Source organism: Protopterus annectens, chromosome 13.part0 (genome assembly GCF_019279795.1).
Source record: "Protopterus annectens isolate FY-2018-M chromosome 13.part0, PAN1.0, whole genome shotgun sequence".
Classification (NCBI taxonomy): domain Eukaryota; kingdom Metazoa; phylum Chordata; order Ceratodontiformes; family Protopteridae; genus Protopterus; species Protopterus annectens.
Genome location: NC_056747.1, coordinates 1,147,159,567 through 1,147,303,745, shown reverse-complemented (window position 1 = coordinate 1,147,303,745; position 144,179 = coordinate 1,147,159,567).

Below are 144,179 nucleotides of genomic sequence, written 5' to 3'. Positions count from 1 at the left end.
CTTACAGCATCAATGGGACCAGACGGTGTCCTGGGCTGTGTCTTACACAAGCTCCAAGAAGAACTAAACCCTCATATAAAGTCACTGTTCAATCTCAGCCTTACTAAAGGATATGTACCCAAGGAATGGCATACAGCAACAGTGGTCCCACTCCACAAAGGTGGTGCCACAACAGACCCCGGAAACTATCGCCCTATAAGCCTGACTAGCCCAGTCTGCAAAGCTATGGAGCGTATCATCATGGAAATCATAAACAAAGACATTGGGAACCTCCAGACACTGGATCCTACCCAATTCAGCTTTGTTAAGGGCAGATCTTGCCTCTTGAACCTGGTCGACTTCTTTGAATCAGTTACCAAAGCCATAGATGAAGGGAAGGTAGTCCACACAACCAACCTGGACCTCACAAAGCCTTCGGCACAATACCCCACTCGGGCATCATAAATAAGCTCACCAGCTTAAATATCAACCCCTATGTCACAAGATGGGTTGCAAACTGGCTCAGGGATAGAACCCACATGGTCAGAATAGCAGGTGCCATGTCAGACTCTAAACCAGTTACAAGTAGTGTTCCACAAGGCCCAGTCCTGGGACCTCTCTTGTTTGGTATATATTTCTCCAAGGTACAGGCTAACACGGGTGGACTATGGTTGACCAAGTTTGCAGATGACTGCAAACTGGGTGCCATAATCGACTCTCCGGCTGACACAAGCATCCTCCAAAAGGGTCTCACAGAGACAGATAACTGGTGCCAGAGCCATGGCCTAAAGATAAATGCCAAAAAGTGCATAGTCATCCCCTTTGGAAAAAACAAAGTGCCCACAATTACCACATAGGTGGTAATCCATTAAGTACGGAAGAAGTAATTAGGGACTTGGGGACCAAAGTAGATAGCAATCTCTCCTTTGACAATCACGTTGCCAAAGTGGTTAGAAAGACCATCTATATAGCCCATCTTATCAAGAAAGGGTTCACATCTAGATCAAGAAAGGTCATTGTGCCCCTCTACTCATCACTTATCAGGCCCATAATTGAGTACAATGCCCCATTTGGGATGTACCTTACCCGACACCTGCAGCAACTGGAAAGACCCCAAAAGTATCTCACCAAGAGACTCAAGCAGCTCAAACAGATGCCCTATTCAGTTTAGCTAAAGAAACTCCAGCTCTACTCAGTTGCGTACCGCCTACTCAGAGGAGATCTGTGTCTGACGTATAAAGCCATGTCCAACCCAGAATTAATGGACATGCCTCACCTTAGGAAATCCAAATCCCTTAGAGCTACATGCTCCAGGGACTTGAACCTCAGCACAGAAATAAATAGGACATCCTGGAGGGACAAATTCATATCCCAGAGAGTCCCCTCACTCTGGAACAAAATCCCAATCCATGTTAGGCAGAGCCCCTCACTGACCCTCTTCAAGAGAAATCTTGACGAGTGGATGGGAGATCATAAGTTTACCCCTGGGATCTCTTCTGTGTCCCTGCTTGACAGAGGTACAGTAAACTAACCTTAAAAGGGCTACCTTCTGTGACCTACTATACAGAGGCACAGTCAACTAATCTAAAAGGGTGGCGAAATCCAAACACACTCTGGCTAGGCTTATAAATGCCCTAGGGCAGATAGCCTAGTAGCAACCTATGAACCTATGAACCTATGAATGCATGGCTACTGGAGGACTGCTACAGACCCATCACTGCCACAAATGAAGAGCTCCTGTCCACTGTCGGATCCAGAGACAGTGCACAATAGCATGCCATTGATGTTGGTTCTGTTGTTTCAGGGAGGACAACTATGTCCCAGGAGAAGCTATCACATAGGCTTACCTATCTCAATTGTTAAATATGTCTTGGATAGTAAAATATTGACAGCAATACTTAAGTTCTGTTTAACATATATTTTTTGTGGGGGGAGGGGGGATAGTTGTAGATTGATGCAGTTAAAACACATTCTGGTTGATTACACAAGAGCTTGGGGTGGATGTGTCATCTAAGTTCTTGTTAAAACTATCATTAATTAATATTTAAAGGGCAAAAAGTTTATAACCCCCTGTGTTACTATTAGTTGTGATGATGGTGTCCTTAATTTTGCTTAACTTCTTCCAAGACCATCCTCCATAGGGAGCCTACAATCATCTGCATATGGTAAACCAAACATTTTATGTCAGTACTGATGAGCAGTTCAAAGAAATATTTATTTTATCCATATGTGTGATGTGGGTGTCAGGACTGTTGTGTGTATTGCTGTACTATCTGTAATAGTGGTGCCACTGTTAGTTTGTTAGCATATACTGGATTATAGTAGTATAGGTATTAATTTATTTCCTGTGTTTGTTGCTTATTATCACAGGTGATCCTGACAGTAGAAGTGTAGGACTCTTACCACCTGATGTCAGAGTATCAGCAGACTCTGGTGATGATGGTAGCCAAACAAAGGCACAGTCAAGGGGTTCAGAGGTTGAATCTGACACTGAGGTTGACATTCAACCATCCCCTGTAATTTCACTGGATACAAGCAGTAGGCCTATGCCAACCCATTCCAGTCAGCCCTCAGATATTGGACAGGTGGAGGGTGAGACACTCAATCAGGGTAGTGTGGTTACTGTGGGTTCAGTGCTTGTTGACTCTGGCCGTAGCCAAATTGTGGGAAAAGTGCCATGCAGGAGGGTTGTTAGGGGCACTCAGAGGAGGCCTGTTTATCATCCTCCACCTGATTCATGTGTGTCTTTCTATGCCACTCAACATATGTTTAGGGCCATCATAGAGGCACAGGCACATTCCAATAGGTCTTGCAGAAAGTGCTTAGGGTTGTAGATGTGGCACAGGCTGACATGTGTGACTGCCCTCACCATGTTGCCGATTCAGTGGATTGGATAAATGATATGTTGGAAAGGGCAGGGGAGGGGTATGTCATCCACATGGATATAGGTCAACCACATAATTTGATGTTAGCCAACATGGCCATGCCCTATCGCACTCCCATAGTGGCACTACATCCACTGCTCTACCAGTGGTTGAGGTGTCCACACCCAGATGTGGCAGGCCATGGGGTCATGGTTCTGGGCTTCCTTGTGAGGAGAACTCATCCAGCAGCCATCAGTTACATTCAGGTAGCAGCAGTTCATCTGGCCATGGGCATGGACTTTCCAGTGCTATTCCTGGCAGAGCCATTTCTCATGGTCAGGTAACCTGTCTGACAAACCAAGACATAGAGCTAGCACAGAGCTTGGCTGTGTTCTTGTAGACAGTCACACTCCCAGTTTCACCTGGATGGTCCATGCAGACACTCACATAACAATTACATGGTTCAGCCATGAGGCTTAAAGCTCCTTCTGTCTCAGTGGCCATTTGTTTCTTTATCCGAATGTCTGCCTGTTTCTCTTTCTTACTCACAAGCCCTCACTTACTTTGTGTCAGTCTAGGTTTTCTGCCCCACCCCCCCAACATCCAGTGCAAGTGATGATAACTGTGCCATATCCCTGTTTTTTGTCTTTTGAATCCAGTGAATGAAATTCAGGGATACATAAGCTTTGTGTCTGATCTCAGGGTGCATAGCTGATTTAGTGCTTAGTATATCTATGTCTGTGATTTCGTGTCTGATCTCAGGGTGCATAGCTGATTTAGTGCTTAGTATATCTATGTCTGTGATTTTGTGTCTGATCTCAGGGTGCATAGCTGATTTAGTACTTAGTATATCTATGTTTGTGATTTTGTGTCTGGTTCTCAGGGTGCATAGCTGATTTAGTGCTTAGTATATCTATGTCTGTGATTTCATGTCTGATCACAGGGTGCATAGCTAATTTAGTGCTTAGTATATCTATGTCTGCGATTTCGTGTCTGATCTTGGGGTGCATAGCTGATTTAGTGCTTAGTATATCTATGTCTGTGATTTTGTGTCTAGTCCTCAGGGTGCGTAGCTGATTTAGTGCTTAGTATATCTATGTCTGTGATTTTGTGTCTGGTTCTCAGGGTGCGTAGCTGATTTAGTGATTAGTATATCTATGTCTGTGATTTCGTGTCTGGTTCTCAGGGTGCATAGCTGATTTAGTGCTTAGTATATCTATGTCTGTGATGCTGTTTTTCTAATTGTACTTTTGACATGTTTTGGTTTTACAAAGTTAGACACTTGATAGAATGAAAACAGTTTTTCCATCAGTATTTTTAAGAATCTTCTGAGGGTTATGACATCTGAAATAGAAATGTATCTTCTAACTTCTGTCTTTAATGATTTTCCATGCATGAGGCTAAACTGAGGACATTTGGTGACCATCAGTACTTTTGAGAGGTATAGATGTGTGAATCTTTGATGGCTAAGGCTTATTACTTGATAGAGGACCCATGTATTCACATACATCTCTGCTGTCACATGTTGAAGTCATTACTGTACAAGTTGCCCACCTTTTACTTACATTAAGATGCACACACAGTCTTAGTAGACCATGTAGGGTTTATTGAATCTGCCCATCTGTTTTTATATTCAGTTGGCTGCAGATTCATCAATGGGGGATGTGTTAATGTTATATAAATGTTCTAAAGATGAGGCTTTTTTCCAATGGTAGAATTAGTTTTACTAGCCACAATCATGGTACCCGAGATGATGGTTTACTGGCTGATATGCTGTAGACTAGTAAAAAAACAAGGGATGATTTTGTTTTCATCAGGAAGAATTTGGAATAGTTTACCCTTTGAAATTAGAACAAGTAAAATATGACTCAGTTCAAGAAAACTGTTGATCAGTGGGTTCACTTCTTTACATTACTCATAATTTATAGCTGGATGGACTGCATGCCATAATATTATAGTGGTTAGTCTGAAATAATGTCCCAGAAATTGTAAGCAATCATTGTTTTGGCTGAGGGAAGGAGGGAGCTACTGTGCAGCTTGCGTATTTCCCTTGTGTCTGGAATGTTTCTCTCATCCTCTTTCCTCTTCCTACAGCATAGAATCTCAGCAAGTGGCCTTTGGTCATAGTACAAATTACTCCATATAATTTTATGATTAGATTAATAATCCTACACACCTTTCTTTCATAGCAATACTTAACTTAGCCCAAGGTTGTCAATATACTGGGAAATTATAATAGTCTACCATTATAACAGCAGTATTTCTGAGCCTTGTTCCAGGTAATATTGTACATTTTCATGATTATGCTACCAGGAAGCATGAAAAATTGGATAGTGAGAGCACTGTAAATGTTGTACTGTAGTAATCCAGACAAGGCTTAGACTATAGGCTTATCAGGCCTTACTTGGTGATACTACAGACATTGATGCAACCCACACAGAAGGCATAAAATGGACAATGATAAGCCCTTACTTGAGATTATAATATAGGTATTGCTATGCTTTAAACAAATAATATAACAGGAAAATGCTATTTGTCAATGGAGAGGATATTGTAAGGAACACTAAGCCTTAAAACTGCAACCATTGTGCACACAACACAAGCTGCCATAACAGATTACAATGTAGGTAAACGGTTATTACAAACATACAGTATCTATCCTACAGGCATTGCCAATTCCCAATTACAGAATACACAACAAGTAAAATCACTATTCTCCCAAACACAGCAACCCTAGCATGTGAACTACTTAGGTCATAGTGGGTCTTAAAAAGTTATATATAATATCATGGAAGGAATATACTGTAGGGAGTAGCACTACAAAGATAGCAGATGTAATGTGTGTCAAAGGCACACCAGCCTCTAGTAAGGTTTGTACTGTAGCAACATTGCCCCCCAGAATCATAGATTCTGTATAATTCACAAATTGAAAACTTTCAGTCACTTATTTTTCTGTTTATTGATACAGCTGTTACTGCTCAAAGTACTTGAGTTCTTCTTCATTGCCATTTGTCAATAACTGACTAATTATGCATCTTGTGAATAATGTCTAGCCATTAATAAATTTATATTTTACAAAACTGTGTACTTATTTGACACTTTTTTTCTTAGGAAAGGCAATGCTCAATTGCGTTAGTTCCTTGCATTTTGCATTTGGACCCATAGCTCTCAATTGTCCAGATTTTTGCAGAATGTCCACATTTTGTCTCATATTTTTGGTCTGTTCCTCATAAAATATGTGGTTTTCGGGCAAATCACTGAGGATTAGCATCACTAAATAATGATATACATCTGAGTTTCAGACTTCTTATCCTTCTGAAAATGCATGTTAACACAAATACTATTATTCTACCAACTTTCTAAGTTTGTAAGAGCAATCTGTAAAATATGTCTCTACTTTCTGGCTTTTGTCCCCCATTATTTCAGGGTCTGTCCATATTTCTTGCTCCAAGAGGTTGAAAGGTATTTTTGGAACATTTCTGCCTAGGGCTTCATCATTAGGTTGTTGGAGCTTTCCTGTTTAACAAACAGTAAAATTAAATACACAAGCAAATAAACAGCCAAATAAATAAATAAATGAATAAATAAAAAGGCACTTTAATGCATACTGTTATCTTAAATTGACACTTGCCAGGTGCTTCTGATAATCAGAAACCTCGTATCTCTTAAAAAAATATTCAGTTTTGTTAATCACTGTGTAGGTATTCTGAATTATTCAGGAGGCTTACAAACTTCTAAAGATAAATTGTCCATGGTATTTATATATGAGCTGCATTTTTGAACATCACTCACATTTTGTTGTCAATAAAGCCTCTTAATGAAAGCAGTCCTTTAAAATGTGGTGAATGAGTCTTAAGATGGTTAGAGGCTAATTAATTTAATTCTTCACATTTTGTAATTTGACAGCAAAAATTCACAACACCGGGGAGGGAGTCTTGTAATATACACTCTAACAGTAAAAGACGTGTTGACCTTCTAGACTGACTTATTGTTCCAGCTAATAAAACATGTTCACTGTTTTGGCTCCAGAATGACACTGTAGCTATAAACAAGGGAATACATTCAAGATAAACACAAAAGCATATATTACCAGAAAGTTTATTATTCTTATACTAATGACAGCACTGAAGCCTCAGAAGAAATTGTACTGCAAGCATCTTCTTCCTTTAACATGAATAGTGTACATTGTGCTTCAAATTGGGGAAAGCAATTCAGACAGTATTCTAATGAATACAGTGATTAATCTTACTCTGAGGGGCTCTGAACAATGGACTTAATACTCTCTCATGTAGCATTTCTGAATGAGATCCCTACACCTGTGGGGTCGTACCCAGTTTGGTTTGTGCATAGTGCCCCTCTGGGTATCTGTTAACAGCATGATTATACTAATGTTGATTCCTGTGCCAATGAAACCAAATAATCTCTTTCTGCTCCTTTGAAGAAACACGGCTTTGGAAACAGAACACTGATAACCTCTGCAAGTGACTTACAGTACAACTGATAAAGCATTTTTCAAAACCATTATATTGTTCATTTCCTTATGCACTGTGAAGTGCATCACACTGCTCTGAACTAGTTAAAGCAGTGTAAAAGAAATTACATTACTGCAAAGGAATACTCGATTATTGTAAAACAGTTTCCGATATAATATGTGTTAAAATGTTTGGCAAAAATAGTATGGGAACTACATTATACAAAAGCGAAGTACAGATAGAACTTCATTTAAATTACTTTTACACAAATTGCAAAACATTGTACATCATCACACAAGCAAACAAACAAAAAAAACAAAGGCATTGTATAACTTTATTTCACTGTAGTGGGGGTGTTGCTCCTCCTTGTAACCTCTACTCCCCTACCTCAGCTACCTTCAGAGAAATATTTTAACTTTTCCTTTAACCTTGATCATTCCCTTAAACTGTGAGGTGATGTCAAACATTCCCTTAAACTGCAAGGTCATGTCAAGCATTCCCTTAAACTGTGAGGTCATGTCACTTCAGAAGTAATGTAGTTTGTAATCTGAGGGTGTGGGTTGCAGCTTCCCCTACGTAAACAGTTATAGTCACAGCTGGTTTTTAATATGTTTTGAATGATTTTTAGCATTTGATATTTACTTTGTTACTTTGTATGGTTTAGAATAGTTAGTGCTAACAATTTCAGATTGTGTTCATTTGATAGGTACCCATTCCTGCACTTTTTTTTTTTAATTTATTTTTATTTTATTTATTTGTCTTTGTTTACCGGGAAAAGTCCAACTGGGCAATGCCCATTATCAGCAGAGGCGCAGGGAGCAAAGCTCCATTTGCTTACATTGCATTATACTAAGTGCCAGCAAGACACAGAGTAGTTACATTTACACAGACAATAGTCACATTTCTATTTACATACATACACAAACAATAGTTGCATTTCTATTTACATTTATACACAAAGAGTAGTTACATTTATACATATACAGTCTAAGATTTTACAGAGGTGGAAGTACTAAAGAGAAAACACACATGCAAACTTAGTGGATTGCACAGGCAGCAGTTATGTATAACAATTGTTTTGTCGTTTCAGTAAGAGGTCCCGTTAAAGTTTACGCACACTTCCTAGTCTTATTCTCTTTGTTTCTCTGGGTATGTCATTTAGGACGTTCCTGATACTGGTTCCATGCACAGAGGGATAAAGTTCTGTCTATGATCTAGATGACCTGAGTTGGAGTAGCTCAGCTCAGGGGGTGGATCGGAATGAGCAGGTGACATCTGCTTTCTTACTTACGTAAAGGAGGTGATTGTGTGATCCTTCAGGCTGTTGGATGTTGCTTCTTCAGACAGTGTTTAGAGAGTGAGTACTATGCACTTGAACCAAGCATGCATACCCTGTCAAGTGATGCATAAGCCGTGCAGCCAGAGATGGCATATCCGTGGAAGTATGCAACTAACATTCGCCTGTCAGTGCAGGGCCCACTTTACTGGCATATATGTTAGCCATCAGGAGGGTAGTAGGGAAAAGGCCAAAGCAGAAAAACGGTTATGGCTGCCTGTAGGATGGCTCTAGTTATGGGGAAGCATATGGCAGACAGGCAATGAGGAAAAGTAGATGAAAAATGTGACGAGGTTCCTGCATCTGATGCCTAAAATACACCCGAACTCTATGTGTGACTTGTTGTTGACAGATTATGAGTAAAGGCCACAACAGTTTATTCTTGCTTTGTCATAACCTTCATGGGTGTCACCATTGCCACTGGTTAAATCACATGACCTGATGACATTAGCAAGAGGCAGATGAGGCTTAAGTCAATTTCCAGCTCCTGATGGGGTTATAAACAGCCCAATGGAGGGAGTGTTCAAAGGGCTCATGATACAGGCAGGAGTAGACAGCAAGTAGGGGGTATAAAGACTAGGCCTAACCCCCCCCCCCCCAGGTTTGATACTGCTTCATAGTTCATCATTTCTGTCATAACATCTGCTTCCTCTTTCAGCTCATCACATCTTAGCGAAAGAACATTGTCTAGAATGTCATCACCTGATATTTTCTAGGTAGGGCAGAGAGACTCCTTGGAGTAGCTTATTTATTTACATGGCTTAGATGGACAATGCAGTGGTGCAGTGGTAGCATTGTCACCTCACAGCAACAGGTTCTCTGCTTTGATTCTTGGCCAGAGTGCCTTCTGTGTGGAGTCTGCATGCCTTCCCTGTGTTCGTGTGGGTTTCCTCTGGTGCTTTTCCTCCCATGTCACAAAGACATGCATCTGGGCTTTTCTCCCTGGGCCTCCACTGAAAATTGGCTTTGCTCCAAGTCAGACTTTCCTGGTAAATAAATAAATATATGCATTTGTTTATATATCTATGAATGTATTCATCTCTTTATTGTATTTGTTTGTTTGTTTGTTAATAAAGTATGAAAACTGGTCTGAGGACCCTTTTCAGCAACAATATAGATCAAAGGCAGACAGTTATGTGTACAAAAATAATAATTCTTAGCTTATTGTTTTCAATAAGACTGAACTATGTGTATATATATATATATATATATATATATATATATATATATATATATATATATATATACACATACAAGAAACAAATGCATTCCTCCTTAGTAGAAATGACACCTTGATTTTATAGATGGGGGCTATGATTTGTTGGATAATTTTGTATCTAATATTAATGACACCACCCCTTTTTGAAATTTCCATATGAGACAGGATTGAAAGTATTACTTTTTTTAGATACGGCTACTTATAAAAATACAAGAAAGGTTTGAGTCTAATATTTTTAGAAAGGCCACTTATTCAAATATGTTTTTACATTTCAACAATAATCATCCATATTAGCTAAAAAAGAATTTAATTAAAGGTCAGAAGGTTAGACAGTCGAGACTAGTTTCAGAAAATCAAGTATTTGACAATGAATTAGATTAATTGAAGAAAATGCTTTTGAATAGGAAATATCCATTGAAATTGATCAAAGAGGTGGCAGAACAAATTAAAAAGAATAGGGAAGTAAATATCATGAAATTTTAAGATCTGACAGGTTTGTATTACATGGAAGAAAATGTTTTTTATAGGGCAGTGGTACTGACCTACAATAATATGAATACATATTCTTTCAGCTTCTCCCAGTTAGGAGTCACCACAGCAGATAACCGGTCTGTTATTGATTGGCAATGATTTTGACAGTTTTAAATTGCCAGTCTGGTGCCCAGCAGTTGAAGAAGGTATGCACATGCTCACACACCTATCTGCATGTCTTTAAAGTTTACTCAACCATAGGGAGGAAATGCAGACTCCACACAGAATGGGCTCCAGCCAAGAGAACCAGAGAACCTATTGGTGTGAGGCGCTAATGCTAACCACTGCACCACCACAGCCTAATAACATGAATGCATATATAAGTTCAACATTAGAAAAAATGGTAAAAATATATTAAATGTTTTTCGATTAAATGACATTTTAAGAGAATCTCCCCAAACAGTATATAAAAGGGGTCAAAATGGGAAAAATTGATTGAAAACAATTACCATGAACATAAGTTAAGAGAAAGTAACAACAAAAGAATGAACATATGTGGATCCTGTGCACAATACAAGCACGTTCATGGTAGTATAGGCATAGTGGTAGATAACTACCCCAGAGTTATAATGACAGATGATTGGCACAACTTTAAATCAGAATGGATAGTCTATATAGCAGCCTGCCTTTCCTGTATGTCTTTCTATGTCAGCAAGACAGAACAGCACTAAAGAACAGGATATATTAGGATAATTATGCCATAAAGAAGGAGTTGACTAATGCTCTAAGTAAGCATGCAGAGAATTGTAATGGGTTTGAGAAGTTTATATTTTATATACTGGAAAAAGGGGTTAAAATGTAAAAGGGGAGATTTGGAGTCTTATTTAGAATATAGAGAAATGAAGAGGCAAATTTTATTAAATGTACCCAGTCCACTGAGAAGGTTTATTCATTTTTATTTATTGATATTTGGTAACCAGGAAAGTCTGACTAGGTCAGGAACCCATTTTCAACAGATGCCCGGGGGGAGAAAAGCTCCAACAATTACACAACTTTACACATTTATACAATAAAGAATTGAGTTGGTAACAGCATTTGTACATAAGTTAAGTTAGGATTGTGTTAATTCAATGCAATAATAGAACATACAATACTAAAACCTACACTGCGTGTACAATGTGCTGAGTGAGCAGACAACATAGACATAACTTACACTTTCTTCCTCCTAATTTTACTTTTCCAACTGATATTCTTGAAACTTTAAAAAGGTTACCACAAAGTGTATACAAGTACAATTAGTGTAATCTTTCTGAGTGACTAGAAGGCACAAAAATATTATAAGAATTTTATTGAATACATATCGTGTACACAGTGTAGTCTTTATTGAATCTGACACAGAGTATTAGTAGTTATTGATATTATTTTTGAGTAGAAGAACACAGAAATTAAACATACGAAGGTAGAGTATAGTCAATTAAACATATAGAGGTCTAAGTTTTTTATGTTAAGGATAGCAAAGATAGAAAAAGAAAAAATATCTAGAATAGTGCTGTGTGGAAAAATGGTTAACAAGATAGAGATATAGTGTAGTGTAGAATATGTTAATAGTAGGGGATTTATTTAGGGAACTAATAATAATAATAATAATAATAATAATGATACTTAAATAATTTACTTAGATAATGCCTTAACAGCAGGCAGGTAGAGACAAAGAAGATATAAGAGGAGAGAGCGATGAGCAGAAATGGGAGATAGAATGGGATCAAAATAGAAGGGAGGTGAAAAGAATAACAGGGATAAGAAAGGAAGAGGCAGTAAAAAAGTCGGGCAATAACAAGGTTGTGAAGACTGAGTATGGTAGGGGGGAAAGGTCAGTGAAGGTAGTAGGTAGATAAGGGTTAGCTAGGGAGTTAAGGTAGTTATCTATTAGGCAAAGAGCAAGGGCAGATGCGAGTATTGACATGATAGTTTATTAGTGTAAGCTTGAAAGTCTTGAGTGATTCTGTGGCACTGATATTTGTAGGTAGGACGTCTCATAGTTTAGCAATAACATAGGAGTAGAGATTATGACCGTCTTTTTTGTTAGGCCTTTATACAGTTATAAGTTGTTTATTTTTGGAACAGAGGGTTCTGGAGGGAAATAGGAATGTAGAATAGGTTTTAAGGCAGGACAGCTTTCTGATTTGTATATAATTTTGTGTGCATAAGATAGTTGTAAAAAGTCAAGATGATGGGGAAATTTGAGCCAGTTTAGTTCATTAAGAGCATAACAGTGGTGAGAGTGATAAGTTGCATCTGTAGTGAATTTGGTTATCTTATTATAGCAAGACTGAACTTATTTTTTAGGGACATATGAAGGTTAGTAAAAATGGAGGCATCATATGGGAGACTGGGGAGCAAATATGCATTGGCAAGTGTTTTTTTGTTTTGGTATGAGAATCCATTAATTGTTTATGTCTGTATAGTATTCATAGTTTGAAATGTTTTTTTAATGGCATTATGTATGTGTTGTTCAAATGTACATTTTTTGTCTATGGTGATGCCCAATAGCTCAATAGCTTTGCATGTGTTAGAATTTCAATCTCCTGTATTGTTTTGTGAGTATATTTTGAAATCATGAGAGAGTGATTTTGGTGAGAACAGTAAAAGTTAAGTCTTGTTGGGGTTCATATGTAATTGTGATCCATTTAACCAAGATTCAGTGGAGGTGAAAGTGTTTTTTGCTAGAGGTGCTAGAGATTGTTTGAAGAGGCGATGATGGTGGAATCACCAGCGTACTGAATAACTGAGCTTTGGAGGAAGGCAGTGTATAAATTATTAATAAAAATATTGAAGAGTCAGGGTTCAAGAATGGATCCTTGAGGTACACCTGTTTTTTTTAATCTGGAATTGAGACAGAGGTTCTCCCGTTCGATTCTCGGCTGGGGTGTGGAGAGTGCATTCTGTGTGGAGTCTGCATGTCCTCCCCGCGGTTGGGTGAGTGTTCGAAAGACATGCTCAAATGGGCATGCCTTCATTGAAGGTTGAACGTCGAGCTGGCACCTCGGCGTTCGTGAAAATCTACTGCCAATCATTAGCGGATCGGAGTTCCACTGTGTTGACCCCTAACCGGGAAAAGCCAAAAGACAACAACAACAACTTTGCCATCTCGCACATTGATGTCTATCAGTTAGGTAGCTAGCAAACCATTTTTGGGAGGACTGTGAGCAACAGATTAAGGAAAGTTGAATTAAAAGTTTATGATGTGACACTATTTCAAAGGCTTTTGACAGCTCTAATAAAATAACTGAAGTTATTTGGCCAGAGTCTGTAGCTTTTTGACAGTATCCATGAAGAAGATAAGTGCAGTGGTTGTAATACATGCTGGTTGAAAACCATTTTGGATGGGTGCAAGAAGGTTATTATTAGTAAGGTAGCTTAATAGTTGTGTATGTATACATTTTCCAGCAATTTGGATAGAGGACAGAGGATAGAAATGGGCTAATAATTTGTTAGTTCATTGTTTTTCCTCCCTTTTGTAGGAAGATTTTGATAGATTTCATCCAGAAGCTAGGGACTTGGGACTCCATGATGGAATAATTGATCAGAATGCTAACCGGTAGGTGATTGCATCTGCAGCAAGTTTTAGATATTCTGGTGGAAGATTATCAGAAAAAAGGGAACAAGGTTTTAGTTTGAGAAGAAACTTTTGTATTATAGAGGTAGAAACTGGAGCTGGGGTACAAGACAGAGTAGCACCTTGGTGAGGGGAGGTAGGAGTGGAGGTATAGTTATGGGATATTTCACAGAAGGGTGGAATAAGATGTTCTGTGTGGTTAGTATTTGTGCTGGAAGTAAATGTAGTTACAAGTTTAAGTATAGTATCAATGAAGTGGGTGTTGAACATGTCAGCTCTTTGGGATGTGTATTATCTGGGGAAGGTGATGGCTTTTGTTTGGGGTAAGGAGTGCTGAGATAGATTTCCAGAATTTTTTTGGTTAATTGTGTGGATGAACAATTGTTGAGAAAGGTATCTTTTCTTGTCAGTAATGACTAGTTTTTTTTTTTTTTGCTTTATTACATAGTTGCTTATATTTTAGTAGATTTATGTCATTTTTTTATTTTTCTGTCTCATTTTCCAGACTCGATCTCTGGTTTGTAATATTTGTTTTGTGGACTTAGTCTGCAAGGGTGCATGATTTGTTTTTGTTCTTTTTGTTTGGAGAGGGGCTAAGCTATTAAGGGTGTGCAAAATCAGTTTATTGAAGAGGTTAACACTATTATCTAGTGGGAGAGTTTTCAATGAGGACAAGTTGATATTGCTTAAAATGCTATTCAATAATAGTTGATAGAAGTTTATTAAGTTTGTGGATGTTTTATAGGTATGGGGTTTGTTTACTTGAGGGAAGTTTCTGAAGGTATATGTGGGTAGATGGTCTCTTAAGCTATTCAGAAGTGTACTGGAATTGGAATATTTGTGGGGATCTGAGACCAGGATCCAGTCAAGGGTAGCTCCTGGGTGATTACTATTTTGTATTCTGGTAGGATTGGTGATGAGCTATGTGAAGCTATAAAGGTTGATGGTATTTGCTGGAGAGTCTGAGATTAAATTTTGCCAGTTGTTATTGACGTTTCCCATGATAATAGTTTCACAGGAGATGTTTTCTGATATCCAGGAGAGAAAGTCTTCTAGAGTAGGAATGTTTTGGCCAGGGGGTATGTACACTACCACAATACATATTTGCTTAGTGTTGTTTATTTATAAAGATGCAATGAGAATTTCGGAATTACTTAAGGATGGGACAGGTTTAGACAGAGGTACAATTATGTAGCTGTTGGCAATAGATTAATGGTACACTGCCTGCTTTTTTATGGGTTCTGTCTTTTTTAACAGAGTGGGAACTCTGCAAGGTCATGTCAAGCATTCCCTTAAACTGTGAGGTCATGTCACTTCAGAAGTAATGTAGTTTGTAATCTGTGGGTGTGGGTTGCAGCTTCCCCTACGTAAACAGTTATAGTCACAGCTGGTTTTTAATATGTTTTGAATGATTTTTAGCATTTGATATTTACTTTGTTACTTTGTATGGTTTAGAATAGTTAGTGCTAACAATTTCAGATTGTGTTCATTTGATAGGTACCCATTCCTGCACTTTTTTTTTTTAATTTATTTTTATTTTATTTATTTGTCTTTGTTTACGGAAAGTCCAACTGGGCAATGCCCATTATCAGCAGAGGCACAGGGAGCAAAGCTCCATTTGCTTACATTGCATTATACTAAGTGCCAGCAAGACACAGAGTAGTTACATTTACACAGACAATAGTCACATTTCTATTTACATACATACACAAACAATAGTTGCATTTCTATTTACATTTATACACAAAGAGTAGTTACATTTATACATATACAGTCTAAGATTTTACAGAGGTGGAAGTACTAAAGAGAAAACACACATGCAAACTTAGTGGATTGCACAGGCAGCAGTTATGTATAACAATTGTTTTGTCGTTTCAGTAAGAGGTCCCGTTAAAGTTTACGCACACTTCCTAGTCTTATTCTCTTTGTTTCTCTGGGTATGTCATTTAGGACGTTCCTGATACTGGTTCCATGCACAGAGGGATAAAGTTCTGTCTATGATCTAGATGACCTGAGTTGGAGTAGCTCAGCTCAGGGGGTGGATCGGAATGAGCAGGTGACATCTGCTTTCTTACTTACGTAAAGGAGGTGATTGTGTGATCCTTCAGGCTGTTGGATGTTGCTTCTTCAGACAGTGTTTAGAGAGTGAGTACTATGCACTTGAACCAAGCATGCATACCCTGTCAAGTGATGCATAAGCCATGCAGCCAGAGATGGCATATCCGTGGAAGTATGCAACTGTCATTCGCCTGTCAGTGCAGGGCCCACTTTACTGGCATATATGTTAGCCATCAGGAGGGTAGTAGGGAAAAGGCCAAAGCAGAAAAACGGTTATGGCTGCCTGTAGGATGGCTCTAGTTATGGGGAAGCATATGGCAGACAGGCAATGAGGAAAAGTAGATGAAAAATGTGACGAGGTTCCTGCATCTGATGCCTAAAATACACCCGAACTCTATGTGTGACTTGTTGTTGACAGATTATGAGTAAAGGCCACAACAGTTTATTCTTGCTTTGTCATAACCTTCATGGGTGTCACCATTGCCACTGGTTAAATCACATGACCTGATGACATTAGCAAGAGGCAGATGAGGCTTAAGTCAATTTCCAGCTCTGATGGGGTTATAAACAGCCCAATGGAGGGAGTGTTCAAAGGGCTCATGATACAGGCAGGAGTAGACAGCAAGTAGGGGGTATAAAGACTAGGCCTAACCCCCCCCCCCCAGGTTTGATACTGCTTCATAGTTCATCATTTCTGTCATAACATCTGCTTCCTCTTTCAGCTCATCACATCTTAGCGAAAGAACATTGTCTAGAATGTCATCACCTGATATTTTCTAGGTAGGGCAGAGAGACTCCTTGGAGTAGCTTATTTATTTACATGGCTTAGATGGACAATGCAGTGGTGCAGTGGTAGCATTGTCACCTCACAGCAACAGGTTCTCTGCTTTGATTCTTGGCCAGAGTGCCTTCTGTGTGGAGTCTGCATGCCTTCCCTGTGTTCGTGTGGGTTTCCTCTGGTGCTTTTCCTCCCATGTCACAAAGACATGCATCTGGGCTTTTCTCCCTGGGCCTCCACTGAAAATTGGCTTTGCTCCAAGTCAGACTTTCCTGGTAAATAAATAAATATATGCATTTGTTTATATATCTATGCATGTATTCATCTCTTTATTGTATTTGTTTGTTTGTTTGTTAATAAAGTATGAAAACTGGTCTGAGGACCCTTTTCAGCAACAATATAGATCAAAGGCAGACAGTTATGTGTACAAAAATAATGATTCTTAGCTTATTGTTTTCAATAAGACTGAACTATGTGTATATATATATATATATATATATATATATATATATATATATATATATATATATATATATAGATACACATACAAGAAACAAATGCATTCCTCCTTAGTAGAAATGACACCTTGATTTTATAGATGGGGGCTATGATTTGTTGGATAATTTTGTATCTAATATTAATGACACCACCCCTTTTTGAAATTTCCATATGAGACAGGATTGAAAGTATTACTTTTTTTAGATACGGCTACTTATAAAAATACAAGAAAGGTTTGAGTCTAATATTTTTAGAAAGGCCACTTATTCAAATATGTTTTTACATTTCAACAATAATCATCCATATTAGCTAAAAAAGAATTTAATTAAAGGTCAGAAGGTTAGACAGTCGAGACTAGTTTCAGAAAATCAAGTATTTGACAATGAATTAGATTAATTGAAGAAAATGCTTTTGAATAGGAAATATCCATTGAAATTGATCAAAGAGATGGCAGAACAAATTAAAAAGAATAGGGAAGTAAATATCATGAAATTTTAAGATCTGACAGGTTTGTATTACATGGAAGAAAATGTTTTTTATAGGGCAGTGGTACTGACCTACAATAATATGAATACGTATTCTTTCAGCTTTTCCCAGTTAGGGGTCACCACAGCAGATAACCGGTCTGTTATTGATTGGCAATGATTTTGACAGTTTTAAATTGCCAGTCTGGTGCCCAGCAGTTGAAGAAGGTATGCACATGCTCACACACCTATCTGCATGTCTTTAAAGTTTACTCAACCATAGGGAGGAAATGCAGACTCCACACAGAATGGGCTCCAGCCAAGAGAACCAGAGAACCTATTGGTGTGAGGCGCTAATGCTAACCACTGCACCACCACAGCCTAATAACATGAATGCATATATAAGTTCAACATTAGAAAAAATGGTAAAAATATATTAAATGTTTTTCGATTAAATGACATTTTAAGAGAATCTCCCAAACAGTATATAAAAGGGGTCAAAATGGGAAAAATTGATTGAAAACAATTACCATGAACATAAGTTAAGAGAAAGTAACAACAAAAGAATGAACATATGTGGATCCTGTGCACAATACAAGCACGTTCATGGTAGTATAGGCATAGTGGTAGATAACTACCCCAGAGTTATAGTGACAGATGATTGGCACAACTTTAAATCAGAATGGATAGTCTATATAGCAGCCTGCCTTTCCTGTATGTCTTTCTATGTCAGCAAGACAGAACAGCACTAAAGAACAGGATATATTAGGATAATTATGCCATAAAGAAGGAGTTGACTAATGCTCTAAGTAAGCATGCAGAGAATTGTAATGGGTTTGAGAAGTTTATATTTTATATACTGGAAAAAGGGGTTAAAATGTAAAAGGGGAGATTTGGAGTCTTATTTAGAATATAGAGAAATGAAGAGGCAAATTTTATTAAATGTACCCAGTCCACTGAGAAGGTTTATTCATTTTTATTTATTGATATTTGGTAACCAGGAAAGTCTGACTAGGTCAGGAACCCATTTTCAACATTTGCCCGGGGGGAGAAAAGCTCCAACAATTACACAACTTTACACATTTATACAATAAAGAATTGAGTTGGTAACAGCATTTGTACATAAGTTAAGTTAGGATTGTGTTAATTCAATGCAATAATAGAACATACAATACTAAAACCTACACTGCGTGTACAATGTGCTGAGTGAGCAGACAACATAGACATAACTTACACTTTCTTCCTCCTAATTTTACTTTTCCAACTGATATTCTTGAAACTTTAAAAAGGTTACCACAAAGTGTATACAAGTACAATTAGTGTAATCTTTCTGAGTGACTAGAAGGCACAAAAATATTATAAGAATTTTATTGAATACATATCGTGTACACAGTGTAGTCTTTATTGAATCTGACACAGAGTATTAGTAGTTATTGATATTATTTTTGAGTAGAAGAACACAGAAATTAAACATACGAAGGTAGAGTATAGTCAATTAAACATATAGAGGTCTAAGTTTTTTATGTTAAGGATAGCAAAGATAGAAAAAGAAAAAATATCTAGAATAGTGCTGTGTGGAAAAATGGTTAACAAGATAGAGATATAGTGTAGTGTAGAATATGTTAATAGTAGGGGATTTATTTAGGGAACTAATAATAATAATAATAATAACAATAATAACAATAATAATAATAACAATAATAATAATAATAATAATAATAATAATAATAATAATAATGATACTTAAATAATTTACTTAGATAATGCCTTAACAGCAGGCAGGTAGAGACAAAAAATATATGAGGGGAGAGCGATGAGCAGAAATGGGAGATAGAATGGGATCAAAACAGAAGGGAGGTGAAAAGAATAACAGGGATAAGAAAGGAAGAGGCGGTAAAAAGGTTGGGCAATAACAAGGTTGTGAAGACTGAGTATGGTAGGGGGGAAAGGTCAGTAAAGGTAGTAGGTAGATAAGGGTTAGCTAGGGAGTTAAGGTAGTTATCTATTAGGCAAGGAGCAAGGGCAGATGTGAGTATTGACATGATAGTTTATTAGTGTAAGCTTGAAAGTCTTGAGTGATTCTATGGCACTGATATTTGTAGGTAGGACGTCTCATAGTTTAGCAATAACATAGGAGTAGAGATTATGACCATCTTTTTTGTTAGGCCTTTATACAGTTATAAGTTGTTTATTTTTGGACAGGGGGTTCTGGAGGGAAATAGGAATGTAGAATAGGTTTTAAGGCAGGACAGCTTTCTGATTTGTATATAATTTTGTGTGCATAAGATAGTTGTAAAAAGTCAAGATGATGGGGAAATTTGAGCCAGTTTAGTTCATTAAGAGCATAACAGTGGTGAGAGTGATAAGTTGCACCTGTAGCGAATTTGGTTATCTTATTATAGCAAGACTGAACTTATTTTTTTAGGGACATATGTAGGTTAGTAAAAATGGAGGCATCATATAGGAGACTGGGGAGCAAATATGCATTGACAAGTGTTTTTTTTTGGTATGAGAATCCATTAATTGTTTATGTTTATTGTTTATGTCTGTATAGTATTCCTAGTTTGAAATGTTTTTTTTTAATGGTATTATGTATGTTTTGTTCAAATGTACATTTTTTTTGTCTATGGTGATGCCCAATAGCTCAACAGCTTTGCATGTGTTAGAATTTCAATCTCCTGTATTGTTTTGTGAGTATATTTTGAAATCATGAGAGAGTGATTTTGGTGAGAACAGTAAAAGTTAAGTCTTGTTGGGGTTCATATGTAATTGTGATCCATTTAACCAAGATTCAGTGGAGGTGAAAGTATTTTTTGCTAGAGGTGCTGGAGATTGTTTGAAGAGGCGATGATGGTGGAATCACCAGCGTACTGAATAACTGAGCTTTGGAGGAAGGCAGTGTATAAATTATTAATAAAAATAGTCAGGGTTCAAGAATGGATCCTTGAGGTACACCTGTTTTTTTTTAATCTGGAATTGAAACAGAGGTTCTCCTGTTCGATTCTCGGCTGGAGTCTGGGGAGTGCATTCTGTGTGGAGTCTGCATGTCCTTCCACGGTTGGGTGGGTGTTCGAAAGACATGCGTAAATGGGTGTGCCTTCGTTGAAGGTTGAATGTTGAGCTTGCACCTCGGCGTTCGTGAAAATCTACTGCCAATCATTAGTGGATCGGAGTTCCACTGTGGCGACCCCTAACCGGGAAAAGCCAAAAGACAACAACAACAACATTGCCATCTCGCACATTGATGTCTATCAGTTAGGTAGCTAGCAAACCATTTTTGGGAGGACTGTGAGCAACAGAATAAGGAAAGTTGAATTAAAAGTTTATGATGTGACACTGTTTCAAAGGCTTTTGACAGCTCTAATAAAATAACTGAAGTTATTTGGCCAGAGTCTGTAGCTTTTTGACAGTATCTATGAAGAAGATAAGTGCAGTGGTTGTAATATGTGCTGGTTGAAAACCATTTTGGATGGGTGCAAGAAGGTTATTATTAGTAAGGTAGCTTAATAGTTGTGTATGTATACATTTTCCAGCAATTTGGATAGAGGACAGAGGATAGAAATGGGCTGATAATTTGTTAGTTCATTGTTTTTTCCTCTCTTTTGTAGGAGGATTTTGATAGATTTCATTCAGAAGTTAGGAACTTGGGACTCCATGATGGAATAATTGATCAGAATGCTAACCAGTAGGTGATTGCATCTGCAGCAAGTTTTAGATATTCTAGTGGAAGATTATCAGAAAAAAAGGGAACAAGGTTTTAGTTTGAGAAGAAACGTTTATATTACAGAGGTAGAAACTGGAGCTGGGGTACAAGACAGAGTAGTACCTTGGTGAGGGGAGGTAGGAGTGGAGGTATAGTTATGGGATATTTCACAGAAGGGTGGAATAAGATGTTCTGTGTGGTTAGTATTTGTGCTGGAAGTAAATGCAGTTACAAGTTTAAGTAGACTATCAATGAAGTGGGTGTTGAACATGTCAGCTCTTTGGGATGTGTATTATCTGGGGAAGGTGATGTTTTTTGTTTGGAACAAGGGGTAAGGAGTGCTGCGATAGATTTCCAGAATTTTTTTGGTTAATTGTGTGGATGAACAATTGTTGGGAAAGGTATCTTTTCTTGCCAGTGATGACTAGTTTTTTTTTTTTTTGCTTTATTACATAGTTGCTTATATTTTAGTAGATTTGTGTAATTTTTTTTTATTTTTATGCCACTTTTTCCAGACTCGATCTCTGGTTTGTAATATTTGTTTTGTGGACTTAGTCTGCAAGGGTGCATGATTTGTTTTTGTTCTTTTTGTTTGGAGAGGGGCTAAGCTATTAAGGGTGTGCAAAATCAGTTTATTGAAGAGGTTAACACTATTATCTAGTGGGAGAGTTTTCAATGAGGACAAGTTGATATTTTTTAAAATGCTATTCAATAATAGTTGATAGAAGTTTATTAAGTTTGTGGATGTTTTGTAGGTATGGGGTTTGTTTACTTGAGTGAAGGTTCTGAAGGTATATGTGGGTATATGGTCTCTTAAGCTATTCAGAAGTGTACTGGAATTGGAATATTTGTGGGGATCTGAGACCAGGATCCAGTCAAGGGTAGCTCCTGGGTGATTACTATTTTGTATTCTGGTAGGATTGGTGATGAGCTATGTGAAGATATAAAGGTTGATGGTATTTGCTGGAGAGTCTGAGATTAAATTTTGACAGTTGATATTGACATCTCCCATGATAATAGTTTCACAGGAGATGTTTTCTGATATTCAAGAGAGAAAGTCTTCTAGAGTAGGAATGTTTTGGCCAGGGGGTATGTACACTACCACAATACATATTTGCTTAGTGTTGTTTATTTATAAAGATGCAATGAGAATTTCGGAATTACTTAAGGATGGGACAGGTTTAGACAGAGGTAGAATTATGTAGCTGTTGCAAAAGATTAATGGTTCACCGCCTGCTTTTTTATGGGTTCTGTCTTTTTTAACAGAGTGGGATCTCTTCACACATTAATTATATATACCAACTCTGAGATCATACAACTGTAGGGTAAAGGCTACAATGCAGAGCAGCTGAAAGGCTAAAAGGCAAGGTAAAAAAAAAATGTTTGGTTTTATGAATGTTCATTCTTGCACTTCTAGCCTGGATCATGGCTGCAAGATGTCTATGGCCCAACCCACTTATCTGTTTAACCAATAATAAAATAAAAAAAAGTAAAGGAGGCTTAATACATGCTCAAGATGAAGTTGTGATGGTAGAGTAGTAAAGCTTATTTGTCCTGATAGTTGTGATAGAGTGATAGTTAATAGTCATTACAAAGCTTATCTTAAATAAGAAGGCATTTAGCCTTGATTAATGAGAGGAAGTGATGCACTCATCAGCTGAGAGTGATTTTATTTAGAGTGATTTGTAATCTAATGCTGTCAAAGGAGGGGAAGGACACATTGTGGCATGGGAATTAAAATATATCAATTGCTGCCCCTACCTTGGGGAAGTGGGAGCTGAACTGCGGTAATTATGAAGGAAACTTTTAGCTGTTCTTAGATTCTGGAAAAGACTCAGCTGATGTAATCATTTAAGGAAACTGTGAGTTCACATGAGGGTCCAGGGTAAGAGTCATGGTAACCAGAACGGTTTAATGGGTTCAAGATTCAAGGCATCTGTAGGAAGCTGCATTGATACCAGAAATCCGGAACTGATTCTTCTTTGTATTCAACATATATTTTTTTATTTGCACACCACTCCCAAAGATGACTTAAGTCAATCTGAAAGGCCACCAAGAACAGGCCTGTAATCATTAGAAGTGGGTCATCAATATAAAGAGTTAAATTCAACATATTATTTTAATTTGAGCACCACTCTCAAAATGGCTGATGTCATTCTGAAGGGTCATCAAGGTCAGACCTGTGTTCAGCAGCAGGTGGTTATTGACATAAAAAGTTAAATTAAGTTGTGGGATATCTTAAGTAATGTTATTTTACATGAATGTTATAAAGGAGAGGTGCATTTGACAGCATGTTGTCTTGGATGCTGAAAAGATTCATCTGTGCAGTTCTGTTATTAACACAGTTTTAAATCTTTTAAGAGACTTTTTGCTGAAGCAATGCTTCTCTAGCTGAAGTAGTAAAAGCTTGTTGTCACCCATGTTGAAGGCCTGTTTCAAAGCTAATGCGTTGAGCCCCAGTAGGCTGACCATTGTTCTCAGTGCAGTAGATGCTGTCGGCTCAACAAGTAAAGCCAGAAGTGGTATGATCAATGTACTGTTCAGAAGCTGTATCATAAATAGGGTAGAACTCGTGTTTGTTCAGAAATTCCATTACTTGACAGTGTACTAGTTTTTTAGAAAGATTTACCAAGGTTGAAAATTGAAATATTAGTCTTAGATGGGTTCATAGGGTGTCAAAACTTCAGGTGAGGGGAATAAATGAGTGTTTGTAGGCTAATGTGATTGCTTAGTGATAAAAAGTCTGTTAAATATAAAACAAATTTGGCTGGCTGTAATGTAAGAAGGAAATTCTGAGGATGGAAAGCTATAAAATATCATTAGGAATACAATTTATTTCAGAAATGTTGAGGAGAACTTTTTAAACTTCTTTAATGCTGTCATATCAAGGGATGAACTAAGTGAGTGTTAAGAGCTAATAGTTATGAAAATAAGTAGTGAGGAAATCTTGAGCAAACATAGCAAATTTGGGAGCTAGACAAGAAAAGGGATGCAGGGAAAGTGATTCAAGAAGGAGAGTGTGGACAGAAGCTCAATGTTTTTGGGATTAGGAGTTCCGCAGAACTACACAGTACAAGTGGAGGCATTAGCAGGGTTCCCGAGATTTTTTTAATTTTCTTCAAGAAGAGTTTTGGTTGGTCTAATGATTCTTATTGCTACAACAGCCACTTTCATTTCAATACTTCAGAGAGTTCAACAGAACAGAGTATCTGCTAGGGAGCCGGGTGATATTTGTTCAATGTGCATGTGATGCACTGTGATATCATCAAGCTCAGTGAAGAATGAAAGGCCTTCTGGGAGGTGTCCAGATCAGAGAAGATTTGTCATAGTTATTGGCCCTACCTCACAAAACCATTTCAGGTTAGCATAACTTAAGAAGACTGAATGAGGCTTGTAAATCTAGGATTTTAGCTGTTTAGGCAAGGATGTGCTTTAAGGGGCTGCAGGATGGTATAATGGTTAACTCATTGTATTCTACAAGGTTATACTCACAGGGAAAGCAGAGTTCCTGTGCATTCTGTAAGAGTATACACTCGTCTTTACAGCAGACTTCTGTGTGCTCTTGAAATTTATCTTTACAGCAGACTTCCCTGTATTCCAGAAACGGGTATACTTGACAGTATTTTTAAAGTTTAATTTCTGAAGTCCTGATACAGATGCATACCTAAAACTAAGGTGGTATCTACAGGCTGTCATGATTTGCTAGGCATGCATAGTAAAATGGCCAGCATGGGATGCACAGAACTGGAAGTTACTAAAGAGATGCAAAATTTATGAACGATGTGCCATGTTTACATTATTAATGCAAAAATGGAGTGTGATACTGACATGTTATGGGTGGTGTAGACAAGCAATGGTTGTTAGTAAAAATGTTAAAACATGATGAACTGTGTGAAGACATTTTGAGATATAAATGTTTTGGTACTTTTCCGTTATCGGGGCAACAGCTGTAATGAGCTGTTGGAAGGTTAGCATGAGGTTGCAATGATTTTATATAAGTAGAGAAAATATATTGTGTATTGACCTTTCATAAAACCAGTTTAACTAGTCCAATATTTTTTTCATTAAAAACAATACACAACTGTAGACCATTGCCATAAGGGAGGAGTGGGCAGTCCTCCCCCATGGGCAGTGTGAAAGATAAATACTACATTTTTGCGTATTGCCAAACTTTACTGGAATGTCTACATTCCAGTAAATGTCTACATGTATGTAACCTTTCCCCCGAAAATGTACTTTTAGAATTACCATTTTGAAGCTAATATTCTAGAACCTGAAAATGTATTAGTAGATCACTAACAGCAGTACAGGTTTTCAGTTAATTATTTCTGCTGTCATCAGTGATTGCATGTTTAATCGCTTCAAAGAAGTGCACTCGTATACGATTCTGTTGTCATCACTGAATGCATGTTGACTGGTATGCTCCACTGTCAATCTTGTGAAAGTGCGCATGAGATGGCCGGTGTAAGACGGAGTTTGCTAGTGCGAATCAGATGCAGTGCTTCTTGGCGATCCAAGCCTTCACGGCGTTTTCGTATGGCATGAAAAGCACGCCTCTTTCGCTGATGCCCCTCTAAAACGGTTACCTTCACTGATGCCGTGTAAGAGTAAGGGACTTTGTCTTTTACAATGCAAATGGGATACGCTAGCTGCAAAAATGCCCTTACTCGTTTTTTTGTCCACAATTTCAAGTAAAAACTGAGGGCTGTTCTCACATCAGCGGCAGCAGAATGATCTGTGCGACCGCGTGCTAACCTTCCAACAGCTCATTAGAGCTGTTGCCCCAATAACGAAAAATTACCTATTTTGGAAAAGCAGTTATGACTATGAGCTATATTTTTCATAACTTTATTAATTTTGTAAAATACATGTGACCTACAGGTGAATAAAGAGGGTCATTATTTTACAAAATATTAAGATACAGAATGCTGCCACTGATATCTGCCATCTTATACACATGGTTTATAAATTAATATAGTTTTGAAATACTGTCAAACTATTATATGATAAATGTGTATAGTTTCTACAGTATCGCAGAACGGCAACATGCTGCCCTAATTTGTCATTTATTGTTGTAAAACTCTAAAAGAGATGGACCTTTCTTCCCCTGACATCTTAGATATACCTTGCACAGCTACAGAGAGAAAACAATTTGTTTGATCATTCTGTTAGCAATTTTTGGAATATAAAATATAATTGCATTTGTTATACCAGAACTGCAAAATCAGTGTTTGCAGACAGTCCTTTGATGCTTCACCATTGTTTAGCACACTGGCTACTGAAGACATTTCATATTTTAAATTTTTGTAACTCGTACCATTTATTACATATTGCAAATGTTATGAAATATGCTTTCAAAAGAACTTTTTGGAGAAAAGCTCTTAGGAAGCAAGGGGATTAATTAATCTTGTGGAGCTCAGATTAAATGAGTTACTGTGTTTACCTCACATACACAAGGTACAGAGTATGAGTCTCAGTTTTGAAGGGGAAATTGGCTAGACTTAAAATGTCCAACAACAGCAACTAGTCTAGTACTTATATATGAACCTGGGAACCTATGTGAGCAAAGAGAGTGAGGAAGGGGCTAGCATGCAAGAAAAAAAATGTGAAACTAAGAATAAGCAATTTCCATTGTTTAAGCAACAAGTCCAAGCTAGTTTGCACTACAGAAATCAAGGATGAGTTGGAGGAGGAGGAGGAGGCATGGAGAATGAAGAAGAAGCAAGGAGTATGTGGAGAGAATTTTTCACTAATAAGGCTGTGTGACTCCTTCCTCTAAGGTCTGGTTTGCCACATCTGAAAATAATATGAGCATTTAGAAATACAGCTGATAGAGAACCTGAGGTTTTGAACATGGTCTTATTAATTTATTCATCTGTCTTTGTTTACTGGGATAGTCCGACTGGGCAAAGTCCATTTTCATCAGTGGCCCCTGGGACAGGATGTTGGAGGACTCTGTATTAAGCTGGGTTTTGAAATGATCTTTCGTGCTCTTAACACAGCCTTAGTTAAGGAAAGCAATAGGTAACATGGGTAATAGAGATGAGTGTGTGTGTGTGTGTGTGTGTGTGTGTGTGTGTGTGTGTGTGTGTGTGTGTGTGTGTGTGTGTGTGTGTGCGTGTGTGTGTGTGTGTGTGTGTGTGTGTGTGTGTGTGTGTGTGTGTGTGTGTGTGTGTGTGCGTGTAAGGTTGAGTAAGTAAGCCTTTCTCAGTATTCTCAGCATGGTTATCATATACAGGTTTTAAACAGTATTCAGTTGAACTGATGGCGAGATACCCTGCAAGTGAAGGGAACAGACAGTAGGTAGATCTGGTTAGTGGCTGGCAGTAAGTCATAAGAATTGGAGGGAGTATGTATTTCTTTTCCAGAGAGGAAAAGGGTAAGACTAATCTCTAATAAGAAGTTTACAAGCCAGAAAGGTAAGATTAATCTCTAATAAGAAGTCTACAAGCCACTAGATATCATCAAAACTAGTAATCTTAAATAAGAAAATAATGTAATAATTAAAGATGAAAGGGTTTCCAAAATATAAATTAGTATTTCAAAATCAGAGCAGTTTAAATATTAGTTCCTTTCATATTTTAGTACCTCAGAGGATAGAAGGATACTTAAAAATCAGAGCACTATGTAACAAAAACTTTTTGGAAAGTGTTTATAGGCATTATTTAATTAATCACACAAGATACATAAACCTCATTTGTAAAGGAAGAAATAAATACAACTTAGAATACGTTGTCCCCAGGATTTAATAAAATCCGTGTAGGCACCATGTAGAATCTACAGGGAATATATCCGTGTACATGGCCACAGCCTCCCACTCGGCAGCACACCATGCATATTAATGATGGGGCGCTGCCGAGGAAAAGCATAGGAACAGGGATATTGAATCGGTGTAGGGAGAAGTGTAGAGGCTGCTAATGGTTGTGGATGCGTACAGGGTGATGCTCATTCTACTGCTTCCTGTTACTGTTCAAATGCGGTGAATTAGGTCAAATGTGTAATATTTTATTTTACATTTTTTCCACTTTTTTGTATGTTTTCATAGCATGGTGTTGAGCGCAGCAATGCCAAGCTGTGCTCACATATAGACAGCTGACACTTGCCAAACATCCAAAAACAGAAACTGTTTATCATTAATTATCATAATTAGGTATTTTTCTTATTTTAAATTTTTTTCTTTTTTTTTTAATTGCAGTTTGCATGGTGTGGCGCAGAGTGCCGCAGAGCCAAGCAACACTCATACATACATAGCCGACAGTTGCTAGACATCCAAAAATAGAAACCAGATGCAATTAATTATTTTTGTCTGGGCCTATATAAGTGCATTTGCATGGTGCTCCACAGTGCTTAGCAACACTAACAGGTAGCCCAGTAATATATGTAAAGGTATAGTAGTTTTCACAATATTCAAGTAGCTAAATGAGTAGAGATGCAGCCTAATGCTTAGTAGGTGCTGGGTTCAAGTCTGTAGCAGTGATAAGATGTCTGTAATTTAATTTATTACATGTGTTTCATTTTAAAAACAAATTTGTGAATATGGCACTGCTGCACTGTGCTGAGCACTGCTTAAACATGTTAATGGCTACTTTTGTTTGCTTGATGCTAGGCTTAATACAACCTCGGTTGTGTGAGTTTTTGCATTGCTTGGTTTGGTTGATGCTAAGCAACACAGCGCTTTTTTGAATGTTACTCAGTGATGTGTAAAAGTGGGAAAACAGCCTATATTAGGTGCAAAGAAGAGAATTATGCAACAGTCTTTGGTGTCTGATCAACTAGTGATATGGCAGGTGGTGCTGATGAAGGTTCATAGGTTCATAGGTAGATGCTAGGCTATCTGCCCTAGGGCATTTATAAGCCTAGACAGATTTTGTTGGCTTTTGCCTCCCTTTTAGACTAGATTCCTGAGCCTCTGTCCAGCAGGGCCACAGAAGTGATCACAGGAGCAAATTTACGATTACCCATCCACTTGTCAAGATTTCTCTTGAAGAGGGTCAGTGAGGGGCTCTGCCTAACATGGACTGGGATTCTATTCCAGGGTGTGGGAAGCCTTTGGGATATGGATCTATCCCTCCAACATGTCCTATTTATTGTTGTGTTAAGGTTTAAATCCCTGGAGCATGTAGCTCTAGTGGATTTGGTTTTCTTGAGGTGGAGCATGTCGAACAGTTCCGGTTTGGACATGGCCTTGTATGTCAGGCAGAGATCACCTCTGAGTAGGCGGTAAGCGACTGAGTAGAGCTGGAGTTTCCTTAGTCGAGCTGCATAGAGCAACTGTTTGAGGCCCACTATCCTCTTGGTGAGGTATTTTTGAGGTCTCTCCAGCTGTTGCAGGTGTCTGGTAAGGTGCATCCCAAATAGGGCATTGAAGGTGCATGCTTTTAGGTGCACAGATGGGGTGTTCAGGGTCTTTGTTGGGCTCCTGGTAAAAAATCATGAACCCAGCCTGCTACAGGGTGGTTTCCAGGGCTCGCAGTGTAAGGCAGAGGCCTGGGACCGGTTAGCCAGGGAACTCACCTGTGTTACTGGTATCCCCCACACAGGTGATCAGTGTCATCACCATTATGATGACCTGCAAAGAAGGAAGAGGGGAACCTTAGACACCTGGGTCCAGGAGGCATGAGCTGGGAATGCTCCACAAATATGTAAGGATGTTTTCCACTGTTTTATCAAACTGCAAGCTGAATGTTTGCAAAACTGGAATGTGCAGCACATCAAGGTAGGTGGGATCCAGGTGATCCACCTAACTTGCCTCAACCGGCCATGGCACCAGGTCCAAGCACATCTGAGACCCAGACTGGTGGTGCCCCCTCTGCTGCCACTGGACTACCTGCAGTGTTGGGTAGTTCCACTTCACAGAACGGGGTCCAGCCCCCCTTCTGGGACCGGTGGTAAAGAGGGGTGTTGTCACCCAGGATGAACTGCTTGTCTAGGTGTGCAGAATAGTCTACTGTGGGTTTGACCACTTCCTGTGCCAGATTGAGAGCATGCTGACTGACCTGGTAGGGCAGCCTTGCCACAGCATCCAGCCTCCAGTACTGCCATCCCTGGGGCAGTGAAGGAGCAGTGCCAGCATTTCCATGGGTGGGGATGTGAGTCATGCTGCTGCCATCTGGAGGAACATGGGACTTCGATTCCACAAGACTCTCCCTATCCAAGTGTTCATCCCCCTCATGTGTCACACAATGCCCTATCTGCTGTCTTGTCTGTCTGCAAATGCATCCTCATCTTCCCAACTTACCTCCCCTCACATGTACCTATGTCCCTTCCCCAACATTCCACTCTCACCTTAAAAAAAACAAAATGGACACCTGTCCCTCCCAAAAATATTATCCCATACATAGCTCTCCATTTCACACACGTGTCCACTGGACACACAATATTTGGTCCAGTTGGCTTGACAACTCAGTTATGTTGTCTTCACTCCTCTCTCTGGGGTTGAGAGTTCAAAGTCATGTAAGAAATCTTTTAAAGAGCACAACTGTTGCTGTATAAGAAATGGATAGCTATGGTTCTTTCCTACACCCTTCTTGCACATCCCTATCTGCCTTTCACTATGTTTTCCGCCTGCTTGCAGCCCATTTCACCACTTTCCGATCTCCCCGTGTTTCTTTTCTTTATATTTTTTAGCATTACAATAAGTGATGTGCTGCATCATGCAGCTTTGCTCAGCTCAGCTAAATAGAGCTATATTGACTATATGTGCTTTTGGGTTCCTATCAGCATTTCAAATGCTGAAAATACCGAAGTCAATTTCATTGAACTGAAATGTTCGAAATCTCAGAAGAGCCAACTGACAGAACATCGATTTCTTTCCCAGGGAAAGAAATTGGTGGGCCGTCTTCGGAGTTTGCTATTTCCTCCACTGTGGTGCGGTCTCGGAGTTAACATATTTAATTGAGGGGGTGTGGGGGTGAAGCCCCCCACTTCTGTCAGTGTTTAAAGTATTTAAATTCTTGTTGTTTTTGCATGGAACACCGATTTCTTTCTCTGGGAAAGAAATCGATGTTCTGTGCGTTCGCTGTTGTGAGATTTCAAACATTTCAGTTCGATGAAATTGTCTTTGGTGTTTTCAGCATTCAAAATGCTGACACAGACCCGTGCTTTTAAACCTGTAACACACACTTACAAAATAAACACCTGCCCCATATTTTTAACCCAAGACCATCACATCTGCAGACCACTGCATTAACCTGCTATGTTGCACAACTCTTAATTAACAGAGGTGGTTTAAATAAAACATAGTAATTGCCAGAGTCATTAAGCATTTATCAGTAGAGCTGTACACCGTACCTCACTGCTCAAACTTGATTAAAAAGTAATGGAAAAATGGGAGTGTATCATGGATTCTGGTGCAATAGTACACCACTAGAAAGCCAAAGACATAATAATGGATGTAAGTTTGGCCTGGGATAGCAGGTAAATGTGCCCTTTAGCAGCAACATGTAGAAAGACACCTGCTAAGGTATTAATGGCAAAATAAATGTTCAACTGAGACCCTGGTGCACACATACATTCATATAAAGCCATGCACATACTGATGGAGGTTAAAAATGTATGTCACAGCCTGTATGTTCGCACATATATCTTGCAAATACACCTGCTGTAGCAGTGACTCAGTAGCTCAGTCTGTTAATTGCCTTGCAAACAGTAAGTTTTGCCACATACACAGATCTGGGTTTAAATCTGGTGGTGTGTAGAAGTGAATGTACATTATTGTGAAGGCAGAAATTAATGACTGAGTCATGCACTCTTTATCCACACAATGCATTTCAAATGACATCCTTGCTTTTCACTGATGGAAGTCACAGGCCTGTAGGTAGGAACACACTTCACAGTAAAATAGTAAAACTACATGTGCATAAAGTGTCACGTCATGTATTAATATGCATTCTCAGAGAAGAGAATGTCAGTGCAGGTACTGCAAATGAGGGCCACTAATATCAGAGTGCACCAGACAATCCTTTGAAAATGTCACTGTGCAGAATATCACAGCTGCACAGCTAACATACATATTGGAAGTACCTACCTGTAACAAGGCCTGCCCCTATACATGCAGCAAATTACTACCAGACTATAACACATGGTCTAACAGTTGCCTAAATGGTGGACATATTCTTATATTTATACCCCATCTTATTCAAGGACACACCAAACACGTTGCCTAGTACTCAGCTAGTGATACCGTTAACTAACATACTTACTTTAAACACACGCCTCAATTGGAGTGAAAATGGTAGCCTCACTCTGTCTCTGCCTCTACAACACACCCAGTAGACTTGAGTGCTCATAGGGGACACATCCAGTAGACTCGAGTGTTGGGTGTATGATCATACAGCAGTATCTGTCATGGCACACATGGGAATACCTGACTATTGCTACTATCTCAGTTGTATCCACACACTTAGTATGTTTACACACTGTGGAGTATGACATGCATGACCAAGCAGTGAATAGTGCCGGCCATTTTGTCCTTGCTGTATCTTTACACAGTGTACTTTCGTGTATGTGATCCTGTAGTGTGTTTCCCTTTTGTTGTCTTTCAGGAAGCATGTACCCTAGATACCATGCACCCTTGTCTGATGTGGAAAATGAAATTATATTGGAAGGACTAAGGCAACATCATCACATCCTACTGTTCAGGGGGAGGTAAAACAGGGAACAGTGGGCTGCATTGTGGGCAGACCTTGTCCGTGATGTGAATAGCATGGGCCATCAGGACAAGACATATGCGCAGGTTCAACAACATGCAATGGACATGATCAATGCTGCATGACAAAGGGCACCAGACATAGCCAGGGATCGTGCCATCACCAGTGGAGGCCCTGCAGAGGAACAACTACTCTTGGCCACTGAGGAATTCCTGGTGAACCTAGGCAGACATGACAGCTACCAGGCATCCATCACACCATACATCATGGATGTGGATGCCACAGTATCTACAGCAGAGGAGCATTCAGGTAGGCTTACTGTGATCACATTGTAATGCTGTAGCAGTCAGTGTGTCAAGCTGTACATACTTTTACATGGGTGTCAGGTCTTTGTTTTTTAGTTGGATTTATCCTCAGTTGTACTCTCATACTCAGAATGTGACCAATACAAGTAACACAGTAGCTACAGCAAATGTGACATATATAGATGTATTACCTTGTTGTGTTGCAACAGGCATTGATACTGACATTACCTCACCTCAACTTTTCACAGGTCCATCAGGTATTGGCCAAGGCCGTGTTCCTGCTCCTGGTAAGCATGACACTGTTTTGTTAACTTATTACAGCCAAGTGTGCCTCCAGGCATTTTTGCAGTTACCTCCTACTGTGCTTCTAGGCATCAAATATTGCTTGTTCATATTTGCATTAATAATTCCAAAACCATGTTACATACAAGGTATCAGAATATTTTATCCTGAAGCATACATGATGGCAAACACAATTGCATTGATATGTGACCTCTGTCAATGAGTTTTTGTTAAAATTGTAAGGTGATTACTTAATTTTAAAGGCTCAAGCCACACCCACTGAGAGTTAAAGGTAAACACTCAAAAGAGCTGTACTGGAGGGAATGAAAACATTTATATTCTATTAAAGTTAAGGGCTAGAATAATGCCTTATTTAAACATACTTTCATAGAATGTTTTTACTTTCCAGTCTGGAACAGGTACCTAAGGATCTTAGAGGGGGTAATCACAGAAATGTAGTTGAACAAAATGAAACATTTTGGCAGTGACAGTTAAGAGCAGATAAGCCTCCTGGTTTAAATGAGGCAATTACTCTAAAATGCATTTTATAAAACAAAAGGTTGAAAGGAAAATAAATTAGGCAGTGAAACATATATTTCAATATATTTATTAAGACAGGTATACTGAGTTTTTATGTGCTGTTTTATCAAGTATAGTTTCATATTGATTAATTAAAAGGTATATTTTACTGGTCAAGTTTTGCTTAATTTACTTGAAGTGATTGCTATAATGGTCTTGAATTGAGTCTGCATTTTGTTCTGAGGAAGAAAAGTGGAAAGTGGAGAAGAAAAATGTTTGACCACTAATCCAGTTGTGGGTCTTTGTTATTATGAGTTTTGATTTTTCATACACAGTAGTGCAGGTATTAAAGTACCACTTTTTTCTTACTTATCACAGGTGACCAGGGAGGTTGGTGTCTGTCCCCTGCACAACCTGATGTTAGTGTCTCTTCAGACTCTGATGATGATGGTGGCCACAGTGAGGCACAGGTGGGGGTGATGGGGGCTGAATCTGTATCAGAGGTAGACATCTCTTTTCTGCCTCCATTCTCACTGCACACAGTCCGTATGCTCACACATACCCATTCCCTGGAGGACACAGATATTGGACAGTCAGAGGGTGGGGACATTAAATAGGAATGTGTGGCAACTATGGCTCCAGTGAGTGTAAACACTGGCCATAGCCCAAGAGCTGGCAATGTCCCACACAGGCTGATTGACAGGGGTGCTTGTAGGAGGCCTGCTGTCCATCCACCACCTGTTGCAGGTGTCACATCATGGGTCACTTGGCACATGTTTTGGGTCATCATGGAGGCACAGGCATGTCCTGAATGGAACATCAGATGTATGCTTAGGGACTGGGTTATGGATGCAGCACAGTGAGACATCCACAACTGCCTCCACTGCATTGGTGACACCCTGGATCAGTTGACTGATGCAGTATTAACAGAAGATGGTCTGCAATAGTGTCTGTTTTGGACCGCACATTGTCAGTGCTGGAATGTGTGGTTGGAGTTGAGAGTCGGACTCGTGGACGTAGGTCAGAAACCCCATCTGTTGAGAGTCCATGTGACCATGCACAATCATGCTACCAGAGTGGCAGTATATCCAGTGCTACAGAGGAGAGTGTGCTGTCCACACCATGACATGGCAGGCCATGGGCACATGGTTCTGGGCATTCCTGTGGGGGATACAGTCCCAGCAGACAGCAGTCACTGTCAGGTGCTACCACCACTTCTGACCTTGGGCATGGAGGTGCCAGTGCACCTCCTGGCAGAGGCAGTTCTCGTGTTCAGGGCCAGAGAATGGGAACTGTCTACTCTAACATGCATGGTCAAAAGTTGTCCAACACACACACATGTAGGGTTAGCACTGAGCTTGACTGTGTACATGCTACACTCACAGACTGCTGTCAAATGTAAGGTCACCTACAGACACACACACTGCACCTTTCCATTGTCCATCTTACCTGCTTCCCTTTCTAACTCACACACATGTTCTCAACCTTTTGTGTCAGCCTAGGCCTCATGCACCCCCACACAACACCCTGTGCAATTGATGATATCTGTGCCATATCCCTGTCATCCTCACCATTGATGCAGGGGAAATGATGTTATGTGTCAGAGTCATAGTGTGACTATATCAGTTAACATGCACTTGTGTAATGCAGTGTTGTTTTGCCATGCCACATGTAGTGGTTAGCAGCAGATACTGAATGATGGCATTTGCCATGAGTATGCCACATACTTTTGTGTACCTTATGTTGTATGATATTGTAATGGCTGTTTACACAATAACAGGTGTATCATGGACCTGTTTATGTTTCTGTTTCTGTTTCAGGAGTATGTTGGGATAACCTATGGATACATAACGGTAATAAAGTAGCATAGGATGTATGTCAGCACAGCATAAATATATCTTCAGCAAGGTACAGCACTATAAGTGCATGGATCCATAGGTTCATATGTGTATAACAGGCTAACAAGGACAATGGCGGCATTCAGTGTATTCGTGCATCCCCTAATCTATGAACAGGTCTGCTACCCTTGATAAGTGTCACCGAGGTTTTGGGAACACATAGATCTACAAGCTGTCCTGATGGAAATAACCCATTTACAAATATCCTGTGTTCAGTACAGACAGTTGCTTGACACCAGTTATGACTGGCGTGTTCTGCATCCCATTTTGTAACCTGCACATGCTGTGTCACAGCAGATGTGTGCTTCACATGCATGGAGGGCCTGTTTCATGTAGGGCGTACTGTCTGTGTTACATACCTGTCTCTCCAGCATGTACTATGTATACCACAGTGATGTTGTAAGCATGTAGAACAGGCGAGACATGTGTTAGTCCTGTCATGGATATGCAGGAGGTACAGAGTAGGATCCGACACCTCCCTGTATGAAGCCATGCACATCCCCTCAAAATCATGTAGGAGACAGACTACACATGTATGATCATGACACAGACTCCATAAGGCAGGTTATCTACACTGTGTATTGGTGTACCATGGAACCTGTGTGGCTGCTACAGGTGTATGATATGCCTGTGTAGTGACATAGCAAGGGTGCCATTGGACACAATGATATGAGTGATGACTGCCCCATTCAGTATAGCAGTGACAGTCTGGGATGTACATCACAAACTGGTTGGTATTGGTTGTTCAATCATCCTCACATCTGACTGACCAGTGAGAGTCAAAAGCTACATTACCTTCTGTATCCATAACTTCATGTGCAATGGCTCAACTGTATGTGGATGCTACAACATTTTGCAGGGGTGGATGATTTCCCACAGGATAATATTGTACAGTTGTTGGCAATTAGTCTTTGCTAGAGGCTCAGAGTACAACTAACTGTATGTTAGGCCATCTCGGCTAACTCTTGGTTCTGTGTAGGATTCTGTGACGGCTCCCAATATGCAATCACCTGCTAATGTACTCCCTCAGAGATCACTGACAGTAGTTGTGACTGCAGAGAGGGAATAGGTAGACAGAGTAAGCCAATAATGGAGGATGGTGAACTCTGCTGGTGACTGGAGTCATTGTGGCATTGGTCTCCCAATACTATCTTCTCAGACTATGACTGCCAGACACTTGCCTATCCACCAGCTGACATGACAGCCTGTACATGATGTACATGGATTCCATCAAGGCCTATTGGTCTAATATTGTCATAGAACATCAACACAGATAAAAAGCCAAGCAATGGATGGTTAAGGTCTGGTATAAAAAAACAGTAATGCAAAACTAAAAATATATATTATACCAATGACCAAACACGGCCGAACTGTGCTAAAACATAAAAAGTACTTTATTTTAAGTGCTTTTGCACTCATTCACAAGGACTTCATCAGACAAAATGCTATAAAAACTAAAACCATTAAATAGTAAAACCATTAACACTCAATTAATCACATGATCAATGTACCAATTTACAATTCTTCAGTAAAGGTTTTAAAGATATATTACTAGTCAGGTCAGGAAATCTATATGCCTGTAAAGTAGTAATCCACTTATACTCAGCTTTTTCTACCTTATTCAATAAATCACCTCCTATAATACTATTAGCCAAAATCTACAGCACCATAAAACTAAAACCATGGTCATTAGAATCACCAACATGCCTATATCAGACACTAGCGATATCTTGTTTCCTAATATTGCCAATGTGTTCCAACAAGCGTTCCCATAATGACCTACTAGTTTTACCCACATAAAAAACATGAACATTTGTTGCAGGATACTAAATAAACAAGATGACAGAACAGCCTGCATAAAATTTTGGAGTAAACACATAACCATTAACTGGGTGAACAAACACCTTACATTTAGATATAAAACAACAAGATGTACAAGTACAACAATGGTATGTCCTCTTCCTATTTGAGATTTGTGAAGGATATTTATCACAACAATAACAAAGTTGTCTCTTTAAAGATAAACTTTTCTTAAAACAAAACTTAGGTAGAGAGTCAACAATATCACAAATCTTTTTATCCGATACAGGAATCATCCACTTCCTATGTATAATATCACATCTCCTGTTGACATAACTAGCATGCGTCAAAACAGGTCTAACTCTACCATCTCGTACTTTATTCTTCTTATGCTGTAAATTACTTGGCATATTAGAAGCTACGTACTAATGATGGTATGTTTTATCGAGCTATTGATAGTTTACATCTTGAATTATTAGATAGAGGGTATTTTAAACATGATCTTACTTTTACAAATGTTGACATATTAGAAGCCACAAAGGATTCTGGTAGGCCATATTTTTTGATGTGCCAAGTAATCCATAGCAGATGGATAACTCGCTGTAAGGACATTAACCTCATATGTGACATCAGAACAACATGCTTGTGGGAGAGATTTGTTTAGCAGACTTAAACACATCCTTGAAAGAGAACCCTGCCTAATGGCACCCAGAACACCTCAGTGCACCTCAGCACATGCCATCATTGGCTGGGTGACCATCATCTTAGCACAGGGCATCTGCCTGCGTCCCTCTTGGACTGGAGCAATATGTGCTGATTCTGTAACTATGGGTATAAAGATGTCGATAACTGTGAGGGCTGTATGGCGATTATACTAGTGAAGTTTGAAGGGCCTATGGTTCCATAACATGATCTAAACAGGATCACACACAAACATGGCTACATTGAGGCTAGCACCACTTCCAATCAGTGTGTACAGGACATGCCAAGGCTCTCACATAGTGCAAGTTGGCTGTATGTAGATGAGAACACATACCTATGTAATGGTACACACTACAGATCACAGTACGTGATGCCAGCAACACACCTCATGTGTACCAGTACTATCAGTTCAGGACATATTATGTTTGATGACATCAGCAGGCCTTGCTGTGGTCATTCCTTTGGGGGCCACATCACATGCTGCAAATAAAATACTGCAGTTACCAAGGTGATCATATTTATGCCATCAGGACATACACACACACCAAGTAGCCTGGAGTAAGATTAGAACCTCTACCTATCTAGTCTTACACACTATAGATCACAGTATATATCGCACATGCCACAGCTTAAGTCTGATACTACACTGTCAGCTGGTAGTCTTAAGGTGGATGACATCATCAGGCCTTGTAGAGGAGGGCATTTTGGAGCTAGCAGCAAGTTACAGGGCCAAAAAATGCATAACCATTGCAGGTGGATAGCCCATGAGGGTACAGTGGTTATTCTGCAGGTGGAAACACACACACACACACACACACACACACACACACACACACACACACACACACACACACACACACACACACACACACCAAGTAGCCATCCTGGAGTGAGATTGGAACCCATACCTATTTAGTATTCTTTACTACAGATCATAACACTTATCTCCCGCGCCACAGGTTGAGTCTGTAATATATGTGATTGCAGACTCAGTACTTGTGCATTACACAAACTAGGCTTGTGTTGAACAGCATCTGTGGCCTGCAGAGTGATATTGCTTCATACTGTTATTTGCATCTAGTATCTGAGCAGTGGTATAACTTTTATTATCCTAGCTATGTGTGTACAGTTTCCAGTATGACCATATGTGGCTCCTTGCAGTTAGATAGGCAAACCTGTGGGCAGGAAAAATGTATCCTGTCCATGCATGCATTGACAACATTGTACATTACACCACTTTTTCACCTGCATCTCTCTACATGGTGACATCCAGCAGGCACAGGAGTCTGTAGTTAAGTGGATTATGTACTGTTGCATCCTTAGTTTGGATCCTTTGAGCAACAACGTGGATGGGTGATAGTGCAGATCTACTTGCCATTATTAGGGTGTGTAGGACAATACAGACATCCACACACATATTTATTTAATTAACAGGGATGTATATATAACTGTAGCTATGTGTGCGTATGATATGTGTATTTGTTATGTAGATATATGGAGAGAGTCTATGTATCATTGTAAGATATATATATATATATATATATATATATATATATCAATCAGTAGGCATCTATTTGACACTACATAGTGATATATATACTATGTATGTGAGAGTGAGATAGTGACAGGTGGATATATAAACGTATATGCCTGTATGTATAGACATATCTATACATAACAGGTCATTCTGATGATGGAGCAACAGAACTGTGCTCATTTTAACTAAGTGTTTGCATGAACTGAGAATTGAAGTCACTAAATAATGACATACAATTGCGTTTCTGACTTCAAATCCTTCAGAAAAAATGTCTGTTGAAACAAACCCTGTTATTCTAGCAACCTTTTAAGTTTTTGAGAGCAGTATTTAAAATGTGTCCCCCATTTATGGGCCTTTGTCTCACCATTTTGTCAGGCTTTGTTCAGATTTCTTGCAATAAGAGGTTGAGAGGTATGTTACAGACATTGACATCTGTCCCTGTTTCTGCAGTATTGGACTGCACTCAAAATGTTCATGGCATTCCCCAGCTGTCTGCTGTACTTAGTATGTGATTGAGGTTCATAATGTTACACCACACACAGACTGACGGTATGTGAAAGCACCGACCTAATAATACCTCACGTACAAAAGACGTGATTACTTCCAGATTAGAACCATCAACAGCATCACTAATGCTAATGTCCCTAATCCACTGAGCCACACAGGCTGCCAGACAAAGATGAGTCATTTGTCACACATTCATCAGCATAAATATGTATGTTGTTATTCCTGCATTACGTGTGACATGCAATGTGTGATCAAGTTCTATGTTACAGCCCTGAGATTGCCTGGTCTGCTACTATACCATTGCTGACTTACTGTTAAAGCAGTTATATGGGAACACTGCTGAGTTGGGGGTGGGTGAACAACAGCATATGATCTGTTGGGATAGACAGTGCTCCAATATCATGTGACCCCACTGCTTAACATCTCCCTTGACTGATATAGTGAATATTCCAACCATGAGGCCTAGTGATTTTTAGGGGACACATACTACCATTGGACTGGGAATCTGTAATCTCATGTGGATCTTACAGCTGTCCAAATAGCCCACTATATTTCCTTGCATGAATGCAGCATATCTATACATACAATACCATATTATATTAATCCTGACAAGTAATGTGAAGGTAAGAGGCTTACCTTGTGAATCCAGCAGATGACAGAACTGTAGTTCAGGGCTGACTCTTTGTGATGCAAGCAGTACACAACCAATACATTGATAGGTGCAGGTTGTGTGGGTTGTCTAGCATCAAAAATTCTACTGTAGGTATGTGAGTTGGAGTAAGGTGTCAGTCCCTAGGACCATCATAGGTTGTCAGTGAATATGCGATGTGTCGTCTCTTAGCCAAAGCCAGGGCGTACTGGGCATGCCTACATCTGCCTACAGGCACATCATCAGGGGGTTCCTCCTTGGAGTTCTCCAGTGAATGTGACTGTGGTGACCTAGGCACTGGTGGGGGGGGCTGTAAATCCCTTCCCTTTGCTGATCCTGCTGCAGCTGTTTCCACAGGATCATATTGTGTAGCATGCCACATATTGTGAATATCTGTGCACATGTGCCTGGAGAGTACTGCAGGGCACCACCAGATATATTGAGGCACTAGAACTGTGACTTCAGAAGTCCAAACACATGCTCTATGATGTTCCTAGTTTGGGCATGTGCCTCATTGCGGCATTCTGCGGTGTGTGTGTGTGCATTTCTCATGGGTGTCATCAGCCATGGTTACAGTGAGTAGCCAGCATCTCCCCAGTAAGTGGCTGTGTGGGATGTCCCCCCTAGAAAACATCTGGTACAGCTGTAATACATGCCAGATATGGGAGGCGTGATAACTGCCAGGGCTGCCAGCACACACATTCATGATAATGCCATGGGCATTGCACAAAACCTGGCAGTTGATGGAGTGGTACCCTTGTGGTTTACATAGATTTTACCCTCTTCACCAGGTGGTGAATTGATGTGTACATGAGTGCAATCTATGGCAACCAGGACCTCAGGGTAGTGTGCTGCATGGTAAAAGTGTTACATATTGCTGGCCCTCACCTCAGGGGTGAGGGGAAAAGAAATGTGCTCACTGGCATGTGGTAGCATGGCATCCAGGGACTGGTGGAGTGCCCTGGATGCTAATGCCTGTGAGAATCCCATCATGTTCCCAGTTGGTCTTTGGAAGGTATCTGTAGCTAGTATTCTAAGGGCTACACATACATTTATTTTTCACAAGAATGGGTTCCCCTCTGTTTGCTCTGGGCCTGAATTGAGGGCGGCAGAGCTTAGTGAGTTCTTGTAGTATGCCTCTGTCCATCCTGTAGTGCTCTACAATCACCAGTTTGTGCATCCCCTGGAAGGTTACCCTGAGCCTGAACACTCTTCTCTTCTCCGTCTAGGCCTATTGTCAGCAGCAGTAGCACTGACCTCAGCATTTAGCACATACAGATGTAGCAGACCTGCAGCAGCCCCTAGCATTTTTGAGTGAAAATTCCCCAAGTCTGTACTCCAATGGTACAGAGTATGGGGGAAGAATCAGATAGTAGGGTGCATGCATACTTTATAGTGTTGTGCTGTATGTGCTGACTCTGTGATTGGCTACCTAGGATGCATTGAACCTGCCTAGTATAAACATCATTTAATGTTCCTAGTTTAAGTTAAACAGGGGGCAAGACTAATTAATATGTCATTGGCTTTTTACATGCACTCAGCACTGCAGAGCGCCATGTAGGCAAACAAAGCTTGGCACTTAGTACTAACACCCCCCCCCCCATATTTCCACACTCAGCATAGTGGCACACCACACAAACATGCAGAAGCATGCCCTCCTTAGCTAAACAAAGCTTAGAAGTGAGTGCACACACCCCTGAAACGGCACACTCAGCACAGCAAAGCCCTACCATGTTAGCAACAGCACCAATGCACTATTGTAGATTCTCCACACAGGGCCGTGTAATACATTTCTGTCACATAATATTAATTTTGTTTTTTCCAATTTTTTAAAAAAAATTTTTTTATAAAGCATGTTTGCACACTGTGCAAACATACCCAGATTATTAAATCAAATTTTATTTAACTTATTTCCTTAAATTTTTCAGACACACAGAGGATAGTTTTGCTCATATCTATACATGGTATGCCATTTCTGCCCATCTATCTACAGTTTTACAGCCTCTTTTCCTGTACACTGAATTTTTCTGTGTACACCAAGGACACTGATATGGCTCTGCAGAGCTGCCTATTTGCTTGCTGGATCACTCTACCTGCCTCATTTACTTGAGATTCACCTGCTTATAAGGTGATTTGCATGCCATGGAATTTCTGTGTTGATGAGCTTGTGCACGCCACTCAGCAGTGCTTACTGTATCTAAACGTTTTCATGGCCATGTTAGCAGTAAGGTGCGATGCCTACATGGAAAAAAAAACGTGCAGGGTTTATTAACCCCCCCCCCCTCAATTATACCAAACAGACAAAAAAGATAAGTAATTGTTAAGTCATTTTTGTCTCAAATTTGTGTGGCAGGATAGCTTACTGACTTTTGCTGAGGCAAATCTCTGTTTGGAGCCATTATCCAAATCATTGGATTAGCAGTGCAGATTGTTAGTAGGGGTATGAACTTAAAATGTCAGCCACAAAAGTCCAGATTGGGAATGGAGGTTGATGAGATAATGAACCTGCATTTTGGAACATGATTCATGGGTCAGGTAGTACCGCTTCCCATTCAAAACTGCCTCTGGAGTAACATTATATATGAGCTGAGTGGACTCTTATGCTACCAGTACATGACACTACATCTAAACATGCACCCAAGGAAATAAGTATTTGTACTTTCCTCCACTTGGCTTTTCTCAGATAAGGATTGATTTGTCCTTCAGGCCCTCCTTACACCTGCTTTAAAGCTCTTGTTTTTTTTTCTGTGGCATCAATCTACTTTGAAAACCTGTTCATCTTGTGGCAGTAGATAGCTGACCATGTACTGCAGGGCACTTTTCAGCAGTTAGCTCAGATCCCTGACACTGATGATATGCAGAGTATAAGCCCCTTTCTATCATGCACTACCTTTACCTTAAACTTCCTCATCTTGTATTGGCCTTGTACACACACGACCTGATATCAGCCAGTCATGTGATAATTAACTCCTATACCTGGAACCCATGAAGATAAAAGAGGTGAAGCTAGTATGCTCAGAAAGCAGGACTAATGTTTATTGTCATAAGAATCTTCTAGCAATGTAGAAACTGATGAATATGAAATGCACCTTCTAGAATCAGATGGGAAGTATAAAACCTCTTCTTCTAATCTTGAAGAGCTTTCTATACAGAATGCATTCATGCTAAAGAAATCTACTGTGGAGTAACCAACTGCCTCTTACACTTCTCCCTAATGCATGACAGTATATGCAGTCAGAGATAGAATATTGGATCATTCATCCATTGGATCCTAACCTGAAGGATGGTGTCTTTGAAACCTGGTAGCACACAGGCTCAGGGCTATCAATGCCCAAAGAGGATGACCACAAATACTGGCTCCTGCTATAATAGACCTCATTTTGTGCATAGACATCTACTTGTAAGTTTTTAAGTCATTTCTTTAGCCCAGCACAAGTCTTAGCTGCCCCAACACTCACCTACTCTTCTTCTGAATATGGATTCCAAGGACATATTTAGATTCATTAAAAGGACGTACTCTTCAACCATTTTAGATCTTTTGATTATCTGTGTAATATGTGCTACTTTAAACTTCACTGCTAGGCTATGCATTGGAAAATGTGTCTTCCATTCTTGATTTAGATGAGTGGCAGTCTATGCAAAGGTTTTGATGCCTTAGAGATATATTTTGACATAGCCTTTTGTAACATCGGCACTATGGATGCCGTAGACAGGATAGCTATGTCTGGTATTTGCACAGAGCTACTTGCTTGCAGCTTTCTTTTCTCCAGGAAAAGAAGCATCAGAAGATTTTAGATAATTTTTCCTGAGGTGAGCTCTGCTTGGAAAATCTTCAAGGAGATTATTGAGAATGCCAGGGAAATGGTAATGTTTGGTCGGCAGAGTAGAGCACATACACCCCCTTGCTCTGGCCAAGTCTTTCCACTGCGGTCTTCCATAGAAAGAAGGCTGGCAAATGCAACAGACGTTAGGTCAAGGGGCACTCACCATTTGCTTTCTCATGTCATCAAAATGTGCCTGGTTCATTGATCTCAGCAGTGGCCTTACACCCACCCACTCAGTTAGAATGTTGGGAGTACTGCTGTCCAGGAAAAGTTGTTTCTGGACATCAATAAAATTGATACATCCAATAAATGGATAGTCTGAACCTGACTTGATTACTCAGGAGCTCTTGCATGAGTTGCTGTTGTAGTCGCAGTTCCTTTGGCCAAAGAAAGTGAAGACGGTCTTACGACAAAAACAATGTTCATGATTAATTTTACCCCTTTCCATATTCTTTAGACTATTGTCCCATCCTACCCCTCATACTCTGTTGCCTATGTTTTGTTTCATCATTAAAGAGATATATCCTATTAGACCAGTTCAGGACCTCATTTGTTTCAGCCTTCATAGTAACTATATGAAGCTTTGCATGATCCTAGCAAAGGTGTTGAGCATTCTGTTATTAGAGGGCTTCTAAGTGACATCAGTAAACACAATTGCCTTTCGGCATATCAAGAAATGGAAGCTTCATTGTATCACATTACATTTTCTAGATATCAGGAGAAAATAAAGCCTACCTAGTCTGCCATTTAAATTCATTTAACATTTAGCATGCACCCCCCTCCCTCCGTTCCCCTCCCCATTATCCTTCACTACCTGTCCCTTGACCTCTCTGAAGATTCCACCACCCATTCTGGTAGTCCATTCCATGGGTCTGCAACCCTGTCTTTGAAAAAATACTTTCATTGATCCAAGGAACTCTTAAAAACTATAATCTGCCACCTGAACTCCTTCCTTCCCCTTCTGTCTTTCCTGTTCTGAATGAACCTTTTGTATCTCGGCATAATATTGTGCATGAGTATTACATCCCCACTGTTTTTTCTGGTGTCAAATGAGAACCCCAAGGTATTATGCTGGAACTTCTCCTGTTTTGGCATCTGCTTTTTTGAAAGAAAACCCAATACCATAGGGCTCTGTCTGACTACATGTGCAGATGATTGCAGTCTATGAGGTACAGTCATTGGATCCCCAAATGACTTAGCCATCCTGCAGGAAGGTTTGTTCCAAGCAAATAACTGGTGCCAAAATCACTGGGGGGTCATCTACCCTAAGAGTTGACCCAGTTGTTTGGGATTTGGGAACATATTTGTACAGTGATCAGACATTTTACCAATGTGTATCCACTGTTGTAAGAAAGTCCTCCTAGACTGCAGATCTTATAAACAAAGGCATTATGTCTAGATCTAGAGATCTCATTGTCCCCCTTAACTCAGCTCTCATTAGACCAGTCATTGAGTATAATGCCCCATTTGACACGTATCTGTCCAGACACATAGAATAACTGGAACTCCCACAGATATTTCTTACTAAAGGGATGCAAGTCCTAAACAATGTCCTAGATGGACCGACTCAAAACCTTTCATGATACTCAGTATCCAACAGACTGCTAAGAAATTACCTTTGTCTGCAAAAAAAGGCATCCTCTAACCCAACACTGGTGAATCTGTTATATATCAGCAAGTCAAATGGCATCAGAAATACTTTTTTTTTCAAGACACCTCATAACCTTTATTGAATAACAATATTCAAATAACAGGTACATCTTGCAGATGATATCACAGCTCTGGAACAGACTCCCCCATCCATGTAAAACAAAGCTCATCCCTCTCCATATTAAAGCACAGCTTGGATCTATAAAGAGTAATGAAAAATGAACCCCATGACTACACTCTGTGCTACAAATGGACAGAGGCAAGTCCTAAATGCTTTATCACTTGCATGGGTCCCCCTCAAATTTTTTATGGTATGATCTCAGTTATTCTGATTAGGGTAGTATATAATTATCAGCCATGAGATAGATAAGGCCAGTCTAACACCAAATAGGATAGGTTATTTTGAGCACCAAACAAGAAAATGTCTAGGCTTGAAATGGCCTACAAGGGCTGCTAGCCTAGTATTTAACTATGCACACATGAAACTATAAGAGCTCTAGGTGCTTTAGCTTGTGGTCAAATCTCTTAACCTCCAACCCATAGATCTTTTAGGTGCCTTTCGCTGGACTCTGTAGCAGCATGTTATCCCTTTCCTTATATGATCTCTAAAACTGCACTAAATATTCAAGTTGTGGTCCAAATAGTGCCTTATAGAATGAAAGCATTAGCGCTTTGCATTTGAAGTTTAGCTGTCTGAGGATACACCCCAGTATTTTCTTTGCTACTACCATTGACCCTTCATTCTGCTCCCAGTGGTTCAGTCTAGATGTGATCAACATCCCCCAAATCTGTTCCAGCTGTCTTGCCATCAGTTCCACTCCACCTACCTGATACAGTATAGCAAGGTTCTGTGATACAGGTGCAGAATGTTGCACTTGTTTGCAGGGAAACACAGCTGCAATAGTGACTCGTTGCTACTCTCGTCCATCCAACCTGCACTACTTTACCTATCTTTGTGTTGACAGCAAAGAGGCTGATTCTGTTCTTTGTCCCCTCACATATGTCTGAGACAAATATATTGTGGAGTACTTTGATCCAGGACAGACCCCTGTAGTATTCCTGATGTCACTTCCGTAATTCCTGACATTGCAGGGTACTTGAACCTGTACAGTTCCCTGTAGTATTTCTGATGTCACTTTCCCAGTTCCTGACATCGTGGGGTACATGAACCCGGACAGTCCCCTATAGTGTTCATGATGTCACTTCCCTAATTCCTGACATTGTGGGGTACATAGACCTGACAATCCCCTGTAGTGTTCCTGATGTCACTTCCCTAATTCCTGACATTGTGGGTATGTGAACCTGGACAATCTCCTGTTCTATTCCTGATGTCACTTCCCTAATTCCTGACATTTATTTCTGATGTAACTTCTCTAACTCCTGACATTTATTCCTGATGTCACTTCCCTAGGTCTTGATGTTATTCTTCGTAGCACAACCCTCTCTGCCCTATCATTTAAACATGAAGCATTCCAGTTCCTTAGTCTTGGTTCTACACCCAACCCCCCTCCAGTTTTTCTTTAGGCCTCCTGTGTGCGACTGAATCAGTGGTCTTGCTGAAATACAGAGAGAGACCATGGACTCCCTAGTCAAGTTCATCTGTAACACAGTTATTAAACTAGATCAGGTATGACTAATGGTTCCTTTTGGATATAAACCTTTGTTGGTTGATATCCTGGAAATAGTCATTTAGAAATGATTCTAGTCTACTCATAAGGATTCTCTTCAACACTTTTCCTGCCACTGATGTTACACTAACAAGCTTGCAGTTCACCAAATTTTCTTGGTCCACTCTTTTTTTCGTAGTGCAATGATATTGCACTTACTGCCTTCCAGTCTTTAGATATTATTGCTCTAGACAAGCTGATAGCTCTGCTGAAAATCTCCATCAAAGGAAGTTCCTGCTCACTTCCAGATTTCTGAAGACTCTGGTCCATATTCTTTAACACAGTTCCCACCATACTTCCATTCTCTGTATCTTGGTGTCTGATCACTGCTCTTCCTATTCTGTTCCACCTCCCCTCCCAGGATGACACTCTGCTCTTGCTTTCCTTTTAAAAAGTGAAGCAATGCATTCATTCAGCACCTCTACTTCTATGATACCCCTTGCATCTATGATCAGCCTAGTCTGTCTCTCCCTTCTATGATGTCCATTGCATCTATGATCAGTCTAGTCTGTCTCTCCCTTCTATGATGTCCATTGCATCTATGATCATCCTAGTCTGTCTCTCCCTTCTACAATGTGCATTGTGTCTATGATCAGCCTAGTCAGTCTATCCCTTCTATGATGTTTATTGCATCTATCTATGATCAGCCTAGTCTGTCTCTCTTTTATAGTGCACTTTGCATCTTTGATCACCTTGCACTGTCTCTCTTTCTCTTCTACAATGTCCACTGAGTCTATGATCAGCCTAGTCTATCTATCCCTTCTATGGTACACCTTACATCTGTGATCAGCCTAGTCTGTCTCTTCCTTCTATGATGTCCACTGCATCCATCTACGATCAGCCTAGTTTGTCTCTCTCTTCTATGGTGCACCTAGCATCTTTGATCAGCCTGGTCTGTCTCTTCCTTCCTTTCTGCTATGTAACAAAAAAGGTTGCTTTCATTCTTAATCCTTTCTTTTGCTAACTCCTTTTCAGCTTATGCCTTTGTACTTCTCCCCACGTTTGTGCCATTTCTTGTAGGCCCATTATTTTGCCTTAATTAGCTATATTGGCCTTCTTGTGTTTTCTGCCTTTTTGCATTTTCCTGACATCCTTGTCCATACCTCTGAATATTTCATCCCTGATCTGTTTCTATAGCTTGTTTACTCCCTCATTTTCCTTCAAGACTCTTAACTGCCATGAGGTTACTGTGGTTCTCTCTAGGCAGTCCACACCTTCAGTATAAAATATTGTTTGATATTTCCTAATCCAGCAGAGTATTCCTCAAGGTGCTGGTCATATTGTTAGAGGTCTTCCAGCAAAATGAAAATTTAACCTTTAACCACCTGTATTTTGATGGATGCTTTCTGGTAGGTTCCTTCTAGGTGTCTCCTTTAGCAGTTCTAACCTGAAGTCTCCTTTTACATGATTCACTGGAGATCATTTTTCAAATTATTGCAAGTCATTATTTCTTCACCCAGAGCGGTAAATCACTTTAATTGGAATGGTGTTAAGAATAGTCCACTGTCCATGGATAAACATTTCTTCTGGGGCAGAGTGCTCAGAAACTCAGGAAGATAGTTATCTGAGCTGCCTTGCTGTAGTAGCTTGAGGCCCACATCCTGTTATGTCTGCTGGGCCTTATGACACTGACTTGGTTTACAGTCCCTTGCACCCATCTTCATATGCAGTTCTTAGAGTGGACTATCTACTGCTATGGGCTAGAGATCCACAAATCTGTTCTGGATCTGCTTCACACTTTCCACCTTCCTAGGTTAGTATTATTTCAGAGGTCTGGGAATTCATGTGGGAAGCTTTACTACATAAGGATTTTACCAGTTGTATAAATGCGTCAAGCTCAGAAATACTTCCTGATGTCAGAACCTTTCCTAATAAGTTCAGTGAGTCAATCAGTGTTGTGGTGTCTGAACAAATGAACAAATGGAGAAATATTTGCTACCTCTACCCCCCCAACACACACACACAAACACACACACACACACACACACACACACACACACACACACACACACACACACACGCACACACACGCACACACACACACACACACACACACACACACACACACACACACACACACCTACACCCTCACACAAACACACACACATGCACACACACACACACGCACACACGCACACACACGCACACACACACACACACACACACACACACACACACACACACACACACACACACACACACACACACCTACACCCTCACACAAACACACACACAAACACACACACACACACACACACACACACACACACACACACACACACACACACACACACGCACGCACACACGCACATACTACAGAGGAGCAATTTAGGTCTGTGAGATGGTTTTCTAGCAGTGTCTATTCCTTCTGGCAGTTGACTTTTTGAAAAATCAACTTTCCTGGCAGACAAGATGAGTAACAACTTTAGCTCACAGCAGAAATTCAGTCTGACTTCTGACAATCGTTCAACTGTGGGACACTGTAGAATTTGAAAGAGAAAGAGTGCTCTCTTGAGTAAACAGATATTTCTAAAATGCACAGCACATTACATTTTGTGTACTACCAACAGACAACCTGGTTCATGACTAGTGGAATCAAAAGGTACCTGACTATGGTATAGATAGCTTTTGGAGTGCTTTCTTATTAGGAATTATTCCATTGCAGCTATTTGCATAGTGGACACCTTATCATAAGTGAATACTTCATCATGGAATGTAGTCTGGACTTCCTCGTAAAGAAAAGGCTATTGTTTCTGTTTATCAGTTCTTCTGGGATACTGGTTTGATTCCTTCTTTTTCATATTAGGCCCCTTCCACATTGGGGTGCCTTGTGGTCCTGTTTCAGATTGTCTCAATTGTTAATTCCACATAAGAGAACAGCTAGAAGTGAGATATAAATGACTCATTGCGTTTCACTGTATCAGTTAATTTCTCAGAGGCCCTCTGAAGTGACTCATTTTTCCTGCCGTTTTCCTTTTCCTGACTAATTCCTGTTGACATAATGGATTTTTTACAGAATATTTTTGGAAAGATGTTTTATAATTTTTTTAGTCTTAAAAAATATTATTATTATTTTTTGCAGGCAGAGCTCAAGAACTTGGGCCATCAACTGCGCACGATTCTCATGCAGTAATTTAATATGTGGGCTAAGGAAGTGCATACATTGCTCGTGTAAACATAGTTTTTTACAATAGTCTTACAAGATGAAACAAAATATGTGTATCCAAGTGCTAAAGCCAATGCAAAATACCCTGTAAAAACCAAATGATACTGAGAATACTCCTATATTTTATTATTTTTTTATTTGATAACTGGACAAGCCCAGTGTACACAAGTGTCTCCTTGTAAGGGTGACACAAGTGCACTGTTTAGTTAAGTCACACAGTTTGGAAATTAAGGGGATCCTACTCAACACTACAGGCTGAGCTCCAATTATTATTTCTGTAAGAAGAACTATAAGGAAAACTCATACTGTATTAAATACAGCAGTACCCTAGCAGGAATTATATTGCAGAAAGGCCAGTGCTCTATAGAAGGACTGTACTATGGAAAGTATCTCATATCTCAGTAGTGACAACTGTGCAGCCATCCATAAACCACAGAAAGAGATTATAGTCCATCCAGACTAAATGATAAATATTGGCTAGGTAACTGACGGCATTGTTTCTCAAATACAGATAATATTATATTCAGCACTATGCCATAGGTAAGGATTTACTGTACAAGAACTCAGCATCTCATGCAGAGGTTATAATGCAGAAAGTCTGGTACACCATATTGACACTATCTAAATGCAGTTTCTAGTGCTTATAGCACAGTACCCTATAACAAAAAATGTGCATAGTTTATAAGGTATAGTATCCCATAGTGACAGTAGTTGGAAAGTATTACATAGTGTATATTGTTTAGTACTCCATACTGACAGTATTTAGAAAACAGTGCACAGAGCATTAGCTTCAGCACAATATGTTGACAATTGTTACAAAGCAGTATGTGGTGCATAAGGTTTTGTATCACATATTGACAATGGTTAGAATGTAGTGCATAGTGCATAAGGTCCAATACCTCATTCTGACAATAGTTGCAATCAGAGGCAGATCATGGTCAAATGGGGCCCTAGATGGGGTAGTGGATCAGGACCCCCCCTCGCAACCATGTCTCCCAACTTCATCTCATTACTTGGCCATCTCTCCCCAGTTACCATATAAAATTTTCCAACCTGTCAGTTTGCAAACTATTTTCTTCTTTACGTCTAAAATGATTACAGATATTTGGATTTAATTTGAAACTTTTATTTCAAATGTTATAGCATAAACACTTGGAAACGAAAAAATACTTCACAAACTGAATAAACATAAAAAATCAACCGATGTAAGAACACCACAAACTCTTTTTCTTCCTGCACAGTGGCTGGACTTCATCAGATAAAAGTATCAACTTCATAGACACTCTCAAATGTTTCAACAATCCAATCATGTGACCAATGTCTCAATTAAACCTCTTAACAATGTTCAATTAACACATCACTTGACAAAAGATCTACCATAGTTAAAAATACAGAGTTAAAAGCCCTAACTAAAGAACAATATAATACATTCTTTTATCTGATGAAGTCCAGCCATTGTGCTGGACAAAAAGTGCTTAATAAATAGAGTTTGTGGTGTTCTTACATCGGTTGCTTTTTTATGTTTATATAGCATAAACACTGACAAAAATTGCCCAACTAAGCAATACAATCTCACAATGAAAACAGACTTATCATGAACAACAATAAACATCTCTGCCCTTGAAACTCACATTCAGTGAAACTGCATTGAGACCCACATTCAAAGAAAATGCATCTGGCCAGTGACAGATAAGTATATGCTTGGCCTGTTTTCTAACCAGGGTCCCATGCACACATTTTTCGGACCATGAATAAATGCATGTGCTCTTTAATTCACTTATCTGATTGCATTAAATTATATTCCTCATTTAGTACAGCACTACTTTTCAGAGTATGCTTTAAATTTATATTTTTTAATATTTTTTTCGGTAAACAGTGAAAAAAATGTATGAACCAATAATGACAAAACTACCTGTTTCAGAACATTTGAACCATAACAGACCACTCAAACTGCAATCATTATAATTCACCAATATCAATCAATATGCACAATCTCTGCAGAAGTAAAAGTCATCTGAATAATTCCTCATTAAACAGAATTGGAACTAATGAAGAGGTGTTACATTAAAAAATAATGTATGGTATAATGGTTAAGGTCTTCATCTCATAGATACAAGGTACAGGGTTTAATTCTGACTTTGGGTTACTGGCTAGGCTTAAAATGGCCCTTTAGGGTAGTTAGCTTAGTGGGTGACCATGGTGGTGCAGTGGTTAGCATTGCCGCCTCACAGCAAGAGGTTCTCCGGTTCAATCCTCAGCTGGGGTGCCTTCTGTGCAGAGTCTGCATGTCCTCCCTATGGTTGTGTGAGTTTCCTCTGGGTGTTCTGTTTTCCTCCCACATCCCAAAGACATGCTGTAGGTGGATTGGACACTCTAAATTGACCCTAGGTGTGAGTGCATGCATGATTGTGCCTTCTGTGGAAGGTTTAGCACTGGGCTGGCAACTAAACACTGTAAAACTCCACTGCTAATCATGAGAAGACAGGTGATCCACTGTAGCGACCCCTAACTGGGAAAAGCCGAAAGAAGAAGGGTAGTTAGCTTAGTATTCACATATGAACTTATGAAAATGTTGTGCGTTAGTCATCCATCTATGTGCAGTGGGAAGAGAACTGACAGCCTTCTGCACCAAAAGCAAGCATGCTACCTGTTACTCCATGCAATTTAACAAAACCACCATGAAACTCTATGACTGAAAGACTGAATCCTCATTTAGAAAAAAAAAAAAAACCCCAAAAAAAACAAAAGAAATACAATTAAATGAGACTAGGCAGTTGGTGTGGTGGATTAAGGCACTTGTTTGCCAATAATTTAAGATCAAGGTCTGACTCTGAGAAAGTCACTTAACTAGACAGTGCCTCTAACTAAATCTGTTACTGTGCCATTCAGGGTTTGGCTGTTGCTCTCTACTCATGATTGCAAAAATCCTTTACTGCACAAATATAATACTTTAATTTCCAATGGTTTTCTGGGGCTTGCTTTACTGTGCTGGCTCCTACAAGATCCTAATGCTTGTGTGGTGTGGTAACAGAAGTCGGGGTTTTAGATTTTTTTAAAGGAAGACAGCCCCCCCCCTCCCACCAGCCAACATGAACCCTAGGGATCTGCCTAGATTGCTTAATGCTGGATCTGTCTCTTTTTACAATGCAGTGCACAGTGCATAAGGGTCAGTACCACATACTGACAACAGTTAAATAATAGTAGATAGTTCATAACAGTCAGTACCATATACTGACAATGTTTTGAATGCAGTTATCCATACTGACAATGCTTTGAATGCAGATACCCATACTGACAAAGGTTTGAATGCAGTATACCATCAGTAATGAAACTGTTAGAGATGAATCAAAAATAGTATAGTAGTCACAAAATCAAAGGTAAAATTTTCTTTATGTCTCAGCAAAGCATTATCATACAGATAACACTAATCCGAGTCTTGGCAATCTTATGTTTGAACATAGGTGAATGAATGACCCCAGATGATCCACCTTGGAAGAGGTATAGCTAGACACTATTTAGCTCTCCTCCCATGTCTCCAGTTAATGAAATTCTCCTGTGCTGAGCAATACCCTACAATCACCAAGAATGATGCCTAATGTTAAAATACTCAGCTTCAGAAATTAGTTATTTAACTGATATCAATTACAATGGATCTGGCATACATCTGCCTGGACTAAGGTGGTTAAAAGATGCTCTAGTTTTGCCAGGAATGGGGTGTAACGCCCCTCTCATGGCTTTTACTTGCTGGCAAAAGCCTTTGCTAGCCCTGTAGTGTTTTTTAGGCAACGTTCAGCTCACAGACATATATAGACTTAGCAAATTTTAATTTAATGCTCAGTGCTAGAAGCTTTAACGGCAAAAAGACTGAGCTTGAGGTCTTCCTCTACATTGAAGAGAGATGTGCATACACACATACTTATGTAGCTAAGGAATTTGGTTCCTTTGCAAAGATTGCATTCTTTTCTTGCCAGAGCTCAGCACTTGCTATGTGCTCAGGTCCACAAAGAGTTGTGGGAGAAAAATCCATATTTGTTAGGAAACCTTTTGTTTCCTGACAAATCATGTATGATACCGGGTCTACTTCTAATGACCGAAACGCCGATTCGCCGACAGTGAAATCACCGACACCAAACGACCAACAACGCAGTTGGCCGACACGCTCGAATCCCGACAGACGGAAGACCGACAAGGGGAATGTGTAAGCGCGACCTGGTAAGTATGCGATAGTGAGGGATTTAGGAGTAGGGAGCAGACAGGTAAGTGTGCAATACTCAGGGATGTAGGGTTAGGGTGTGTGATAGGTGAGTGTGCGGTAGTGTCGGAGCTTGGGGTTAGGGGTGGGTAAGTGAGTTAGGGTTAGGGTGCAGGTAGGGAGAGTGTGCGGTAGTGTCGGAGCTTGGGGTTCGGGGTGTGTAAGTGAGTTAGGGTTAGGGTGCAGGTAGGGAGAGTGTGCGGTAGTGTCGGACCTTAGGGTTAGGGTTTGGGTTAGGGCTAGTGGATATGTGTTGTAGTGTACTGTGTTGTTTACGTGTAGTGTGTCGGTGTTATGGTGTTCGGTGTTTCGCGTTGTCGGGTTTGTGTGTTGTCGGTTTTCTGGCATCGGTGATTTCACTGTCGGCGAATCGGCGTTTCGGTCATTAGAAGTAGACCCATGATACCATACTGTAGCTTGCAGAGGTTCAAGTAACCTTCAGTGAAACTGCTTACTGTATCATTGTCAGCTATAGGTCATTCGCTTTGTCCCACACTGAACATACTGGTTTACCTAAGTGAGATTAATAAGCTTTCTGTCAAACCAAGTGTACTTGCTGTTCATGAAGTGCTCTGTTTTCTCTTCAAAATAAGGAAGCTGGAAGCCTTGTTACACACTTCTCTGACATCAAGCACATACAGCATGCATTTTGTTATTTTAAAGCTGTTATGATCTACTCTCATGATACAGCACACCTATCACCCACTAGGGAACATGACCAGGAATTATTAGTAGCTTTAAAAGTTGTAAAACACTTTACACTATCATACACACACCCACACACTCAAGCACAAATGGACGAATGCGCACAGACACACAGATGGACACACATACGCATACACGTGTGTATATACACAGAAACACACACACACACACACACACACACACACACACACACACACACACACACACACACACATGCACATGTACAAACACACACACACACACACACACACACACACACACACACACACACACACACACACACACACACACACACACACACACACACACACACACACACACACACACACACACACACACACACACACACACACACACACGCATGCACATGTACAAACACACACACACACTGATGTACAAAAGCAAACTGAAGTGCTTAGCTTTTTGTTTAAAACTGTTGGTCCGTCACTGTCTGTGTCTGAGCACTAAATGTTTCACGGCTTTCAGGGCTGTAAAACACTTCAGACTTCGCACTCTTACATTTTTTTTAGTTAGTAGCACATCATAACAGCCGAATCAGCAACCATTTGAAACACTGAGACTGAATGGCTGAAAAACAGACTTACATATACTAAGTCCAAGATGTCCATTACTCAGAATGTTTCCTTTTCTCTAAGTTATGGCAATCTTGGAGTGGTATATATAAATTTGGGGGTCGTGGGGTGCAGGAAGGCTTGCCCCCTTACAAAAAAGAAATTTAAAGGAGAAGAGCAATTTTCGAGATTCACTTCTTTCCTGGATTTTCTGTTTTTTTTTTCAGTTTGTCTGCACTCATCATTTCGAGTGTCAACATTTCAGTAGGGAGCCACTGAGTCAACACGAACTACAAAAAATGATGATGGTATTTCCATGAACTCTGGAGAGGGATGACAAGATTCACGTTTCCAGCTTTACTTTGCTCTGCCATTGAGGTGACTTTCTTGACATCCATACCATGGAAACATAACAAGTTGGTTATTTGACTGGAAATCTGTTCATAGTCATCTATATTGTGGAGTGATTTTACCACATTATCAGATGTCATATCTATGCAACAACTGTAAGTATGCTCAAAGATTCCATAAACTTATTCATTATTTCCTTGATCAAATTGTTGTCCTCCTCACCAAGGATGGTAATCTTCATCTTATTATCACCAATCTTTACCCTTCATGTACCACTCCTAATATCACTATTTCCTTAGTAAAATCCAGCCATCTAGCAGTAAAATTCTGCATAAAAAGGCACTTTGAACCCCAAATCCCCTGGACTATTTCATGATTACTCCACAGTAAATCTCCTTTTATTTACAGGCTTTCTTGACAACTCTAAATGTAGTACTTCTTCAAATAACCCTATACCTTTTTCTGCTGAATAATTTTCTGAATTATATTCCCTTTTGGGTATATCTACCATAAGAATGATAGTAAATTCAGAAATAACTCTGTATGATCCAATTCATATATAAACAGGCATTGCAACAAAAAGAAAACACATTGAGTTATCTGTAGATGGACTATTTTCTCAATATAAAGGGAATTAAAAGTTGTAATTAAACTTTCAAGAACACCATCAAGGACCACAATGCCAGGTATGAACTCTGGGTCACTACCTGCTCCAAATACAATCACAAGGCCTTCTTTGGTCACAATAGAAAAACTTAGAAATAATGTCCTTTATTGTACCAAACTTACTTTCAATGGAATCACTCATTGTAGTCCTGAAGTTATTGCTAACAATGATGCAGACATATTTAATGCATTTCATGCCTCCCAGCCCAACTAGATGTTCTCTCCACTACTAAGTATCCTTTCCCTCCCAAAATATTGTTGGACCATATTGAATCTGCATTATCCTAAAGCAAAAAATAATAGCTTTGTGGGATCTAATAATATCCTTCTCTGTTTGCTAGTAAGGTTAAAGGATCACTTAACTAAGCACCTCTTAAACCTGTTCAGTTTAAGTCTGTCCACAAATTATGTCCCCAAAATGAAGAGAACAGCCACTGTAGTACCGCTACTCAAAGGAGGCCCCACAACAGACCTTAGAAACTAGAAAAACTACTAGCATCACAAGTTCTGTTTAAAACTATGGAGCATATAATTGCTAAGCTGATAAGCAATGACATAGGTGACCTACAACCATTTGTACCAACCAATTTGGATTTGTAAAATGTAGGTCAAATGTGCTAAAAGCAGTCAGTTTCTATGAAAAGGTCCTTTGAGCTCACCAAGGTTGTGAAATGAACAGTTTGGTCAAAGGAGCTAGCATTTATGAAATCTAGAATAATATTTGCTTCCATGGAGATGGCATCCAATTTGTTAAGATATGCTTTGTGGGTTATAGAATGTGGCACAGTGGTGCAGCTGTTAGCATTGTCACCTCACAGCTCTTGCTGTGAGGTGACAATGCTAACAGCTGCACAGTGGTGCAGCTGTTAACATTGTCACCTCACAGCAAGAGCTTCAGTTCTAGGCTGAGGTGCCTTCTGTGTCAAGTCTGCATGTCCTCTCTGTGTTCATGTGGGTTCCCTTGAGGTGCTCCAGTTTCCTCCCACATTCCCAAGACATGCTGCAGGTGGATTGGACATTCTAAATTGGTCCTGTGTATGCTTGTGTCTGCCTTCTGAGGAAGGTTGGCGCACAGGGATGGCCAGTTGACACCAGAAAACTCTACTGCCACTCATTCTGTGGACCAATGATCTGCTGTGGTGACCCCTAATGGGAGCAGCCAAAAGGAAAAAGAGAAGAAGATGCTTTGTGGGTTATATGTAACACAGAGAAGGTTCCGGAGTTGGCTGTAATATGGTACAGATTTTTAGTGATACTAAGTACTAAGTTACAGAGGAACTTGTGTTCATTGTCTTACATTATGAATATTGATGTTACTGAGCTTCTTAGGAATGTGGATATGTCATCAACTACAACAAAGACATTCCTGGAGATGGTAGGCATTGAAATCTGGCAGTGAACGGTGCTATTAATACACTGAAATCATTTTTCAGCTACAGTGTTGATATCACTATTTCTGAGGGTCAGGAAAGCTTGTAAGCATTACAACTTCTTATTTAGGCTTCTAACATTGATCAGCACTACTTTTATTGAGTCTTGATTTTGTTTGACTTTGTTAGCAGTTTGAGGAGATTGACCTTGCCTAAAAAAGCATGATTTGGATAAAGAAATTGTTGGCCAATATAAGAAAGCCTGGAGGAGAGAGAGTTGCAGGCCATTCCTAACAAAGCAGTTAGGGACATTAATCACCTTTTCCCAAGATGATATATATTGGTCCCCCATTAAATGATACCAATGAGTAACCCAACAGTTAAAGTTAATTATTTTTTGTTTATATCATGGTGTCATTCTTGGTGATGGTAGGATGCTGCTTAAGATTGATTTCATACTAACCTCAGTGCTCCATCATGTTTCTGTTCATATGATCTGTGAAAGTTTGTTTCAAGTCATTCACCCCCAAATGCACACTGGCCATTTCATATGTAGATCTTTGGTGCAGAGTCCTGAGTGATATGCTTGCTAAAACTGCTGTGAGAAGTTGTCATCTCCACCTTGGACACTTGAATACTCTAGCAGAACTTGGGTCAGGCCAACACCTAGTGTGTTACTCACAGGCTTACCATAAATGCACAAAATGCAGTATAGTTACCCTTGGGAAAGACATTACCCCCTCTTCTTACCACATTGCAGACAACCCTTTTCAAAACAGATTCAGTTATGTGGGTACCCTTGTTACTCACAATCTTTCTTTTTGATTACCATGTCTTGGTAGTGATTAGAACGTTCGTCTGCCTTTCTCAGCTGATCTGTAGGGGCATTTTCTCTATGCCCAAAGCAGTTTTGGTTCCTGTATACTCTTCTGTTATTAGACTTATGCTTGAATGTAATGCCCCTTTTAGAATGTACCTTGACAAACTTGAAGGACCCCAGATGTTTCTGACCAAGAAGATTTCTGGCCTACAAAATTTAAGCTACCCTAAAAGGCTAAAAGCTATATCTATCACTGTACTCTGCCTTATACAGACTTCTGACTAGGTGATCTCTCTTTAGCCATTTGAGCACGGGAAGTCCCTTCCTTTTTAACCTCCTCTACCTTTGCAAAATCAATGGTCTAGATATCACTCACACCAAACACCTCAAACTACAGTGTAGGATGAGCAAGACCTGCTGATGTGATGAAGTCATAACCCAGCGCATTTCCTACCTTTTCAATACACTTCCCCTATACACCAAAGAAAACTAGAGCAGACAGTCAGGCAGGAGGTCATACATTTATGCCTGGTGTATGTGAAAATAATCTTCGTACTGGAGGGTAACTAATATATTCTCAATTATAACTACTAGCCTGGTTCTTGATTGCCTTTCTGCTGTATATTTAGTATGAAATCTATGAACCTGTAGTGTGTTGATGATATACCCTCAACGATTAAACTGCAGATGACACTTTAATCTATCAGGGATCACAATGCAAGCATTGGAAAATCATAATAAATTATAAACTGCAGAAAGCATTACATGGATCCCAGTGAATATTACATTATAGACAAGTCCATTTTGAAATAAAAATACTGTATACCAGACAATTTGTAGATTTATTTATTTAAATGTATTAAAATGCTTCATTCTAAAAACTGTACATAAAAATAGTACATAGCAAAAGTATTAAAATCCTTCAATATGAAATCATTTCATTAATGTAAAGCCCCCTCACAAGACTAATTTTTATATCAAAGAAATAATGCTTAACTTTACATGGCGCAAGTTACCTTAACTGCAAACTGTAGATATCAGCATTATAAAATATATTATTTATATAATTCTTACATTACCACTTTTATTTACGAACACTGTAAAATGTGCACTGTGCATACACTGTACTGCTTTTACATTTGTTAATATGTAATGATTTTGAGCAATGAATTATTGTCTTTTTATGTGGAGTTTTTCCAAGTGGTTTTCCACTGAAAAGGGGCAATGTTCTTGAACTTTCCTTGTAAACAAATACAAATAGACAAATAAATAAAACTACACTAGTAAGCCATTAAAAGTTTATAGTTCTAATGCTGGAATTATTACCCTCACCAGGCTTAGAGTACACCTTAGAGAGATGTTATATTTTATGTAATGCCAGCAGAGCTTCAACTTTGAAAGAAATCACATCACTGAGAACTATATGAATATTATATACAACATGCAGGGCGTGACAGGTTTTGCAGAAAGATCTGAGCAGCGGAGCATAAATGGTTGTTATGATAGTGAAAGTGCTGAATGGAACAGGTTATGCTACAAGCAATACTGTGTGACAATAAGATGTCCTACAGATACAGACCGTGCTATGTAACAAATGTTACAGTATCAGTGGCAGCTATTACTGGTTTCTACAGTCCACTCCTAACATTGCTTACACTGCAGGCAGAGTGTGAGTCCTTTCTAATCCAGTTACTCCAGTGTGAGAGTCACCTGACACTGCCATAATGCATTACTTTACAGCTGTTGCTTTCACTAAAAATGAAATGTATAGTGAATGTTAGCACTGGATTGCTACTTGTGTCCTGTCAAAACACATCACTTGGGTGATATTATTGTTGTAACTGTTCATTTTGTTTTGAAAGATTGCATGAAGTGAAAATATTTTTTCAACTGTATATGTCTCTTGTCCCACGAAAGTGGGTGAATAATGTCTCTGATGGATTGAACCATTCCTTCTTACAGTTTTGCAAACATTAAATAAGTATCTAAATAATGCAGGCAATCCTTTTTCAAGGAGTGGGGAGGGGCCATGCATAAACAAAGACCTGCTATTAATAAAAACTAAAATAAATAAAAATATTAATTCAACAGTGAAAAAATAAATAGATAAATGGATAAAAAAGTAAAGAAACAGCATCTTTGTAAGTGGAAAGCCCCCCCCCCCCCCCCCCCACACACACACACCTACTAACACCTTTCTAAATATTCATATTCTGAAACTGTGCAAGTCAACCTTGGGGCTAATAAGAAACTTCCTTAACCCCACAATTTTGTGATTTTGATGACCTCAATACACATTATTTATTGAATGATGGAAGTCAATAAAAATGTTTGACTATTGCCATTTCGTCTGAACACCATGTGATATTTAGTGGGTGTATCAGCAGGGATCCCACATCTGGCTGCGCCATACTGTAAACATTGTGTAAGACAGTTCTGTTATGCACAGTGTTGTTGATCCGCACTACTGATGTCAGAAATGTGATTACGCACTGTACACGTGTAGTACTTCCTAAGGCAATGATGTAAAACACACTGCACATGCTCAACATGTGGGTGGCATCACAAAAAGGAAGACAGCATTGCAGGCCTCAGTGCTACAACACAACTTTTTTTCTCAAAAAAGTTTTATTAACAATTCTTATGTTATGAAGATATGTACGATTAAACATAACAAAGGAATTACCACATCTCATAGTTAGTTTGGTAGCTTGATTTATGGTTTTAAGGATTCCAGTCAACCGCTGAAGCGATGGACGTAATAATTCTGTTTCTATGAGTCTGAAAAGCATTTAGTTTAATCAGTATCTTTATGGAGGAATGTTGTAGAACTCCATGCAAATATTAACAACTTTTGGATACACCAGCCAGGGCAAGTACAGGACCAAGCTTAAATTGTGCAAGCATTTAATAACACTCATCAATACTTTTTATTAGACTGGAAGTGAATGTTGAGCCAAGTACATGTAATGACTAGAGATGATGTTGAAAAAATAAACATTACATTGCCCACTACCTTATAATTAGAACCTTAAAATCAAGGTGTCATGTTCAGTTTTTGCTCCAAATTCTCTGTAGAACTCGATGAAAGCAGCAATGTTCAGACAGTTGTTTCTGTGATGATTATGACCTTTCAAGCTCTTTTCTTAAGGTTCCCACTGTCATGGAAACTGTTCTGTACGAGATTAACTTGATACAGATACACAGATATAACACAGAACACTGTGTCCCTGGTAATTTTCTGGTTGGCTTTATTAATCCATTGACTTTGTAAGTTACGCATTTGCTGATGTTGACAAATCTGCATGTAGTAATGGATGCTGACATTTAAAAAAAAGTGTGCTGTATCTGCTGTTAGACAGCTTTGTTTTGTATGAATCATAGCATACTGTAAAAGGGGATACATTTTTTTTATTACAATCAAGGTTATATGTTAAAATATAGAAAAATACCAAATAGCTGGTAACAGATAAACAAATGCATTCAGAACTGGTCAATTAACACTGAATAATAAATTGGAATGATAACAAATTGCTAAAATAATCACTTGGTTAAAGGTCTGATGACATGTTTGCCACCAAATCGATGTAGCCACGTTATTTAAAAGCATATGCTGGCTATGAAAGTAAAGAATGTAAGTGAAGAGTCTAACAGAGAGATAGTATAAGAGAATTACATTCTGCTAGAACAGAATAGGTTCTGCAGTTCAGGTTACACAATCACTGAGTCTATGTACTCAAAGGCTGTCTCCTGCTGAGTATAGCTATAACCAAAAACAAAGAATAACAGTGCCAAAATTCAGGTATGTTTCATCTAGGTTGTTAACCAGGATATAAGCAAACCTTGTGTTTAAACAACTAAATTGTACAGATTGCGCTAAATACCAGAGAAAAGAAGACTGATACATAAAACTGTCCCTAACTTTGTAACCAAACCAGCATAATATATATACAATGGAAAAGTGCATACCTAATCCTTGCTAAACTCACGAGATCATAGAAAGGTAAATGAAGAAGACATTTGCTTGAGTTGTTTGAACAAGTTGGTTAAAGCTAAATTATAGAAAGAACAGCAGAGTATGTAAGGGAGAACCATAATTCACTGCATAGTCAGCAAAGTAGAGAGTACTGTCCTAATCTTGAGTATTCTTTGTGAAAGAACTCAGGCTGTAGGATCCCCCTGGAACTCTAATGATAAAATCTGTTCTTTCACTCTATAAGCAAGTTCTCAACCTTGAGCATTTGCCATGAAAATACTTAGGCTGTAGTACCTCCTGAACCTCTCATGAACAAATTTGGTGAGTCACTCTATAAGTAAGTTCCCTGACTATTTCTATTTAGATGTGATAATGAATCATATCTCTGCTGCTAACAGCATGACCCAAGACATCATCCTATGGCGCGCACCTGCCAAAGTAGGGTGAGAAAGAGTAAACCAAACAGAGGGATGTGCATGGACTGGCATGTGCATCATTTCCAAAATTACTCCTGAAACATGCTCCCATGGTGGCTTCATCAGCAAACACTCCCAGAATTCTCACCTACTGCCTCACTAGCGCACAGAACCAGCAGCCAGGGTGCCTGAGGAAAGTAAAACACTTTTAAGACTATGGACTAGGCCCAGTAACCATTGTACAAAAGAAAGTTCTACAGAAACAATGGATTCCATTTTAGACATCTTGACAGCTGACAGAGTAAATCACTACTCTGACTTATGTCTGAACTGGATCTATAGATCCCCAAAATGTTACAAATACTTTGTCTATTTGTCTGATCATATTCTAAAGTCAAGATCTTGTAAATATGACCAGCTTTTATCTGCTAGGATTTTTCTTGTACTGCTCTACAGATGTTTTAAGAGGTGTGATGGTACAGACTTAATCTGGCCTTTCAGCTGGGAATGTACAGCACCATGCCTGAGTTACAAATTCTCTCAGAAGTTAGCTTTTGGAAGACAGAATACCTGTTGGAAGTTCAAGAAGGTTGAAAAGTCCCCACTGTCCATTTTATTCCTGTGAAGTGACAATTGGACTTATAATACTTTAGGCCTCCCAGTTCATAGGTTTATAGTTTCATAGGCTAATGACCACTAGGGCCTTTTTAAGCCAAGCCATGCATCCTAAATCTCTGCCAAGTTCTGGTACCCTGAATAATAAGCAGGGGCTTGGGAGACGAAACATTTAAACAAGCAGTGACCTGGGAGATGAACAATTTAGAAGCTGACTGTGTTCATTAGAGACATAGGTGTCAAACCAGGGATGAATTTCCTATCCCTCATCCAGTTGTCCAAGTTGCACTTGAATTGGGTTAGGGATGAACTCTGTTTCACATGAATGGGGAACCTATTCCAGAGAAAAGGTAGAGTGTGGAATTCATACCTATCTCTCCAACAGGTCCTATTTATATCATGGGCAAGGTTGATGTCTTAAGAATGGCTAATTTTAACAAAAGATGCAGGCATGATGAGCTGTGAGAGACAGCAAGGAGCAATCCCTTTAGGGATTTGAAATTATGATCCATCAAGCTGTGATAGATGAATGTAGTTTTATATCCACATAGTGAAGTGGTCCTGAGCAAAGGGCAGCTGGATTAGCAAGTAACACAAATCTGCAATATACATGTTAAAAACTGACCTAAAACTCTTTACTTATGGCAAGTTGTGTGAGCATGTGATAAGCATATGCAATACCAGTTTATTATTAATTCACAAAAATATGTCGTTTTTCAGTAATTCATTTAATATACCCTGAGGTTGGGATCACAAACTGATAGTGGTTTTGCTCTTAGGACATTGGGATCAGCATCTTTAATCAAATGCATTCTTAAAGAATAAGAAATTGGAAAACAAAATAACTTTTGTGAAGATAAAATGTCAGAAAATACTGAAAGCATTTAGCAGACAGTGTAGAATAACTGAATTTGGCAATTTACTTCTGTATCTAAACACTATTGATTTCATCTGCTGTGTTACATGAGAAACATCACTTTAACAGATCAGGTTAAAGCCATTTGTCAAAGGCAGTGTACCTGAGGGTCCCTTACATTTTGTCTGTCTGAATGCTACCTCCTTAATCATTATGACTTTTTTGAACAGCAATGCTAATAATACCCAATTAAATTCTATTTCTTACAGTGAATTATATGCATTACTATGAAATTCTGTTTGGTGATATGCTGCAGTTTTGGTGCCTTTTCTATGCAAGGGTGTCATATTCTTGTTGAATACACTATTCCAGGGAAGATGGTTAATCATGTTTCCAAAGGGTGTGTAAGATTACCAAGAATATATTACACACTGTTGGCAAAAGAAGTGCATTTCTTAGAGGCATACAAAAACAAAACTACCCTGTCTTTTCTTATAAAAGGTGTCTGGAGGTTAGGATAAGGAAGTTACTCGGTAAATCATAACAGAAAGTCACAGACATACTGGGAGTGGTTCAAAAATCATATTTGTATTTTCTTGCTAAAATTATATCTATTTTCAAACACATAATGGCAAATCATAATGTTAATATCTTATTTGCCAAAACCCTTAGCTCACTTTAAGAAATCTCTAAAAACACCTACAAGCTAATTGGACTTGGAACTGTGACTCCACAGGCTAGTCTAACCGTATCTCCTCCTTCTTCCGCAGCCAGGGTAAATTCTCCTCCCTTTTTTTCAGGGAGCAGAATTCTCTTTGTATTGCAAGTCTCCTTCCTCATACCTCTCTCTTCCTCTTAGCAGTCAGTGCTTCTTCTAAGTAGAAACACTTGGCATATACATTATAATATTATAATACTGCATCATACTGAATGTTATTTTGATTGTACAGTTTAAGGTGTTTATCTTAGTACCTGTATAGTGTACAACTTTTTACTCTACTTTTAGTTGATGTACAGTTTAAAGTTTTATTATCCTAAGTTTTATTCAATGTAAAATGTATTGTGCTATTCTCTGTACCTGTGAAATTGTATTTTTTTAATCTATGTTATATATGAAGCTTTTCTCCCCGGACCTCTACTGAAAAAGGACTTGTGTCCAGTCAGACATTCCCGGTAACCAAATGTAAAATAAAAATAAAAAAAATTTTCAAAAACAAAATGGCAACATGCACAACATTTATATTCCGCTTGCTGAAATAGTTATTGTCCAACACACAGTTACTTACAAATTGTACAATGTTAATATTTTACTCGATGAAATATCTAGTTTCAAACACGCGATAAATTGCACAAAAATGTCGAGCATATTTTAAAATGTTGTCATAAAGATCCAAAATGGAGTCTGATGAATTACCAGTTAAGATAATTCTGTACTGTACCACACAGGAGCAATTTGAATTCTCTCAACAAATATATGCAGGGTAGCTATGACTGCATGGTACATTAGAAGGAAAAGCTTGGATTTATTTGTATTTACTTGAAGAGTAAAGATTGGGAAATCTGGCCTAAAAACCTGTTAGGTTTGATATGTCCTACTTAGGGGTCATTGTAAAGAACAGATATCTCTTTGGCCATTATTATTCATATGTCCATCCTTGTAATCTTTAAATCTAATGAGAGAGAGACTTAATGGCTAACAGAAAACAAGTGTTGATTAGCTGGTAGTATTGACACGTTCCCTGGGATAAGGGGAGGAGTTAGCTAAATGACTTGGTAAACATGGCAGCATATGCAGCCTGGTAAAGAGACTGCTCTGTCACTTATCAAAACCTTATGAAAGATAAAAAGTGACCATCATTTCCCAAAGGTTGTCCCAGGATAATAAAGCAAGTCTTCTTGAAATCAATGAAAACTGCAATAGCTGGGGAGTCTCACAGTCTAATGGTTTGCATAAATATTATGATAGTTCTTAGAAGATTGGTGCTTAAGTGACATAGAGCAAACACTGGAAGTGGAGGGCTTATAACAGTGAAAAACACAAGTTGGGGGTATTTATAGCATAAAATCTATCCTTCTATGTAATCAGTGAGATCAGATGGCAGCTGGAATCCCACACGGGGTTCTGTCTGGCTTTGGAAAACAATGATTAGACCAGCGTTAAAGGAATGAGGCATGTCACCTGACCCTTGTATTTGGTGAAGCATGCCTATTACTCTTGGTGGGGGGGTGGTGGCAATTGTTCATCACAGACTGCAGTTATAGAGATTCTCTGATGCCTGCTATTATTATCTAAACTGCTGCCCACCTCCTGCTTACCTAATCTCCAGAAATAAAATACACTGCTCACTATGTGCATCTGTATATAAAGTCAATACCATACTTAGCTTGAGGCTATAAAGGTAATAGATAAGTTACACTATATACAGAGTGACTGACTATATATATATATATATATATATATATATATATATATATATATATATATATATATATATATATATATATATATATATATATATATATATATGGTCTATATTAGATCACCAAATGCTTAGGTAAGCGAACGGCGATTAATCAACCCCATATAAGCGAAAGCTTACATAACTAAACTGTCATAACAGCGATTTTTGTTCCAACAAAAAAAAAAAAGAAAGCACACTAAAGCATGAGATTAAGTGTGCCCCCCACACCCCCCTACTTAAATATACCAACTCCAAGACCGCACTACAGTGCCGAAAACGGTAAAGTACCAAAGCAGCCAAGCAAATTCTTTCCCAGGTAAAGAATTCACTTACATGCTGCTTCAATATTTTGTAGTTTCAGTTTTGTCAGTTCGACCAAGATGCATTCGAAAACATGCATCTTTGGTCCGATGATAGGAACCCTATATATATATATATATATATATATATATATATATATATATATATATATATATATATATATATATATATACACACACACACACACACACACACACACACATATATATATATATATATATATATATATATATATATATATATATGTAGGTACTAGGCTATCGGCCCTGGGGCCTATATAAGCCTATCCAAAAAGGTTCCATGGCTTTCGCCACCCAAGAAATGTATTTTCCTGTGCTTTTGTCAAGCAGTGCCACACATGTGATCCCAGGGGTGAATTTTCTATTTTCCATCCAGTTGTCAAGATTTTTCTTAAAGAGGGCCAATGAGGAGCTTTGCTTGACATGAATGGGTAGTTTGTTCCAGAGTATGGGAAGTCTCTGGGACAGGAATCTATCCCTCCAGCATGTTCTGTTTATTGTGGTGACACGGTTGAGGTCCCTGGAGTGTGTGGTTTGAAGAGATTCGGATTTCTTTAAGTGTAGCATGTCCAGCAGCTCTGGGTTTGACATAGCATTGTATGTTAGGCAGAGATGACCTCTGAGTAGGCGATATGCGATGGAGTAGAGCTGGAGTTTTTTGAGAAGCTCTGCGGATGGCATCTGTTTGAGACCGGTAATCCTCTTAGTGAAGTATTTCTGTGGCCTTTCCAATTGTTGTAGGTGTCTTGTGAGATACATGCCAAATGGGGCATTGTACTCTATAATAGGTCTGGTGAAGGATGAGTAGAGAGGAACAATGACCTCCTTTTTTCTAGATGAGAACCCTGCTGCGATGAGGTTTACCATGTAGAAGGATTTCCTGACTACTGTGGCAATGTGGTTATCAAAGGAGAGACTACTGTCCACCTGTGCCCCAACGTCTCTTATCACACTTTCAGTGTTTAGTGAGCTACCACCTATGTGGTAGTTCATGGGTACCAAGTTTTTCCCAAAGGGGATGACAATGCACTTCTTGGCATTGAGCTTGAGGCCATGACTTTTACAGCAAGCATCTGTGTCTGTGAGGCCCTTTTGTAGAATGTCGACATCATTAGGTGATTCTATTATGGCTTCTAGTTTGCAGTCATCTACAAACATTGTTAGCCAAAGACTTTCTGTGTTGGCCTGCACTTCAGATAAGTAGATGCCGAATAGGAGAGGACCCAGGACCGAACCCTGTGGTACTCCACTCATCACTGGTCTGAAGTCGGACTTGGAGTCGGCTACTTTTACTGTGTGGGTTCTGTCAGTGAGCCAGTTGGCCACCCATCTTGTGGCATAGGGATTTATGCCCAGTTTAGTGAGTTTATCTATAATTCCAGAGTGGGGAATGGTATCAAAAGCCTTGGTGAGGTCAAGATAGGCTGTGTGCACTACCTTGCCCTTGTATACGGCTCTAGTGACTGCTTCAAATAAGTCAATCAGGTTTAGTAGACATGATCTACCTTTTACAAACCCAACCTGAGTGGGGTCCAGGGTTTGGATGTTACCTATGTCTTTGTTTATAAGTTCCAAGATGATACGTTCCATGGCCTTGCAGACCAAGCTCGTCAGGCTAATGGGGCGGAAGTTTCCAGGGTCCATGGTGGCACCCCCTTTGTGGACTGAGACAACCATCACTGTGCACCATTCAGTAGGCACATAGCCTGAGGTGAGGCTATGATTGAACATGGTACTTAGGTGGGGTGCCAGTTCATTCTGTAGTTCATGCAGTACGCAGCCTGGGATATTGTCTGGTCCCATGGATGCTGTGTTCTTGGCTTTGGAGAGTGCAGTCTTTACTTGTTCATCCATGATTACAGGAGCTTTGCATTCTTCCGGTGTTAAGATGGGCCCTTTGGAGAGTGAGAGAGGGGTAAAGTTAGCACTGAACCTATCTGCCAGGCTCTTGGCAATATCGGTTGGTTCTGTATATTTAGTGCCATTGTGCTGTGGCTCAGAGCAGATCTGAGTGTTGCCATTGAGATTCTTGACATAGCTGTAAAATGCTTTGTGGTTGTCTTTGGAATCAGTGGCGATTTCATTTTCATAACTGACTTTGGATGATTTTATGAGGGATCTCAGTTTTTTGCTGAGGATGACCAGGGAGTTCCTCCAATCTTGGGATTTTATTCGTTTATGCAACAGCTTCTTCCTTCTGTTGTAGAGTTTGTTTATGGCAGAGGGCCACCAGATTGGTTTCCTTTTTTTGGAGGATAGCGTCTTGGTTCTGTTGGGGATGGCACAATCCATGCACTCATGTATGTGCTTATACAGTGGATTTGTGTAAGATTCAGCAGTCATACCTCTATTTTACATCTGCATTGGTGTTGTGAAGTTTGCCACTTCTGTCATAAGATGCATGAAGTTGGCTTTGGAGTAGTTTTTGATGGCGGTTTCCTTAATGCGGAGTGGGGGTGGGAAATGGATGTCTAGGGTGATTACCTTGTGGTCGGATCTGACCAGCGAGGATGTGACCTCTGGTGTGGAACACCAGTTACCCATATTGGTAATGATCAGGTCCAGGATACTGCTACCCCTAGTGGGGGTGTGGATAAGCTGATCCAAGGCATTGGAATTTATGAATTCCAGAAAATGTTGAGCGAATGAGTTGGTACATAAGTAGTTTTCCCAGTTGATGGTGGGGTAGTTGAAATCGCCCATAATTAAGGTATTGGGTTGTACCTTAATATTTTCCGGTATCTTAAGAAATGAAGAGTGGGAATCCTGAGGCATAGTGGGGGATCTGTAACAAGCTACAGCCTGGATTGCCGTCTTGTCAAGTGTTATTTGCACTTTGATAATTTTGGATGCATTATGTTGAGCAACTAGCCTGGAGGTGTGGATATCCTTAATGAACATGGACACGCCTCCACTTTTAGTGTTTCGGTCCAGGTTAGGTGGCCAAAAGGTGTGGTATGAATTATAGCCTGGTAATGCTGGGGTGCTCTCTGGAGCCTTGAGCCAGGTCTCTGTCACTGCATAGATGTTGATGTTCTCCATTTTAAGGAGTGCCTCGAGTGAGTGGATTTTGAGGTTTAGACTTCTAGCATTGAGTAGCATTTCCCTCAGAGTTTGCTTGCTTGTACCTGTTACAGTGGTGAATTTAGCATTTGAACCTTGCCTAAAAAAGGCACCATAGGGATGGCAAGAGCCTTAGCCAGTATCTGGAATCCCAGGGGTGACAGGTGCAGGCCATCTCTGGCAAAGCATTGTGGTCGGTCGACTATGTCGTCCCAGGCAGACAGATTCTGGATCCTCTTAGAATGACACCAGAAGCTTAGCCAATTGTTGAAGTCAATCATTTTGTCCTTGCATTGTGGTATATATGTGTGTAACAAAGATCCCGGCCACTAAAGGTATGTACTGGAACTTGTATAAAAAATGTGCAAAGTGCCAAAACCACCACAGCAATAGGTGTAAACAAAATAACTTTAATAAAAATAAAATAAAATAACACGGATAAAAGGGTCAGCGCTTTCAGGTAAAAACCCTTTTTCAAGTCTAAAACTTTAGGAATTGATGTTCTCTTAAAAAGTGTCTTTCAACCAATCACACAAAAGATGTAAATAGATCATAACATTTCCTGAGACATCATTACTTGAACAAAAAAAACTGCATCCAATCATAACATTCACATACTAATAAGTTAATCTGTCCTCATTGGTCAGAAGAAGAAATTAAATGACTAATGAGAAGCATGCATACAGTATCAAAGCATTGGTGTTTGCACAAGAGCACAAACCAATCTAAAATTAAGTATTAGCCTATCTTCATTGGACACTGATGAATGTTAAATGACTAATGACCAGTACAGTGAATTGCCTTCTGTTTAAACTGTGAGCTTTGGCCAACTGAGACCTGCATGAGTGGAGCTAAGTAGATTTTTATCTGCACTTTTATCAAATAATACACCATTTTAAAGTAATTTGTTTGTGTTGCATTGAGCAATATCTAGCTGGAAGTTGACTGTTTTTCAGTAGGTCTTATACAAGTGGTATTTTCAGTTAAGGCTTGTTAAAAAACCTGCATAGCCAGTGATAAGTGGGGGTAGTTTACCTCATTGTTATTCGGTTTCTGTCTTATACAAGTGGTACAGTGAATTGCTTTCTGTTTAAACTGTGAGCTTTGGCCAACTGAGACCTGCATGAGTGGAGCTAAGTAGATTTCTATCTGCACTTTTATCAAATAATACACAATTTAAAGTAATTTGTTTGTGTTGCATTGAGCAATATCTAGCTGGAAGTTGAATGTTTTTCAGTAGGTCTTATACAAGTGGTATTTTCAGTTAAGGCTTGTTAAAAAACCTGCATAGCCAGTGATAAGTGGGGGTAGTTTACCTCATTGTTACTCGGTTTCTGTCTTATACAAGTGGTAGCTGGAAGTTGTGACTGTAGGTCCGCACCCACCCTCCCTGTTTTTGTCTTGGTGTTAATCTTGGTGGCTTTGAAACTGCCTGCCCCTCTTGTAAATTTGCACTTGGATACTCCACCTGGGCCCATCTCATTTGCTCACTCAAAAAAAAATAATTTTATCTGCTTTTACTGTATTTGTGTATCTTCCTACTTTATTTTGCTTTTGCGTCATCTTAAAAGTACTCAGTTGTATTTATTACTGCTTCGTGTAACTCATTCTAAGCCTTTTAGTTTAAGCATTTGGGCTTCAGACCAGTTGTTTTACAATAAGAAGGTTTGTGGCCTGCACTGTGGTGGCAGGACAGGTAGCTTACATCCTTCTAAGTTGGGAACTGCTGATTGAGGGCTCAGTGTCTGTTATTCTAAAAGTGTATTAATTCTGGTTTAAGCACTTGGACTTCAGGCCAGTTATTTTACATTAAGAGGGTTCGTGGTCTGCACTCTTGTGGGAGGAGAGGCTGGACTCTGCCCTTCTGAGCTGGGAATTTCTGGTTAAAGGCTTATAGTGACTGCATATTTGAACTGCTTCTTACTGAAATTGGTACACCTTGTTTGCTGTAGCATAGACTAGATCCAGGCCTGCTGAATCTAGCTTTGTTTGTATAACTTGAGCACTAATCCAGGCATTCATTAAAGTATTCAATTATATTTATTACTGCTTGGTAGTAACTTGATTAAAGTGTAGCTATCATTCTAAGTCTTTTGGATTAAGCACTTGGGCTTCAGACCAGTTGTTTTACATTAGGAAGGTTTGTGGCCTGCACTGTGGTGGCAGGACAGGTAGCTTACATCCTTCTAAGTTGGGAACTGCTGATTGAGGGCTCAGTGTCTGTTATTCTAAAAGTGTATTAGTTCTGGTTTAAGCACTTGGGCTTCAGGCCAGTTATTTTACATTAAGAAGGTTCGTGGTCTGCACTCTTCTGGGAGGAGAGGCTGGACTCTGCCCTTCTGAGCTGGGAATTTCTGGTTAAAGGCTTATAGTGCCTGCATATTTGAACTGTTTCTTACTGAAATTGGTACACCTTGTTTGCTGTAGCATAGACTAGATCCAGGCCTGCTGAATCTAGCTTTGTTTGTATGTTTGTTGTCTTTTTGCTTGTTATTTCCCTGAAACACTAATTCCACATAAAGCGTGGCTTTTCAGTGCTTCTGTGGATCCCTAGTGATATCTACATTGCTTACTGTACTTATTTCCTTGTTTCACTTGAATGAAAGTTACTGTTTGTCATTTTTGCATTTAAGTTACCTGTAGCACATTGCATTTAAGTTACCTGGCACTTGCTCACTAAAGCAATTATATAAGTCAGCACTAAAAAATTAAACGCACTACACCCTCACAAACTCCCCTTGAGTACTTTGTTCCCCATTGGCCCTTTTTTTCAATTATAAAGGAATTCCCAATACTATTCTAGCATGTCCAAAGGTCAGTTGTCAATCTCCTCTCTGGTCCAGCTGGTGAATCAACTGCCTCATGTACACAGACAACCCTCTCCTCCTCCCAACAAATTCCAACACATGTGAGAGATGCAACCATATAGCCAAACTGGAGGCTAAGCTCTCTCAACTCAGTACTGGCGTAACAGTCAGGATGAAAAGGAAACCACACTCACTACAATTTCAGTCTCACATAGACCTACCACGACAGCAAACCAAACACATAAACACACAAAAACATACTCGGAGGCCCTAAATAAAAATCTGCCTAAGCAGCAGAGACCTCCAAAGCAGACACCTAAGCAACCGCTACCCCAAAACAAAACACGTGCAACACATAGCTCACAAATCCAGAGTGCCGGACAGTCACAGCCCTTAAGGCTAAACAACACACCTGATACACTTGTAATAGGTGACTCTATCGTCAGGCACACTGACGTCCCGCTCACCAGGCTGAACAAGGAGAAGGTCACGGTGAGCTGCCTGTTGGGCGCTAGGATCCACCACATAACACAAGCACTCAGGTCACTCCAAGGCAAGTACAAATATGACTCAGTCATTGTCCATGCTGGTGTGAATGACCTGAAATGTACCTCCCTGGACTACATGAAAAGAGACATAGAGGAGCTCTCTGAGCATGTAGCCCAGGCCGGTATGACCCTGACCTTGAGAAGCATCTTACCCTCACCAAGAATGATGCCACAACATGAAGAAAAGATGATCAATTTCAACAATTGGCTTAGGTATTGGTGTCATTCAAAGGGGATCCAATGCCTGTCAGCCTGGGATGACATGCCCGACAAGCCACGATGCTTCACTAGGGATGGCTTGCACCTATCACCCCTGGGCTTTCGGATATTGGCAAAGGCTCTTGCTACCCCCATAGTGCCTTTTTTAGGCAAGGCTCAAAAGAAAAACCCACCTCCATAGGTATCACAAGGGATAAGAAACTAAGAGTAGTGCTACTCAACGCCAGAAGTCTAAACCTCAAGATGCACTCACTCGAAACTCTCCTTAGCATGGAGAACATCGATATCTGTGCAGTAACAGAAACCTGGTTCAAGGCTCCCGAGAGCACCCCAGCACTACCAGGTTATACCTCATACCATGCTTTTCGGCCCTAAAACTTGGACCGAACCACAAAAGGAGGGGTAGTATCAATATTCGTCAAAGATACCCACACCTCCAGGTTGGTGGCACAGCACGAAGCATCAGAGAATATCCATGTGCAACTAACAGTGGGTCAAACTGCCTTCCAGTTTACAGCCTGCTACAGACCACCCTCCCAAACCCAGGAACTCCACTCGGCCTTCCTGAGAAAACTGGAAAATATGAAGGTCTCTCCAAACACCATTATATTGGGCAACTTCAACTACCCAAACTTAGACTGGGAGCATTACTCTAGCTCCAACACCCTAGCCCAAAGGTTCCTAGAATTTATAAACTCAAATGCTGTGGAACAACTTGTTATCACTCCCACAAGAGAGGAAAACATACTGGACCTGATCATCACCAACATGGGGACTCTATGCTCCAAACCAGAAGTGTATCCCTCACTGGTAAGATCAGACCATAAACTAATCTCACTGGATATTCACATCCCGACCCCACCCCCTGCCCAGAAAACCACAGTGAAAAACTTCTCTAAAGCAAATTTCACACTCCTCAAAACTGAGGTGGAATCCTTCAAAGCCCCTGGGCCTGTGGAAAATATGGCCCAGACCGCAGAATCCTTTATAAACGCATTCTATGAACACCTTCAGGAATGCATGGATCATGCAATCCCAAATAAAACCAAGACCCAATCCTCCAATGGCAGACGTCCAGTCTGGTGGACCACAGCCATAAACAAACTATACAATAGAAGGAGGAAGCTACTACATGATAGAGCAAAATCCCAAAAAGGGAAGGTATCTCCGATCAGTATTAGCAAAAAACTACAGGCACTGATAAAATCGTCCAAGGCCAGCTTTGAGAGAAAAATTGCACAGGACACTAAGGATAATCACAAGGCTTTCTTTAGTTATGTTAGGAACCTGGGTGGGAATTTCCAGATATGCTCAGATCTAGTCCAAAATGACAAATAATACACCGAACCCACAGACATTGCCAACATCCTAGCTGACAGGTTCAGCGCAAACTTCTCCCCCCTCCCCACCAAAAGGGAAAATATCTATCCCAGCAGAGTGCTGTCCCCCCTGACATCTCAGATGTTCAGGTAAGAGCCGCCCTCTCCAAAGCAAAAAACACAGCATCAATGGGACCAGACGGTGTCCCAAGCTGCGTCCTACAGGAACTCCAAGAAGAGCTAAACCCAAACATAAAACTACTGTTCAATCTCAGCCTTACTACAGGATATGCACCCAAAGAGTGGCGTACAGCAACGGTGGTCCCTCTCCACAAAGGTGGTGCCTCAACGGATCCTGGAAACTATCGCCCCATAAGCCTGACTAGCTAGGTCTGCAAAGCTATGGAAAGGATCATCATGGACCTTATAAATAAAGATATTGGGGACCTACAGACACTGGATCCTACCCAGTTCGGCTTTGTTAAGGGCAGATCCTGCCTCTTAAACCTGGTCGATTTTTTTGAAACAGTCGCCAAGGCCATAGACGAGGGGAAGGTGGTCCACACAGCCTACCTGGACCTCACAAAAGCCTTTGATACAATACCCCACTCAGGCATTATAGATAAGCTCACCAGCTTAAATATAAATCCCTAAGTCACTAGATGGGTTGCAAACTGGCTCAAGGACAGAACCCACATGGTTAGAATTGCTGGAGCCATGTCAGACTCCAAACCAGTTACAAGTGGCATCCCACAAGGCTCAGTCCTGGGACCTCTCTTGGTTGGTATATATTTCTCAGAGGTACAGGCCAACATGGAAGGACTGTGGCTGGCCAAGTTCTCAGATGACTGCAAACTGGGTGCCATAATCGACTCTCCGGCCGACACAAGCATCCTCCAAAAGGGCCTCATAGAAACAGACAACTGGTGCCAGAGCCATGGCCTCAAGCTAAACTCCAAAAAGTGTATAGTCATCCCCTTTGGCAAAAACAAAGTGCCCACAAATTACCACATAAGTGGTAATCCATTAGGTATGGAAGAAGTAATTAGGGACCTGGGGACCCAAGTTGATAGCAATCTTTCATTTGACAACCAAGTGGCCAAAGTGGTTAGAAAAACATTTTATATAGCCCACCTAATCATGAAGGGATTCACATCTAGATCAGAGGAGGTCATCGCGCCTCTTAACTCATCCCTCATCAGGCCCATAATTGAGTACAATGTCCCTTTTGGGATGTACCTTACCAGACACCTGCAGCAATTGGAAAGACCCCAAAAGTACCTCACCAAGAGGATCAAAGGGCTCAAACAGATGCCATATGCTGCCCGGTTAAAGAAACTCCAGCTCTACTCAGTGGCATACCGCCTGCTCAGAGGTGATCTGTGCCTGATGTATAAAGCCATGTCCAACCCGGAATTAATGGACATGCTGCACCTCAGAAAATCCAAATCCCATTGAGCTACGCAATGGAGAGGCTTGAACCTCAGCACTGAAATAAATAGGACATGCTGGAGGGACAGATTCATAACCCAGAGGCTCCCTTCACTCTGGAATAAAATCCCAGTCCAGGTTAGGCAGAGTCCCTCATTGACTCTCTTCAAGAGGAATCTTGATGAGTGGATGGGGGATCATAGGTTTACCCCGGGTATCACTTCTGTGTCACTGTTAGACAGAGGCACAGTATACTAACCTCGAAAAAGGGCATAGCAAAATAAATTTAAAATGGGTGGCGAAAGCCAAACACACTCTGGCTAGGCTTATAAATGTCCTAGGGCAGATAGCCTAGTATGAACCTTGAACCTATGAATAAAAAGTGTACATACACAAATGGACCATTTGTATTGCATAGATGCACAAACCGATCTAAAGTCAGGTGTACCTGTGTGATGGCTTTACGTTATGTATCCATTGGATGCAGCTTAGCCATTCCAAAAATACTTGTCAGAACAAATCCATTTCCTAGCCATGTATATAATATACAACTGGTCAAAAAGCAGCCAAAAGAACATTAAAACAAAAGAGCAAAATAATATCATATAAAAACACACTTTGCAAATCAAAAGACATATTAATAAACGGGAACACTTCACATAATCGAATTATTGAAATCTCGAATTTCATATGGTCGAGACCATATGATCGAGATTTTAATACATCGAATGTGTGTAGTGTTTAGAAATAACACTTTACTTACCTTAATACATTACGTGCACACAGAGGCAAGTATTGTTGTATGCCTTGTGTGTACGTAATGTTATATTTGTTTTGTAGTGTTGGCAGGAAGTGAGAAATCTCCCGTTTTGCGCTTCCGCATGCAGCGCAAGACGGGAGATTTCCCATCTCCCCACTGTAGCACGATCTTAGAGTTGGTATATTTAAGTAGGGGTGTGTGGGGGGGCACAGCCCCCCACATGGGGGGGTGCAGGGCAAGCCCCGCAAAAGCAGTTTGTGTTTTTTTTTTAATGGTTTCCCTTCAGAAGTTCGAGTTTCCGAAACTCGAGCTTTTGGTTTCGGTTATTTGTAGTTCGAGATTTTGGAAATTTGATCTTCTGAAGTGAATCCTAATAAACATATACATGTATAAAGTGCTGAGGTGTGATTATCTACCCTTAATGAAAAAAACTAACCCACTATAAACATCAGAAACATCAACCAGATGTGAGTTTCTAAACAAAAACAAAAACGCACCTAAATAAAATTGGTGTAAAACTACATTAGCTGAAATGGGAATGAAAAATGCAAAGATGGCAGTAATATAAAGATTTATAGATGGAGCACCACCTCTTAAAATGCATCAAAGCCAGTAAAACCACAATGGTTAAGAAATAAATAAGGCCTCCTTTAGATTGTCTATAAAATATATATTTAAATTCAAGTAAGAGCCAAGCAGATATTCTGTTATATCTAAATTATTAATCAACACTTAATAAGATATTTTATTAATGCATTAATGCATACCAGCATGCATCCAAGGCACATATACATTAACATTCTTAAAGGTCATATGTTAGGAAATTCTAGATTACACACTAAAAGATCAGGATTTTGAGGAGGCGATTTCTTCCTTGGGTTCACAATTTATATCTAGAGAATACAAACAGAAAGAGGTTATATTTCAAATGAATTAAATTAGGAAACAGAGAAAAACACAAGGAAAACCCTTTTAGTTCTGCCCAAACAAGAACACCTTGTTATCAGATAACACTGATGACCACCTAACTAATGTTTCACGTACAAGGGTCATCTTGTATTGATCTTGATATTTAATATGCATGTAAGATTATTAGGAATAATTGGAGAATTTTGACCAGCAATGAAAAGGTAAGAACAGTCATGGGTGATGCTCCAGCCTTTACCTTTAGGAACAACAAAAATTTAAAATTAATGTTATGCAAAGGGTCTATTCCATGTCATCATATTTATTCAAACAGGGTTGGAACTTTTCCCTGCAGCCATTGTTCATCCTGAAGATGCAGCTCTAGTTTACAGGGCTTCATACATCCTTCTACTAGTAGGAAATATTTTCCAAAGTTATAGGCTGATTGTACTACAAGGAATGTTGTATACCTTGCACATTGCAAATAATGTCGATGTCTTTATGTTGGCAAAACTAATGGACAGCTAAAAGAAAAGCTATTTGAGCATATTAGTGATATCCACTTGAGGGATACAAAGAACCCTTTAATGAAACATATCTTAGATAATGATTCCCATCATTTTCTCTTCCTGGATCTTCAGGTTGTGTATGCTAATCCTCGAGACGGAGACATTGTAACTGAAACTGAGTTACAGAAAATATTATGGAATCTATTCTTTGTTTAATATCATACATCATGTTATGTGAGCATTCACAATGATATAATTCAAGCATCTGCATATTCATTTTATTTTTAATATCTTGAGATTTGATGACATTAATTATTGTCCATATTGTCAACATACCTCTGTGGACAAAGCCTAAAATAATGGCAAGACAAAGGTCCAAAAATAAGGACAAATTGTAAATATTAGTCTTATAGACTTAGAAAGTTGCTAGAATAACAGGTTTGTGTTAACATACATTTTCTGAAGGGCATAAAGCCTGAAACTCAAATGTCTGTCATCATACCTCTCAACCTCTGGACAAAGCCCAACAAAATTGGGGGACAAAGGACCAAAAATACTGACATATTTTATATATTGTTGTTATAAACTTAGAAAGGTACTAGAGTAGCAATGTATGTTTTAACATACATTTTCTGAAGGATTTGAAGTCTGAAACTCAAAAGTATGTCATTATTTAGTGACTTCAGTCCTCAGATCATCACAGCGATTTGCCAGAAAACCATAAATTTTATGTGGAACAGATCAACAGACCAAAAATATGAGGCAAAAATCTGGAAATTCTGTGAAAATCTGAACATTTAAGAGGTATCATCATCAGTGATGTTATAAAAGTCAGTATTTCCCATGAACTCAAACATCAACCTAGTGCCTAACAACAATACACTCAGTAGTATATAAGTTATATACAGTTCTGAAAATAGTGGACATGGCAAACACCACAGCATTACCAGCACATGGCACAGAACAACAACAAATGTGTATACTGGGAGGTTTCTACTTCTGTAATGCCTCCAACATCAAGAATGACCTGCATGTGTTAGTTCTAATAGGCTGCCCTTGCTATGTAAACTGCCAGCTCAACTGTGCATGAAATGTCTATGTTACATGTAGCATAAACATCAGTACACCTAGATGACCAGAGTAATCCAAATATACTGTGCAAGGTATGAATAGTACAAATAGGTGCATGAATGATCTATCATACTGTAATATTGTATATATATATATATATATATATATATATATATATATATATATATATATATATATCTATATATATACATATATATATATATATATATATATATATATATATATATATATATATATATATATATATACACCTTAGTGCATAGGAGCTGCCTAAAGCACATGTGCCCCAACATCAGTTTGTTTGAGGGCTGCACTATTAAGTAACTGCACTGCCCCATTGGAGAAGTGTAGTTCAGAAAGGTAAGAATTTAAACCACAGCTTTAAATATACTAGACTCTTAAAGAGAAAAAAAAAACAGAAATTGTTTGCAGGTGGCAAAGCCCCTATACCCTTATGTGGGCGGATTTGCTCCTTCACTCTTACCCTCAGGAAAAAAGTGGATGTCCCTTTCTTAAGGTTGTGCAACCTTTTAATTAGAACATTTCACATGTTCCAGTCACTGACCTTATGAAACTGATTGCCTGAATGATTAAGGCTTCATTATTTGACTTTCTGAGTGGGAAGTTCTGTGCACAGCTACCCCATATCATGTTGTACAGAATGCAAATGCACTGCCATGTTGTATAATGATATATTTGCATACATGTTGTCATTGATACAGTATGTGAAGCATAAAGAAACACATTTCAGACAACTTAACCTATGCAGGTGTGCTCAGAATAGCAGTATCTTTATCATTAGTATCTCTCAGGCATGGATAATTTAAAGTATTATAAATCGGTAAATATCCTATCAGATGTAGTGCTCATATCAAGGGTTTTCTGTTGCCTCTGTTGCCCTTGCCATTAATATAAATAGGCACTGTAACCATGCAGGGTGAGCTCACAGGTTTCTGAATCGCGGAAGTGACATGTAGTAAAACAGTTTTTAGGTAACATTCTAATTCAATTCCACTGCACAGAAAAATAACCTATTAGAGACAAGGCAATGACAGCATGCAAACTGCATACAAATACCATGATATTATAGTGCCCACCGTATAGCGTAATGACCTGTGTGGGGTAAGACAGCAGTACAATACACTATACCATTGGCCCACTGGAGAAGTGTAGTTCAGAAAGGTAAGAATTTAAACCATGGCTTTATATATACTAGACTCTTAAAGAGAGTCGCCTCACAGTAAGACGTTGTCCTGTTCGATTCTCAGCTAAAGCGTCTTCTGTGTGGAGACATGCGTGAATGAGCGTACTTTCCTTGAAGGTTGTGCATCAGAGCTGGCAACTCGGCATGTAAAAATCCACTGCCAATCATTAGCGGACCAGAGTTCCGCTGTGGTGACCCCTAACCGGGAAAAGCCGAAAGACACAACAACAGTGTGCATGAGCCTATCTACACTGTTCTTGCACATAAAACTCTACAGTAAGCTAATTTCCTCATCTGCTGGTGAAAATCATGCAAATGAGGTAAATTAGCAATTCTATAAGCTGCCAGGTCTCTGTGCAAGAACAGTGTCAGTGCAGAAATGTATTTGGTTATTAACCATGTACATTTCTGCAAATAACAAAACGGAGGCATGCCAGCTCATAAAAAAGCATGTATTATGTTCATTAGGGATGCCAATGGCCAAATATAAGGCCATTGGCATGAAAAGCTGTTTAATTTTTCATAAAAATCAAACATTTTTTTTGGCCGATCTCGGCCATTTAAACATAGGTCAGCACTGCGCAAACAGGCTCATGCCGAAAATAAAAACAAAATGAGAAAACCTAAATTTAAGGGAAATCTGCATTTTACCATTATAGTGTATGGCATGTAGAATGAAAGCAATACCAGGGAACAGTGGTTATCAAGGGGAAAGGGTCTGTTTTACTGCAGTAACTATGGACTAAGACAGTGGGGTATGCAAATGAGGGGAAATTTACTGAATCACAAAATATTCTAAGTCCAAAACCTACACCTAACCATGTAGGTGCTCTAAGACGATTGTGTAGGCAGAAGGAACAACTAACATGAAAAGGGGGTGTGTCATGCTTGTTGTAAGCACATTGGAGCTCTGCGGCATGTTTTTGCACTTAGCTAAGCACAGCTAAGCAAGGGGGTGTGTCTGAGGCTGTATACCTCTGTTTACATTGCCTAAACAGGTGTGGGCAGCGTGCACTGGGTCCTAAACAAAAAAAAAAAATACATGAAATGGCAGCACTTTGTAAATGTAAGCAAGGGTGTGTGTCCGAGGCTGTATAACCATGTTTACCTTGCCTAAATGGGTATGCATGGTGCAAACCAGGACTTAACAAAAAAGGAACTGGCAAGTGGAACAAGAAAAAATTAAAAAAATAAGAAAAAATAAAAGGGAAATAGCAGAATACAGTCAGTTAAATGCAAGTAATATATCTGGCAGGTGAAATGTATTATAGTCAGTCAATTACACAGCAAGCAGTTCTAGCACACCAAAGTAAACTATGCAAACACCTGTCAGTATGTTTTTTCTCACAAACTCTACACCACCAGTGTACACAGATGGAGGATTTTTAACTGGCAAAGCTAACTAAAAATGTTAGAGGCTGCTGCCGCTTTACTCCATCAATATGTGCTAGAGGATGAGGGTGGTGAAATGGATAATGCTGACAACTGCCCCAGACTTATGAGGAGGAGGAGAAGAGTGTTCAGGCCCAGGGTAATCTACCAGGGGGCTACATGATCTGGAGATAGTAGAGCACTACAGGGTGGACAGGGACCTACTTCAGCAAATCATTGAGCTGTGCTGGCCTCACCTCACACCCAGAGCCACCAGAGAAGAACCCATCCCAGTGGATACCAAGGTTTGTGTAGCCTTAAGAATACTAGCTACAGGTACCTTCCAAAGACCTATTTGGGATATCATGGGGAGTGTCACAGGCATCCACATCCAGGATACTCCACCAGTCCTTGGATGCCATGCGACCACATGTCGCTAAGCACATTCAATTCTCCACGACCTGTGAGGAGAGAGCTAGCAATATGCATCTCTTTCACCATGTAGCAGACTACCTGGAGATACTGGGTGCCATAGACTGCATGCATATCCACATCAAAGCACCACCCAGTGAACGGGGTAGAGTCTACATAAACTGCAAGGGGTTCCACTCCATCAACTGCCAGGTCGTGTGCAATGGCCAGGGCATTATCACGAATGTTTGTGTTAGCCCTGGAGCCTACCATGAGTCCCACATCTGGCATGTCTCACAGCTGTACCAGGCATTTGCCAGTGGGGACATACCCTAAGGTCATCTGGTGAGGGATGCTGGCTATGCACTGGAACCGTGGCTGATGACACCCATCAAAAATGCACACACACACCCACACAAGAACGTCATAATGAGGCACATGAACAAACAAGGATCATTATAGAGCATGTTTTTGGGATGCTCAAGTCACGATTCCACTGCCTTGACATATCCAGTGGAGCCTTGCAGTATGCTCCAGCTACATGTGCACACATTTTCATAGTATGTGCCATGCTACACAACATGATCCTGTGGAAACAGCTGCAGCAGGAACATAATGGGGAAGGCCCACACAGCCCCATACCATTGCCAAGGTTACCACATTCACAGAGGGACTCGGAGGAAGAACATCCTGAGCTTGCCTCTGTAGGCAGAAGGAGGCATGCCCAGTATGCCAGGCCTTGGCAAAGAGGCAACGCATAGCACATATAAAAACGAAAGAACCACAGTTACAGGTAAAAACAAACCGGAGAAGGATCCAAGTAGTCCGGTACCAAACACACTACTTGACTGCCACACAGTGCTGTTGATTAAAGTAACGCATAGCACATACACTGACACTATAGGGACCCAGGGACTGATATCTCTCTCCAACTCGCACAAACACTAAAATGGATGCCAAACATCACACTACCTATATCGTACCATGTTTAGACAGTGTACTGCATGCATTCGACATAGTCAGCCCTCAAGCACTGTCCTCACAACTACCTCAGGCACAAGATAAGTTTCACTACAATAGGAATGGTGTATAATGTTCTGATAGCCAATCTATGGTATTGATGCAAGCATGCAAGGGAATGGGGTGGCTGCATGGGATAGCAGCAGACACCTGACAGCTATATGGGACAGCTGGGATTGTATGCAGAGTACTGCCATCCCCACACATGCAGTACCACTATAGTTAACAAAACGTCCACACTGCAGTACGTGTGGTAAGCCAAATAACTGGGAGGGGGGGTAATAGGTCGCCTGCATGGATGTCAAAGTGGGGGACCCATATTTACCCCCAGCCTCACCCAGCAGGTCAGCTGTTGAAAGCCAGACAGAAATGTCTGGTAAAGGGCCTCAAATGCCAAAAGTCAAAAAACATCCACCTACAGACTTTTACACAGTGATATCGCAGCAGGTCTGCCAGTGGCAGTATGGTTCTGAAAGTTAAGATACCCCCAAACTAAACATGTGTATGCAACAACAATCTGACCTCTGGTCTATACCATTATCCCGTATTCTCAAAGATAGGGCACACCACTATGCTAAATGGGACCAAAATGTTAAGCAAATAGCAGAACAGTCTGTGCAAATGCATATTGTGGGCAGGTGTGCCCCCCCCCACAGCTCCATAGAAATGCAGTAACATGTTCCTAGCTGTAAGCGTATTCCAGCTATCACCCAGAGTGATGGCTGAATACAAACTGAAACAAGTATCAGTAATGCTCAGTCCACTTACTGGTGCCATCCTGGTCCCCTGCCTTGTAGCCTGGGAGCATATGCTCATCAGAATGCACTGCCTTGCTACAGATGGCCTACATCTGCCACACTTGGCCTACAGGCCTTTGGCAAAGGCCCATGGCTCACACACAGTGCCCTTTTAGGGAGTGTCATGGAGTCCATAACACCAGTATACCATAGTCAACAAAATGCAGAGAAAGGCCATGCTGCTTAATGCTAGGAGCATACCTACCAAACTAAGAGAGACCCAGAAATCTGGATAAAACCACAAATAATGGGGTGATAAAGGTCTAAATAAAATGGCACATGTGAAACTCAGCTCTAATAATGTCATAAAGTTGATTGAATGGAAAGTGTTGCATTACCATGGAATGTCTGGAGGGTATGAAGTCTGAAACTGTGAATTTACTGTCACTAATATCTGACTCAACCCTGACTGAGTTGCAAAACACTAACTTGAAAACCACACTTGTATGGGCAACTTACCAGATAAATGAGTCATGAATCTGCACAGTCTGTGAAGCCCTTTACAGTCAAGAGGTATGGCTAGGAGTCTAAACAGGGGAATGCACACACTGCAGGGAATTCTAACCCTGGAAGATGGTGACCTGTATGCACCCACAAAAACCTGGCCCACAGCCATAGGGAACAACAGAAGCCTTCCCTGATCACTCATCCCATACAACAACATGACTCAAAAATGTGGGTAGAATAGCAACATAATGTGGAGGGTATACATATATAGGTTCATAGGTTCATAGTAGGCTATCTGCCCTAGGGCATTTATAAGCCTAGCCAGAGTGTGTTTGGCATTCCCCACCCATTTTAAATTAATTTTGCTATGCCCTTTTTCGAGGTTAGTATACTAACAGTGACACAGAAGTGATACCCGGGGTAAACCTATTGATCTCCCATCCACTCATCAAGATTCCTCTTGAAGAGAGTCAATGAGGGACTCTGCCTAACCTGGACTGGGATTTTATTCCAGAGTGAAGGGAGCCTCTGGGTTATGAATCTGTCCCTCCAGCATGTCCTATTTATTTCAGTGCTGAGGTTCAAGTCTCTCGAGCACGTAGCTCGATGGGATTTGGATTTTCTGAGGTGTAGCATGTCCATTAATTCTAGGTTGGACATGGCTTTATACATCAGGCACAGATCGCCTCTGAGCAGGCGGTATGCCACTGAGTAGAGCTGGAGTTTCTTTAACCGGGCAGCATATGGCATCTGTTTGAGCCCTTTGATCCTCTTGGTGAGGTACTTTTGGGGTCTTTCCAGTTGCTGCAGATGTCTGGTAAGGTACATCCCAAAAGGGACATTGTACTCAATTATGTGCCTGATGAGGGATGAGTAAAGAGGCACGATGACCTCCCCTGATCTAGATGTGAATCCCTTCATGATTAGGTGGGCTATATAAAATGTTTTTCTAACCACTTTGGCCAAGTGGTTGTCAAATGAGAGATTGCTATCAACTTGGGTCCCCAGGTCCCTAATTACTTCTTCTGTACTTAATGGATTACCACCTATGTGGTAATTTGTGGGCACTTTGTTTTTGCCAAAGGGGATGACTATACACTTTTTGGCATTTAGCTTGAAGCCATGGCTCTGGCACCAGTTGTCTGTTTCTATGAGGCCCTTTTGGAGGATGCTTGTGTCAGCTGGAGAGTCTATTATGGTGCCCAGTTTGCAGTCATGTCCGAACTTGGTCAGCCACAGTCCTTCCGTGTTGGCCTGTACCTCCGAGAAATATATACTGAACAAGAGAGGACCCAGGACTGAGCCTTGTGGGATGCCACTTGTAACTGGTTTGGAGTCTGACATGGCTCCAGTAATTCTAACCATGTGGGTTCTGTCCTTGAGCCATCTAGTGACATAGGGGTTTATATGTAAGCTGGTGAGCTTATCTATAATGTCCGAGTGGGTTATTGTATCGAAGGCTTTTGCGAGGTCCAGGTAGGCTGTGTGGACCACCTTCCCCTCGTCAATGGCCTTGGTGATTGTTTCAAAGAAATCAACCAGGTTTAAGAGGCAGGATCTGCCCTTAACAAAGCCGAACTGGGTAGGATCCAGTGTCTGTAGGTCCCCAATATCTTTATTTATGAGGTCCATGATGATCCTTTCCATAGCTTTGCAGACCAAGCTAGTCAGGCTTATGGGGCGATAGTTTCCAGAATCCATTGAGGCACCACCTTTGTGGAGAGGGACCACTGTTGCTGTATGCCACTCTTTGGGTACATATCCTGTAGTAAGGCTGAGATTGAACAGTAGTTTTATGTTTGGGTTTAGCTCTTCTTGGAGTTCATGAAGGATGCAGCCCGGGACACCATCTGGTCCCACTGATGCTGTGTTGTTTTGCTTTGGAGAGGGCAGCTCTTACCTGAGCATCTGAGATGTCAGGGGGACAGCACTCTGCTGGGATAGATATTTGCCCTTTTGGTGGGGAGGGGGGTAGAAGTTTGCGCTGAACCTGTCAGCTAGGATGTTTGCAATGTCTGTGGGTTCGGTGTATTTTTTGTCATTTTGGACTAATTCTGAGCATATCTGGGAATTCCCACCCAGGTTCCTAACATAACTAAATAAAGCCTTGTGATTATCCTTAGTGTCCTATGCAATTTTTGTCTCGAAGCTGGCCTTAGACGATTTTATGAGTGCCCGTAGTTTTTTGCTAATACTGATCAGAGATGCCTTCCATTTTTGGGATTTTGCTCTATCATGTAGTAGCTTCCTCCTTCTATTGTATAGTTTGTTTATGGATGGGATCCACCAGACAGGACGTCTGCCTTTGGTGGATTGGGTCTTGGTTTTATTTGGGATTGCATGATCCATGCATTCCTGAAGGTGATCATAGAATGCGTTTATAAAGGATTCTGCGGTCTGGGCCGTATTTTCCAGAGGCCCGGGGTCTTTGAAGGATTCCACTTCAAGTTTTGAGGAGTGTGAAATTTGCTCTAGAGAAGTTTTTCACTGTGGTTTTCAGGGCAGGGGGTGGAGTCGGGATGTGAATATCCAGTGAGATTAGTTTATGGTCTGATCTTACCAGTGAGGGATACACTTCTGGTCTGGATCATAGAGTCCCCATGTTGGTGATGATCAGGTCCAGTATGTTTTCCCCTCTTGTGGGCGTGGTAACAAGTTGTTCCATACCATTTGAGTTTATAAATTCTAGGAACCTTTGGGCTAGGGTGTTGGAGCTAGAGTAATGCTCCCAGTCTATGTTTGGGTAGTTGAAGTCGCCCAATATAATAGTGTTTGGAGAGACCTTCATATTTTCCAGTGTTCTCAGGAAGGCTGAGTGGGGTTTCTGGGTTTGGGAGGGTGATCTGTAGCAGGCTATAAACTGGAAGGCAGTTTTACCCACTGTTAGTTGCACATGGATAGTCTCTGATGCTTCGTGCTGTGCCACCAACCTGGAGGTGTAGGTATCTTTGATGAATATTGATACTCCCCCTCCTTTTGTGGTTCGGTCCAGGTTTTGGGGCCAAAAAGCATGGTATAAGGTATAACCTGGTAGTGCTGGGGTGCTCTCGGGAGCCTTGAACCAGGTTTCTGTTACTGCACAGATATCGATGTTCTCCATGCTAAGGAGAGTTTCGAGTGAGTGCATCTTGAGGTTTAGACTTCTGGCGTTGACTAGCATTACTCTTAGTTTCTTATCCCTTGTGATACCTATGGAGGTGGGTTTGTCTTTTGAGCCTTGCCTAAAAAAGGCACTATGGGGGTAGCAAGAGCCTTTGCCAATATCCAAAAGCCCAGGGGTGACAGGTGCAAGCCGTCCCTAGCGAAGCATCGTGGCTTGTCGAGCATGACATCCCAGGCTGACAGGCTTTGGATCCCCTTTGAATGACACCAATACTTAAGCCAATTTTTGAAATTGATCATCTTGTCTTCATATTGTGGGATCATTCTTGGTGAGGGTAAGATGCTACTCAAGGTCAGGGTCATACCGGCCTGGGCTACATGCTCAGAGAGCTCCTCTTTGTCTCTTTTCATGTAGTCCAGGGAGGTACGTGAGACAGACACACAGCTCCAGTCTGGTCAAACAGTGTGAGACACACAAGATCCCCCAAGTGTGGTCGACCCTTGACGTGACCACTATGCAAACAGTTGCTAGCTACAGGCCAACATATCTGACCCAGCCCCCCCAAACACATATCTTAACCTCGACAAATCTCTCTGGAGTCCACCTGTCACCCTGATACTGCCTGACTTGTATTACCCAAACATGTACTGGTAATCAAGCCATGCCAGAAGAGAAATTCGCACAGATTCCCACATTCCAGTATATCACCAAGGTGCTTGACCATTTACACAGCATCAGCAGTCAATTGCCTGTAACCACACATCTCAACAGGCTGGATTGTGCAGGAATGCCTAGCAGTTGGCCCATAATATTTGCTTGTGCATCATCCAGGCTGAATTCCTCTGGGAAATCACTGTGATGATCTGAGGAGGTATATCTGGAGGTACTGCAACAAGAAGTTACAGTGTCAAACATCAAATATAGCAGACAAAATCTCTGCCCAAACAAACCCTGTAACCCCAGCATCTCAGACATTAATAACAGATATAGTCACAATCACACCCTATGTATGGCCTAAAGTTCCCTTATTTAAATAGGCTCTCTCTGCATATCATGCACTAACAGGTGGAGATACATGCCTGTAGCAACAATCTCTGGAATGGAGTCCCACGTGTACTATAGAAGGTCACACTGGGCATGCTCATACACTTAGAGAAGTGTCTGTAAGATGTGGGAAATACCAAGCCTTGTCAACCCAGTATGCTGCCCATTGCCCTACCTTAGCAGTCCTGCAGATGTTAGTCACCTTAGAAGTACCTTATAGCAATCCTGACCCTTATAACCTCTGTGGCGTGTCTGATAACTATGTAATACTTTAGTATAAATAATTAGCTAGGTAGGAGTTCTAATCTCAGTCCTGGTAAAAGTGTGTGTGTGTGTGTGTGTGTGTGTGTGTGTGTGTGTGTGTGTGTATCTCCCTCTCTCTCTCTCTCTATATATATATATATATATATATATATGTATATATATATATATATATATATATATATATATATATATATATATACATGTGTGTGTTTGTAGCTTAAAGATTTTGGCCCCATTTACACCCAGTACACTTCTCATTGCCCTACTTTAGCAGCCCTGCAGATGTAATTTACCTTAGCAGTACCTGTCAGCAATCCTGACCCATGTAAGCTCTGTGGTGTGTGCGATAACTGCGTAACACTCTAGTGTTAGTAGATAGGAGTTCTAATCTTAGTCCTGGTAAGTGTGTGTGTGTGTCTGTGTGTGTGTGTGTGTGTCTGTGTGTTTGTAGCTTAAAGATTTTGGCCCCATTTACACCCAGTACACTTCTAACTGGCCTACTTTAGCAGTCCTGCAGATGTCATTCTCCTTAGATGTACCTGTTGGGATCCTAAGCCTTATAAACTCTGTGGTGCATGTGATACCTGTGCAACACTCTAGTATAAATAACTAGTTAGGTAGGAGTTCTAATCTCAGTCCTAGCAAATGTAAAAGTGTGTGCACATATATATATGTGTGTGTGTGTGTGTGTGTGTGTGTGTGTGTGTGTGTGTGTGTGTGTGTGTGTGTGTGTGTGCAGATTAAAGATTTTGAGCCTATTTATACTCAGTACACTTCTCAGTGCCCTACTTTAACAGTCCTGCAGATATCATTTACATCAGAAGCACCTTTTGGCAACCCTGAGCCATATAAGCTCAGTGGTGTACGTGGTAATTGTGTAGCATAAAAGTGCAAAATCCTAGTTAGGTAGAAGTTCTAACCTCAGTTCTGGTAAATGTAAAAGTGTGTGTCTATAGGGTAAAGTATTTTATGAAATCTCTCACCCACTACATCGCTCATTGCCTTAATTTACAAGGGCTGGTGATGTTCCACATCTTAGAAGTACCTTGGGACATCATCCATCCCATAAGCTCCATGGCACATGCAATAAATGCATTACACTGTAATAGCAATACATAGACAGGTAGGGGTTCTAATCTCAGTACTGGCAAGTGTGTGTGTATTGATATATATATATATATATATATATATATATGTTTGTAGCTTAAAGATTTTGGGCCCATTTACCCCCAGTACACTTCACAGTGCCCTACTTTAGCAGTCCTGCAGATATCATTCCCCTTAGAAGTACCTTTCGGCAACCCTAAGCCATGTAAGCTCAGTGTTGCATGTGGTAACTGAACTGTGTATCATAAATGTATAAAACCCTAGTTAGATAGAGGTTCTAATCTCATTTCTGGCAAATGTAAAGGTGTGTGTGTGTGTGTGTGTAGGGTAAAGTACATGACTCATTGCCATAATTTACAAGGGCTGGTGATGTTCAACACTTTAGAAGTACCTTGGGACAACATACACCCTATAAGCTCTGTGGTGCGTGAGATAAATCTGTAACACTGTATTTACAATACATGGACAAGTAGGGGTTCTAATATCAGTACTGGCAAGTGTTTGTGTGTATAGATGTCTATATATATATGTGTTTGTAGCTTTAAGATTTTGGGCCCATTTACACCCAGTACACTTCACAGTGCCCTACGTTAGCAGCCCTGCTGATATCATTTACCTTAGAAGTACCTTTTGACAACCCTAAGCCATGTAAGCTCAGTGGTGCATGTGGTAACTGCATAGCATAAAAGTTCAAAATCCTAGTTAGATAGAGGTTCTGGAAAATGTAAAAGAATGTATGTGTAGGGTGAAGTATTTTATGAAATCTCTCACCCACATCACTCATTGCCATAATTTACAAGGTGTGTGTGTGTGTGTGTGTGTGTGTGTGTGTGTGTGTGTGTGTGTATGTTTGTGTGTGTGTGTGTGTGTGTGTGTGTGTGTGTGTGTGTGTGTGTGTGTGTGTGTGTGTGTGTGTGTGTGTGTGTGTCTGTGCACCAACAGTATTCTGTGTGGGTGTGATTGTGTAATAACAGGATCCATTGGGGGTGAGTTTTGCTAAATTATTATATTGATGAACTAGTATATGTCCCAACACCCACATTACAAGGCCAACAGTTGTCAACCACTGTATAGGTAGGTGTAGACCATCTATAGCCCTAAAAGTGTTGTGCCATGTGCAATGGCTATGTGACAGTATGGAAAAGGTAACAAGATAGGCAGCCCTTCTAATAATCAGAGACCGCTCTCCACTCAGGAATCATACACAAACACACTCGGCTAGACATCAGCCCCTATATCACTAGCTGTCTTGCAAACTTCCTGACAGATAGAAGCCACTGCGTGAATGCAGTGGACTCCAAGTCAAAACTAATGATCAGACATGAGTGGAGTCCCACAGTGTGTGGACCTGTGTCATCTCATGTTTGTGATGTACACCTCTGAGGTGCAGGCCAATGCAAAGGCACCCTGGGTGACAATGTTTGCATACAACTGTAAGGTGGGTGCTATCATTACCCCCCATGTGATGTTGACATCATGCACAAAGGCCTTTCTGAGACCTATGACTGTTGTCAGAACCCTGGACATGAGATCAATGCCAGGAGATGTGCTGCCATTACCTTTGGGAACAACATGGCTCACATGAAGTAATACATTGTTGGTAGTCCACTGAACAGTGACATTGTTATAACAGAATGGGGAACACAGATTGACAGTGAGCTGTCTGTTGACCACAACAGTGCCACTGACATCAGAAAGTTCTTCGATGTGTTACATCTCCTAAGTGTGCGTTATCCAGCAAGTAAAAGGCCATGGTCACCCTGTACTCTCCTCCCAGTAGCCTAATCAATGTGTACAGTGGCCCTTTAAAACCAACATTGCACTTCCTGACAAGGACATGTGATGTTCTTCACCATACAGGTACCTTGTTACACTCCTCACACTGTGTGTGTGTGTGTGTGTGTGTGTGTGTGTGTGTGTGTGTGTGTGTGTGTGTGTGTGTGTGTGTGTGTGTGTGTGTGTGTGTGTCTGTGTGTGTGTGTGTGAATAGTAATCTCAGTGTGTTTGGTTGATGCCTATCCCCTGGGGGTGTGGTTATTAGCAAACAGTTGTGTGTCCAACCCACTACATTTGCCATTCTCCACTCTACAACAGATGATGTCAATCACCATATACCTTTATACAACCCTTTGTCCTAAAAGCTGTGAGGCATATGCAATCACTGTTACACAGACCTGGGAAATCAGTGCAGATACAGCTGTACCTTGCCTATGACATGGTTGATGTGTTACCACACTGCCATACCCCTTGGCCTTGCTGCAGGGCCACAGCCTGATGATGCACAGGCATCTAGAACACAAACAGGATACAGCATTTGAGAACGGTTCCACTTTATAATCTCGAAATACTGAAATCTCAAATTTCAGTATCCCGAGACCATAAAGTCACATTTTCAAAATCGCGAAACTCCATAAACGGGAATCCAGAAATATCAAATTCACAGTTATGGTGTTCCTGTATTTGATGGGGGATGTAGAGTGTGCAGTATGTATTTTAAGTATGTGGATTTAGTTGGTATGTAAGGTAAGTGAGTGTTTTGTTAGGGTTTTAGGTATATGTTTGAGCATACGTGAGTGTGTTTGGATGTTTTATGTGTGGGTTAGGGTAGGCAGGTAAAAGTGTGAGTGTTTAAGTGCTGAAAGTGATGATGTTTGTATATCTGTGATGTGTGTGTGCGAGCGTACTGTAGAGTGTCTAATGGGGAGCTTGCTGTTTTTTCTTTTTGATGTGATCTCGGAGTTAGTATATATAAGTAGGGGGTGTATGGGGGGCACAGCCCCCCACATGGGGAGTGCAGGGGGACTTGACCCCCTGCTTATATGTTGTGTAGGTTTTTTGGTTTGTGTTTTTGTGTTTGTGTATGTTTTGTTTGTTGATTTGTTGTAGTGTGGTTTGGATGCTGTGTGTGTTGTGTGGTGCATGTTGTGTTTATGTTCGCGATTTTGTGTTTCGTGGTTTTGGGCTGTTGAGATTTCAAGATTTTGACTTTTTGGTCTCGAGATACTGAAATTCAGGATTTTGGTATTTCGAGATTATGAAGTGGAACCGTGAGAACACATTCACTCAGGATTACTGATAGCATTAATGCATCATGGCTGAAACTCTACACACACACTCTGATGTGTACTCCTTACAAATGCCAGATGACAGCACCTTACACAGCTGGTTAATCTGGGAATCTTGAGACATGCTATAATTGTCTCATGTTCACAGACAACCCTCTCCTCCTCCCAACAAACACAAATACATGTGAGAGATGCAACTATATAGCCAAACTGGAGGCTGAACTCTCTCAACTCAGGACTGGCAAGACCAGACAGGAGAAGGTAACCACACACACAACAAACCCAGTCGCACAAAGACCTACCCCAACTGCAAATCAAGCACATAATAACACAAAAACATACTCGGAGGCTCTATTAAAAAACTTACCAAAACAACAGAGGCTCCCAAAGCAGACACCCAAAAATCCACCACCTCAAAACATAACACATGCAACACATACTTCAATAAATTGGTGTGTCAATAAATCACAGCCCTTAAGGCCAAACACTATGCCTGATACACTAGTGATAGGTGACTCTATAGTCAGACACACTGACGTCCCACTTACCAGGCTGAGCAAGGAGAGGGTAATGGTAAGCTGCCTATCAGGAGCTAGGATCCGCCATATAACACACGCACTCAGGTCACTCAAAAGCACGTACAAATATGACTCCGTCATTGTCCATGCCGGCGTGAATGACCTGAGACATACCTCCTTGGACTACATGAAAAGAGACATAGAGGAGCTCTCTGATTATGTAGCCCAGGCTGGTATGACCCTGACCCTGAGCAGCATTCTGCCCTCACCAAGAATGATGCCACAATACAAAGGCAAGACAATCAGCTTTAATAATTGGCTCAATTACTGGTGTCATTCTAGGGGGATCCAATGTCTGTCTGCTTGGGATGACATGCTGGACAAGCCACGCTGCTTCACAAGGGATGGCTTGCACCTGTCACCACTGGGCTTCCGGATATTGGCTAAGGCTCTTGCCACCCCCATAGTTCCTTTTTTAGGCAAGGCTCAAAAGATGAACCCACCTCCTTAGAAAACAAAAATGGAAAAAAATTAAGGGTAATGCTGCTCAACGCCAGAAGTCTAAATCTCAAGATGCAGGCTCTCGAAGCACTCCTTAGTATGGAGAACATCGATGTCTGCGCTGATGTCTTTCTGGTTCAAGGCTCCTGAGAGCACCCCAGCGCTACCTGGCTTTACCTCGTATCATGCTTTTCGGCCCCAAAACCCGGGTCGAACCACAAAGGGAGGGGGAGTGTCCATATTAATCAAGGATACCCACACCTCCAGGTTAGTGGCAACTCATGAAGCATCGGAGACCATCCAGGTGCAGCTAACCATAGGCAAAACTGCTATACAACTGGTTGCATGTTACAGACCACCCTCCCAATCTCAAGAACCCCACTCAGCCTTCCTGAAGACATTGGAAGATATGAATGTCTCACCAAATACCATCATATTGGGAGACTTCAACTACCCTAACATAAACTGGGTGCACTATTCTAGCCCTAACACCCTAGCCCAAAGGTTTCTGAAATTCATAAACTCAAATGCAATGGAACAGCTAGTCACCTCTCCCACAAGGGGGGGTAATATACTAGACCTGATCATCACAAACATGGGGACAAAATTCTCCACACCGGAAGTATTGCCCTCACTGGTGAGATCTGACCACAAACTAATCACCCTGGATATACATTTAACACCTCCACCCCCAGCACAAAAGACTACAGTTAGAAACTTCTCAAAAGCTGACTTTACACTTCTCAAGACTGAGATGGTATCCTTTAAGCCCACAGGGCCAATGGAAACCACATCCCACAATGCTGAATCCTACACAAATGCTTTCTACAGACATCTCCAAGAATGCATGGATCGTGCAATCCCAAATAAAACCAAGACCCTCTCCACCAAAGGAAAGCGTCCTGTCTGGTGGACCCCAGCCATAAACAAATTGTATAACAAAAGAAGGAAGCTACTGCAAGACAGAGCAAAATCCCATAAAGGGAAGGCATCTCTGATCAGCACTAGTAGAAAGCTACGTTCTCTCATAAAAATATCCAAGGCCAGCTTTGAGAGAAAAATTGCCAAGGACACTAAAGATAACCACAAGGCATTCTTCAGTTATGTTAGAAACCTGGGCGGAAACCCTCAGATATGCTCAGAGTTAGTACACAACGACAAAAAATTTACCGAACCCACAGATATTGCCAACATTCTGGCAGACAGGTTCAGTGCAAATTTCTCCCCTCCCTCACCTCCAAAAGAAGAAATACTCATCCCAGCTGAATGTAACCTCCCTGTCATCTCTGATATCCAGGTGAGAACTGCCCTCAGCAAAGCAAAAAACACAGCATCTATGGGACCTGATGGTATCCCCGGCTGAGTGATACGTGAACTCCAAGAGGAGCTAAACCCGCATATAAAAATGTTATTTAACCTTAGCCTTACTACAGGATATGTACCTGAACACTGGCGTACAGCAACAGTGGTCCCACTCCACAAGGGAGGCTCCACTACAGACCCTGGGAACTACCGCCCCATAAGCTTGACCAGCCTGGTTTGCAAAGCTATGGAAAGAATTATTATGGAACTCATAAACAATGACATTGGGGACCTACAGACACTTGATCCCACCCAGTTCGGCTTTGTAAAGGGCAGATCCTGCCTTTTGAACCTGGTTGACTTTTTCGAAACAGTCACTAGAGCCATTGATGAGGGCAAGGCAGTCCATACAGCCTACCTGGACTTGGCTAAATCCTTCAACACAATACCCCACTTGGGGATCATAGATAAGCTAAACAGCTTAAATGTAAATCCATATGTCACAAGATGGGTTGCAAACTGGCTAAAGAACAGAACCCATAAAGTCAAGATTGCGGGAGCCATGTCAGACTCAAAGCCAGTCACAAGTGGTGTCCCACAGGGCTCTGTCCTCGGACCCCTCTTGTTTGGCATTTACTTCTCAGATGTGAAAGCAAACATGGGAGGGTTGTGGCTGACAAAGTTTGCAGATGACTGCAAACTAGGCGCCATAGTCAATGCACCAGCTGTCACATACATCCTACAGAAAGGCCTCACCGAAATGAACAACTGGTGCCGGAATCATGGCCTTAAACTGAATGCCAAGAAATGTATAGTCATCCCCTTTGGGAAAAACAAAGTACCCACAAATTATCACATAGACAGTAACCCACTGAGTACCGAAAAAGTAATCAGAGACCTGGGGACCCAAGTTGATAGTGACCTCTCATTTGACACCCACATTGCCAAAGTGGTTAGAAAGACTTTCTACCTTGCCCACCTTATCATGAAGGGGTTTACATCCAGATCAAAGGAGGTCATCGTGCCCCTGTACTCCTCCCTTATCAGGCCCATGATTGAGTACAATGCCCCATTTGGTATGCACCTCACCAGGCACTTACAACAGCTGGAGAGACCCAGGCAGTACCTCACCAAGAGGATCAAGGGTCTCCAACATATGTCATATGCTGCCAGGCTAAAGAAACTCCATCTCGATTCAGTAGCATACCACCTGCTCAGAGGTGATCTGTGCCTGACTTACAAGGCCATGTCCAACCAGGAATTGATGGACATGCTCCACCTCAAAAAATCGAAATCCATAAGAACCACGAGAGCCAAAGATTTAAACCTCAGTACAAACATGAATAGAACATGCTGGAGGGACAGATTCATAACTCAGAGGCTTCCCATACTCTGGAACAAAATCGCAGTCCATGTTAGGCAGAGTCCCTCACTGACTTTCTTCAAGAGAAATCTTGACGAGTGGATGGGAGATCGTAGGTTTACCCCGGGGGCCACCCCTGTGTCGCTACTTGACAGAGGCACAGTAAACTAATTTTAATAAGTAAGGGGGTCTTCAATGTGTCACTACTAGACAAAGGCACAGTATTCTAAATTTATTCTATACACCTTAGTACCACTACATGGGGTGGCGAAAGCCACATGTCTAGGGCTAGGCTTGCAAATGCCCCATAGCAGATAGCCTAGTACTAAACTATGAAACTATGAAACTATTATATAGCTACAATTTAGTAAGTTTACTCTGTGCATTAGACCTATATTTGCATATCCCTACATCAATGGTTTGGATGGCAGGAATATGGCACAGGTTTCATCAAATGCACAGGGTGTTGTGTGGTTTTGCCAGAGACCTAGGCTTCACCATTCAGTGGACATTATGGGTACGTGTTTGCGGTGTGGGAATGACATAGCCTGTGCAGGTGTGGTGCATGTGTGTGAAAGTGAGCTTTTTCTGATTGTGATATGTGTGTGTGTGTGTGTGTGTGTGTGTGTGTGTTTGTGTGTGTGTGGTGTGTGTGTGTGTGTCTGTGTGTGTGTGTGTCTGCATGCACACAGTCATGCCATGTGACTGCCCTACACTGATGTTTTTTGGACAGCTGTGGGCCGTACATGGCAGGGTGTACAGTTCATCATCTCTGACCCGAGACAGTACTGTTCCCTGATGGTGACTGATGTCTGCTGTATCCGTGCCCCTGTTGGGACCGGCCAGGACCATGTGCTCATGGTCTGCCGCGTCTTGGCATGGACAGCACAAAACCCTCATCAGTGCTGCTGTTACTGTCCCTATGGGAGCATGATGGTTCATGGCCACATGGAACCCCAGCTGATCATGGTGCTGAGCTACATCCACATGGCTGCTGCCTCCCCTCTGCCAAACATTCGAGCACAGATACTGCATTGTGGAGGAGTGCCACGACCTGACTCCACAGTCTATCTGCGATCTCATTGCCCTTACTCATGACTGCAATAAGTTCATTCACATCACAATGGACACCAGGGAGATGCTCTTCCACCAGCCTTCACACTTGTCTGGTGTTATGTTCATTACATGCCTGTGCATCCATTATGGCCTGAAACATGCACCTGGTTATTGCAGCAGTGGCACTTTCAACATGGGCTGGATGGCCAGCCATCCTCCTCTGAGCAAACCTGCCCACCTGCCTATGTGGGACCTCACCAGCACTCTGGCTATGGCTAGTGACTGAGCACTCACTTGTCATAGTCACCACACTTGCATGTTCTGTGCCAGCATCCAGCTGTCCTTCAATTGTAGCCAGTGGTTATGGGGAATGTGTGGGCATTGTGACTGTGTGAGGGGTGGGGTTGACAAGAGTGGTATGCCAACCAATGACACAACTGCAGCCCCAGACAACCCCACCTGTACCTCACTACATGTGTCATCATGGTCAGAGTCACCAAACAAACTCACATCACTTATACAGCGGGAGGGACTGAGAACACCATGTTCACCTGTGAGGATAGGGCAACATATGTACATTACTATTGGCACTATAAGATTTGCTGGTACACACACTCACTCACACTCACACATTCACACACACACACTCACACTCACTCACTCACACAGTCACTCACACACACACTCACACACTCACACTCACACACTCACACTTACACACTCACACACTCACATTCACACACACAGTCATCCACACAGTCACATACATATATGAGGTGTCCCAGAGGCATTCCACAGACTTCACATTAGGCAATAGATGACAGTTATGACACACACTCAGACCAAAACAGACTCACTCTGGACAGGCCCTCATCATCATGCAGTGCATACCTTTTAACTTACTGTTACTACTAATTTACACCACTGGGATATGTGAGTGTTTTTAGTTGGTGGTGAGCCTTCACCTAGGACACACTGCACCTATGTAAACATTACAGCTGTTCACCTGTATAGCACTGTGGCTAAACCTACAGAACATACCTACCAACTGTACAGGGTTTCCAGAAATATCTAGATATGGGGTCATATTTCCTGTTTGTCTGATGCATTACTGGTTTGACCAGTGGATTGATGGACCAACTTAATGTCATACTGTGATTTGCAGATGTCATAACCTGCAGTATATGTATGTGAAAACAAGGGCGGTTACTCAAACAACTTCCCTAGCTTACAGTTAATATATTAAGTGTACAAACCCTTTTTAACATGCAAGGATTTTGTGACAGATCACATGAGACACCAGTGATATTGCCATAACATTTTCACCATTTCATATAACATATAACTTGTGCACTCCAATTGAAGAACATGCACATCAGGCAGGGGTAAGATATCATAAATTATATCAGTACAATAGCTGGGTTGCATGGGGGTGCACACCTGTAAACTGATACTTTGGTAAAGCACCTGTTGATCAGATCACAGCATTCAGTCCACTTGGGAAGGTGTGTATCAGCATGGCACATCTTGACATGGCAATGTTTGCACACTCTCCCTTGCAAAACACCTCCAAATCTGTCAGATTGCAAGGCCATCCCCTGTGCACAGCGCTCATCAGGTCACCACACAGACTGGGTATTGTATTCAGGTGTGGACTCAGGATTGGCCACTGCAGACTGTTGATTGTGTTCTTATGGAGTCATCCTTTTGTTCAGTTGGATGTAAGGTGTGGGCCATTGCTGTGTGCAATGTTGGAATTCCTCCCCATCCACAGCTATGTGGCAGACACCAAAAGGATTATAGCCACAAGGGACCAGTGTTTGAAACCAGTCATAATACACTCCAAATTAGCTACAGCCCCAGTTCAAGCTTGTGAACAGCAAACCCAAAGCAGGACACTGCCATCACCCTGATTCACTGTGTGGGTAGTGTTGTTCTGCTGTTATTCAGTGCTATTTTGGGGCCAAATTAACATGACTGATTTGTGGACAAAGAGAGTTTAACTTTGGTCTCATAACACCTTAACACATTGCCACACATGCTTTTTGAAAAGCTGATGTATTGTTGTCCAGACGTTACCCAGGACTGGATGCTGTTTGTTGTGAGGAACAGCTGCCATCTTCCAAATACACCCTATAGGCAAGACATGTGGAGACCACGGAAGATTGTTGTCACATGTAGTACCCAGTACTTGCCAGAGATGTCTGAAATTCTTTTAGCGTTGCTGTATGGCTCCTGGACATTTTTGGTATTGTATTCTCAACATACATGTAGGGATGTCCACTTCTTCACAATGTCACTGTTGCACCATATCTTGAACACATTTTGATGACTATCTGCACTGTGTTCCATGGCATATGCAATGCTGTGGGTATGTTTCTGTAGCCTTCTCCAGGCTGGCATCTTTCTAAAATGTGATCCCTTTGCAGCATGCTAAGTTGTATGCGAACCATGGCTTTTGCTGTAGGAGACAACTGTGGGTCTATTTTAGGATATCCTTGGTATATGAGCTGACTGTTATTTGTAGTTAATCCAGGGGTCTGTAATTGATGGCAGGTGTGTATCCAGTATCATGTACTGAAGTGATTTTATCAAATACTGCTACACCACAGTATGAGCTTTACCCTCTGCACACATATGCATCTAGCTTCTTGGACAATTTTCATTTTACATACTTGTTCCCTTAACAGATTTGTTTGTTTCTCAGTTGCATTGTACAGATTATAGGTCACATGAAAGGTTGGATGGATTTGGTGTTGTGTATTGTGCTCACATTGTCATATATCACAAATACCTGGCATTCTATCAGGTGTGTACACCTTTTATATGCACTGTATAACATTAATGTATACAATATGTCTCCACATTTTAGCAATCTTTATCCAGATGTTTTGCAATGACAGGTTTGTGAGGTACACTACAGATATGTGGCATCTCATGCAAATAGGCCCCTGTGATATCCACTGTGATATTATTCAGTGAACCCCACCACAAGTGATCATTCAGATATTGGCAAATGGCTGCTGATTGTAACAATTGTGTACATGGTCACATGCATGACCTTAACATGCCTGGGGTAGTGGTTAGCCACAACAGTAAAATCTCATACCCACCGGCTTCAGGCTGCTGTACTTCATGTAGATGAGAGGGACCTAGATAGTAGGGATGGAGAGGTATTGTCAGTAGAGTCACAATAGGCATTGGTCCAAGATTAATGCTACATTTATGCACAGGTACAGTATAAGCTATGATATTACACAATTCGCTGTCCTTCACCATAGATGTGCACTTGTGTGCATTACTAAACCCCACCCACTATTCTATTTTGCACTGACATATGCATCTGAAGACTGTATAGAACACAGTTGTAATGCTACCTCAGTACATTGATGTGCATGATTTCTTTACCTGGATGCTCCTCACCTGCTGCCTGGGTGCCACCCACCTACATGACTGATAGTTCCTGTGTAGATAGTCGTGTGGGGGCTACCCCAAGATTGACCAGGAGCTCCTCTATTGCTGTAAGTGGGGCCTGTCTGGCTGGCCCCCCACCAGTAGTGGCACAATCCTGCCCTACGTCAGCAGCCCTTTGCCAGGCACACCAAATTAGGTCAGTCACTTTGTGCCTGACCTGATAGTACATGTGTCCATGGTGGCCCAAGGTGTTGACTCTTTTAATTATATCATCCCATATGGCAGCTGTCTCCTGCTGAAATTGGTGACCCTGACTGAAGAGGATGTCATAGTTCTGCAGGATGGCCTCAGTTATGGCTGCAGTCTCCTGTTCTGAATAGGGAGGCTGGTGTTGCATGACACCTGGAAGACATAAACAGGAAACACATCACGGGACTACAGACATTGCCCAGAGTTCTTTACAGAGACAGCACATGACTAATGAGTATCAGTAGCCACTGCATACAAACACATCATACCCCATACCCAGCATCACTGTATGAACATGCATTGTACTCCTGGTCCTGTTGTATCATGTTCCCCCCACTGAGGGCCAGTATATGTCATTCATGTTTGTGTAGAGTGGTGACAGTGTCCATGTTCCTTGCAGATGGGATGTCAATGCTCCTCAGGCTTGGCTTGCATACAGTGTGTAATGGACCTGGAAGCATATGTCTGGTTTCTTGTAGGATGCAGACAGGAATGTTATCAGTCCCCAAGGTGACTTCCTATTTTTATGTTTAAGTGGGTGGTTTGCACCTGATCCATGATAATAAGGGTAGTGGTGCATGTGGTGTGCATATCCACCGATACTGATGTTGAGGCAGGGAGGTGATGTTTGGCCTAAATGTGTTTGCAGCAGGTTGGCTGTAGCTATGGTGTGTGTGTATGTGCTGTGATTGACCTCCATTACAGGGTGGGCTGAGATGTTGTCGTCTCTGAGACTGCAGACATATGGGAAGACGGCCTTCTGGTTGCCCTCAGTGGATGTGTCCGATTTGTACTCATAGTCAGCCTTACAGCAATCCACCTGTGACCTACTATGGTCATTCAGACAAAGGATGACATGCTGCCCAGTTGGTGCCTACTCCTACTTTTCCCTGTACAGCCAATATAGCATCCCTTTCTGTGCTTTGTGCATTACTGCTGTCCAGCAAAGGGGTTTACTCTACTTTGGTGGAGACAGGTTGTACAAGTAAGGTATTGTTGAGGCCATACAGCTATGTACATGGTCATATAACTGTTTGTAGTAGGCATGGACATGAGGTCATAACACAGTCGGACAACTCTAAAATGTCTACATGATACTCCTGCTTATGCTAGTACCCATGTCTGTGTCAGGGCATTGCAACATTGTTGGATGCAGAGACAGTAAGATTGCACACATGTATGACATGTACAGCTCAGTTACGTGATGTTTTGCATCCCATGTAAGGTGTTATGAGTCAGCCAGGTACAACTACCCATACATGCATACATCTGCACAGGTAAGGAATGCTATACATTTCTGTTATATGTCAGTATGGCACACTATCATAACACTTTTGCTGTTCAGTAACTCCTGTCAACCTGGTAGGGCAGGACATCTGGAGGTCGCCGCACATACATGGTGGATTGGGCCAACATTAATGACACTGTCCTCATTGCTGTAACACACATATGTCATTAGATAGTTGGGTAGCCTTTCAATTCACAGTCATACCCTGGAGGATGTGCAATGGTCCTATGGCAGGCAGAGAGGGGAAAGGCTAGGAGTGTGGTAGTGAGTGCTAGGAACATTTACTGCTGCATGTATAGCTGGTATTGGTACTGAGCTAGTTGATATAATGGACAGATGGAAGATGGATATATTGTGTGTGCCACAGACCAGATGGAAGGGGGTTATGGCTGAGTGTATCATACACGGGTGCAAATAGTCCTAACATGGTGTGTATGTGAGGGGAAATGGTGTAGGTGTTAACCTAAAGGAGCATTATGCCAAGAGTGTGTTTGGCAGTGATAGGAGTGTTGTGTAGAGCAAGGTTTATGTGGCTGGGAATTAATGGTGTAATGATGACAGTTGTTAGTGCATATGCTCCACAAGTTACACGTGTGAGGGATAAGAGTGACGTACCTTGGACTGGTTGGATGAAGAGGTGATGACTGTACCCAAGGGTGAGAGAGTGGTGATTGGAGTAGCTTTCAATGGGAAAGTTGGTGAAGGGGACAGAGGGGATAGAGAAGTGATGGACAGGTATGGTGTTAAGCAAAGGAATGCAGAAGGTGAGATGGTGTTGGAATTTGCAAAAGAGGTTGGACATGGCTGTGGTGAATACATATTTTTACAAGACCAAGGGTCATATGGTGACATACAAGAGTGAAGGAATATGCACACAGGGGGATTATACCCTATGCAGGTGGGCCTGTTTGAAGGGGAATGGAAACTGTAAACTGGTGACAGGGGAAAGTGTAGTTAGGTAGCATGGAATGTTGGCCTGTGGGATGTTGTTGGTGATCAAGAAGAAGAGGAGGAGTGTGAGGGCAGCACCATGAATTAAATGGTAGGTACTGACAAAGGGTGAGTGTGAGGTCGAGTTCAGGGAAAAGTTATGACAGGCAGTGGGTGGCAGTGAAGAGTTACCACATATTTGGCTAAATATATCCGAGCTAGTAAGGGAGATTAGTAGAACGGGGCTTGGTGTGACATCTGGACAGAGGAAGGAGGACAAGGAGACCTGTTGGTGTAATAAGTAAGTACAGGGGAGTATACAGAGAAAGAAGTTGTCAAAGGAGAAGTGGGATTGTCAGACAGATGAAGAAAGTAGACAGGAGTGTAAGGGAATGGGGTGCATGGCAAAGAGAGTGGTGGCAAAGGCTAAGGATGGGGTGTCTGAATGGTTGCATGTAATGTTGGACACCAAGAATGGAGAATAGGACCTGTACAAATTGGCTAGACAGAGACACATAGCTAGGAAGGCTGTACAGCAAATACAGGCAATAAAGGATAATGGGGGAAACATACTCACAAGTGAGGAGATTGTGTACAGCAGATGGAAACAGTACTTTGATGGACTGTTGCATGAGGAGAATGAGCGAGAGAGATGAGGTTGGATGATGTGGGTATGGTGAATCAGGAAGAGCAACAGATTATCAAGGAGGAAGTAAGGATAGCTATGAAGAGGTTTAAGAATGGAAAGTCTGTTGGTCCAGATGACATACCTGTGGAAGCATGGAGGTGTTTTGGAGAAATGTCAGTGGTCTTTTCAACCGTATTGTTTACTGCAATTTTGGAAAGTGAGAGGATGCATGAGGAGTGGAGAAAATTTGTTTTGGCACTGCTTATGAGAATAATGGTGGTGTACAGAGGGATATCACTGATCAGTCACAGCATGAGGTAATGGTAAAGGATGGTGGAATCTAGGTTAAGGAGGATGTTGAGGATTACTGATCAGCAGTATGGTTTCATGCCAGGAAAGATCAGTACAAATGTGAAGTTTGCTCTGGGAGTGTTGATGGAGACATACAGAGAAGGTCAGAAGTAGCTGCATTGTGTCTTTGAGGACTTAGAGACAGCATATGACAAAATGCCTAGAGAGGAGTTGTGGTATTGCATGGGGAGGTCAGGAGTGGCAGAGGAATCTGTAAGAATGCTACAGGATATGTAAAAGGCTAGTATGACAGCAGTGAGTTCTGCATTGGGAGTGACAGGTGCATTTAAGGTGGAGTTGGGAGTACATCAGGGATCAGCTCTGAGTCCTTTTGTATTTACGGTGGTGATGGACAGGTTGACAGACATAATCAGACAGGGGTGCCTGTTGACTGTGCTGTTTGCAAATTACATTGTGGTCTGTAATGGGAGTAGTGAACAGGTTGAGGAGACCCTGGAGAGGTGGAGCTATAGTCTAGAGAGGGGGGAATGATGGTCAGCAGGACTAAGACATAATATATGTCTGTGAATGGGAGGGGGGTAGAGGAATGGTGAGGATGCAGGGAGTACAGTTTGCAAAGGTGGATAAGTTTAAATACTTAGGAACAACAGTCCAGAGTAATGTGGAGTGTGGGGGAAAGGTGAAGAAGAGAGTACAGGCAGGATTCAGGTGGTGGAGAAGAGTGTCAGGAGTGATTTGTGACAGACAGGTACCATTAAGAGTGACAGGGAAGGTGTACAAGAGGATAGTGAGACCAGCTATGTTATATGGGTTGTAGACAGTGGCACTGAAAAAAGGCAGGCATCAGAGCTGGACATAGCAGAGTTAATGGCATTAAGATTTGCACTGTGTATGATGAGGGTGGACAGGATTAGGAACATGTATGTTAGGGGGTCAGCCCAGATTGTACGGGTTGCTGACAAAGCCAGAGAGTGGCAGGATTATGTTGGTTTGGACATGTGGAGAGTAGGTATGCTGAGTATATTTTTGAAAGGATGAGGCTGCCAGGTAAGAGGAAAAGAAGGCTGAAGATAAGGTGTATGTATGTGTTGATAGCAGATATGCTGGTGGTTGGTGTGACAGAGCAGGATGCAGGGGACAGGAAGACATGGAGACAGATCATCTGCTGTGGCAATTCCTAATGAGAACAGCCAAAGGAAAGAGTAGAAAATGTAATGTTGTAATGTCGGTGTTCACAGGTTGCCAATTATTTGCCAGACATAACACAACTCTGAGTAAATAAGTACAAATATGAGGCACACATATGATCAATGTGCACTAGACAGTTGAATGGTGTGAGTACAGTATATCACAGCAAGCATGTATATTATATTTGTATTCACAATTACTATATGGATATCTATGACATCCCAGTAGCTGGCCTAGCAGTGTCACAGTCAGTTTTGTTCAGCACACACTCCAGTAGTAGTCATATGCGAGCCATCCTTTCCTGGGGTGGCTCGGGGGCCTGAGCTGTAATCTGTGTCACTGCAGACAGATGCAGATGCTATGGCCATAGTTTATGATCATCAATATAGCAGTACAGCAAATGTTGATGAGACATATTTGTTGAACTTCATATTTGCCACTATTACATACCCCCTACTACATTCCATTACATGCTTACTTGTTTGACCTACCTTTTTTTTCAAGGTGTGGATGGATAGATGGGTAGCTGGCTGTCTGGCTAGCTGGCTGTATCTGGATCTGAATGTGAATGTGAATCCTGATGTATCTACCTGTCTCTCTCTCTCTCTTTCTCTCTCTCTGTCTCTCTTTCTCTCCCAGATGTAGGGTATACATCTGTTTTGCATAGGCAGCAACTAGCCTTTTGTAGGTAATGCCCATGAGCAGCTGGTGGCCTGTGCACCAATTGCAGTCCCCCACTTGCTAACTGCATGCAGAACAGCTCTGGTATAATTCCTATAGCCATTAGCATGAGAACACACTCTTATAACTGAGTACTTAATGTGAGCATTGGCCCTTTACTTTCCCTGTGAGGAGAACTTCATGGAGGTGTGTCAACAACAGCATCAAAGAGGTTGCTTGGAAATACCTCTTACAGCAAAGACTGTGGAGACAGCACAACAAACATGAGGAGAACGTTCCAGACATAGGGACAGAATATAATTATTGCTGTTATAAATTTGAATTAATGCTAGTATGACAGGATTTGTGTGGACTTGACTTTTCTGCATGAGTTTAAGTCTGACAGTGTTTTGTGGTTGACATAACTCACAACTGTAGAACTTTCCACAGACTGTCAGAGTTTGGACACACGTTTGGTGTGTTCATCACACGTTTAGTCTTTGGAAAATCAGTAGCATACTCTGAGGTTTGCAGTCAGTGAATGGAAACATCCATTTGTGTTTCTGACTTCATATCCATTAGAACAGATATGTTACAACAAACCATATTACACCAGCTACTTTCTCAGTTTATGACAGCAATATGTCAATATTCCCCCTGTGTTTGGGCCTCTGTCTCCCACGTATGTCAGGCATTGTCCTGATGTAATGCAGTAAGAGGTGGATAGGTATGGTATATCATTATTTAGTGACTTCATTCCTGATATTGTCCCAGTGATCTATCAGACTGTCAGACAAGTTATGCATGAGATGCCTTATACATGAGGAGAAAGCCTGGACAATCTGTGTGACGCTGTACAGTTGGGAGGTCTGTGTATGTCTGGCATTTGTTGACAGACTGTCAGGATTGTGTAGCAGTGTAGTGTGAACGTTATTTTCCCTGTGTAGGGAGGGGGTAGATGTATGTCTTATGGGCCTTTTTCTATCTGACTTTGCATGCTGCCCCGGTTTCTGGTGTTTTATAAGCTGTATATGTTTGTAGGAGCAGACTGAGACATGTCCCATACCACAGTCAAGCATCATACTACTCTGCTGTTAATTTGGCTTACCAGTATGTCACTGTGACTGTGGTGAAATTGGTTATGGGTATGCACTTTCACACTAGTGTCTCTTTTTCAGTGCTGTTACATCCCTGTAGTGCTTGATATATTTGGAAATACATGTATAGTTCCCCATAGCAGATGTAGGTAAGTGTTGTGTCAGTCTGACTGTAGTGTGGACATTGTTTTGGGACATGCTTAGCAGCTCAGTGTAGTTTTCCTAATGTGATGTTATGTCCAGATATTTCTCTGATGTACTGTTGCCTGGCCCCTATAAGTGTTGTGCATTTATGACATATCAGTGGGATGATGTGAAGATTTAAGTCACTAACTAGTGTGAAGTAATTGGGTTTTGGACTTGTGCTATTCCAGTCAATATATGTTAGAACAGACAGGAGGGTGTTACTGCATCAACTGTGTCAGCTTATCTACTCCAGTATTTGAGATATGTCCCAATTTTCACAGCTGTAACCCCCCTCCTTGTCAGGCTTGTTTCAGAGCATACCTCTCGACTGGTAAGATTGTTTCAGACTGTCCAGGTTTATTGCTCATATATCTGGTCTGTTCCACTAAATCATATTATTTTCATTTCTCAGTTAAATCACTGTGATGATGTCAGGATTTCTGTCTGTAAATGATGACATACATTTCAGTTTCAGAGCTCACATCCGTCTGCACATGTATGCTGACACAAACTGTGTTACTGTAGCAACATTCTACATTAATAAACGCAGTACTTACATTATGTTCCTAGTCTTGGCCCATTGTACCCCCATTTTGAAATTCTATGTCCAGCATTCTTGCAGTAAAAGGTGGAAAGGTATGGTGCTGAGGTATGACTGCACTACATGTTATGAGCATCTCTCTCTCTCTCTCTATATATATATATATATATATATATGGGTCTACTTCAGAATGTCGACCGTTCAGAATGCCGACTTTCATATGGCCGACACCATATGATCGACATTCCGAAAGACCAACATCCTGAAATAGCAACATTTACCTACCTGTAAACACAGTAAAACTGTGTTATGCAGAAGGACAAGCCCCCCTGCACCCCACATATCCCCTGCTACTTAAATATTTTCACTCCGAGATTGCATTACAGTGCAGGAAAGGGGAATCTCCCAGTCCTGCACTGTAGTGGGATCTCCGCTATCATTTGTCAGCCTTTCAAACATTCGCTCATATGGTGTCGGCCATATGAGTTTCGAACATTTGAAAGTTCGAACAAATGAAGGGCTCCCATATATATCTATATATATATATATATCTATATATATATATATATATATATATATATATATATATATATATATATATATAAATGTATGTATATATATATATATATATATATATATATATATATATATATATGAGTAGATATATATATATATATATATATATATATATATTTATATTTATATATATGTATATATGTACATAATTCCTTTTTATATATCTACATCTATAGTTCTATAAAAATATATTTGTATAGATTCTATATGCATTTGTTTCATATGTATATCTCAATATATCTGATGTATATACTTTCATATTTATCTATCATATACATCTAAATGTGTATATTTATATATACTAAACATGACCGATTCCACAGTTTTCTCCCTACTATTCACTACCTGTATTGAATGATATATTTGAAAAAGCACAAGTGATTCCTACAGCTCAGATGGAGTAGTGATACATTGCTCTGAATATGGTGTACAGGATCCTGGGTTTGAGACTTGGCTAGGTTGTTTATTTTGTTGCTAGGCAGAACAGTGGCTGGTGGAAACAGGGTGATTAAGGCAGTTTTAAGCAGTTGTAAGTGGGTTTGCGCAGGTTTGCATGAAGCTAAGTGATGCCAACACACAGTTAAATGTAAAAATGCCTAATCTGTGCAGGCATCACTTAGCATCACACAAACTCGCTTACTGCCACTTACTGCTGCTTACTGCCACTTACCCCTGCTTATCCCATGCTAATTTATTTAAATGAAAAGAAAAAAGGGATGATAGGAAAGTGGTGAACAAAGGGGCATGCAGAGGGAAACACAAGATGAAAGATAGCTAGGGATGTGCAGGACAGGAGTAGGGAAGCTCCATACCTGTCCATTTCTTTTACAGCACCAGCTGTGCACTTCTACAAAGTTTGGAAGTAAATTTGTGCACTCAACCCCCTGAGAGAGGGGTGAGGACAACAGTAATATGTTATCAGGCCAATTGGACTGGATTACATGTGTCCAGTGGACACGTGTGTGAAATGGACAGCTATGTATGTGGTGTAATTTTTTGGGGGGAACAGATTGCCCTTTTCTTTTTTTAAAGTGAGAGTGGGATGTTGTGGAAGGATAGTAGGTATAATTGGGGAGGTAAGTTGGGTAGTAATACAGACAAGACAGACAAGACAGCAAACAGGGGTGGTATATGACATGTGGGGGGTAAACACCTTGGATGGGGAGGGCGGTTGGGAATTGGATGCACATGAGCCCCCAAGTGGTTATAGTGGGACTGAGGTCCCCAACCATACGCAGTCACCACTGCACCTTCACAGCCCCATAGGTGGCTGTGCTGGGGGCTGAGCAGGAGGGGCAGGCTGACCCTCAAGATACACCATGCAGCCCTCAAGCTGACATAGATGAGCTCCAAACTCTTTTTGGAGCAGCGTACACACCAGTCCCTGGATCTGTGTACAGGTGACATTGTCCTGTCTGTGCCCACTCCCGGGGGGGGGGGGCACAAGCCCCATCCCCTTAGGTAGTTCCACCCGAAGGTGGTGCAGGACCAGCAGACAAGGAGGTCCTGTGCTGGGTCCCAGACATGATGGGGCCCTGGTTCCATGACCAGATGAGGCAGAACAGGCGGATCTGCTGGGATCTGCCTTTACAGACGTGCTATGGTGTTGAGGTTTTAGTAAATATTAGAATGGTTATAATATAAAAATATAAAAACTAATGTCTTTCAACTTTTCCTGGTTAGGGCTTGCCACAGCGGAACTCCGGTCCGCCAATGATTGGCAGTGGATTTTTAAGGTGCCAAGTTGCCAGCCCAATGCCCAACCTTCAAAGAAGGCACACCCATTCACGCTCGCACCTACCTGCCCGTCTTTAACGTCACTCGACCGTGGGGAGGATATACAGAATCCACACAGAAGGCACTCCTTAATATGATATATAAATATTTAATATGGTTAGTCATGAACCACACATTTTATGATTAGTTATAATAGCATGCATGTGTGTTTCAACTGACCCCCATAATAACAAGTTTGGAACAGTTGCATAGCAAACAGAACACATGCATATATGGAACCATAGTGGACATTATAACAGCATGCAGGTTACATTGATAGCAACAGGCCACCAATGATAATATTTAAACAGGGAACATACATTTCAAAAATTTAAGAATTTTTTTTGAACAATAGGGGACATGTCCCAACAGTAGGTTTGGTGAAAAACATACCCATTGATTTATGTGTATAGATTACTGGTGCAGATAGGGTGGGAGAGATTGCAAAATGCCAATAACAACTAAATAGGCTTCAGTTGCTCACAACTGTAGTGATCATTACCCTGCTCATTACTTTCCAGGTATGACCTCACTTTACATCTACCTGTGACCTTGGAGTTGGGCAGTGGGTGTTTTACACAGTGTATAAGTACAACCTTGTTACAGCTAATATACACCTTTTTTACCTGTCAGACTATTGGAGGAAGTTGCTGCTAACAATACTTGACTGTTTATACACACACTCACATATTCCTGGTTGACATTATGCATACAGCTTACTACAACTCCTGGGATTTGAATGTTGCCTGTTTGTGCAAAAAAGTACATGTTTGTGTTTCATCACAATGAGCTATTGAGGAACTGCTGTTGGTTGTTTGACTGTTTTCTGCCTACTACTCTCTTGGTTGTACAATTTGACCTTGTAATTCTGACATTCATGTATTGCTGATTGGTCTTTTAGTGGGTATTCATACTTTTTGACATATGACACTCTGGGAAACAATGGTTAACACAACATTACAAATGAAGGGCTCCCATATATATCTATATATATATATATATCTATATATCTATATATATATATATATATATATATATATATATATATATATATAAAATGTATGTATATATATATATATATATATATATATATATATATATATATATATATATATATATATATATATATATATATATTTATATTTATATATATGTATATATGTACATAATTCCTTTTTATATATCTACATCTATAGTTCTATAAAAATATATTTGTATAGATTCTATATGCATTTGTTTCATATGTATATCTCAATATATCTGATGTATATACTTTCATATTTATCTATCATATACATCTAAATGTGTATATTTATATATACTAAACATGACCGATTCCACAGTTTTCTCCCTACTATTCACTACCTGTATTGAATGATATATTTGAAAAAGCACAAGTGATTCCTACAGCTCAGATGGAGTAGTGATACATTGCTCTGAATATGGTGTACAGGATCCTGGGTTTGAGACTTGGCTAGGTTGTTTATTTTGTTGCTAGGCAGAACAGTGGCTGGTGGAGACAGGGTGATTAAGGCAGTTTTAAGCAGTTGTAAGTGGGTTTGCGCATGTTTGCATGAAGCTAAGTGATGCCAACACACAGTTAAATGTAAAAATGCCTAATCTGTGCAGGCATCACTTAGCATCACACAAACTCGCTTACTGCCACTTACTGCTGCTTACTGCCACTTACCCCTGCTTATCCCATGCTAATTTATTTAAATGAAAAGAAAAAAGGGATGATAGGAAAGTGGTGAACAAAGGGGCATGCAGAGGGAAACACAAGATGAAAGATAGCTAGGGATGTGCAGGACAGGAGTAGGGAAGCTCCATACCTGTCCATTTCTTTTACAGCACCAGCTGTGCACTTCTACAAAGTTTGGAAGTAAATTTGTGCACTCAACCCCCTGAGAGAGGGGTGAGGACAACAGTAATATGTTATCAGGCCAATTGGACTGGATTACATGTGTCCAGTGGACACATGTGTGAAATGGACAGCTATGTATGTGGTGTAATTTTTTGGGGGGAACAGATTGCCCTTTTCTTTTTTTAAAGTGAGAGTGGGATGTTGTGGAAGGATAGTAGGTATAATTGGGGAGGTAAGTTGGGTAGTAATACAGACAAGACAGACAAGACAGCAAACAGGGGTGGTATATGACATGTGGGGGGTAAACACCTTGGATGGGGAGGGCGGTTGGGAATTGGATGCACATGAGCCCCCAAGTGGTTATAGTGGGACTGAGGTCCCCAACCATACGCAGTCACCACTGCACCTTCACAGCCCCATAGGTGGCTGTGCTGGGGGCTGAGCAGGAGGGGCAGGCTGACCCTCAAGATACACCATGCAGCCCTCAAGCTGACATAGATGAGCTCCAAACTCTTTTTGGAGCAGCGTACACACCAGTCCCTGGATCTGTGTACAGGTGACATTGTCCTGTCTGTGCCCACTCCCGGGGGGGGGGGGCACAAGCCCCATCCCCTTAGGTAGTTCCACCCGAAGGTGGTGCAGGACCAGCAGACAAGGAGGTCCTGTGCTGGGTCCTAGACATGATGGGGCCCTGGTTCCATGACCAGATGAGGCAGAACAGGCGGATCTGCTGGGATCTGCCTTTACAGACGTGCTATGGTGTTGAGGTTTTAGTAAATATTAGAATGGTTATAATATAAAAATATAAAAACTAATGTCTTTCAACTTTTCCTGGTTAGGGCTTGCCACAGCGGAACTCCGGTCCGCCAATGATTGGCAGTGGATTTTTAAGGTGCCAAGTTGCCAGCCCAATGCCCAACCTTCAAAGAAGGCACACCCATTCACGCTCGCACCTACCTGCCCGTCTTTAACGTCACTCGACCGTGGGGAGGATATACAGAATCCACACAGAAGGCACTCCTTAATATGATATATAAATATTTAATATGGTTAGTCATGAACCACACATTTTATGATTAGTTATAATAGCATGCATGTGTGTTTCAACTGACCCCCATAATAACAAGTTTGGAACAGTTGCATAGCAAACAGAACACATGCATATATGGAACCATAGTGGACATTATAACAGCATGCAGGTTACATTGATAGCAACAGGCCACCAATGATAATATTTAAACAGGGAACATACATTTCAAAAATTTAAGAATTTTTTTTGAACAATAGGGGACATGTCCCAACAGTAGGTTTGGTGAAAAACATACCCATTGATTTATGTGTATAGATTACTGGTGCAGATAGGGTGGGAGAGATTGCAAAATGCCAATAACAACTAAATAGGCTTCAGTTGCTCACAACTGTAGTGATCATTACCCTGCTCATTACTTTCCAGGTATGACCTCACTTTACATCTACCTGTGACCTTGGAGTTGGGCAGTGGGTGTTTTACACAGTGTATAAGTACAACCTTGTTACAGCTAATATACACCTTTTTTACCTGTCAGACTATTGCAGGAAGTTGCTGCTAACAATACTTGACTGTTTATACACACACTCACATATTCCTGGTTGACATTATGCATACAGCTTACTACAACTCCTGGGATTTGAATGTTGCCTGTTTGTGCAAAAAAGTACATGTTTGTGTTTCATCACAATGAGCTATTGAGGAACTGCTGTTGGTTGTTTGACTGTTTTCTGCCTACTACTCTCTTGGTTGTACAATTTGACCTTGTAATTCTGACATTCATGTATTGCTGATTGGTCTTTTAGTGGGTATTCATACTTTTTGACATATGACACTCTGGGAAACAATGGTTAACACAACATTACTATTCAGAGATCAAATCTTGGTGTATGGAACATTTTATGTAGTCTCCTTTTTTAACACTCCACAATTCTAGTCAGATGAGACACATTTATTTAATGTTTTCAGAGTCATAGTTGCTGTGCAGAAAATATACACATTTATAGACCGATAGCATCAAATAGCAAAGTAAACACAATAGTCTGGGGGGTTCAGTTTTACTGACCACTACTGACACTTTTATTGATATATATGCTGTAGATCTGCTGTAATATGTCATTTATTCAGTACCAACAATACACATTTTAAAATAATGGCAGGTGACATTATACTCATTTCTATTTATCTGCCCAGAATACTGCAAGCTAGATTTGTACTCACCAGCCTCACGATGCAGCCTTAACAACCTGCTGGCATGCAGGTCCACATTCGCAGCCCTCTCATCTGCAACTGTACAGGAGATAGAGAAACATTTATGCATACCTATCCATCACATACACAGGCTGGGATTTTTGTTAAACAGTACTCCGTACTGATACTTGCACACTGCTGGGACATTCTGTGTCTGAACAACTTGGATCCACTGGTCCAAGAGATCCCTTTTCCTATGCTTAAGGTCAGCAAAATGGTGCCGAACTTGCTCACCAGTTCAAGGGATGCACTGGTGAGACTTCAATAAAAATAGGAAGAACAAGTACAAGCTGCCAAAGGTTGTAAAAAGCAGTGGTGAGACCCCCGTGCGAGTCAGTCCCAGGCCTCCACTTTGTATTGGGAGCCCTGGTACTGGCCCTGCAGCAGTCTTACTTCCTGGTTCATAGGTAGGTACTAGGCTATCTGCCCAAGGGCATTTATAAGCCTAGCCAGAGTGTGTCTGCTTTCTCTGCCCCATTGATTAATTAACTGAGTCGCTGTCAAGAAGAACCAATGAAGTGATCCCATGGGTGTATTTTCTTTTACCCATCCACTCGTCAAGGTTTCTCTTCAAGAGTGTTAGTGAGGGGCTCTACCTAATGTAGTTAGGAATTTTGTTCCAAAGCATGGGGAGTATCTGTGACAGGAATCTATCCCTCCAGCATCTTCTATTTATTGTTGTGGTGAGGTTTAGCTCACTAGAGGGAGTGGCTCGCAGTGACTTTGATTACTTTAGGTTTTTGGACAGCATATTTGTTTTATGGAAGGGTACAGAAGATGATCTTTCTGACTTTACGATGTATTTAAGTGGAACAACTGACTTCTTAGAGTTTACTTTCAACCATGACTTCACTAGTATCAATTATTTGGATGTACAAATTATCAAGGACTTGGATGGATTTAGATCACATATATACAGGAAAGCAACATTTTGTAATATGTATTTACACTGTGGGAGCAATCACCCTCCAGCACAAAAAAGAAGTATTATGAAGGGACGGCGGTGAGGGTTGCAAAAATGACTTCCCACTATGACGACTTAGAAGATGAATTAAGCAAAATACAGTCGATGTTTGAATAGAGAGGATATCCCAAACAGTTAGTTGAGGAAATGATTTCATAAGTACACAATAAGTGGGGCATATAGTACCTTCCATTATTAGGGGTAGGATTACAAAAAAATAACTTGGAAATTAGTAAGGAAAATGACAAATATAAAAGAGCATGTGTACTAGAATATAATTCTTCAACTAAGGAATTCAGGGAGATAATCAAAAAGAATTGGACTATTTTTAAAACTAACCAAGAAGTACACAAAACGTTGGGAGAGGGTCTTAAATTTGTGAATAAGACAGGGCACAACATCAAGGGTCTCCAAGAATATAAGTAAGAACCTAGAACAGTAAGTAGTATGGGTACTAGACCCTGTGGAATGTGTAAGCAATGTTGTTTCATACACAAAGAGAATTCAGTAGTCTTGGACAATAGGATAAAAAGCAGAGTAATATTTGTAAAAGGGAACGGCATGAGCAAAGGGGTTGTGTACTTAGCTTTGTGCAACTCCGGTTCAGCATTCTATTTGGGAAAGACAGAACAGGCACTCAAGAACAGGTTGTATGAACATATTAATGACATAAAAAATACGAAAACAACAAGTGCATTATATAAACATTCTGAAGTATGTCACACCTTTATTAAATTTACATTTGGAATTGTAGAACAGGTGAAATCAAATCCTAGGGGCAGTGACTGGAAGAACTTGTTAAGGAAAAAAGAAACACAATGGCAATTTAGAACAGCAGCAATGTTTCCCCCAGGTTTAAATGAAAATATTTCCATTGTCCCAGTTTTGCAGGAAAGGGCAAATAAGAAATAAATAATATACTGAAAATAAGTGATGAAATCTGAATGTACACATTAGATTTTTTTTAAAAACATGTTTTAGTGAACATATGTTTTAAGATGAAAGTGTGGAATATAAATTAATAATATTAATTTAATGAGTGAATGAGTAGTGTAGTGTCAGTGGATCAACTAGTTAATTGATTTATGTTTGTGATTGGTCAGTGACTCTTAATGAAATAGTTTTTGTAATGTAATATATTCTGATGAAGGCTACGCTGTGCATAGCCGAAAGCGCTTAATCACTTGTTTTATGAAATAAAACTACCCATTTTGGACTACAGCCTGGCTACATCTGTTTTACAAGTCATTTTGATCCTGGGTGTACTAGCTTTTAGTTGTATAGGACATATGTTTGAGGCCAGTAATCCTCTTGGTGAGGTATTTTTGTGGTCTTTCCAGCTGTTGGAAGTGTCTTGTGAGGTACATCCCAAATGGGGCATTGTACTCTTATGATGGGTCTGATGAGTGACGAGTAGAGGGGCACTATAACCTCTTTATTTCTAGATGTGAACCCTTTAGTAATTAGATGGGATACATAGAAGGATATCCTAACTACTTTGGCAATATGATTGTCAAAGGAGAAATTACTATCTACCTGGGTCTCCAGATCTCTTATTACCTCTTCTGTATTAAGGGGGCTGCCACCTATGTGGTAATTCATGGGTGTTTTGTTTTTCCCAAATTGGATGACTATGCATTTTTTGGCATTTAGCTTGAGACCATGACTTTGACTCCAGGTGTCCGTCTCAGTAAGGCCTTTTTGGAGAATGTCCGTGTCAGCAGAGAGTCAGTTATGTCTCCCAGTTTGCAGTCATCAGTGAATTTAGTTAGGCATAGTACTCCTGCGTTTGCCTGTACTTCTGAGAAGTATATGCCGAACAGTTGGGGTCCCAGGACCGAGCCTTGTGGGACACCACTTGTGACTGGTTTTGAGTTGGACTTGGAGCCCGCTATTCTTACCATGTGAGTTCTGTCTGTAAGCCAGTTGGCAACCTATCTCATGACATAGGGGTTTATGTTCAGGCTGGTGAGTTTTTCTATAATTCCTGAGTGGGGAATGGTGTCAAAAGCCTTGGCGAGGTCAAGGTAGGCTGTGTGAACCACCTTGGCCTCATTTATGGCCTCGGTGACTGTCTTGAAGAAGTCAACCATGTTTAGTAGGCATGATCTGCCCTTAACAAAGCCGAACTGGGTCAGGTCAAGTGTTTGGAGGTTCCCAATGTCTTTGTTAATGAGTTCCATGATGATGCGCTCCATAGCCTTGCAGACCAGGCTAGTCAGGCTTATGGGGCGATAGTTTCCAGGGTCAGTTGTGGCCCCTCCTTTGTGGACTGGAATAACCATTGCTGTGTGCCATTCTATGGGCACGTAGCCTGTGGAGAGGCTGAGGTTGAACATTGTGTTTAGGTGGGGGGTTAGTTAATTCTGTAGTTTGTGCAAGACACAGCCTGGGACACCATCTGGCCCCATTGACGCTGTGCTTTTGGCTTTTGAAAGGGCTGTTTTCACCTGTGCGCCTGTGATTTCTGGGACATTACACTTTTCCGGTACTGTTGTGGACCCTTTTGGGGGTGAGAGGCGGGTGAAGTTTGCACTGAATCTATCTGCCAGGATGCTGGCAATATCAGTAGGTTCAGTATATTTTGTGCTATTTTGCACTAGGTCAGAGCATATCTGCGAGTTGCCACTTAGATTCTTGACATAGCTAAAGAAGGCTTTGTGGTTATCTTTCAAATCCTTGGCTATTTTTCTTTCGATGTTAGCCTTTGATGATTTTATGAGGGACCTTAGTTTCTTACTGATACTGATCAGAGATGTATTTTCTTCTTGGGATTTGCTTTTTTTCTGAACTAGTTTCCTCCTTCTATTGTATAGCCTGTTTATGGCAAGGGTCCACCAGACTGGTTTCCTTCTCTTAGGGGAGTGAGTGTTGGTTTTGCTAGGGATGGCACGATCCATGCATCCTTGTAGGTGCTCATAGAGTGCATTTGTAAAGGTTCCTGCATCTTGGACACTGTCATCCTTTAGCGTGGGGGCTGTGAAACTTACCACCTCTGTCTTAAGTAAGGTGAAGTCTGCTATAGAAAAGTTTCTCACTGTGGTTTCCTTGGTTGGGGGTGGTGGTGTGGTGTGGACATCCAGTGTGATTAGTTTATGGTCTGATCTAACTAGTGATGGGTTGACCTCCGGTGCGGAACACCTGTCGCCCATGTTGGTGATGGCCAGGTCCAATATGTTTTCACCTCTGGTAGGGGAGTTTACCAGCTGATCCAGGGCATTTGAGTTGATAAATTCAAGGAAGCGCTGGACCTGGAAGTTTGTACTTGAGTAGTTTTCCCAGTTAACAGTAGGGCAATTGAAATCGCCCAATATCAGGGTGTTCGGTAGGACCTTCATGTTTTCCATTGTCTCCAGAAAGGCAGAGTGGTGGTCCTGTGTCATGGAGGGTGATCTGTAGCAGGCCACAATTTGCATTGCAGATTTGCCCGATGTTAGTTGCACATGGATGATCTCAGAGGTATCATGCTACACCACTAACCTGGAGGTGTAGGTATCCTTGATGAATATGGATACACCCCCTCCTTTTGCGTTTTGGTCCATGTTCTGTGGCCGAAATGTGTGGTATGAGTTGTAGCCCAGTAGTGCTGGGTTGCTCTGTGGAGCCTTGAACCAGGTTTCAGTTACTGCACAGATGTCGATGTTCTCCATACTGAGGAGTGCTTTGAGTGTGTGCATTTTGAGATTTAAACTCCTGGCGTTGAGTAGCATAATCCTCATTTTTTTATTTGTGCTGTTTATGGAGGTGGGTTTGACTTTTGAGCCTTGCCTAAAAAAGGCACTATGGGGGCAGCAAGAGCCATGGACAGTATTCAAAAGCCTAGGGGTGACAGGTGAAAGCCGTCTCTTGCGAAGCAATGAGGCTTGTCGAGCATGTTGTCCCAGGCTGACAGACACTGGATCCCCTTTCAATGACACCAGACGCTTAGCCAATTATTGAAATTGATCATTTTTTCTTTATACTGCGGTACCATTCTTGGTGAGGGCAGGATGCTACTCAGGGTCAGGGTCATACCCACCTGGGTTACATGATTAGAGAGCTCTTCCATGTCTCTTTTCATGTAGTCCAGAGGTATGTCTCAGGTCATTAACACCAACACGAACAATGACAGAGTCATATTTGTACTTGTTCTGGAGTGACCTGAGTCCCTGTGTTATGTTGCAGATTCTGGCTCCCGACAGTTAGCTAACAGTAACCTTCTCCTTGTCCAGCCTAGTGAGTGGGACATCAGTGTGCCTGACTATAGAGTCGCCTATTACTAGTGTGTTAGGTATGTTATTTCGCCTTAAGGGCTGTGATTGTGCGGCACACTGATTTTGTGTTTTATGTGTTGTCTGGTTTGTGACAGGAGGTGCAGGTTTTTTAGGTGTCTGCTTTGGAGGTCTCTGATGCTTTTGCAGGTTTTTATTTAGAGCCTCCAAGTATGATTTCATGTATTTATGTGTATTTTTTGCCAGTGCTGGTTTAGTATGTCTATGAGAGGCTGAAGGTGTGGTGCAAGTGTTAACCTTCTCCTCATGACTGCCTTTTCCAGTCTTGGGTAGAGAGAGCTTAGCCTTCAATTTAGCTATATAATTGCATCTCTCACATATGTTAATGTTTTGTGGTAGGAGGCGAGGGTAGTCTCTGTACATAAGGCAGTTGTAACATTGCCTCAGGATACCCAGGTTCACTAGCTGGACTGGAGAGTATACCTGAAATTGCCCTTTGGTCATGCCTGAATAGTAGGGTGAGCTGCTTAGTTGCTTGGTTGGTGATGGGCGAATAATGATCCTTGTCCCGCTGGGAAATCAAGTGTTGGGGTATATTAGTGCTTGCTATTAGGTCTGAGCAAGTGCTAGACTGTAGGATGCTTTTAAAGTGCTTAGGTTGAGAGTTAGACTACTTTCAAGGGAAAAACTGAAGAGGAGACTTGGTGGAGCCGGGAATAATTTAGCCCTAGATGGTGTTTTACAAGGAGTCCGATCATGACCCTGGACTCCTGAATGCCCCAGCTGTGTGCCTGAAAGTGCAATTCTTCACCAACTCCAGCCATGGTGCCTGCAGTGATGAGCTACAATGAGTAGTGGGCTGAATTCCCACCTACGGGGTTTAAATAAAGCTGATTTCCTGCCCTTCACTGTAATTGGACCATTTTGAATAAGCTGAGCTAAGCTAAGTGGCGCACAAACCTACTTATCTAAGGTTGGCAGTGCTTACATGGTCAGAGCACTGCTTACCAATGGGCAAATCCACTTAGTTGAGCTACTAATTGCTTACCATTCATATTTAAGCAATGCTTAGCATTGCTCAAATTTTTTTTGTAGACTATCAGCTTTATGGGATCATTCATTATTGCTGACATATGATAATTTTATGCTTACCTTCCCTGACATCCCCTTATGCGCTTTCATTACATTTATTCTTGTGTTACTATACTGTATGGGGCACTTGTGTTTATATGGGGGTTTCACATCTTTCCTGGACTGACACCACATTTTTGGACCTGATACACCACCCTGAGTGATAAATATTATTTACTACCTCATTTATTAAAACATATCACTTTTACAACTGCTTTAACATGTAAAAGTGAACAGACTTCATTCGGGCTTAAACTGTGAATGCCTTCATACAAAGTGGAAGCCCTAACCACTAAGCTACTTCAACTTACTCATTTTACTCATATATTTTTATTTAGCTCCTTCAGATATTTCAGCTATGCTAAGCACAGCTGCAGGACGCGCACACCCACTCAGCTACACTTAAACTTTACTTGGGTTGATAAAAAAAAGAGAGAATTTAAATGGAATTTAACTTTTTCTCAGTTTAAGGGTATGCACATACATCCAACCTCTTTCAGCATGAAATCTGGACAAAGCCAGATGCAATGGGGGACAAGGGCACACACCTAGGAATGACTGTAGCACTTTAAAAGTGCATAGGATAATTGGTTTTGTGTTAGCATGTATTTTTTGATGTGTATGAAACTCAAGCATGCCACTGATAACATTATACATTTTTTTTATTTATTCAACATTTGTTGACCAGGAAAGTCCGACTAGGATGAAGCCTATTTTCAGCAGAGACTCGAGGAGACATGCTCCAGATACATGTCTGTGGAACGCATTCTGCAGATATCTGCACAGTTGTGCAGTATATCTGCATACAACTCTTTTTTTATTTACTTTTAACAGTGCTGTAATGGCACTTTCTGAGTAAAGGGGCATGTTACATGTGCAGGCACTTCTGTAACACACCCCCTGCACTCGTTCATGGATCGTGTCAGTGTAGGTGTGACAGCAGCGTGCCTTCATGAATATGCAAGGCATGCTGCTGTGCTGCATGGACACAGTCCATTCCATGCAATAATAGTTTATTCTTGCACAGATCTTTATTGAATCCTAGGGACAATCTAAACAAGTACAGGCCTAGGACAAAGCCCTGTGGGATACCCCTGACTGTAACCAAGAATTTCATCTATCAAATCGCTGTATGATACTTTCTATATCCTATTTGTAAGCCATGCAGCTATCCATCTTATATAGATCTCAATTCTATATCTAGATGTTGTAATTTATTAATCAGGGTTTTGTATATGACCCTGTCAAATGCTGAAGTTAAATCTATATAAATTACATCAGAGCACAATTTTTCATTCATAGCTGTTATTATGTTGTTATAGAACATCATGTTACAGGTGGTAATAGATTGATTTTCAACATATGCATGCTGATATATGGTTCCAAGTCCCAATCTTTCCATTTGTGACAATAACTTAACCAGTATAACTTTCTCCATTATTTTTCCATAACATAACATGAAAGTAGACTTAAGGATCTGTATGATTCTAGGTTTGTCCTACTCCGCTTTCTCTTAAAGACCGGTTTAATAAACACGTCTCCAATCTTAAGGAATCTTCCCATATTTATATGATCTAGTAAATAGATATAATGGTCCTATAAGTTCTTGCTGAAGTGTTCTCAGGTCATTATTATTAATTCTGTCTCCTCCTTGTGCTTTGTTTGGACTCTTTGCATACTTCTTTTTCAGTATATAATTTAATTTGATTTCAGTATCTGAGCTTACCTGGCTGTCACTAGGGCAACTTATCACCTCCTTTGTGGAGCCAAACTGTTTTGCATATGGTTTTGTAAATATAGTTATAGTCTGTTGTGTCTGAGAATAATTTTAGAACCTACACACAGATTATCAATGTGTATGTTTTTATTCCTTCCACATCTTATGTATCTATAAAATGGTTTCCCATTATGCTCAATCTCTTTATATAAATTTGCTTCAGTTTTTATCTTGTCTCAAACTATGCTTAATCTTTTGTCTTATTTCACTTTTCAAAGTTGTAATTCAACCTGTTTTCTATTTCTTATATCTTTTGTCTCTCCATCATAAATAAAAATAATATTACAATTCTGGATTCCATATGATGTGGTTTTGTCTATTATTCTATTTTGTGGGATGTGGGGTAACATTTTATTATGATAATATATTCTTTTAAAAAGTAATCTTTTTTTATGAAAAAAATAGCAAAGGCAAAATATGTGATTTTCTTTTATACCTTCTTTCCAAATATATAAAAAAAGCTGAAAATCTAAAATTCCATTATAAATGGATAAAGAGTATACACTCCATACTGACTACCCGGACCTTATGAAGGTATTTGACACTATCTGCATGATGGGATTATTGAAAAACTCTCCTTAGTCAACACTATCACATGTTCCATTCACTGAGTAGGTAAATGGCCATCTGACAAAATTCAAACCTGAAAGCATCACAGTTCCCCATAGGGCTTTGCGCATAGGCCCCCTTCCCTTTGATATATATTTCCCTGACATAGAAAATTGTATCAGGGGATTGTGGCTAACCATATTTGCTGACAATTGTAATCTATGTGCAGTTATTCAAATCTCATTCTGATACTCAAATTCTTCATCAAGAGCTGGACCAAACAAATGCTGGTTGTGTTAATCATGGGCTTACCCTTAATACTAAAAATTGCAGCAAAGTTTCCTTTGGTAAATCTAGCATCAATACTATTTAATATGTAGCTAGCATCCAACTTTAATCTGATAAAGTCATTAGAGACTTGGATATCTATGTTGATAACAAACTCACCTTTTACCACCATGTTTCTGTGATGGTTAGAAAATCCTTCTACATTGTAAAATGTATCCTTAAAATCCAATGAAGTTCTAGTTCATCTTTATTCCCCTTTATTAGGCCCATCATTGAATATAATGCCTCCTTTGGCATGCACCTCATGGTGCACCCACCTAAACCAGCCTGAGTGACTTGCTTGTTTCCTCAACAGCAAGGTTTTGGATCTGAGTAGCTGTAGCTTTTCTATTAGTCTAAAATCTTTGTCCCATGTTTCAGTATGGTACAGACACCTAAAGGGTGATCTCTACCCTTCATTGCAGGAATGAGTCAGCACTATGAACAAATGGTAAACTAAATATCCTCTTTGGAGACCTAAACCTACATTTTTACATTAACAACACCAGATAATGTGATAAGTATCTAACTCAACATACTTCCTGTTTCTGGAATAGGTTCACTAGCAACCCTTAAAACCACTTTGAATGACCGGATGGGCGATTCCTAAGTTTTATTTGGGATGTGTTGGGTGAAATCTACTTAATGGAGACATTGTTTATCACCCACCAGTACGGAGTGATGTAGTAAAGCTTAATAAGAACCTGTGAACCTGTGGATAGACTTGTTTGAAGCTAGTTGTAAGCTAAATAACTTTTTCACTAATACCAGCCTGACAACTGCTTTTGTTTTAAAGTAATTCAGAATATGTTAAACTACTGCAACATATTTCCCAAAGTGTCCATATGCAGAAAAAAAATAAAGGACATATGTATAAAAATGCAATTATTTTTTGCAGAAGGTTGAATGGTGAACAGCTTCTATGTTTGTAGTATCCTATCGTGTCTTGTAAAGTTAATTACATTCTTTGTTAAAAACATGAATTGTGATATTTTATGAGTCTTTTTGCTCATTATCTATAAAGTAGAATACACGCATGAAATACTAGTTATGTTTAGTGATCTGCATGCTGAAAAAATTAAAGTCACACAGCACCCTATTATGTTGTTTCATTTTAAAGTCATCCACATTTGTTTGTTAACAATCTGTTTATTTCTTTGTCCAATTGCTTATGTGCAAATAAAAAAACAGTCATTTTGTGGAAAATAAATTGACTATAGTGATTAATGCTGCAGAAGCAATGAATATGATGTGTGTGTTGGTCTTCAGTTATGTTGCTATGGGCACTTGTCCTAAACTGGTGTTTTATGTGTGTGTGTGTGCTGGGGGGGACTTCTGTATACCCCATGTAGGTGAATATGTCCTACGTTAACCCTATGATTTAATATAATAAACTAAGATACCATAATATATATATATATATATATAATGTAATGATGTTTTCTCTGAATGTTTTTATTAATAACCTCTCCCATTTTATACTGGACAGAAATGATGGTAATGAAAAGTCATCACAACTGTAATTATCTGTGATATACATGACTGAGTGCCTGACTTGCTGAGCCTTCTGTTTGGGGATGACTACAATAATGCTCAGCAAAAGGATACAAGGGCACATATGTGCCATAAAAATGCATTTAAATGCCCTTTACAAATTTTCTGTCTCCTGCTGTTCTTTTCAGAGATTTATTTTTTATGCAATTCATCAAGAAGTACCTGACATGGAGAATGGTGGGAGGGTGCAAAACTGCACCTGCTGCTCAGGGAGATTGATTGTTGATGATAATAAGGTTAAACATGTGCAAATTCCGTAGTCTCAATGAAGCAATGAATTTTGAAAGTATTTAAAAAGCAGAGCGCATCAAACACAAAGCCATCCAGAGAGGTCAAAATGATTTTTCTGTGTATTTTATACATGCATTTCTTGATGTAACATTTTATTCACATTTTAACATGCATTCTTTCAACACATTTTCTTGCTGAACTTTCTTAAAATTATTCATAGTGCATGCTTTCTATGCATATTTTATTAATTTGAAGATTATTTTTAATGTCAGTTTATTTACTTTTTACACATACTGTCATATTTTTTAATAATAGGCTTATTAAGTAATGTGACAGTGTTAATGTTCTCTTCAAAAGTATTTCAAGTAGGAAGATTTTAGTCTGAACTTCCTCTCAACTGTCCCTGATTTTCAGGGACGTCCCTGATTTTGACTCAAATTTTAGCTCTGTCCCTCTTAATCCCTCCTAAAACTAGTGACTTTTGGAGGAAAGGTGGTGAATTACATTTGATGAATAATGACAATAATTAAGAGTTATAGACTTCGTTTACTTCAGAAAGTGTTTATTAATTCATATGCTCTGATTCTGTCAACGTTTCCAGTTAATAGCACTAATATTTTAAAAGTGTCCCTGATTGCCCCTGATTTTGTTTTGACTTGTCCCTGATTCTGTTGAAATTTGTTCCTGATTGGTTGAGAGATCACTCTGAAGAATTATTTTAGTTATTGCTAAGAACAAAAGCACCTCCTCAATTTTTGTAGAATAAAGTGTGGCACTGCTAATAATGGAATAAACCTACTGGGCATTTTTTACTTTAAGGACTAAACTGTGGATGTGATTATTTGAATATCTATATGTCTATACACACGTACATATATATATATATATATATATATATATATATATATATATATATATATATTTATTATACAGGGATAGATATTGACAGCTATCTAATATGTACAAACATACATAGATGCACACCCACACACACACACACACACACACACACACACACACACACACACACACACACACACACACACACACACACACACACAGGTTTAAGACAATTGATCAAAATACAAAAACATTCAATCACAATTGAGCATTGTCAGCATATTGAAAAATCAACTCATGGAAAACTAAAAAAAAAACATTGCAAACACAGAAGATCACCAAAGGAAAACATTTTTCTTTAAGTATCCTATAGCCAAAACCCTACCACAGTTCAGTTAAACGTTGTCTGAATTGTGGTAGTGTTATAGAAAAGTTTTCTTTTTAAGGTAAGGTGCAGGGTTTGGGGTTGGGTTAGCATGTTCTAGTAAGGGTTGAGAGTGGTCAAGACCCCAGCCATCCTGACTAATGTATGTTATTTATAACCCTGCCCCTTTCTCCAACTCTACACTTTACCTTAGAAATCCCTTTCTGTAACATTGCCTCTTGGCACGACACTCAGACACACAAGTTATTTATATATATATATATATTTATTATATGTAGATACTCCATACAACAAAGCCGGTGCACGCATCACTGAATCGAATGCCCGGAAAACCAATACTAAATAATGATCCAACATTTCCAGCACCTCCTTAAAAACACTTTTAAACTGCTAATGCAGTAAATATTGAAGATTTATTTAAAGCATTTATATTACCAAAAACAAGCTTCAGGCAAAAACAAACCAGTTACACCCTATGGCATCATCAGTGTAAACCAGGAAATAGCTGCAACAGTACATTTAAAAACAACATTTAAAGCTACAGTTCACATTATGAAAAGAAGAAAATTTACCAGAGAAGTTAAATAACATTCTCCTAAAGAAACAAAAACAAATTAATATATTCCCACATTATTTAAATAATTTTCACAAGTATTAAATTATTAAATATGGCAAAATCATTGCATCTGTCAACTCACTAAATAAAGCACATATTCAGAAGGTCACAAAGCGAATATATCAACAATAATCATTAAGCTCAGGCTTATATAGTGTGCATCAGTTAATGATCCACATCTTCTCCTTTTGTGACAATAATTTTTATTTATTTATTTATTTAAATTTGTTGACCGGGAGTGTCCGACTGGACGTGGGTCCATTTTCAGCGGAGGCCCGGGGAGAAAAGCTCCACAGTAAAATAAACAGACAGTAGTTACATTGGATTACATAGTGATTAACAATTTAACATAGAAATTACTTACAACATATGTACAGATGAAGAACATAGTACATCAGTAGACAACTAGAATCTTTATCTGTGAAGTACATAACAGGCATTAACAAATGTAACAATGAGAAGTTCCTGCTGTATAATAAGTACTAGGCTTATGAGCATCTGAGCTTGCTATCATCAAGGTAGTTAGTGGAGATGAAAGAAAGGTAGTAGTTGGATGGGGTGGATGATATTAGAGTGGGAGTTGCAAGGGCATAGCCAGCATGTTTTTAGGTGCGCTTTTAATAAAGTTATAATATTTTCTGTTTAGAAACATTGGACAAACCCTCGCCCATTACCATATCAGTACCTACAAAAATAAAGTGGGCTGTAGAATGTTCAAGCTGATGTTTAAAAAGCGCGCTCCTGGAACGTCTATTTTAAAAGTGTCCCTGATTGTCCCTGATTTTTTTCTTGACTTATCCCTGATTCTGTTGAAATTTGTTCCCGATTGGTTGAGAGGTCACTCTGAGGAATTATTTTAGTTATTACTAAGAACAAAAGCACCTCCTCAATTTTTGTAGAATAAAGTGTGGCACTGCTAATAATGGAATAAACCTACTGGGTATTTTTTACTTTAAGGACTAAACTGTGGATGTGATTATTTGAATATCTATATGTCTATACACACTTACACGCATATATATATATATATATATATATATATATATATATATATATATATATATTATACAGGGATAGATATTGACAGCTATCTAATATGTACATACATACATAGATGCACAAACATGCACACCCATGCACACACACACACACACACACACACACACACACACACACACACACACACACACACACGTTTAAGACAATTGATCAAAATACAAAAACATTCAATCACAACTGAGCATTGTCAGCATATCGAAAAATCAACAAATGGAAAACTAAAAAAAACTTTGCAAACACAGAAGATCACCAAAGGAAAACATTTTTCTTTAAGTATCCTATAGCCAAAACCCTACCACAATTCAGTTAAACGTTGTCTGAATTGTGGTAGTGTTACAGAAAAGTTTTCTTTTTAAGGTAAGGTGCAGGGTTTGGGGTTGGGTTAGCATGTTCTAGTAAGGGTTGACAGTAGTCAAGACCCCAGCCATCCTGACTAATGTATGTTATTTATAACCCTGCCCCTTTCTCCAACTCTACACTTTACCTTAGAAATCCCTTTCTGTAACATTGCCTCTTGGCACGACACTCAGACACACAAGTTATTTATATAGATATATATATATATATATATATATATATATATATATATATATATATATATATATATACATATATTATATGTAGATACTCCATACAACAAAGCCGGTGCACGAATCACTGAATCGAATGCCCGGAAAACCAATACTAAATAATGATCCAACATTTCCAGCACCTCCTTAAAAACACTTTTAAACTGGTAATGCAGTAAATATTGAAGATTTATTTAAAGCATTTATATTACAAAAAACAAGCTTCAGGCAAAAACAAACCAGTTACAACCTATGGCATCATCAGTGTAAACCAGGAAATAGCTGCAACAGTACATTTAAAAACAACATTTAAAGCTACAGTTCACATTATGAAAAGAAGAAAATTTACCAGAGAAGTTAAATAACATTCTCCTAAAGAAAAAAAAAAACAAATGAATATATTCCCACATTATTTAAATAATTTTCACAAGTAATAAATTATTAAATATGGCAAAATCATTGCATCTGTCAACACACTAAATAAAGCACATATTCAGATGGTCACAAAGCGAATATATCAACAATAATCATTAAGCTCAGGCTTATATAGTGCGCCTAAGTTAATGATCCACATCTTCTCCTTTTGTGACAATAATATTTTCTGTTTAGAAACATTGGACAAACCCTCGCCCATTACCATATCAATACCTACAAAAATAAAGTGGGCTGTAGAATGTTCAAACTGATGTTTAAAATGCGCGCTCCTGGAAAGTCTACGATTAATGTCGCTTAGATGTCCCACAATTCTCTGCTTAAAAAGTCTTGATGTCTGACTGATATAGAAGGCTCCACATTGGCAGGCAGCAATATAAACTACCCACTCACTTGTGCATGTTATCAAATTTCTAATATCATAAACCTTAGACGTATTAACTAACATAAACAATTTTGATATGGAGACAATTTTACAGTAAGTACAATTGCCACAAAATGTACTTCCACATAATTCACCTGTCACACCCCTTTTAAAAGCCAAAAATGTTCCACTAAGGTTTCTCCCCTTCGATAACCAAAATGGCAATAGGTATCCAAACTTTGATCAAAAAAATGGGTCTGTTTATAACAGGTGCCAATGCTTATTGATTACCTCTTTAACCTTAAAGGTATTTGTTCCAAAAGTGGTTATAAGTCTAGGTGTACATGTATCTTGGTGCACAAACTCACTTCATCCTTGTTTTCCAACAAAGCTTCATTTGGCTGATTGATAGTGACATCACACGCCTTTTTTACTAAGCTTTATTTATATCCCTTTTTTTCAAATATTTTTTTCCATTTTTGAGGCCTCTAATTTAAACACCTGATCAGAACTACAAACATGCCTCCATTGTAAAAACTGTGTTTTGGGAACATTGTCAGTGACATGATAAAGATGACAAATTAAAGCATGTAATAAAAAATTCTTACTAAAAGGTTTACAATATAAACACATGGTTATGCTCCCATCAATACGTTTTGTCATGTCAGCATCCAAAAAGTCTACATTAAACAAATCCATCCTACCAATAAAAAACAGACCAAAGTGATTGGCATTAAGATATTCAACAAACGTCCTCCACACACATCCAATGCACCACTCCAAATGCACCGACAGTTATCAAGGAAGTGCTGCCACATATTTAGATATTTTTATAGGTATTTTCTGCATTATAGATCATGTGACAAGGTCCCAGTAAAGCTGATTTGAGCAGTCCTGCAGTGGTTCAAAGTCCCAGAAACATTGGTGGAATTAGTGTAGGCTATGTACAAGGATGAAATGACTCATATATGAAGAGTGTTCAGTCTCACAGAGGAATTCACAGTGGGAGTGTGTGTGCATCAGGGTTAAGTTCTGAGCCCATTGCTGTTCATACTGGTAAAGGAATACATTAGCAAACAGGTTGGTGGAGACATATCAACAAATCTGCTATATGCAAATAGTGTGGCATGCTCTAAACAAGAACTTTGGCAGATAATAGGAGAATAGAATGGAAAACTAAAGGCACATGAAATGAAACCGAGTACAGGTAAAACAGTGGTAATGGCAGCAAATAGGATGGATAAGAAGAAGCTGAAAATTGAGATAGAAGGAAAATGTTGGAACAGATGAGCAGCTTCAGGTATTTGGGAGAGGTGGTTGAGGAAAAAGGACATCTGAATGAGGAGGTCAAACCTAGAAACTGAGGGGCTTAATCCAATTGGGATGAAGACATGAACAAATGCACAAAGCAAGAAACAGAAGAAGAAGCAGAAGAAGTTCTGATGAAAGCAAGTCATACACATGAAGTAATCATTTCTGCATTCCTTTCACACTGAATGGATTTGAACCTCACAGCAAAAGTCACTGCATTTACTGTTTCTCCTACGGAAGCAGGTATGCTGCATGTGCACATCACTTACTCTTTAGGAATACTGCTCAGCAGTGACATAACAGCTTTCTTCTCTTACTCCTGTTTGGAGTGTGTAGCAAAGCACACCAGAGCCACTGTGAAATGCGCTACTGATGGTGCAAGACAAATTAAAATTTTCACTTTGCACCTTGGGCAGTGGACTCTTGTTAATCGCTTTGAAAAGCTGCCCACAAAAGTGCACTCTGCCAAAATGCACTCAAATTATGAACTCAAAAAATAAAACAAAAATAATAATAAACAATTATCAGTAGTAAACAAATATAGGGGAATAATAATGAAAAGACATGATTGAGAAGTTTCCTAGATTTGTGTGTGGTACAAACTGCGCATATGCTCAGAAATGTGCATTAACTCCGTCAGACAGCACACCATTTGGAATGCAATCCTCAACTCAATGTAATGCAATACACACTCAGTTCTGTTTCTTACCCCTCTTTGCCATCAACACAGGATCAGAAAATGCTCCTTTCACATTTGCTTTAACAAGTCTAGATCAATGTCATATTGACCAATACTTTATGCTAATAATAGTTCACATCATATTAATGTTAGGTTGCCAACACTGCTAGCTATTTCTTATTTATTTATTTTGACATTTGTTGACTGGGTTGTCCAACTGAGCAAAGTCTTTTTTCAGCTGAGACATGGGGAGAAAAGCTCCATAAATAAAAATGAAATAAATTAAATTTTAAAAAGTTAAAATAATTATACAAAGAGTCTTAAATGAAACTTAAAAAAAAATAACATAATTATACAAAGAGTCATAAACAAAGTGATTTAGAAAAATTGCAGATACCAATATACAGTACAAAATTACACAGTACAATTCAGAAAAAGGTGACACTAGTTAGAGATAGAAGTTAAGCTAAGATCCTCAGTTAAATGTAAGAGAGTCTTCTAAAAGAGAAACTCTTAATTTATTTTCTGAGCATCTTCCCCTCCCCTAAGCTTAACTAAAGTCACATCTTTGTTTCAATGTGTAATATTGCTGATTAGCATTTCAGACAGATGGACAATGTGCTCTTAGTACAAGGATATCAGTGTTTCTGAGGTTGTTCTCATCACTCTCAGTGTGATTACACTTTTTATAGTAAGTCTACAGTGTGTGATACACACACTTCGGGGAGAAGACTTGCTTTAATATTGCCTGCTGTTGTACACAGAGAAATGAATAACATTTGCAAGCAATTAGCAGCTAACAATTGTCATTCCTCCTCCTTGCAGTCCTAGGGCATGTGCATGCAATCACATAGCTACTTACACCATGTTAACATCCCCTACACCAAGTGATGTTTTTTGGTGTTCAGGAATGCTAATGATTTCACACCTTATTTGCATGTTCACAGTGCTCAGAGGGCTGAATCTGCACTATAGGGAGGGGAATGTAGAAGGAGGGAAGACTGATTGGATACAGACAGAGCATTACTACTTGTTACTTGGATGAGATTGTTCTAAAAATTACTGCACTATTTAAAAAAAAAAAAAAAAAAACTTTTAATTCTTCTATTTTTTATATATCTTTTAAGAATTTCTTTAGCTAACATGTTATGCTAAATTTATTGCTGTATAAAACTGCTTTTATGGTATAATTATTGCTGTATAAAACTGTTTTGATGTTACTCTCTATTAAATTGTATGTTTTTTCCTTGGAGCTTTTCTCCTCGGGCCTCTACTGAAAATGGACATATATCCAGTTAGACTAGCCCGGTCAACAAATATAAAATAAATAGATAAATGTTTGTCCTTTTCACAACCTGCTTATAGATTCATATTTTGAATGTATTTCAATATGCAATTCTGATATGTATTCAATTTAAAAAAAATCATTGTTGGCATACTGCACAAATGTTAGTTCTTGCTGTGCTTTCCAAGTAAGTATGGTTACATCAAAATGTGTTATCATTTTCTATTCTGTGACTGCCTTAACCATGGGGTGACTCATTGGAGAGGATGAATGACACACTGGATCAGGCACTGTCTGTGATGGAACATCTGCTGGGGAGGGATGGTATCCATATGTTCATAGAGCCAAAACATCCTCTAATGTTAGCTGACATGACTGTGCCTGATCCCACTCTCATAATGGCACTACTTAAACTGCTCCATCAGTGATTGATATGTCACACCCACACATACTGCTAACACAGAGCTTGAGTGTGTTCATGCACACACACACACACACACACACACACACACACACACACACACACACACACACACACACACACACACACACACACACACATTTCACAAAAACTGCCCATACCAAACCACACACATGCACAGTATTTCATACTTTACTGAATGTTCTGTGTTTCTTACTCACACACATTCATTACTTTGGTGTTGACCTTGGCCTACTCCCCCTCCCATGCAAATGATGTTGACTGTGCCATGACCTTTGCTCATTTGGGTTTGACTTAGGGTTACATATTTGTCTGATGCACTGAGTGGATGGGTACAACACTGACAGTATGCAAGTAGTTTATCTTCTTATACATTTGTTCATATAATACAGGTTTCACACTTACCCTGACATTACTGCAGTTATGAGTTGTGTACTTTGGGGCTGTCTTTGTCTGATGCTATCCATACAGAAACTTTACATGGGTAAGTAAAGTTTGCAGACATCGGATGGCATCCCTTTTATGTGTTTAGGTTGCAATGTGTATTTGTTTGCTAGCGAGTGTGTGTGCTATCATTTGCCTTCTAGTTGCTGGGTGTGTGCACTGACCTTTTAGTCTTAGGTGGTGAGTGTGTGTGCTATCCTTTGCCTCTTAGCCAGGGCAAGGGCATATTGTGCATGTCTACATCTGCAGGCACAGATTGTGAGAATTTCTGTACATGTGCCTGGGTCATACTGCAGGGCACCATCTGATGTGTCCAGACATTGGAATCATGACTTCAGATTGCCAAGCACATGCTTTATGATGTTTGTAGTTTGAGTGTGGGAATTGTTGTATACTTTCTGTGTGTGTGTGTGTGTGTGTGTGTGTGTGTGTGTGTGTGTGTGTGTGTGTGTGTGTGTGTGTGTGTGTGTGTATTTCTGATGGGTGTCACAAGCCATGGTTCCAGTGCATAATCTGCATCACCCAGTAGATGGCTTTGTGAAACATCTCCCCAGCAAACTTTGTGTAAAGCTGCAAGGTTTGCCTATGTGTGAGTCATGGTAATTGCCTGGGTTGCCTGCACAGACATTCACAATGGGCATTACAGACAACCTGGTAGTTGAATGAGTAGAACACCTTCTTGTTGATATATGTCCTTCCCTGCTCACGGCATGAGACTTTTATTTCTTTGTGAGTGCAGTCTATTTCCCCTAAGACTCCAGGGAAGTGTGCTACAGCATGAAATTCCTGCAGTGTTCTTGCTCTTTCTTCTGGGGTGCATGAAATATAGGTGTACTCCCTTGCATGTTCTAGCATATCACTGAGACATTGGTGCAACATTCTGGAGGCTGAGGACTGTGATACCCCTAATGTATTCCCTGTGTGTCTCTTGAATGTACCAGTAGCTAATATCCTTAATGCTACACATACCTTAGTTTCCACTGGTATAGGTTTTCCTCAGTTTCTTCTGCATCTGAGGTGGGGCTGGCAGAGGTGGCAGAGTTCCTGTAGTGTTTCCCTATCAACCCTGTATTGCTCTACTATTTTAATATCATGCATTCCTTGATTTGTTAAATGGACTCTGAACACCCCTCTTCTAGGCTGAAGTCTATCAGCGCAGCAGCAGCAGCATAGAGTTGAGCCTGTTGCACACACACATGTAAGAGAGCAGCAGCCTGTAGCAAGGTGATGGTTGCTGCATTCCAGTAGGTTTTGGTGCTCATGGCAACTTCTACATGGTTACTTTAAAGCTTCTTGTATTACTCCACCATATTGGATTGGTTAATTATCATATAATTCAGCTAGTTATGTTTCATTAGCGTACTCTGCTCTTTACCTTTGTTTGGTGGCTCTACACAATGTGTAGAGCTTTTTAATGAATACAAAATGGTACAGTAGCATGGAAATTAGTCATTCATGAATCTGACCTATAAAGAAAGCATGAAAAATATTATTTACTTTTATTTATCTGCTGTTAGTTGAAGTATCTTTCTTCTCTTTCTGATTATATCTGGAAAACAGAAATAAGGTTTTAAGCATTTTTGTTTTGATTTTATTTTCATCTAATGTCTTAGATTTTGTTATATTTGTTTAAAATGTGAGGAAATGATTTATACCTAATAAGTAAGAGGAAACAATAATATTTTTTTAGCTGTTCAGTTTAAAATATTTTTTCTTTCATTTAAATTTACTATGACTCAGATTTACAATTAACTGCTTTCCAGCATGCATTAGTGGGTTCTGTCAGGTGAGGGAGTCCAGTTTTGCATTCCATTCTCCAGTGATTTGCTGAGACTCAGGCCTTAGTAGCTCAGTAGTTCAGAAACATATATAATGTTTCCAAGTGACACAGCTAAAGCATATTCACAAGAAAAATCATTTTAGTATTACCACCTCCATGAACTGAAAGGCATGCGTGTGCAAACAACACATTTATGCTTCCTCTTCACATCACTTTTCTTATATACTGGTTTGGCTGATGGTACACAGACTCAAATATATTCACAGCAATAATTATTTTGTTAGTAACTACTAAGAAAAAATATATACAAAAGCAGTAATTCCCCTCCCCAATCTTCTTAGTTGGTTTAGCTAATATTATCGTTATTGTAACAAACACACATACCAAAACCAGTAAAGTGGACCGTTTATTTTCAGATCAAACAACTAAGCGCTTTCGCCAAAATAACAAAAGGCTTCTTCAGAGTTGTTCAAACATTCTACCCATACTGCTTTTATATTAGAAATCAGATTAAAATACAAACACCTACCCTCCATATTAAACTTGTATACTTTCTTAAAAAGACAGTACCTTAATGCATGATCAAATACTTACTAACATACCAATTAATGAATAACATTTGTAAAGAAATATTATATAAAAAAGAATTATTATAAATTGATGAATTGAAAAGTTCATTGAAAATGTTAATATACTATTTAATATGTTTAAACAATTTGATTATGCCTAATTTTCAAAAACGGCTTGATGGAAATAAAATCATTCAAACCAGGGTCCACAATTGCTCATCAGTGGAAACCCTGTCTATCACAAAAAATACAAACATTTTAAAATTTATGCATTTGCCTGAATGTATATAAAGGGTACTGTGAATGTCCTTATTCTTTATAGCCCTAACATGTTCACTTATCCTGTCCCTTAACCTCCGAATAGTTTTACCTACATAGAAGCAGGGACAGGATAAACAAGTAGCCAAGTACACAACATGTGTAGTACAGTAGTTGCATGTACCAGGACATGGAATAGAAATGTCATTCCCTTGAATGTAAACATAGGGACCATCATTTATATATCTAAATAAATTTAAACTTCCACATTTGAACATACAGGATTTATAAATTGAAATGTTGCTTTTCTTTCCAAGGATGTTTTTAACATTCCTTCCCCTATTAAAAACTACCTGAGGTTTTAATCCTAGAATAGCTAACATCTCCTTTTGGAAAACAAAGTTCCCAACACTGGTTGACAATATCTACAACTTTTGAACTATCCCCATTGTATTCTAAGACTATGGTATTGGTCTTGCTACTGTCATGAATCATGTCTTTACTTTTAGGCTGCCAGTTAGATGACATAATTGGTATAAAAGTTGATTCTCTCTTTTTAATAACCTATTTTTTGATGTTTATTAATAGTTTCAAGGGGTACCCCCTTTCCAAAAACATTCCAATTAGATTATAAATTTCCCTGTGGAAAAGTTCATCATTACTGGTAAGTCTTGACACCCTTACCATCTGTCCTTTAACCACACTGTGTTTTTGGAAGTGTGGATGGTTGCTGGTGAAATGCAACAAGGTGTTTGAATAGGAAGCCTTCCTGTAAATAGTGCTATGTAAAATGTTAATGTTCTTTGTTAAACAAATATCCAAATAATTTATCTGGTTTTTATCCCAGGTACTAGTAAATTTCAAGAAATCAATGGTTCTGTTAAGGTATTCCACAAATTCAATAGCTTCCTGCTCTTCCCCCTTCCACAGAATAAGGATGTCATCATGAAATCTACTATAGGACAAAATTCTTTGATTGTAACACATTTTAAAAATACATTCTTTTTCCCAGTCTAATAGTACAAGGTTGGCAAAAATGGGGGCACATTTGGCCCCCATCGCTACACCAGCTATCTGATGAAAAATTTCACCTTCAAATGTAAGAAAATTGTTCTTTAAGACAATCTCCATAAAATCATAAGTGTGCATGTTGTGTGTATTTAGTTTAACTCTTAGGTTAGAGCTGCTGATTTCTGTTTTCTGTTGCTATGACAACCAATATTTTTTTACTTTGTGCTTCTTTCAACATTGTTTCATTTCTTGACTGTGGGATTTATGTTTTCACTTTCATCTGGAGATTATTTTGGGTGTCTTTTATTGGGGTCCTAATATGAATTATCGACTTCTTGAAAGTTAATGCTTCAACAGACTGAAAAAAAAATTGCCCGAAAACCAATAGGGTGAAAAGAATAAAATATTTTTTGTATTTTGCAGGGGGAACAAGCCCCCCTGCACCACCCAACATAAGAGACAAGCCACTGACCAACTCCAAGATCACACCAATTCGAAGAAGAGAGAAATCTCCGTAAAAATGAAATCATTGTCAGCAAACAGAAATCACAGTGGCAATGATTTCTTATGGAGAAAAGCACCTGGCCTTATGCAGTTCAGCTCTTCTTGTGCAAACTACTGATGCTTATGGAATTTCTCCTAAAGATTTACAGGAAGCCCTTTTACTGGTCATGAGCAACACATGTACATATATTTGAGTTTTCAATGATTTTATTACTGTGTGTGTTTATGTACTGCAATTTGTGTCACAATCGTGATTTCTGTTTTGATTTATTTTTTTCTTAATATTATTTTCATGTTAAGCTAGTAATATTTTTGAGATGGGGATGTTTCTGGTATTGTTTTGTTTTTCATTGATTTACATGTTTCTTTGTTCAGATCTGGATGTAGCACATCATATTGATGTTTGCAGCAAGACAGACAGCTGAGAAGAACCTAGAGATGTGAAAAGAGTCCAGCTGGGCATTCTTACCTTGGAGAAAGCATATGATAAGTTCCAAAGAAAGCTGATTTGGGCTGTTCTGTGATTGTCTGAAGTCCAAGAAACACTGGTACAATTAGAGAAGGGATATAGCATGACCAGTGAAAAAGTATGGGCAGTGTTTGGACTCACAGAGGGGTTCCCAGTAGGCATGGGTGTGCATCTGGGTTCAGGCAAGTACAAATATGACACAGTCATTGTCCATGCTGGTGTGAACGACCTGAGACGTACCTCCCTGGACTACATGAAAAGAGACATAGAGGAGCTCTCTGATTATGTAGCCCAGGCAGGTATGACCCTAACCCTGAGCAGTATCCTTCCTTCACCAAGAATGATGCCACAATATAGAGACAAGATGATCAGCTTTAACAATTGGCTTAATGTCTGGTGTCATTCAAAGGGGATCCAGTGTCTGTCTGCCTGGGATGACATGCTTGACAAGCCACGTTGCTTCGCAAGGGATGGCTTGCACCTGTCACCCTGGGATTCGGATATTGGCTAAGGCTCTTGCCACCCCATAGTGCCTTTTTAGGCAAGGCTCAAATTCTAAACCTACCACCCTAGAAAACAAAAATGGGAAGAAACTGAGGGTAATGCTGCTCAATGCCAGAAGTCTAAATCTCAAAATGCATGCACTCGAGGCCCTTCTCAGTATGGAGAACATCGATGTCTGTGCTGTAACTGAAACCTGGTTCAAGGCTCCTGAGAGCACACCGGCACTATTAGGTTTTACCTCATATCATGCGTTCCGGCCCCAAAACCCGGACCACACCACAAAAGGAGGGGGTGTATCCATATTCATAAAGGATACCCACACCTCCAGGTTGGTGGCAACGCACGAAGCTTCGGAAACCATCCAGGTGCAACTAACCAAAGGCAAAACTGCTCTACAAATTGTAGCATGCTACAGGCCACCCTCTCAAACTCAGGAAACCCACACAGCCTTCCTGAAGACACTGGAGGGTATAAATGTATCTCCAAACACCATCATATTGGGTGACTTCAACTACCCGAATATAGACTGGGAACATTACTCAAGCCCTAACTTTCTAGCCCAATGGTTCTTGGAGTTCATAAATTCAAATGCCATGGAACAGCTAGTCACTGTTCCCACGAGAGGAGAAAATATACTAGATCTCATTGTCACAAACATGGGGACAAAATGCTCCACACCGAAGTATATCCCTCATTGGTGAGATCTGATCATAAACTAATCTCACTGGAAATCCACATCCCGCCTCCACCCCAAACAAAAAAGACCATAATGAAGAACTTCTCTAAAGCAAACTTCACACTACTCAAGACTGGTGTGGTATCCTTCAAGGCCCCTGAGCCAGAGGAAACCACAACCCAAGCTGGAAGCCCTTACAAATGCCTTCTATGAACATCTCCAGGACTGCATGGATCAGGCAATCCCAAATAAAACCAAGACTCTTTCCACAAAGGGCAAATGTCCAGTCTGGTGGACCCCAGCCATTAACAAACTTTACAATAAGAGGAGAAAGCTATTACATGATAGAACAAAATCCATAAAAGGGAAGTCACCCCTGATCATTATTAGTAAAAAATACGAGCACTCATAAAATCAACTAAGGCCAATTTTGAGAGAAAAATTGCCATGGATTCAAAGGACAATCATAAGGCCTTTTTCAGCTATGTTAGGAACCTGGGTGGAAACTCCCAGATATGCTCAGAATTAGTCCAAAATGATACAAAAATCACTGAACCCACAGACATTGCCAACATACTGGCAGACAGGTTCAGTGCAAACTTCACCCCCCCCCCCTAAAGGAGAGATAACTATCCCAGCCGAGTGTAGCCTCCCGGACATCTCAAATGCGCAGGTGAAAGCTGCTCTCTCTAAAGCTAAAAACACAGCATCAATGGGACCGGATGGTGTCCCCGGCTGTGTGCTACATGAGCTAAATGAGGAATTAAACCTGCACATAAGGCAGCTGTTTAATCTCAGCCTTACCACAGGATACGTGCCCAAGGAGTGGCGTACGGCAACTGTGGTCCCACTCCACAAAGGCGGCGCCTCCCATAAGCTTAACAAGTCTAGTCTGCAAAGCTATGGAGAGGATCATAATGGAGCTCATAAACAAAGATATAGGGGACTTGCAGACATTGGACCCGACCCAGTTTGGCTTTGTCAAGGGAAGATCATGCCTTTTGAACTTGGTCGACTTCTTCGAAACAGTCACCAAGGCCATTGATGAGGGAAAGGCAGTCCATACAGCCTACCTTGACCTTGCAAAGGCTTTCGACACAATACCCCACTCGGGTATTGTAGAAAAACTTACCAGCTTAAATGTAAACCCATATGTCACAAGATGGGTTGCAAACTGGCTTAAGGACAGAACCCACAGGGTTAGAGTTGCTGGCGCTGTGTCAGACTCCAAGCCGGTCACAAGTGGTGTCCCACAGGGCTCGGTCCTTGGCCCCTATTGTTTGGCATCTACTTCTCAGAAGTACAGGCCAACATGGGAGGACTTTGGCTGACAAAGTTTGCAGACGACTGCAAACTGGGCGCCATAGTGGAAAGTGCATCGGACATGGATATCCTTCAGAAGGGACTCACGGAAACAGATAGCTGGTGCCAGAGCCATGGCCTGAAGTTAAACGCCAAAAATGTATAGTCATACCCTTCGGGAAAAACAAGGTAACCCCAAGCTACCATATAGGTGGCAATCCACTAAGCACAGAAGAGGTTATCAGGGACCTGGGGACCCAGGTTGACAGTGGCCTTTCTTTTGACACTCACGTTGCTAAAGTGGTTAGAAAGACCTTCTACATTGCCCACCTGATCATGAAGGGATTCACATCCAGATCTAGTGAGGTCATTGTTCCCTGTACTCTTCACTTATCAGACCAATGATCAAGTACAATGCCCCATTCGGGATGTATCTCACCCGACATCTGCAGCAATTGGAGAGACCCCAAAAGTTCCTCACCAAAAGGATAAAGGGACTCCAAAATCTGTCATATGCTGCCAGATTGAAGAAACTCCAGCTCTATTCAGTCGCATACCGTCTGCTCAGAGGTGACATGTGCCTGACATACAAGGCCATGTCCAACCCGGAATTAATGGACATGCTCCACCTCAAAAATCCAAATCCACCAAAACCACTAGAGCAAGTGACTTAAACCTTAGCACGGATATAAATAGGACGTGCTGGAG